At 52.9% G+C, this 139,885-nt stretch overlaps 3 protein-coding genes across 3 annotated transcripts; 2 read left to right on the top strand and 1 right to left on the bottom strand.

Annotated features, from left to right (window-relative positions):
• Positions 1–13,305: 13,305 nt before the first annotated feature.
• Positions 13,306–18,876, bottom strand: LOC130477802 (carboxypeptidase N subunit 2-like). Its single transcript, XM_056849877.1, has 4 exons — positions 18,841–18,876; positions 16,287–16,535; positions 14,311–15,297; positions 13,306–14,166 (listed from the first exon to the last, which is right to left on the bottom strand). Exons 1-4 carry the CDS (start codon positions 18,874–18,876, stop codon positions 13,306–13,308), a joined length of 2,133 nt encoding a protein of 710 aa, XP_056705855.1.
• A 138-nt stretch (positions 18,877–19,014) lies between these two features.
• Positions 19,015–83,869, top strand: ATP13A4 (ATPase 13A4). The gene is made up of 30 exons (XM_056849878.1): positions 19,015–19,077; positions 27,349–27,522; positions 28,175–28,312; positions 30,564–30,634; positions 30,724–30,804; positions 35,306–35,375; positions 53,306–53,440; positions 53,617–53,689; positions 58,969–59,100; positions 59,826–59,996; positions 61,777–61,934; positions 62,983–63,171; positions 63,444–63,505; positions 65,376–65,529; positions 66,252–66,338; positions 66,803–66,956; positions 67,756–67,867; positions 68,426–68,550; positions 70,223–70,389; positions 70,837–70,959; positions 71,182–71,261; positions 72,738–72,780; positions 73,566–73,675; positions 74,714–74,810; positions 75,203–75,275; positions 76,532–76,706; positions 77,450–77,646; positions 80,557–80,645; positions 81,986–82,066; positions 83,633–83,869. The coding sequence occupies exons 1-30, from the start codon at positions 19,015–19,017 to the stop codon at positions 83,867–83,869; spliced, it is 3,621 nt and encodes a 1,206-aa protein (XP_056705856.1).
• An 11,712-nt stretch (positions 83,870–95,581) lies between these two features.
• On the top strand, positions 95,582–133,626 carry LOC130478118 (probable cation-transporting ATPase 13A5). The gene is made up of 26 exons (XM_056850249.1): positions 95,582–95,644; positions 100,925–101,098; positions 102,941–103,081; positions 103,743–103,813; positions 104,239–104,319; positions 105,234–105,303; positions 106,591–106,725; positions 107,981–108,053; positions 108,831–108,962; positions 112,011–112,181; positions 112,559–112,716; positions 113,321–113,509; positions 114,532–114,593; positions 116,469–116,619; positions 118,223–118,309; positions 119,354–119,510; positions 120,515–120,632; positions 121,684–121,808; positions 125,759–125,922; positions 127,571–127,693; positions 127,880–127,959; positions 129,899–129,941; positions 130,947–131,056; positions 132,113–132,209; positions 133,051–133,123; positions 133,448–133,626. The coding sequence occupies exons 1-26, from the start codon at positions 95,582–95,584 to the stop codon at positions 133,624–133,626; spliced, it is 3,027 nt and encodes a 1,008-aa protein (XP_056706227.1).
• Positions 133,627–139,885: the final 6,259 nt, after the last annotated feature.

Raw genomic sequence — 139,885 nt, forward strand, 5'->3', positions numbered from 1 at the left:
GGGAGATAGTTGTTAATTTCCTGCATTGTGCAGGGGGTTGGACTAGATGACCCTGGTGGTCCCTTCCAACTCTATGATTCTATGATTCCAAGTTGTCTTTCAGACTGGGAATTGCACACACAAGACTGAGTGGGAAGAAGCGCACACTGCTGGAATCTGGCACCGAAGAGCCTTGACTTGGGATCCCACGGGGTTTCCGGGGCCAGGGCTGATCTCATGGAGGAGTCTGCATCTAGTGGGCAGCCTTGACATTTATGTGCTTTGAGAAGGCAAGTAACTTTTCCCTATCTGTCCTCTTCATACCATTTGCTACAATGGGGGCCAAAACAATTTAAACAGCTGGCCTCTACAGCTTTGCTCTGTACGCCTGACACTTGAGTGCATCCTGACACAAGAGCTCCCCCCTGGTGAGGACCAGCAGCCTAGACAGCACTGCCTGACACCCACCGACTGTCTCTAGACCTCAGGGGAAAGGGTCCCAAGCAAGACAGATGGCAATTATCACACACACATATCCGCTAATCCTCAGCATAAGGCAGCCATAGGCACATTGTGTCTGGAGATCAAGGTTATACTTCCGACCTGCACAACTGATAACGGCTGACAGCTCTCTTCCCCTTTTTCAGCTAACCCATTAACAGCCATTTACATTCTGGACTTTTGTGTTTGAAGAAAGATACAAATATTTGTATTTTTGTTGTTCTGCCGTGTCAGGGGATCCTGTTTCCCACTCTGTCCCCCTCCACATCAGTCTTAGGAGGACTTTCATGATAAGCACGGCCCAGACCTATCAGGAGAAGCAGCTACTGCATGGACCAGGGGGTTGAACACAGCCGTGGCAGCACCACCACTGAGAAGGGAAAGATCCAGCACTTTTACTTGCCCCCGCTTCTATGCTCTTCTCTCAAGCCTAAACTTTTTACTGATTTAACAACAACATGATTCATGTATAACTCACCACAAAAAAATTGTACTATCAATGTCTACATTTTCTGTAACAACGATCACCACTACACCTGGTACTTGAGAAATAGTTGAAAACCGCTACACCCTATGCTACACATGGATCTTAATTTTTGCCAGCTTGAGAGGTAAAAGTTGAAAGCAGAAAATGTTCTATAGTAAAGAAAATATATTCTTTATAGAGAAGCTCTCATGAAGTCACAATAGGAAAACTAATAGCACATTTGAACGTTAAGCAAAACTGACTAACATTGGAAGTGCTGAACTCTTTCACAATATGTTCTCATTAAATAAAAAATTATTTACAATTAAAGAAGTCCTTGAAAATGTTGTATGTGATGTCTACAATATATAAAGGCGTTACCATTATCTAACACTGTAGATTGCCTCACATGTCACTAACTCCAAAAGGGGGGAATCATAAGAGTATTTTTCAGTGCTTAAAGTTCCTAATTTCTTCTTTGAAAAAAAATCATTTAGGATGCGTGAAATGGTTTTTAAAATAGGCTTTTCTCACTCGAAAGAGAATATATCGCACAGGGATCTTTTCAGTGTTCCCCAAATCTCCCAGTTTTTTCACTGGAAAAATTGAAAAAAGTCCTCAAAATTTGTTTCCTTCCAAATGTTTTCATCTCCCCCAACAACAGGCCTTAACATCTGTGGGCAGCCAGCCGCTGCTATTGCGGACCAGAGTACCTTTTTGGCTGTGTAGCCCCCGCCGACAGCAGATCCCAAGACGATGTAGCGAAGTCTCAGGAGCCTCGAAGCCACCCTCACTAGCCAAAAGTTCCTGTGGGGTTGGAAGCCATGCTGGACGTAGAGTCTGGGCTTAAGCAAGGGAAGAGGCCGGAAAGTGGAGAACGGCTGAACCGAGGTCCATAACGAAAGCCTCGGAGACTTGGAAACCGGGTAGCGGGAATGATGAATCCTCCGGGAAACAAGCTGCAGCTTCTGCAACGGCGGCGGTGGCTTCCCTCTTGCTCCCTGGGTGCCGCTGGCCACGTTTCGGCAAACGACGCTGTGACAGAAAAGGGACAGGCAGGTTACCCAAACAAGACCTGCTCAGCGTCACCCTCTCACCAGTCCCGCGAAGAAGCGCTTCCCCATTTCCGGGGGCTGCGAGTTCGAGTCCCAGGGCCGCGCTGCTCCCGGTGAGCCCGCCAGAGGGGGCGAGGGGGCCCTCGCCTCCCATTCCCTCCCCCTCCCTTGGGATGGGGAAGGCATGGGGGGGGGACTGTCAGTGAATCCTCCCTGCCCTGAAGAGCTCTCCCTGGGGGGGAGGGGGCTTCCTCCCCCCCTCCTGCAAGCACACGGCAAGGGGTGGGGGTGGGGGGAAGGGCTTCTCCCCCCTCCTTCCTTGCTCGCCGGGCCCTCCCTCGGCCTTGGGCGGAGGCGCTGCAGCTCCAGCCCCGACGAAGGGCCGCCAAGGCGTGGGATCTACTCGCGAGGAGGAGCCGGGGGGGCCGCGGGAGGGGGGAGGGGGGAAGGCGGCGCCTCCTCCTCCTCCTCCCGCCCTGCCCTCGCGCCGGCTGTCTGTCTGTCTGTCTCCTCCCGGCCTCCCTCCCTGCCGACTGACCAGGCCGCCGCCGCCCGGGCCCGCCACATCGCGACGCCGGTTGGGAGGGGGAGGGGGAGGGGAGGAGGCCCCGGCCCCGCCTCAGCCGCGCCGCGCCACGCCCCACCAGCCGCCCGCCCGCCCTCCCTCCCTCCCTCCCTCAGCCGCGCTCCGGGACGGGCGGGTCCGGCGGCCAAAACCCTCCGGGGCGCCGCCTCGTCCCCCGCGGCACCAAAGTTCCGGGCGGGAGCGAGCGAGCGGGGGGACCGTTTTGAGCGACGCACCGCCTGCGAGCGGGAGGGCCGAGGTGGGCAAGGCGGCAGCGCCCCCTGCCGGCGCGGAGGAGGAGCTGCTGGCAGCCGGGCTGGGGAAAGGGGGCGGGGCGGCCGCGCCAGCCGGAGTCGAGCCCGGGCCGGGGGGGCGGGGGGGGGAAGGCCAGCAAGGGGTGTGGGGGGGTGGGGGGAGGCCGTGGGCCCCGAGCCCCCTTCGCCTGACGCCCCTTAACTGACCCCCCTCTCTCCGCCATTCGTCCCCTTTCATTTGCCAACACGATGGATGGATCATTACAGGAGCGGTTAGGTTTTCTTACAAACCCCTTCCGTGGGGGGCAGGGGCCGGGGGGGGGGTCTCGGCACCCCCCTTGTTTGTTTGTTTATTGTTTTCCATTTCCACCTCCCCCCCCCCCCGCTGAAGCCAGGCTCAGGGCAGGTCACAACCAGCCAACAGGCACAATAATCCTCCTTGCAAACGCACCTGTCTCTGAATCAACCCTACAACCTCCACAAAGCAGTCGATGGCGCCAAGAAAGGTGGTTTCCACTGAACTGCTGCAGCCAGCCAGCCCCCCACCCCTTAGACCATCACCTCAATAAATTAACACGCCAGGGCGGGGGGAAGGGAAGGTGATATGCTTGTATTAGTGTATTAATTCCCAATGACAATAACACAGGAGGAGGCTGAGAGTTTAAAGCAGTTTGTTTATTAGGCCCAGTAGACGCACCGGGTGAGGACTGCCCCAAATGCGCAGGACAATTCACACGCCAGAACAAAGGATTGCAACGACGTTTATAACTTCTGGTCAGGGGTGTTACAAAATACGTCATATAGTGCGTAGAGACACAAAGACCCAATAACGGATACATTTGGATTAGCAGATCCTATCAGTGTGGTTTTGAGGCGTGGATTTAGGTGGCCACGTGATCTCTAATGGAGAAACGAAACTTAACATTCCTATCTGACACCCCTAAATCACTGCCTGGGGCCTCCTTAGGGCGGCTAGCGGTACCAGGCCTGCAAGGAGGAGCTCACTGGCACCGGATTCGTAGTGGATGCCAGTTTATGCTAACTCAGTGATCACACAGGAGTGAGTAGGAACCAAAGAACAATACTTGACCCCTTATACATGGGGGATTGCCATTATATATGTGTGCAGAATATGGTATTGTTCTAGATGATAACCCTTATACCCCGGGCTTAGCATCTTTATAAGTGTGAGTATGCGGACTGATTATAAAAGCATACATTTCCAATAATAATGAAGATTATAGGCATTACGGAGGGAGGGAGGGAGGGAGGGAGGCCAGCACAGATGACCTCCACGGCTGCCCTCCATTGCAGGCCTGGTGGAACAGCTCCGTTTTACAAACCCTTTAAGGTCCCGCAGGGCTCCGACGCTGCTCGGGAGGGGAGGTCCACCAGGCAGGAGCCGGGGCCAGAACGGCCCTAGCCCTCATCGAGGATAGCCGCACACTCCTAGGGCCAGGGACCACCAGCAAGTGGCTGTCTGTTGAACGTTTCTTGGCAAGTGTGTGTGTGTGTGCGCGCCAGGAGAGGCGGTCCCAAAGACAACGAGGGTCCCAGACTGTGAAAGGTCAAAACCAGCACCTTGACCTTGATCCGATGTTCCAGCTGCAGCCAGTTCAGTTGACAAAGCGCAGGGGTGTCTGTCTGTGTTCCCACAGCGAGGAGGAGACTCGCCTCAGCATTCTGTACCAGCTGGAGCCTTCGGATCAGTCTCGAGGGCAGCCCTGTCTGTAAAGCGAGTAATCCGGCCTAGAGGTGACCGCATGCTGTAGAGCGGAGGTTTGGAGCAGAGGACTCTGGCCTGAAGAACCGGGTTTGATTCCCCCACTCCTACACACGAGCAGCCGAGGTTGGTTTCCCCACTCCTACACATGAAGCCAGCTGGGTGACCTTGGGCTAGTCCCAGTTCTCTTTGAGCTCTCTCAGCCCCATCTACCTCACAGGGTGTCTGTTGTGAGGAGGGGAGGGCGATTGTAAAACAGTTTGATTCTTCCTTAAGTGGTAGAGAAAGTCAGCATATAAAAAACCAACTCTCCTCCTCCTCCTCCTCCTCTTCTTCTTATATCTACTGTTCAGACCTTTGTGTAGCCAGAGAAACAGGTTGCTGCCAGCACAGATCCCATCAGTGTATATATGAAGTTGGGATTTTTTGCCCCGATATGCATCACTTTGCACTTCCTCACATTGAATCTCATTTGCCATTTTAATGCCCATTCCTCCAGTTTGAAAAGATCCTTTTGGAGCTTCTTCCTCCCTCAGATGGCCCAACACCCCCCCCCCCCCCGCGCAGTCCTAAACCACAGGCAGTCTGGAGACTGGCACGTGTGCCTGTGCAAACCAACCAGAAGCATTACAGCAGGAGGTGCTAGCAGACAGGGTGAGAGTTTGCTTGCAGCAAAACACCCGATCTGTGCTGAGTCAGAGCGTCACAGCGCCATGTGTGAATGTGGCCCACATGTGCGCTGGCAAGCAGATGGCATCCTCAGGGAGTTGGGACCAGCTGCAATTGCTGCCAGAGCAATGGGTGGGCACTGGGCGGCAGCCCCTCTGGGCAGAGGACCACCAATGCAAGCAGCGTTTGACCCAAACTGTCACCTGGAGGTGTGGGTTGGAACACACCTTTTAAAACACATGGTGAAGCCCCCCTGCCTTTGGATCAGGACCCCGGCTCAGCCTCTGAGCTTACAAAGGCATCCCCAGAAGTGATGCTGTGCCTCAGAGGAGGATGCCCGCTGTTGCCAGGCTGAGTCCCCGCCTCCCCAGCAAAAAGGACACCCCAAGCATGGCTGCAGAAACGCCAGCAAAGCACCTGCCAACCCAACAGGGTTCAGCTCAGTGCCCAGGCAGGAGAGGAGGCATCGGTAGCTGCTGGTGGGTCCTGGACTGCTCTCGCCACACCTGACCTCAGAGGGGGAGGGGGAGATTCCACCAAGTTTGTGGAAGCTGAGAAGGCAACCTCTCGAGCCAAAGGCAAGACACAGGAAAGAAAGGCCCTCCTCATAGAATCACAGAGTGTGAGGGTCTGTTTGCCTTGCCTTGGATAGGCCTTTGCCTTGTATGTTTCCCCCCCCCCTCCCTGGACTCGTAAAAGCAGTCCAGGCCTCTTGACTTTCCTTGGTTCAGGCGCAGCGTCTGACGGGCCCCAGGTTGGAATGTCTCTTCCCTCTTCCCACGTCCCTCCCTTGCTCTCACTGACTCCCTTCCACCACTGTGGCCTTGGTGGGTAGATAGTACTAACAAGCTCTGAGTTCTTTGATGTTTTGTACCATGCACAATTATCTCGTAGATTCCCATAACATACGTTTGACATCTGCTTCCCTGTAGGGGTTATAATTCTGTCTTTGTGAATCTGTGTTCACTTGCAACTTTACCAGTGTAAAGGCCTGTACTACCTGAAGCTTCCAATAAAGTTTCTTGTTTCTTCATGACAGTCTGAGCAAGTGATTTTATGGAATTTGCACAGGAAGGTTGGGAACCCTCACATTAAGTTGCAAGTCTTTTGCCTCGTTATCCTGCTCCTGTACCGTTCTTGGACAGCTATGGCAGGCAACGGGGATGACGACAAGAAGGACGATGCTGTGCCCAAAGAGCCCGACCTGGCCCCTTCGGAAGGGAAGTCGACTGGGAAGACGCCCAGTGGAGCCGTTTCAGGATCGGGTTTGGGTGCAAAGTCCAAGCCCACCCGCTTGGAGACCTGGCTGGAATCTCCCCGGCATTGGTCGCTCCCGCAGAGCGACGCGCAGTCACGACGGACTGTGGTTCACGGGTTGGGGTTCGAGGACGATCCCGCCCGAAAGGAAGCCCTGCTGCTTCACCAGATGGATGAGGAGCGGCAGCGCTGGCAGAAAGAGCGCCAGGAGTTACTGGACCGGATGGATGCCATGAACGCTGTGATGCTGGACATGGCCCAAGCCATGGACGACCTGAAGGTTCAGACTCCACCCGTGGCTCCGGCAGACGGAAAGCAACCACCTGGCCCTCCCGTGGTCCCCGCACCTCCCATCCGTCCCGCTGAGATCTGAAGATCACGTATGACGGGTCGAGTGACCAGCTGACGTTTTTCATGGTGCAAGTGGACATTTTTATGCGTGAACAGGCCCGGACTTTTACTTCGGAAGAGTCCCGGGTCCAATACGTGGCGTCCCTCCTGCTAGGTGAGGCGGCCGCCTGGATGGTACAGCAGTATGAGCTCCGCTCCCCGGTCTTGCGAAGTCTTGATGACTTCATGGTCGCCCTTCGACACCGTTTCGAGGACCCGCATTTGGGTGAGCGAGCAAAAACTGCTTTGCAACAACTGCGCCAAGGGACTAAGTCGGTCACGCAGTATGCTAGCGAGTTCCAGTCGCTCTCGAGTCGCATCTTGGACTGGAGTGAAGCTACCAGGGTGCAGTGTTTCCGCGAAGGTTTGAACCCGGAATTGCAACAGTGGGCTTTCATGCAAGGTAACCCTCCCGATGTTGAAGGCTGGGTTCGCCACGCCGCTGACATCGAGAACCGAAAGCAACTACTACTCCTGTCCCGACAACGCACCGGACGGGAGACCAAGACCCGTGGAGACAGATCCGGCGGTCCGAAGGACTCTCGTCCCCCCTCGGGGGGAGGACCCTCCATGACCGAACGCCGTAAACGCTTTGAGAGCGGGGTCTGTCTCGTTTGCGGGGGGAAAGGACACTTTGCTTCTCAATGCCCTTCACGACCCGGACGTCCGGGACCGTCTCGTCCGGCAACGACCGAGCCTGAGAAGCCCCCTCCCGAGGGGCAACCTCGCCGCCGGAGCGGCGCACCGAGCCGACGAAGCACACCCTCGGCCTTGCACGCACGCACTGAAGTCGAAGCCTCGGGCTCTGCCGGCCCATCGGGGTCACGGATTACAAATGAAGCCTTTGACTCATCAGAGTCACGGATTACAAATACCGCAGCTGCTTCCTCCAGCGAGGAGGAGGACTGGGACATGCCGGCAAAAAACGCCGTCGGTCTGCTGTAAGGGGGGCTCCTCAGCAGACCGCTCCGAACGTTGTGCAAGGAGCTCCACTAATGGTAAGCGCTCAAGAAGACAATGTGTATGTAAAGGTCAATCTCTCACTGCCAAAAGGGGGGCCCACGTTAGAATTTACGGCCCTAGTTGACTCGGGTTGTGCCCGCACCATGATAAGTGAAGAGGCTGCCCAACAATTGCGCGTTAAGCGAAAGCGGCTACCTGAACCCATCCGCTTTTCCCAGATGGATGGCAGTGACTTTAAAAAAGGACCTGTAACTCACCGCACCGCTGCGGTCGTCATGGCTATAGGGGAGCATTGGGAACAACTTTATTTTACCATTGCCCCCATCGTCACACCTATTGTGTTAGGGATGAATTGGTTGCTGGGGCACAATCCCTCCATAGACTGGGTTGAGCGGACGCTCACCTTTCCCCGCAACCCGTGTGAACTTCATGATAAAGATCGAGTACTGCACACTCCCGCAGCCGCCCTCGTAGGGGCCCCTTCTGTCGGGACTCCGCTGCCCCAGCTTCCCAACGAGTATTCCCAGTTTGCCGATGTGTTTGACGTGCGGGAATGCGACGAGCTGCCCCCCCACCGGGAAACGGACTGTCCTATCGAGATAGTGGGGGATGGCAAATTGTCCAAGGGAAAGGTCTACCCCATGAGTCCTAGTGAAAAGGCGGTGCTGCGAGATTATTTGGACACCAATTTGGCGCTGGGCTTTATCCGCCCATCTAAGGCTCCATACTCGGCCCCCGCCTTCTTTGTCAAGAAAAAGACGGGAGACTTGAGACTGTGTATTGATTTCCGTAGACTGAATGCGGTCACTCAGTCTAATGCATACCCCCTCCCTCTCATTCCAGACCTTCTCGCACAATTGAAAGAGGGCCGAATCTTCACCAAATTGGATTTGGTGGAGGCTTACCACCGAGTCCGCATACGAGAAGGGGACGAACCAAAGACTGCCTTCTCCAGTTGTTTTGGAATGTTTGAATATTTAGTGATGCCGTTCGGACTTTCGGGGGCTCCGAGTGTGTTCATGCAATTAATTAACGAAGTACTCCATGATCTATTGTTCCGCGGGGTGGTGGTTTTCTTGGACGATATTCTCATTTATACGAAAACCATGAAGGAGCACGTACAACTGGTGCGCGAAGTGCTGCAACGGCTGCGCGAGCACAAACTGTTTGCTAAGGTTTCTAAATGTGATTTCCATCAACCCTCCATCACCTTCTTGGGGTACGTGATTTCCCATCAAGGCTTAGAAATGGATCCCGAAAAGGTTCGGGCAGTAATGGAATGGGATCCCCCCACCACGCGCAGGCATTTACAGCAGTTTTTGGGCTTTGCTAACTTTTACCGAAACTTCATCCCTAATTTTGCCCAAGTAGCGCTCCCCCTCACTTCGCTCCTGCGCATGAAAGGGAAAGGGGCAAGAGCCGCCTTGCCCTCAGCTCGGTTGCAATGGACTTCGCACTGCCAGCAGGCTTTCGATACGCTCAAGCTGCTTTTCTCGTCCGAACCCGTTCTTGCGCACCCTGATTGTGAAAAACCTTTCGTGGTCCAGGTCGATGCCTCTGACGTCGCCATGGGGGGGGGGCCCTCTTGCAACGGGACGAGAACGGTCAGCTGAGACCTTGTGCCTATTTTTCAAAGAAATTCTCCCAATCCGAAATCAACTGGGCTATTTGGGAGAAGGAGGCCGCTGCTGTTAAACATGCCCTCACCATTTGGAGGCATTTCCTGGAAGGGGCAGAGATCCCTTTTGAGGTTTGCAGCGATCACAAGAACCTAGAGGCTTTAAAAGGGGCTAGAAAGCTCACCGCGAAACAGATTCATTGGGCACAGTTTTTTGCCAAATTCCGCTTTGTCCTGAAACATGTGCCAGGGAAGGACAATGTGTTAGCGGATGCTCTTTCTAGGCTTCCCCAATACCGCAATGACTTTGACCGGCCGGTGGATTCCTTTTTACCCCTGAACAGAGAGGGGAGGTCTCGGGACTTGCAGTGACCACCCGATCCCAGTCCCACCGCCAGGAGTTTCCCCCCCTCAAGGGAATCCCGGAGGCTTTTCAACAGCGGCTCCGAGACGCTTCTCAGAGGGAGGCGGATCTGCAGGTTCTCCCCGCAAATCTCGACCAACAGGGCTCCTTGTGGTTACAGGGGGGTAAGCCTTATGTCCCCGAAGTGCTCCGAAAAGAGGTACTGGGACTGGTTCACGGGGCCAAACTTGCTGGGTATTTTGGGTTTGTAAAGACTTTGCATCTATTGCGGCGTCAATTTTGGTGGCCAGGTATGAGGGCCGATGTGGAATTGTATGTTCGCAGCTGCCCCATCTGCGCCACGGCCAAAAAACGGATGGGAAAGCCCCCCAGACTCTTAAAGCCTCTGGAGACCCCGACCATGCCCTGGGAAGTGATCGCCATGGATTTTATCACGGATTTGCCCCCTAGTCGGGGAAAAACTGTACTGTGGGTGCAGACTTATTCTCTAAACAGGTTCACTTTGTGTCTTGTGCGGGGCTACCATCGGCCCAGAAATTGGCTAATCTGTTTATTAATCACGTGGTGAAGCATCATTCGATCCCGAGGAAGGTCCTCTCCGACAGAGGGGCCCAATTCGTAGCCAAGTTCTGGAGGGCCTTCCTGAAAGTCATGGGGGTGGAAGAGCAAGGACTCTCTTCAGCCTATCACCCCCAGACCGATGGCCAAACCGAACGTGTCAATGCTGTAGTAGAATGCTATCTAAGATGTTATGTCAATTACCACCAGGATGATTGGGTAGACCTGCTGCCTTTTGCTGAATATGCCTATAATAATGCCCCCCATTCCTCCACAGGTTTCAGTCCTTTTCATGTGGTTTATGGAAAGGACTTTGGGCCCTTTGGTTCTCCTAACATCACTCCTGAAATTGAAGGGGTGCAGGAGGTCCAGGATTGGGTACAAGTAGTGCAGACCACTTGGCCCTGGCTGCAGAAAAACCTGGAAAGGGCCAAGCGCAAATACAAAGACCAGGCCGATAAACATCGGTCTCCAGGGTGGGAACTGAAGGTGGGAGGGCAGGTTTACCTTTCCACCAAGAACCTGCGGTCACTTCGGCCTTGCAAAAAGCTTAGTGACAAGTATGTAGGTCCTTTCTCCATCACCCGGGTGATCAATGACGTCACGGTAGAGTTGGAACTTCCCAAGTCGCTTCGAGGGGTACATCCGGTGTTCCACATCAGCCTACTTAAACCGTACGTCGCTGCCCCTCAGTTCCACCCCCTCCCTAAGTCCGAAATTCCTACAGTTGTGGGAGGGGAATCGCATCTTGAAGTTTCTAAAGTGTTGGACTCTAAGCTGAAAAAGGGAAAACTGTTCTATTTGGTCCGCTGGAAGCACCTGGGGTCCGCCCAGGATGAGTGGGTGGCTGCTCCCCATGTGGCGGCTCCCCGCCTGGTTCGAGAGTTGCACTCTGCCTATCCTGACAAGCCTCGTCCGCCCGGACTCGGGGGAGGGGGGCCTTAAGGGGGGCAGAATGTGAGGGTCTGTTTGCCTTGCCTTGGATAGGCCTTTGCCTTGTATGTTTCCCCCCCCCCTCCCTGGACTCGTAAAAGCAGTCCAGGCCTCCTGACTTTCCTTGGTTCAGGCGCAGCGTCTGACGGGCCCCAGGTTGGAATGTCTCTTCCCTCTTCCCACATCCCTCCCTTGCTCTCACTGACTCCCTTCCACCACTGTGGCCTTGGTGGGTAGATAGTACTAACAAGCTCTCAGTTCTTTGATGTTTTGTACCATGCACAATTATCTCGTAGATTCCCATAACATACGTTTGACATCTGCTTCCCTGTAGGGGTTATAATTCTGTCTTTGTGAATCTGTGTTCACTTGCAACTTTACCAGTGTAAAGGCCTGTACTACCTGAAGCTTCCAATAAAGTTCCTTGTTTCTTCATGACAGTCTGAGCAAGTGATTTTATGGAATTTGCACAGGAAGGTTGGGAACCCTCAGGGTCATCTAGTACAACCCCCTGCACAAGGCAGGAAATTCACAACTACCCCCAGTGACTCCCTACTCCATGCCCAGAAGATGGCCAAGGTGCCCTCCCTCTCATGATCTGCCCAAGGTCACAGAATCAGCATTGCTGACAGATGGCCATCTAGCCTCTGCTTAAAAACCTCCAGGGAAGGAGAGCTCACCACCTCCTGAGGAAGCCTGTTCCACCAAGGAACCACTCTGACTGTTAGAAAATTCTTCCTAATGTCTAGATGGAAACTCTTTGGGTTTCATTTCAACCCGTTGGTTCTGGTCCAACCTTCCAGGGCAACAGAAAACAATAATATGACAGCCCCTCAAGTACTTGAACTTGGTTATCATATTCCCCTCTCCGTCTTCTCCTCTTCAGGCTAAACATACCCAGCTCCTTCAACCTTTCCTCATAGGACTTGGTGTCCAGACCCCTCACCATCTTCGTTGCCCTCCTCGGGACACGTTCCAGCTTGTCCTTCTCGAAGTGTCCAGAGCTGGTTGCTACCACTGAGCATCACGCATAGCCCATCATCAGGCTGCTCGCGCATTCCCGGGACTCCGAAACAGCCCAGGTGTGTGTGTGGGGGGGGGGGCCCGCTCCGTGTCTGGTTTTTGTGCTCTCTGGCGCTCTCTGGTGGCTGCTGGCGAGAACATCGTCCATTCGCTCATTCATTTTAAACACTCCCGTCTCCCCTTTCTCACGTCCCAGGCCGGTCTTAAAAAAAACCACAGCCTGGCAGCCTGGCTCAGTATAAAGCCTTGCCATTCAGAGGTCTAGTTTCAGGAGGGGCCGTGGCTCAGTGGTTGGGCATCTGCTTGGCATGCAGAAGGTCCCTGGTTCAATCCCCGGCACCTCCAGGTAAAGAGTCTGGCAGTAGATGATGGGAAAGACCTCTGGCCCTGGAGAGCTGCTGCCAGTCTGAGTAGACAATACCAACGCTGATGAATCCATGGTCTGATTCAGTAGAAGGCAGCTTCACGTGTGGTCACGCGTGCTCTCCAGTATGAGACCATGAATCTCCCGGCAAGAGAGACACCCGACAATGTGTTTAGTTCACAGTGAAAATAATAGGTAAGTAAACACTAGTAGAGAATCTGTTTCTATTTTATCATTTCTTAAGACATATTTATAACATCTTTAATGCTGAGTAATTTAGAAGAACTCTGACCTGGATGGCCCAGGCTAGCCCGATCTCATCAGATCTCAGAAGCTAAGCAGGGTCAGCGCTGGTTAGTATTTGGATGGGAGACCACCAAGAATACCAGGGTTGCTATGCGGAGGAAGGCACTGGCAAACCACCTCTGTTAGTTTCTTGCCTTGAAAATCCCATAAGGGGTTGCCATAAGTTGGCTGTGACTTGATGGCACTTTACACACACACACACACACACACACACACACACACACACCCTTTAGAAGAATGTAAAAGTAATAATAATAATATATAGATAATTATAAAGAGAACTTTTACATGGTCCAAGAGACAGCTTAATTTGTGGACTAGTAGACGAATGAGCACTGCAAGAGGATCCGTCGGTTGCCGGCTGAGGCGTTGTTGTGACCACACCAGCAGCAGAAGTCTGTGCCTATGGAACAACGGAGGTGAACCATGGTGTGGGTGCCTGGTGTAGTCTTGATGGTGGCGGTGGACTGTGGAATGGTGGTGGACCTCTCGGTGGTGATTGTGATTTCGGAGGCTGTGGTGTGGCCCACACTGGTACTGGTGGCTTGGGGGGTGGGGGTGCTTTCAAGGGTGGTCTTGATGGTGGTGGTGGACTGTGGAATGGTGGTGGACCTCTCGGTGGTGGTTGTGATTTCAGAGGCTGTGGTGTGGCCCACACTGGTACTGGTGGCTTGGGGGGTGGGGGTGCTTTCAAGGGTGGTCTTGGTGGTGGTGGACTGTGGAATGGTGGTGGACCTCTTGGTGGTGGTCGTGATTTCGGAGGCTGTGGTTGGAGTCTCATGGGTTGTGGAAGTAACCCCAGCAATTGTGAGGATTTCTCTGGCTGAGGGAACTGCTGTGGCTAAAGTGAAGGTGGGGGTTGAAAGGGGGGTGGTTGTCAGGCAGATGAGCTGGTCTTCAGTTAGTCCACTGACCTCCTTCCCGGCCAGATCCTCGGGGCTTCTACACACAACCTTATTGGCATCTCGAGCTTTGGAGGGATTATTTCTCATCCAGCTGTGGAGGTAGAGAAGATGACAGTCACACCTCCAGGGGTTCCCGCTGAGATCCACTGAGGTGAGCTTTCCCCAGCTGTTGAAGAGGCCCTCGGGGATGCTCTCCAGATGGTTATTGGAGACCTTGAGGGTCTTCACTACTGGGAGAGATAGCAGGCTGTCCAGAGAAGAGAGGTTGTTCATCTCCAAACTGAGCCACTCGAGTTTCTCCAGCCCCAGAAAGGCACCTGCAGGCAAACCCACCAGCTGGTTTCTGGACAAGGTGAGTTTCGTGAGGGCTGTAAGGTTGGCAAAGACACCCGCGGGCAGCGTCTGCAAGGTGTTTGCGCTCAGGTCCAGCTCCCTGAGCAGGGGCATCGGGCCAAAAAGCTGCCCAGGAAGCATTTCGATCCGGTTGGAAGCCAATTTCAGCTGCTTCATTTTCCTCAGCCCAAAGAAGGCCTCCCCTGGGAGGACTTGGATCCGGTTGTTGTTCAGGAAAAGCTTCTCCAGGCTGGGAAGATTCCTTAGCAAGTCGGGGGGCAGAGTCTGGATTTTGTTGTGCTGGAGGGTGAGCTCCTTCAAGCCCTGCTGGTTCTCCAGACTCCGCTCGGGGAGCTCGTGAATCTCATTTTCATACAGCCGAAGAGTCTTCAGCTGAGTCAGTTGCTTGAAGAGATCCTTTGGGAGGTTTGAAATCTTATTTTTGGCCAAGTGCAAGGTGGTGAGTTTGGGAAGCCCGTCGAAGATGCCGTCAGGGAGAGAAGGGATTTCATTGACATGAAGGTAAAGGTCCGTCAGCCTGGCCAGACCGTCAAAAAGCCCGTCCCCCACCCCTGTGATCTGATTGTCACGCAGGTTCAGTTTCTGCAGAGCAGGCAGATTTCGGAAGACGCCCCCAGGCAGGTGGCCCAGCTGAGCCCCAGAGATTTCCATCTCCTCCAGTTTCCCCAAATTATCAAAGGCTCCCACCTCAATGGTGCGGATGTTGTTCCCAAGGAACAGGAGTTTCTCCAGGTTGGGGATGTTCCGGAAGGCCCCTTCTTTGACCTTGAGGAGGCTGGTTTGGATAAAGAACATTTCGGAAACGATGGGAGGGGCCGACTTCGGGATCTCCGTCACGTCTCTAGCGCTCGTGTAGACGTCCTGGTTGTCCTTGGGGCAGCCGTACTCCTCGTCGCTGCTGCAGGGTGCCTGGCTGTGTCCAGCTCCCAAGAGGAGGAGGACGAGGACGAGGAGAAGCAGGGCAAGGCCGGCGGGCTTCATGCTGGAGGGAGACACACGGCCACAGGGCACGAACCACAAAGGGCCCGTCCTGGCGAGCCTGGCATCCGGCTAGAAACAAAATTCAGGGAGATCAGAACACACTGGGAAAGAGGGCGGATGTGAACCGGATGCAGTTCAACAAGGATGAGTGCCGAGTTCTACCTCTGGGTAACAGAAATGGGGGTCATGCATGCTGGATGGGGAATACACTTCTGGGCAGCAGTGTCTGTGAACAGGGTCTAGGGGTGCGGGTGGACCGTAAGCTCAATATGAGCAGCCAGTGTGATGCTGTGACAAAAAAGGATAATGCTGTCTTGGGTTATAGGATCCTAGAGTTGGAAGGAGCCATAGAGGCCATCTAGTCCAGCCCCCTGCTCAATGCAGGATCAGCCTAGAGCATCCCTGACAAGTGCTTGTCCAGCTGCTGCTTAAAGACTGCCAGTGAGGGGGGGCTCACCCACCTCCCTAGGAAGCCCATTCCACTGTCGAGCTGTTCTTACTGTAAAAAACTTTCCCCTAATATCCAGATGGTACCTTTCCGCCCACAATTTAACCCCATTATTGCGGGTCCTATGATCCTCTGCCGCCAACAGGAGCAGCTCCCTGCCCTCCTCTAAGCGAGAGCCCTTCAAATACTTCAAGAGAGCCATCCTGTCCCCCCCTCAGCCTCCTCTTCTCCAGACTGAACATTCCCAGCTCCCTCAGCTTTTCCTGGGAGAGGCGTGTGTGTGTGCGTGTGTGCGGGGGGTGTTAAGTGCCTTATGGTGACCCTATGAATCAGTGTCCTCTAAAAAGTCCTCTCAGTAACAGCCTTGCTCAGGTCTTGCAAACCGAGGGCTGTGACTTCCTGTCTGGTCAATCCACCTCATGTTGGGTCTTCCTCTTTTCCTGCTGCCTTTGACTTCTGCTGGCATTGGCCATCGGACTCTATGGCATTGAATCCCCTCCCATCTCCAAACCCCCAACCTCCTCAGGCTCCACCTCCAAAATCCCCAGGTAATTCCCTACCTGGAGCTGGCAACCCTCTTTAGAAGCCCCTGAAGCTCAGCCAGACTTACCTGTTTGGCCCCCGGAGGTTGTGTGGCGCTGGAGCCGTTCCGGCTTCGGCAGAGGCTGCCCTGGCCCTTATCTGGAGGAGGCATCCCACGCCTGGCCGGGCAGGGTGCTGATCTGCTCAGGGCGGCTGCCGCTTGTCTGCGTGCTCCACACAGGTCTCCCCCGAGAGATAGCGTGCGCTGGCCCAGATCCAGAGGTCTGCTTTGGTGCCAGGCCCACTGCTGCTTCCAGCACCCCAGGGTGATGTGCCACTGGGCACAGAGCGGTGGGCAAGCCCTGCCCCGGCACAACGGGCTTCACCTTCTGCTCTGGGAAGGAGCGCCTGCAGCCGGGGAGATGAAGTCGGAGGGCCTGTTGTGGCGAGACCTTGAGGGGTTGGGCCTTGGGGGGCTACAGGGCCCCGCAGGGGTCTCGGGCTCTTGTGCAGGTGTTGGGATCTGTGGGGCAGAAGCACCCCTTCTTCCAAGCCCCAAGAGCCAGCATGGTGTAGTGGTTAAGAGCAGTGGTTTGGAGCAGTGGACTCTGATCTGGAGAACCAGGTTTGATTCCCCACTCCTCCACATGAGTGGTGGACGCTAATCTGGTGATCCGGGTTGGTTTCCCCACTCCTCCACATGAAGCCTGATGGGTGACCTTGGGCTAGTCACAGCTCTCGTAGAGCTCTCTCAGCCCCACCTACCTCACAGGGTGTCTGTTGTGGGAAGGGGAAGGTGATTGTAAGCCCGTTTGAGTCTCCCTTAAGTGTTAGCGAAAGTTGGCTTATAAAAAACCAACTCTTCTTCACTGTGGCTAAATCAGAGTGGGAGAGGTAAGGGCACCGATTGCCCGGCCTGGCAGAGATGTAAGAAGGGTCGCCTTAACCGCGGCTGTGACCTGGGCCTCCATTGTCACACCCAGACTCCTGACGGCGGCCGCAGGTGTCAACTGCACGCTGTCAAGAGCTGGGAGCCGGCACCCCACCCCCGAACTGCCCTGACCGAGCCACAGGACCTCCGTCTTTGATGGATTTAGTTTCAATCGACTTTTCTGCAACCACCCAGTCACGGCATCCAAGCACCTGGCCAGTGTGTCCGGGGCAGAGTCCGGATGCCCATCCAGCAGCAGATAATGCTGGGTGTCATCAGCATACTGATGACAAGGCAGCCTGAAACTCCTAACCAGCTGTTCAAGGGGGCACATACAGATGTTAGACAACATAGGGGAGAGGGTCGCACCCTGTGGCACCCCACACACCAAGGGGTGCTGCTGCAATACCATCTCTCCAAGCGCCACCCTCTGTCCCCAACCTCGAAGGAAGGAGAACAGCCCCACGACATCATCCAAAGTGGCTGCTGACAGGGAATTGCATGCGCACACAGTTTTAATTTGGATGTACTCAACTGTTCCCAGTTTGGCAATAAGAATCTTGTACATCAAATCCAACTGCAGGAATAAAAGGTCTTAGCTGATATTTCATGAATAACGGTAAAGATCCAAGGACTAAATTGCTACCTGAAATAAAGGTCATCCAGAGGCAGGAGCGTGTTCCTACCTGTTATGAAGAGTGAAGAAGAAGAGGGATTGGTTTTTATATGCTGGCTTACTCTACAACTTAAGGGAGAATCAAACCAGCTTACAATCACCTTCCCCCCCTCCCCACAACAGACACCCTGTGAGGTAGGTGGGGCTTAGAGAGCTGTGACTAGTCCAAGGTCACCCAGCTGGCTTCATGCGGAGGAGCAGGGAAACCATCCCAGGTCACCAGATTAGTCTCCGCCGCTCATGTGGAGGAGTGGAGAATCAAACCCAGTTCTCCAGATCAGAGTCCACCGCTCCAAACCACCACTCTTAACCACTATGCCATGCTGGCTCTCTTCTTCTTCTTCTTCTTCTTCTTCTTCTTCTTCTTCTTCTTCTTCTTCTTCTTCTTCTTCTTCTTATCAGCTGTTCAGACCTTTGTGTAGCCAGAGAAACAGGTCTGGACGGAATCTGCCTTGTGTGAGGATAAAATTGGTGGTATCATAGCTCAGATCTCTGGAAAAGAAAAAGTCTTTCAACATCAGAGTTCTTACGAAAAACAACAAGGTCAATCTAGTTAGGCCTCATTGTTCAGATGTGACGGCTCCTACCCAAAATAACCCGAAGAACAATGGATCTTGTATGCAGTTCCTTTGGTTAAAAATTGCTGAGAACTTTTGGAGTACGACTGTTAGGCAGCCAACTGCAGTTCCCAGACAACAGCAGCACATAGGAGAGAGAAAAAGGTAGAATGACCTGAGTATTTATTTTATTTGCTCTGCCAATCAGAGTAGCCCATGACTAACCTTTCTAGACCAAAAATCTGCCGGGTGCGCCTCTCAATGCAGCGAAACCATACCTGTTTTTCTGCTTCTGCGAGGCACCGCTCGGAGCAATTCCATAATCTCCCCAGGTGAAGCATTCCCACTTTTGGCCTCTTCCCAGAACTTCTTGCCAGCAGAAGAACTTTGCAGCGTTGCCTCCTCTCTCACCAGCGCACTCTCTGTATGCGCCGGCACTGAAACGGGGAGGTGAATCAACCAGGCAGGTGCAGCTTACCTGGAGCCGTGGGGAGGAGCTGTCCGTCTGCAGCATGGGACAAGGAGGGTGTGACCTTCGCCAGGTCCCTTGGCATATAAGGTGAGCCAGGCTAGTAGGGACAGCCACACTCACCCCCAGGGAAGGATTGGCAACACCCAGGGAGCCCTCAACCCCCCACCCCGGCAGGCTTCCATGGGAGGGAAACATGGAGAGAATCACCAGGCTTTGCTCAATGAGGGAGAGAAAGCCGAAATGGTGAGTTCTCTCCCCCCTCCCCGCCCCCCAGCCCTGAATTGTGACTCTTCAGGTGAAGGATTGTCAGGTGTCTTTTTGAGGGTCCTCTGGATAGGAGCAAGCGGCCAAGCGGAGCTTTGGAAGGAGGGTCAGGAGCGGAAGGAAAAGCTGAGGAACAAACTGCCAACCAGATTTCCTTTACGAGCCAGCCTGAAGGGATTGTTTTCAGAGGGAGGGGAAACCCTCTGTTCAGACTTTTTCTGTGCTAAGCCCCAAAGAAGTAGCTGTTGAAATGAAAGCTCTCCAATGTAGCCCTCTGTCCGGGAGAATCATTCACCACCTGCTTTGCTTCAGGAATGTGCCCCGTATGTGCCAGGTGGCAGAGCCTGTGCCCACCATTCCTCCTCCTTGGAAGAATGTCATGGGAACCAGCTGCGAGACATCGTGCGTGCGCCCCCCCCTTGTTTCCGGAAACAAGGAGCCCCCTGGGAGGCTCAGCTACAGCTCCTAGGCAGAGGAAGCCCCCCTAGCTGGCAGGCTAGAGGGTGAACCTGGTGCCACAGGGGTGCACCCCACAGGTCTCTCGTTCTTTTGGAATATGGTTGTGTGCCTGCGTCAGTCAGGTGGGTTTTGCCATGCAGCCTGGCGATGCCTGCAAACTCATCCCCTCGTGCCTCAAAGCGCCGGTGGGTGCCCATTGCGGTCATGGGGGGCTGGCTCTAGAGTAGGGGGTTGGGCTGGGATTGCTGGCCACGTCGACCTGACAGGCTTGGGCTGAGGGGGATTCTTGCCCCGCGCCTGGGTTTCTTCTTAAATTTGTTCAACCTACCCTGCACCATTGCAACCATTGTTTTTCCCTCCGGGACCACCCAAACCAGCTCCATGCCAGTCTTTGGGTTCATGAGGCAGAGTGCAAAGAGAATTGCGGGCCAAAACAACCCTGGTTGGGTGTGTGTGTGGAATGGACAGTGCATAACCAGGAAAGGGATCTTGGAGTCATAGTAGCTAGCTTGATGAAGATGCCGACTCCGTGCACAGCAGCGATGAAACAGGAAGTTATTCACTCGCGATTCTTAGGAAAGGGGCTGTAGGTGAAGCAGCCGGCGTTCTAATGCCCTCATGCAGATCTACGGCACTGCTACGTGTGGGATGCTGTGCCCTGTTCTGGTGGCCTCATCTTAAAAGGGGTGTTGCAGGTTTAGAAAAGAAGCAGAAACTGATCCAAAGGTTGGAGCTTAGACCTTAAGTGTCTAGAGCTGTTGAGTTTCGAAAAAAGATGGCCAATCGGGCACATGACAGAAAAGTATAAAATTATTCATGGAGTGGAGAAAAGGGGGATGGAAAACGTCTTCCTTTCCCCAAGGGTGTGTGTAAAGTGCCATCAAGATGTAGCCAACTTACGGCGACCCCAGCAAGGGACTTTTAAGGAAAGTGACTAAGCAGAGGTGGTCGGCCATCGCCTTCCTCTGCAGAGCCTTCCTTGGCGGTCTCCCTTCCAAGTACAGACCCTGCTTAGCTTCCGAGATCTGATGAGATGGGGCTACACCATGCCACCTTCCCTCCCTTCTCCCTGAAGGCTAGGATTTGATTTCAGGTGTGGGTGTGTTTTGAGGGGGGGGCCTCAATGACATTGATGGGCAGCTGGATAGACAAAAGAAAAGTCCTTCACACACTGCAGAATCAACGTGCAAAACTCAGGGCTTTTCTGCATGGTTTTCTCCGTCGGTTCTGGCCCCATATTGCTTTGGTTTTTTCTGCCTGCACTTTTATGCCTTTAATTTTCACTTTGTTTATTGTGTTTGTTTGTTTCCCCCCCGTTCCCCCACCCCCCCAGCTCTTTTTAGATCACTTTTACCCCAATGTTTTTCTGGAAGCTGATTTTGAAATGGCTTTTTCCTAGTGCTTAAATGTTTTCTCGTCTTCTTTGCCCCCCTCCCAGCCCACTTTTCAATGACTGGACTGTCGTCATCGTTAGACCACTCCCTCCCCCCCCCCCCGGGCGAGTTATTTCAGTTTTATTACACGGCCCTAAAATAGCGATGGGATGCTGCAGTGTTACCATGATGGGTTAAGTAGGCTCTCTGAATTCCCAGCTTTCATTTAAAAAGAAGTCTCTAGCCCCTTCCCTTGAGGAGATATAACGAAAAAGGCATACCTCCGTGGGCTAGAGACTTACTTTAAAAAAGAAAGAAAGCTGGGAATTCAGAGAACTGCTTAAACTATCATTATAACACTGCCTGATTGCATCGCTATTTTAGGGCCTTTAAAAGGGGGGGGTGCTCTGATGCCACCAACAACGACATCGATGACAACAGCCCCCTCCCTTGAAAATCCTCATCATTTAAGCCGATTTCAATGCTTGTGCATCAACTGCCAAGAAAATCAGGAGTAACTCACTTCCATAAGATGTGGTCATTTGTTTAGATGGCTTTAAAATGAGTCATGTTTATGGAGGCTGGGCCCCTCAGGCGTTGTTAGCCATGGTGGGCAGGTCAAGCCTCCATGTTCAGAGGCAGTTCACCTCTACAATCAGTTGCTGGGAGCCACAGCAAAGGAGGCGGTTACCTTCCTTCCTAGGAGGATGCTCTCTTTGTTCCCTGCTTGTGGGCTTCCAGGGGGCATGGGACTGGCCACTGTAGGGAACGGGTGCTGGGTTCGAGGGACCCGCCTCCGGCTGATGCGTCAGGGCTGCTGTCTTTGTCCCCACCCACGGCCCCCTTGGGGCACATGGATCTGTGGAGCCGCACGAAGGGATATTGAACGTTTTACTAGCAGGGCTCTCCCTGCCCCGTTTCCAAAATCGGTACATGTGTCAGGCCCGTAACATGGAAACGTCCCCCCTACACACGTCTGGTCAAACCGTCTCACCCCAGGCAGTTATTTTGGAGCCAAACAGTCTAGTGTGTGTCCCCCCCCCCCCCGGGTTGGAACCAGCTCCAGTGAACATGGTTCTGCGAAATTTTTGGGAAACTCCTGCTGCAGCTGTTTCAAGTGCCTTGAACCGTGAGGAAAAGCGAGGTATAAAGATTTTAATAAAAACAAACAACAGCTTTGCCCTTTCCCTGCCGCCCTGCATGAGTCTGGCATCCAGGGCAAATGTGGCGCCCGGCCAGAGGTGCCCCGCTTGGCTGGGGCCTTTGATCTGCTGGGCATGGCGGCTTCAGGTGGAGACTTCCAAGGTAGAGCGGCGAGGAGGCTGGTGGGGGGGTGAGATGGCCGGAATTCACCTGCTGCTGAACCAGCCGCTTGGCTTGATGAATCACTTCAGAGAGACCATCCGTTCCTGCAGACTTAATAAAAAACAGCCAGGGTGGGTCGCCTGGCGGGTGATTTAGAGCCCTGCTGAGCCTGAAGAGGAGAAGACTGAGAGGGGACATGATAACCATCTTCAAGTTGAGGGGCTGTCATATGGAGGAGGGAGCCGAGTTGTTTTCTGTTGCCCCAGAAGGTCGGACCAGAACCAACGGGCTGAAATTAAATCAAAAGAGTTTCCGTCTAGATATTCGGAAGAATTTTCTAACATTTAGAGCGGGTTCCTCGGTGGAACAGGCTTCCTGGGGAGGTGGTGAGCGCTCCTTCCCTGGAGGTTTTAAAGCAGAGGCCACCTGACAGAAATGCTGATTTTGTGAACTTAGGCAGATCATGAGAGGAAGGGCAGGGAAGGTTGCGTCCGTGCTCAGCAATCACGGCCCTTTCTTGCATGCCCAAGGGAATGACATTCACAACTTTGGGGTCAGGAAGCAATTTTCCTCCACAACAAATTTGCCAGGGATCTTGGAGGGTTTTGTTTTTTGTCATCGTCTGGGCGTGGAGTAGGGTGTGTGTGTGTGGGGGGGATAGACCCTGGTGGTCCCTTCCAACTCTATGATTCTATGTAGAGAGCATCACAGTAATCTTGCCTGGACGTGCATGGTGCCATACAGCACCAAGTAGACTTGGCCATTTCTGGGCTGCCTTTGCTTAGCTGAGGCTGAAGAGGGAGGGGCTGCGCTCGTGCGCCGTGCCAGAGAAGGATCTGGAGCCCCACGCGATCGCTGTGCTCCAAACAGCATCCTCTCATGGCATAGCACGGGGGACGCCTGCATGCAGGAAGGCGCCTCGTATTGAGTCAGGCTGCGCTCCTTTCAGGCTACCAACCATCCACAGTGGCTCTCCTGTGCCTCACGTATTGCCCTCCTGTGGAGTGGCGATGCCATCGACTGGGCAGAATTCTGGGCCCACCACCTCTGGGCCAAAGGAAGGGTATCTGTTGTCTTCTCCAGTACTTCTCCTGCCCCACACGAAGCCAGGGACATTAGGGGCAGAGGCTGAAGCTCCCGTAACGAAGGCATGACAGCCGGGTGCAAGCGGGGTCGCTCTGGCCCGGGGCCAGGCTCAGAACATTCGTCCTGCGTTTCCTGGAAAGAGGGAAGGGGTGGGTGGGGGTCTCCCTGGGACGGCTGCGCTGTTCCCCTGGAGGAGTTCAGAAGGGGGCCGAGCAGGGAGGCTGTGCCGCTTTGGACGAGGGCCTCACAGTCCTGTGGACCGCTTGGGGAAAGCCCCCGCCCCCAGCTGCAGGTCTCCGGGGTGAGGAGCTCTGGACAGAAACAGAAGGGGGAAGGGATCCCACATTCCCCAGCGGGTGCTGAGCCCGTGACTCATGGCAGCCACATGAATCCCGCACAGGGCCTCACCCTGCTTGTTTTAAATCTTTATCGACATGTTTGCAGTTCTGCAGCCTGCAAAGTGCTTCGGCCAGGACCAGGGTGGAGAAGGCAGAGGAGGAAGGGGAGCTCTGGCCGGAGGGGAGCCGGGCATTGGGGCTGGAAAGGGAGGAGGGCAACCCTGTCTTAACTGGGGACCTTTCTCACTCCAGTGGTCAAGACCCTTGTAGAGACCCCAACTGCCCTGACTTGCCAAGCCAGGCAGAAGCCGAAGGCTCGGATTCTCTCCATCCTGCTGCTGGTGCAAGAGGTCTCTGTGTGTAGGGGGGGTCGATTTCTCCTGCTTCCTCCTCCTCCTCCTCCTCACTGCAGCCCTTAGCGTTGTGTGGCTTCTTATTGCTGGAGGCTCCCCAGCCTCCCCATCACCTTTGGAGCCCTGCAGGCAGCTGCTGATGGAAGGATGAGCTTCCATCCGTGGTTGGCCACTGTGTGGACGGACTGCTGGACTGGATGGGCCTTGGCCTGATCCAGCAGGAATTTTCTGATGTTCTTATGAGCATGCCTATTACATTAGGTGCTGTGGAGCACAGGCAGGACAATGCTGCTGCGGTCGTCTTGTCTGTGGGCTTCCTGGAGGCCCCTGGTTGGCCCCTGTGTGACAGATGGCTGGACTTGATGGGTCTGGGTCTGATCTAGCAGGGTCTTTCTTATGTTCTTACGAGCCCCTTGCATGGGCATGATGCAGGCAGGATCCAACCCAGAGGCTCCACTTCTGCCCTATGGAAGCCTGGCTGGTGGTTTTGCTTGACCCCATGCCTGTGTGGCATTTGCAAATGGTGCATCTCAGCCCAGGAGGTCAAGATAAACTGCTTTTCACATGCTTTGCATGATGACGGAGCACCTCAAGCTGAGCTAGATTCCCCTGCGAGTGCCTGCCTCAGCTGGCTGTGTGTGGCCTGGGTGGCAGCGTGGGCACAGGCTTCCTGTCAATGAAAACTCCCCTTTTTACAAGTCCAAAGTAGGCTGCCTGGAAAGGGAGGGCCGCAGAGTCCAGGTCCCTGATCTGTCCTTGAAAACATGCGGAGATCTCAGCACTTGCTTTAGTCGAGGCAGGGGGATTCCACCTCCTGCTGGCTGCCATGGGGGAGGTGGGGGGGAGGCAGCTTGCGACCGGAACGGGCTCTGCCCCTTGTTTTGAGCCCAAGACAACTGAGCCGCCCACAGCTGGGGTGTTTTTTCCTGCTTGGCTGAAACTGTGGCTGGTGGTTTGGAGATTGGCTTGGGAGTCACTTCCTGTATTCTACCACCATTTTTTAACAGTGCCACCCTGGGGCATTTGGGACGTGACTCTAAAGCCTCCAGCGTGTGCCAGATCTTCCATCCTGAACAGGGAGATGGCGGGCTAGATATGAGCGCTGCTCCTCGGGTGTAGGGAGGGCTCAGCGGTGCTGTTAATGCATTGCTCATAAATGAATTGTCTTATGAAGAAAGAGAATGGTCCGATGGGGTGCCCTTTGCAGGGGTGTCGGCTGCTGTCTAAGCTCACATCTCCCTCCACAAACATGCCTGGCAAGAGTTGGAGGGAGGGGAGGGCAGGGCCTTGGCTGGGGTTTTTATGGGGCCAGACACATCCTCCCTCCGTTCCCGTGCCTGTCTCTCTGGCGTCATGGTGAAGGGACCTCTCAAAGTGGCAGGGAAAGAGTGGCGTTGAGTCTAGCCTCCCATGATGAGGGGCGTTGCCATGTCAGAGCCCTGTCTCTGTTCTGCAGATCTTAATCCGTTCCACACCAACCACAGGAATCTCGGAATGAAATGCCTGAAATCATTATATACTATGGGAAATGTATTCTTTGATTTGAAATATATTCTTTGCATTCAATAAAGTATATCTGCACTTATAAACATGCCAGACTCAGCATATAAGAGTTGGCATCTATTATAAAGTCACACCAAGCACCTATAGATGTTAGCAGGCCTCAAACCTAAAGAGGCCACGTTTTACCCTCTAGTTAGAAGTTAATTAGAGAAGCTAAAGACGATCTTAGTATGCTCTCATAAGCTGGTTTTCCACAGATAAAAACCAGCTAGGAACTTCCATAGTTAGCCTTGGCAGAAATCAAGGTCCAAGATAAGAAGGCAGTAACTTAGGATCAAACAGAGCAGCACCTGACACTGCAGGGTCTTTTTGCTCATTAGTGAACATGAGATCATCACTGTAACCGCCTTCAATTCTGTAATAGGGCATGCTAATTTGGGGGTCCTGAGTATTGGGCATTTGGGTCCTTACGTATGTATTACGCCTCTGTAACCACCCATTATCGAAGTCTATATTCATGCTTGCAATCCTTCGTTGTGTGTGTGAATTGTCCTGCGCTTTGGGCAATTTTCACCAGGCATTTTGTGTATTGGCCAATGAAACAAACTGCTTTGAATCTTCAACCTCCTACTGTTTTATTGTTATTGGGTATTGATACAATAAGACAGGCATATCAGGAAGGATGCTGGGATCTCTAAGAAAGCTGGACACGCCCTGTAGTGGATGCCATACAAAGTCAGCCAGCTTCTCCTCCTTCCAGCGTGTAGCATAACAGTGTGCACAGAGCGAGGAGAGATCTGGCTGGGTCTGGCCTCTCCTTCCAATAGGGTTGCCAACCTCCAGGTACTAACTAGAGATCGCCTGCTATTACAATTGATCCTCAGCCAATCGAGATCAGTTCACCTGGAGAAAATGGCCGCTTTGGCCATTGGACTCTATGGCATTGAAGTCCCTTCCCTCCCCAAACCTCGCCCTCCTCAGGCTCTGCCTCCAAAATCTCCCACCGGTGGCAAAGAGGGACCTGGCAACCCCCCACCTTCCAAAGCCCTCAACGATCCCTTCTGTGTTACCTGCATGCAGGCATTCTGCAAGAGGCTTCCTTGAGGCAAATGGCTTGGATCCTTCAGGGTATTTTCTAATTTAGTCCCTGCCGGGGCTGGTCTGCTAAGAAAGGATGTTTCGTTTCATCCACCTGACGGATAGTTTTGTTGGGGTGTTGCCAGTGCAAGCCACGAGGAAGAGGTCTGCACGGGAAATGAATTGAAAATGCTGAGGAAGGGGAGTTGTCAAGACTTTGACATGAGGAAGGCTGCCGTTTAAAGTCTCTTATAAAACGTGGTGAAAGAGCCCCGAAGTATAACGGGTCTGGGCCAATGGATCAGATCCAGTTAAGGAGTCTTGGCTTCCCTTGGCCCAAAGGTGGGCTCCCGAAGCTGAATGATGCAGGTGGGGGAGCCCAGCACGCCCCTTTGGCTGTCGCAGCTCGAGGGGCCGGGAAGTTCTGTCCCCAAAGTTCCTGATCACTTCACAAAATTATATTTGGCTTTGTGCCGAAAATCAACACACAAGCCCCTTATTTTAAAACTTACTTTTCTAAACAAACCTCAGCATTCTACAAGATGCATTTCCAGAGGTGCTTCCTTTTTTTTTATTTAGACTAGACAACAAGGAATTATAAAACATCTCCCAGGCAAAATTGTGGGTGGACCAGTTTGCTGAGTGAGTTTTGCCTGGGCTGGGATGCCAGGGTGCCTGGAGAGGTCGGTGGGCAGAGGCCACCCTGTCCCAGGTTGTGCACCGTGGGCAGCGCTTCTCACTTCCTTTTATCTGCAGGAGATGTTTGGCTTCAAGACCCACGGCATCCGGAGGGCCTTGTGCATTGCCGGGTACGTCCTGTCCTGCGGCGTTCTCCTGCTCGTCTTCTACTGGAAGCCGGCCTGGGACGTGTGGGCCAACTGCGTGCCGTGTGACTTGCGAGAGGCGGACGTGGTGTTGCTCAGAACCACGGTAGGAGGACCACGTTGTGTTTTGCAGATTGGTGCCAGAGATGGGATCTGCAGGGGGACGGGCATATCCATGTGGCCAGGCTTCCCCAGACTCATTTGTGCAGCCGGGCCCTGGCCTCGCTTCTGTTTTTGATGTTGTACAGGCAACACAAAGTGATTTTCGCCCATCAAAGTATCCCAGGGTGGCGAAGGCTGAGATTTCCTGCCGCCTGGGGGTGTTCTCTGGGACCTGGCAAGCCTCAGATCTCCCCAATGTGGTCCCTTCATTAAGACCTAAAGGCTTCCCAAGGTTCAGCCTTCCACTCTTCACCACTCCTTTCCTTTTTCATTGTCGATTGCTTTTCCGGGCATCAGCCCTGTCATGGGGCATCTGTTGTGCCCAGCAAAGAGGTGCCCGGCTTTTTTTTAGCTGTACAGGCTTTGAGGAATGCTGGTCAGCCATAGGAACGGGCCGCGCTGCGTCGTGGTGAGCCTGGGCATAGGGAAGAGACCTGGGTTCACATCCCCATCAAGCTCAGTGGAGGCTCTGAGCCCAAGTTGGAGGTTGCTTTAGATCCAGGCGCTGGACTTGGGCACGGCCGGGCACGGAGGCGGGTGGGCACGGTTCTTCTTTGGCCTGGGCTTCACTGGGGTTCTGCTCTCTGTTCCTCCAGGATGAATTTCACGTTTATTCCCGGAAGAAGGTGACCTGGGCCTCTCTGCCCTCCCAGGACTATATTCATCCCGATTCTCCTGTGGTTGCTGATGAAAGTTCCCTTTTGAACAAGGTCGTCAAGAAGCCGGAGTGGAAAGTAAGTAGAAACTGCCAGGCTGCCGTTGTGGCCCCCGAATTCCCGGTGCCTTTCCCGCCTCCGTCAGACAGAGCTTGACGCCCTGGCTGGGGGCTCCCCTGCTTGGTGCAGCAGCTGGCCTGGGGTTCCCCTGCCCGCCGCCCCTGGCGTGCACCCGCCCCCCGGGTGGCCGTTCTGTGATGTCACTCTGCGTGGCTGGGCCTGGAGGCTGCCCGGGGTTGCCAGGTCCCGCTTCGGGAGGGGAGGGACTTCAACGCCATGGAGTCCAGTTGCCAAAGAGGCCCTTTTCTCCAGGTGAACCGATCTCTGTCACCGGGTGAACAGTTGCAATAGCAGGAGATCTCTAGCTAGAACCTGGAGGTTGGCAACCTTACGGCTGCCCGTCCCCGGCCACACCCTGATTCCAGCCTCTGCAGCCGACCTCCCGACAGGGCCGTGAAAGGCAGCTGCAAACTGTCAATAATTTTGACGATAATACTGCAATTTTATTTTACAGAAAATGAAGACATACAATATTACATGCTGACTGAGCTGTAATTCATGTTAATAAATCACTAAAATAAGTTTGGGTTTGACAGGAAATTAAGTATTGCATGTATTTCAACCCCCCCCCCAACTTCCCTTTAAAAAAAAGGGGGGGCAGTTTCCTCCCCACATGACTTCAACATTTCCATGGCTTCAAAACTTGACATCTCTGCCCTGAACAAATAGTAAGACAAAGGGTAGAGGGCATCGAACAGCAGCAGGACATAGCAAGGGCACCCGGCTTCTTATCATCGACAAAAACCAGATATATACTAGCGCGGCTCTCATATCTTACGGAGCTCAGTGTAATCAAACTGCGCAGAATCTTTACACTAGCTAGATGCGATGGACTACCATCTGCTGTAATGGAAGGCAGATAGAATAAGATTCCGCTTGCGAGGAGGATCTGTCCATGCAAACCTGGACATGTTGAGACTAGGGAGCAGAATTTCTGTAAATGCCCTGTTTATAATCAGCTTTGACTCGCCATATTATTCCCCACTATTGGAAAACATATCTGGTTATTCTAACAGATATAAACATGGGAGACTACTGGCGGATAAAAAACGACCACAAGACAGGTTGCCAAATTTTGCGTTGCGGAGATTTAAGTACGTAGTAAATTAAAAAGCAAAGATGCAGATAAAGTTCAGCTTAAACTACTGGATTTCAAAAGTGGAGAAACCTGATGGCTGTTTTGTTTATAGGGAAGAGATAATTCTCAAATTACTATGCGGTAATCTGATTTTAATTTTGATAAGTTTTTATATCCTATTTTATTTGAAATGCTGTAAGATCGTTACAGATAGTGTGTATTTATTGGTTTTTGACCGCAAATAAAATCCATTCATTCATTCATACTCTGAACATTCATTCCCTCCTCAGCAGGGGGTGGGAGGGACAGTGCCTTTCTGGGTGCAGGAATGCCCGGCTCTGCCTGGCGCGAGTGCTGGTCTGGCACAGGGGGCTGGCCAGAGGGGGGCTGGCATGAGGCCCACAAGCCTTCCCTCCCTCTGCTGCTGAGGTGAGGCTCAAGAGCAGCTAGGAAAGGGCGGGAGCTCCTCCAAGGTCTCTTACCCTTTGTCCTGGGCATGGAGCCCCCCCAGCTCAGTTTTAAGTGAGCCCCTCATTCAAGTGCCTTTTGAGCCTCTTTCACGTGGTTGACCTCGCTGATCAGTCCTGGAAGCTTCCTGCCAGTTTGGGGGTGTGGGAGATGGTCAGTCATGAGAAGAAGAGGGCCCAGCCCTGCCCCCCCCCCCGTTATACATTTGCAGGCCCCTGGTTTTTTACAATCCCTGCACCGGCTCAGCTATTTATTTATTTAAAATGTTTGTTAGTCACCTTTCTTCCTGACGAAGCTCAAGGCACCTTGCAAGCATTTATAAAACAAATCAAAATATAAAAAAAACAAAATAGAAAATTACATTTCAGGACTGCTAGTAAACTTAACCAAATGCAGTCCTAAATAAAACCTTCTTCAACTTCCTCCTTAAAGTGAGGGGGCCAGGTGCGCCGCCCTAGAGAGGTTGTTCAATAATTGTGGGGCTGCCAACAAAAAGGCCCTGTCTTGTGCACCCACCGAACGAGCACCTCTGATGGATGTGACGGTCAGGAGGGCTTCTGCCTGTGATCTCAATTCCTAGGCAGGAACATTCCTGAGCTCCTCTCAGGGCAGCAGCAAAGATGTTCCAACTGAAACGCCCACCGTCTTTTCTTGCCTTGGCAGGTGAGATGCCTCCAGGTGCAGAAGATCCGATATGCCTGGGACCTTGCCGCCCATCGGTTCCAGAAGGTCGGGTGAGTCTCCTAGCCTGTTTCCTGCTGTGTGGAGTCCCCATGGTGAACCAGACCACTGTGGTACCACCCTGGCTCTCCCTCTGTTCTAGAGTCCTTGAGGAAAGCCACACCTGCACGGAGATTCATGCGAAGTTTGGGTCCGGGCTGCCCCCCAAAGAGCAAGATGTCAGGTAAACTGTCGAAACCGTTTGGAAAAGCGTGCGTGCGTGCCTGGAGTGTTTCACGCGGGAGATGGGATCAGTGCCCTGCGTGGCAAGGAGGAATTAAGCTACTTGGGAGGAAAGCCGACAGGAGCTCAGAAGCATCAGGTTCTGGCAAACTCAGTGCACATGGACAAAGGAAAAATTGCTTCAGATTGCCCATATGGGAATTACTTGGACATGAAAGGGAATGGGAATAAAATGATGGACAGCCACTTAAAGATGCCCAAAGGCACATGCCAGGCAAGTCGAAAGAGAGAAACAGTGTGGAGGTGTTTCTATGCTAATGCTAGAAGCCTCCAAGCAAAAATGGGGGAATTAGAGTGCATGGTTTTAAGAGAAAACATAGATATAGTGAGCATTACAGAAACCTGGTGGAGGGGAGAGAACCAGTGGGATACAGTCATCCCTGGTTACAAACTGTATAGAAATGACAGGGAAGGGCGTATTGGAGGGGGTGTTGCTATGTATATCAAGGAAGGCATAGTGTCTAATAAGCTAGAGACCATAAAAAGGGCAGACTCGTCCACAGAATCCTTATGGGTGACGATTCCGGGCCCCAAAGGAGATTTATTACTGGGGACGTCCTATCTATAAAGATCAGATATGTTCCACATATGGTTGCTCCACCGCTGCTTCAAGAGTACAGAAAACAAGGTTCCGCAAACGGTTGCTCCACCGTAGCTCCAAAGTAATATAGAAACCAAAACGATACTTCCGGATCTCGTAATCGTTTCGCGATAGCTTCTTCAGTCGTAAATACTTAAATTCATATAATTTCATACGTAGAAGTTTATGTATGGTACACAGACCTAAATAAAAAATTAATAACCAATGATAATATCTTATAAATTACCAAGTACTCAAACAGCAATCTTTATTTGAGGTTTTCCTGGAACGACGGTGGATTTCCGCTAATTGACTCAGACGGGAATTACCGCCATTAGAAACTTACCTGATTTGGACCATTTTGGTGTTGGAACCGACATTTGGACTGTGGCATAAGGGCTTGAGCCTTGTTTTCATATTTGCGTTACTTGCTTAAGGCTATGTTCAGTGTATAATTTTTGCCTTGTTGATTTGCGTTGAATATCACTAAATAGCTTCTATTTACTATTATATTGAGCTGTGGTGCTGTTTGTTCCCTCAACCTCCAGGTACTAGCTTGAGATCTCCCTCTATTACAACTGATCTCCAGCCGATAGAGATCAGTTCTCCTGGGGAAAATGGCAGCTTTGGCCATTGGACTCTATGACACTGAAGTCCCTCCCCTCCCCAAACCCCGCCCTCCTCAGGCTCTTCCCCAAAAACCTCCTGCTGGTGGCAACGAGGAACCCGGCAAATGTACAGACAGCTGACAGCTGACAGTATGGTGGAGCCTGGCCTACCTCATAGGGCTGCTTATGTGAACGAACAGAGGAGGGGAGAACAAGGTTCTGAGCTGCTTTGAGTCTCCACTTGGGAGAAAAGTGGGATATAAATAAATAAATAAATAAATAAATGCAAATGAGTAAAAAAGAGGCAGACATTTGGAAACGTGTCCCTGAATGTCACATACTTTGGCCTTTTCGTTCCTGCCATTCAGCCAAGTACCCTGAAAAGACAAAGGGCCTTTATGTCAAGAAGATCGTGGGCACAAACCCAAAAGGAACAGCTGTGACGTATATCTGTTTGAACAGGTTTGCCGCTTCCAGCAAGGGGGTGGGTGGTGAGCACACGAGGCAGAATCCGTGCCCCCTTCTCTTGGCAGCCAACCCCAGAGCCAAACCCAGAGGAACTCCGATGTTTCCCACTTTGCCTAACGCTTAAAGTTCTTACTTAAAAAATTATTAGAAAGCATCAGATTTACAAGAATAAAAACAGAAAAATACACAGAATTATCTACTATATAAAAAGAATGATATGCTAAATGCAAACCATAAACAAATTATTGCCAGTTTCTTTATCCAAATTCTTTAGTGCATAAGTCATGACCAAGATAAGGAAATGTTTACATATTAAATGCATCGTGTAGTTCTTGTTTGGCAAATTCTGTTGGGCGTTACTTACTCCGATGGTGTTAGCCACATGTGAACATCTGCATGTGTTGCTTCTGTTCTGGCTGATTCATTTATTTACTTTATTTATAGGCCACCTTTCTTGGTGAGACTAAAGGTAGATTAGAAAATTTAGCAGTGCCACGGGGACGTTATAAGACAAACAAGGAACAGGGAAATAAGACTGAATCACAAAGTTAGAAAACAGTGAACCAGAAACCATGTAAGTCATGGCATAAGAAATGCAAAAACCGGATTGCAGAAATGAGCAAACAATCCAGTAAAAATAAGAAAAGCACAGCTCAAACAATGCCATAAACCACAGCCCTTATCCCTTTGCTATCCTCCTGAACACTTCCATTTTTACTGCTGCCCTGCTGTCATTATAAAAATGTCCCCCTGAACCATTCTTGAACGTGACGGATGCCTGATAACCTTTGGATGTGATACTTTTCGCCTGCTGATAACTACAGTGACTTGGGAGTTATTTTCATGCCTTTATTTCACCAGGAAGCCTTTTTTTTAGTACGACTTTGAATTCTCTGATGAGAGTCAAGGCGGTTGGTTATTTGGGGGCGCTGCTAAAGACATTGCGATAAACTTCTTAAGTGAAGGTTGTAGAAAAGGGCAAGAGTCCAGTAGCACCTTAAAGACTAACCAAAATATTTTCTGGTAGGGTATGAGCTTTCGTGAGCCACAGCTCACTTCTTCAGATACAGCTAGAATGTGAATCCATCTGTCTTTAAGTAGAGGAGAGTGAATTCAGACAAGCATTAGTATGTAAATGTTAACAGTATGTAAATGTGAATAGCAGGCGTGATGGGATTAGGTGTGGTATGCAGAAGAGTCTGTGATGTCCAGGGGAGAGATGGGTGTGAAGGTTGTCTTTCAGGGCACGATCACAACGAAGGGCAGAGTTTGTGCAGCCCTCCACAACAGCCCAGAAAATGCAGCTGGTTCAGAATACAGCCGCCCAATGATTGTCCGGGTCTAGCTGATGGGAACTTAATCTCCCCTATTATAAACAGTTTCAAAATATAGAAGAGAATTCAACCACACTGCATAAAATATCTGATCAACAAAGCAATAGGTGTTGGATTATGGAAATGGATTTCAGGATCTGTTCAGATTTTGTTGAGAGCTCTAAATAGGTTGGATGTTTGCTGCATGGACTGAAATTGAATACAGAATGAAGTTACTTTTTGTTTTGATTCTCATAATTCTGAATTAAAGTATTAAAGTAGGGTTTCCAACCTCCAGGTACTAGCTGGAGAGCTCCTGCTATTACAACTGATCTCCAGTCGATAGAAATCGACTGATCTCCAGTCAATAGAGATCAGTTCACCTGGAGAAAAATGGCCACTTTGGCAATTGGACTCTATGGCACTGAAGTCCCTCCCCTCCCCAAACCCCACCCTCCTCAGGCTCCGCCCCCAAATCACCAGGTATTTCCCAAACTGTAGCTGGCAACCCTATATTAGAGGCATTCTTGGGAAAGTACATGGTGCCAACTGGTAGGGTTGCCAACTTCCAGCTGGCACCTGGAGATTGCCCGCTATGACAATTGATCTCCAAACTACCGAGACCAGTTCCCCTGGAGAAAATGGCTGCTTTGGAGGGTGGATTCTACGGCATTGTAGCCTACTGAGGCCCTTTCTCTTCCCAAACCGCACTCTCCCATACTCCACCCCCCAAATTTCCAGGTATTTCCTGACCCAGAGCTGGCGCCCCTACCAGCTAGGCATAGAATTTATCCCCAGTCCAAATCAGTGCCGTCTGGATTAAACCGAGGCCTCTTTCGGCAGGTTCTTGTTTTTTTTCTGCCCCAGCAGGGCAGAAGGAGGGAGTAGGGGGTGTGAAAGACCTCAGCCCGAGACCCTGGAGAACCGCTGCCAGTCTGAGCAGGCAGCCCTGACCTCCAGGGACCAAGGGTCTGATTCAGTACGACAGCTGCTTTCCCCTGATGCCCATTAGTTGGCAGCCTTTCATTTGGACCTCGCTGGCCTTTATCTTTCTAATGAGATATCGTCCAGTTCTTCTTCCCAGGATGCAGGCAGGGCTTTTGCCGAATCCCAGCAGCCGTTCAAAATGACAAGCGGGCCCAGCAACGGCCCCAAGTGCTGCCATCACCTGATCTTAAGAACATGACTTAAAAAATCTTCTACCCACCCCCCTGCAATTTTTAAATTTTTGTGTAATGTCAAGCAATGATTTGTGTCATTTTGATGGGCCCAAAGGAAAAGGTACTGCATGGATTTCGGGGCGGGTTTTTTGGATTTTGCTTGGGCCAGTAGAGCTGGGTATCCTTGGAATTCCTGCCGTTCTGTTGGACTTCCCCTCTCGTACGTCCTCCTGCCTCGTGTGTTTGGCCTCTTCCTCCCATCTGGAAGCTGCCAGCCGAGTCAGGCTCTCTCTCTCTCATGCTCCCCCCACAGGAAGCTGATCTGTGGACCCAACGCCATCGCCGTGGAGATCACGCCTATTTGGAAGCTGCTGGTCAAGGAGGTATTTCCGCAGAATTAACTGGGGGCCGCTGTGGGACGTAGGTGGAGCCCCACCTGCCTCCCCGAAGCTGCCGGGTGGATCTGGAGTTTGAAGACTGGCATAGACATAAGGCATCTGGAGCATTGGTTGTGTGGGAGCGCGCATACCATGAATGCAGGTTTCTAGTCCTCATGCAGATGGCTATTGGGTGATGTGTGAGGAGGGACCGGTGAGATCTCTGATTCCAGAGTGTTGTTCACAAAGCTCAGGCTTCCGTGGCCCGGGCAGCTCCTTGGCCCTGCATTCACCAGCCAAGCCGAGCTTTCCCGCTCACATATTGCCAGGAGAGCAGGAGAGAGAAGAAGAGAGAGAAGAGTTGGTTCTTTATACCCTGCTTTTTCTCTACCTTTAAGATGTCTCAAAGCGACTTACAATCACCTTCCCCTCCCCTTGTGAGGTAGGTGGGGCTGAGAGAGTTCAGAAAGAACTGTGACTAGCCCAATGACTGAGAGGTGACATGATAACCGTCTTCAAGTACTTTTTTTTTTTTTTTTTTTTATAAATATTTTTATTAATTTCTAGTATTGAATGGGAATACAGGAAAGGAAAAAGGGTAAGGGACAACATGAACAAAAGAAACAGTCATATTTTTACCCCCTTAACAAGGTTACAATTGTCATCAGTTTTTAACATGTTATGTTACTTCATCAACTTTAGTTTCATTACATTTATCAAATTTATTGTTGCTTTTTGGTTTTAATAAATTCATAGAAGGTGTGCCATTTGTCTTTTTTTGAATTTTGAGTGTCTGTTTGTAATAGTTCTGTTAGGTGTGCCATTGATATAAATTCATATGCTTTATCAATCCAGAGTTCAATTTTAGGTATTTTTTCTGTTTTCCACAGTGAAGCTAGGACTATTCTTGCCGCTGTTATTAGATATTTTAGTATAATCTGTTGGTCTTTAGTACATGCATCTGGTATTTTACTCAGGAGAAAAAGTTTGGGGTCGTATGTAATGGGTTGACCGACTATAGTTTCTATATTCCTATGAATTTTCTTCCAGAATTTTTGGACAAGTGTACATGTCCACCAACAGTGATAGAAAGTGCCTCTGGCTTTACCACACTTCCAACACAAGCCAGATGTCGAGCTGTTCATGTTCTGGATATCGCTTGGCGTAATGTACCACCTGTGCAACATTTTCAGCCAATTTTCTTGAATTCCTTGACATAGAGTAAATTTGAGATTACCACGAAATAGCTGTTCCCATTCGTCCGTTGTTATGATCTCGTTAAAATTTTCCATCCATTTGATTTGGCATGATTTTATTTGTTCATCTTCCGTATCATATGTCAACAGCAGCCGATAAATTTTACCTAAAAGATGATCTGTTGGCTTGCTTATCAGCTGTTCAAAATCTGTTTTACCTTTTAGAACTCCCCGAATCCAGCAGTCCTCTTTAAATCTTGAAATTAGTTGATGATATATCAGCCAAGACATCCGTGGATAGTCAGTTTGTAATTCTATTAGTGTCTTGATGGAACCATCTGTTTTTACCAGACTCTGATATTGTATTTTCCCATATGTTTTCCTATCAGCTACTAAGCCGTAGACGTTAAAGGGCGCCATCAGTAGTGATTTTTCAAAACTTAATCTGGGTTTCAATTTTCGCCACACTGCCACCATATTTTCTACAATTGGGTGGCCTCCCATTGCTTCTAGGCTCTTCTTCCAGTTCTTTCCCCATAATAGATTATGTACTCCACCTTGCAAACTTGCCAACTCTAATTTGGTAGTCCTTTCGTTAGTTTGCATGATCCAGTCTTTAATCCATACCAAGGTCGCCGCTTGATGGTACATTGTTAGATTTGGAAGAGACATGCCTCCTCTTTTCTTTTCGTCCGTCATAATTTTGAATTTTATTCGTGGACGTTTTTTGTCCCAAACAAATCTGTTAATTTTACGTTGCCAAGATTTTAAGACCTTGTCTTGAATTTTGATGGGGATCATTTGAAACAAAAAACTAAGTCTTGGAAGTATATTCATTTTAATTAAAGATATTCTGCCCAACCAAGAAACTTTTAGCTTAGACCAAATTTGGAGTTCACATTCGATTTTGTTCCAGACCGTTTGATAATTGTGATTATATAAATCTTGGGATTTTTTTGGAAAAGTTATTCCCAGATATTTTATTGGTTTGGTTGATATTGTGAATCCTGAGATATTTGTTACTTCTAATTCCTCTTCCTTTGTTAGATGTTCTAGAAAGATTTTTGTTTTGGTTTTATTAAGTTTATAACCCGCCAGTTGTCCATAGACCTGAATGTCATTCATGAGTTCTTTAATGCTAGACTTTGGTTGTGAAATTGTTAACAAAACATCATCGGCATATGCTCTGATTTTAAATTCTTCTCCTTGTACACTTAGGCCCGTTATTCTCTGGTTTGATCTAATTTTATTTGCCAATACTTCTAGTGTTAGGTTGAATAACAAAGGTGATAAAGGGCAACCTTGTCTGGTTCCTTTTTCAATAATGATATCTTTAGTCAGGGTGCCATTTATTAAAAGTTTCGCTTGCTGATCCGTATATATACTAGATATCCAATGAAATAGGTTGCCGTCATTGCTTATACTGTAGACCACCTGTTTTATAAAGTGCCATGAAATGTTGTCGAAAGCTTTTTCCGCGTCCACAAAAATAAAGGCTATTTTTTCTTTTCTGTATTTTACAAGCTCTCGCGCATTGATCAGGAACCTAATATTGTCTGCCATTTGACGTTTGGGAATAAAGCCTGTCTGATCTGGATTAATCAGTGTTTCTACATGAGCTAACAATCTTTGTGCAATTATTGTAGTGAATATTTTATAATCTGTGTTAAGCAAGGATATTGGCCTATATGAGGAGGGTAGCGTTAGATCTGTTCCTTCTTTAGGAATAAGCGTTATATATGCTTCTTTCCAAGAATCTGGCACCTTCTTTTTCTTATATATTTCATTCATCACTTTCACTAACGTTGGGGCCACTTCTTCCATAAATGATTTATAATATATGGCTGTAAAACCATCTGGCCCTGGCGTCTTCCCACTCTTTAATTTCTTAATTGCTTGTTTTACTTCTTCAATAGTGATTTCTTGGTTTAAACAAGTTATATCTTCTTTGGAAAGATAGTTCAGATGATTCTGTTGAATATAGGTTTTTATCTCCTCCGGTGATTCATTTTGTTTTTTCTTTTTGTACAAATCATCGAAATATTCTAGGAAACACTGTGTTATTTCATCTTCTTTATATGTTATCTGTCCTTTTATTTTTGTTGCGAGTATTGTTCTTTTCTGTTTTTCTGTTTTGATCATCGATGCCAAGTACTTGCCCGGCTTGTTTGCGTATGCAAAGTGTCTCTGTTTTATAAATTTTAGCTTTTTTGCCATTTCATCTGTATAGAATAGGTCAATTTCATGTCTAACCTTTTTGAGCTCTTTCAGGGCTTTTTTGCTATTTGTTCGTTGGTGAGTTTTTTCTAACTGTGCCAGGTTGGTTTGAAGATCTGTCAAACGTTTTTCCCGATCTTTTTTGTTTTTTGAGTTTAGTGAAATAAAGATGCCTCTCATGTAGGCCTTCGAACAGTCCCAGATTGTTGCTTGACTCATTCCTTGTGTTTCATTTCTCAGTAAAAATTCCTTAAGTTCTTCACGGCCTGTGTTGAGATCTTTTTCCTTATTGAGTAACGCATCGTTTAGTCTCCATCTGAATATTTTCTTCTTCTGATTGTACCATTTTATTACTAACGGATTATGATCTGACAGAGTCCGAGGTAGTATTTTGATGTATTCTAGATTTTTCACTAAGGTATTCGAGGTCCAACACATATCAATTCTTGAAAAGGTCCTATGTCTATCCGAATAGAATGTATAATCTTTGGTATTAGGATTTTTGGTTCTCCAGATGTCCAACAGGTTGAGACGCTGCATGTCTAATTTTACCTTTTTTGGAAGTTTACCGCTTTTTTGATTTTTAGATCTGTCCAATTTGGCATCCAAAACTCCATTCATATCCCCGATGACGATGATCTCATATTCCAATTGTTCTTCAAATGTTGTAAAGAGCTCTGTGAAGAATTTTTCCTTTGATGTCAGTGGTGCATATATAGATGTTAATATTTTTATTTCTCCTGTTGCAAGTTGTAACTTAAGCGTTAGTTTCCTGCCTTTGGCGTCCTTTATACTTTCCAAAACTTTGATGGTAGGATCTCTAATATATATTGCGATGCCCCTCTTTTTTTCCAACGCTGAAGATGTGTATACTGTGCCAAGTCGTTTGTTATTTAGTAAATAATTGTATTTTCTTTTTATATGTGTTTCTTGTAGACATATTATATTCGCTTTGTATTTGGAAAGCGCATGAAATATTTTATTTCTTTTTTGTGGTATGTTCAAGCCATTTATGTTGATAGATAATATTTCTAGGCCATCCGTCATGTTGTTTTTTACTTGAAGGCTGCCGCCTCATCCATTAGACCTTCTTGGTTTGTCGCCGAATTCTTATTTTTGTTTCGTGGTGAGCCTGATCCACCAGTTCTAGTGTCTTTTCCTTTGGTCTTTATTTTGATTTCTTCTTCTAAATCATAAGCTTCTTCTATTGTTCGTATTAAGATTCTGCCAGAGGCGAGTTGAACACTTAAGAAGTACGGTCCCACCCATCTATATCTTATCTCCCGCTCACGTAGTAACTTACGTAGAGAGTCAAATTCACGCCTTTTTTTTCTTACTGAGAATGGTAGGTCCGGGAAGATCTGTATTTCTTTTCCTTTATATACTAGTGGGTCCTCTCTTTGTTTATTCAGTATGTCCTCTTTTATTCGTTTGTCGGCAAATTTTATTAAGATTTCTCTTGGGAGTTTTTTTGAAGTCGCGTATTTGGAGTTAACTCTATAAATTTCCCTGATATCAACAGCTTCTTCGTCAATATCAAGATAAGAGGCGAGCAGGTGTGTCATATTTTCTCCTAGGCTTTCTTGGGGCATATCTTCTGACACTTTTTGGAAACGCAGGTTATTCTCTCTTACTTGCATTTCCGTTGTGGCAAGTCTGTTTTCCGCTTCTTCTGTCCAAGCTTTGTGTTCAGATTGTATTCGCTCTGTCTTCATTTGTCTTGTTTTAAGTTTCTTAATATCTTCTCTATTATCCAATATATCCTTAGCGTTTTCCTCTATTTTTTGTTTAATGTCCTGGAGTCCAGTCACCAATTCCTGTTTAACTGTCTTCACTTCCATCTGTACCGTTTGTACATCTGTTCTGACCGAGTTACATTCTTTGGTCAGCCTTTCTAGGTCTTTGTTTACCTTATCCATCTTACTGTTTATTTGATCTACTTTTGCTTCTAATCTTTGTTCTGTTCCTGTTAATTGTGTTGTTAGTGCCGTCAGTTGGGCAGCCAATTTCTCCAGCGCCTTCTCCATATTAGATTGTACTTTACTAGGTCTTTTTTGTTGAATTTGATGGCTTGTAGATTCTACTGCACTGTCTGCTTCTTCTGCTTCTTTCTCCTCTTCTTCCAGATTTTTATTTAAAGTCAAAATACTAGCTTTATCTGTTTTTCTATTTTTTTTCATTAAATTATATCTATATATTTTCCTTCTTGTTTGTAACTCTGTATAAGTGCCAGACATGCACGGTTATAAAACGTAAGAGTAAAAAGTTTTTGTTTGTTTAAATATTGGTCAGTCTTAATTGGATATTTAAATCAGATCAGTCATATTAGGCACAACAATTAATTCAGTAAAGTCTTAATTAGATATTTAAATCAAATCCCTTATAGTAGATATATTAATCAATTTAGTAGAGGCACACTAATTTCTTCACACAAAAAAAATAGCAGTTTTTTTTTAATTATTTAAATAGATTAAACTTACTTAAATTCAGTAAATTCAATAAATAATAAATTCAATACATATCCTTATTGTCACAGGAGCACTTGATTATTTATCACCCCCCCTCTATGACATTAATATATATCCCACAAGTATCCTCAATTAATAATGGTTGAAGTTCTTGTTCCCCCCTGGCTTAGATTAGTTAGGGCTGGTCGCAAAGTATCCTGGGACTTGTAGTCTTACGTAAAACAGGTTAACGTCACCAGAACTGCCGGCAGCTGGTCCTGCCCGTCACTGCAAGGTGCTGCCTCCTCGGGAGTCGGCGCCGGCGCCTCTTACATTCCGCGGTCCTGTACGCACTCCTCGCGAGTCAACGCCGTCCCGCTAGCACGCAGACAGCCCTCGGGGCTCTTGTTCTTCTTCGGGGGCCTGCTCCTACCCCACCGGTCTCGGGAGGGTTCTTTGCTAGTCGCTCCGCTGTTTTCACTCGCTTGCTACCGGGGCCCTTGTCTTCTCCTCGTGGTTCTGTGCCGGCCCGCCCGCCTTTCGCCGCCTGTCTTCGCTTATCGGTCAGCGTCGCCGCCGCCGCCGCCGGTCTCGCCGCCGCTGCGGCTGGTCTCGCCGCCCAATTCTTGCGCCTCGTCCTCCCCGGGGGCCCACGCCACCGCTCTTACTCGCGCCGTCAGGGGGTAACCGGAGAAGAAAGAAAAGAAAAAAAGTTAGTGAAGTTCTTATCGTTTTAATATCCTATTTATATTAATTTCTTATTACCTAAGGCAAAGGGGGTAATATTAGGAAAGGAAGGAGAGGAAGGGGAAGAGGTTGGGGGGGGTAGTCGGTTGGAAGGTCGGAGCTTTATAGGACTTGCCTGAAATTCGCCTGCTGGTGCGTCCAAAACCCCTTTTTTTTGGGTCGCGACGTTCCTCCTCTCATTGAGAGTTGAGTTTTGGAAGAAATCTTCTCACTCAGGGCTAAAGAGTCCAGTTTTTAGCCACAGAACAGGCAATTTTCGCTCCCGCTCCTGAAGGTGCGGTCACTCCGCCATCTTGCCCAACCGGAAGTTCCGTCTTCAAGTACTTGAACTGCGGTCATGTAGAGGAGGGGGCTGAGTTGTTTTCTGTTGGCCCAGAAGGTCAGACCAGAACCAACGGGTTGAAATTAAATCAAGTTTTCATCTAGTCATTAGGAAGAATCTTTAATGGTTAGAGCGGCTCCTCAGTGGAACAGGCTTCCTGGGGACATGGTAGAGCTCTCCTTCCCTGGAGGTTTTGAAGCAGAGGCTAGATGGCCATCTGTCAGCAAGGCTGATTCTATGACCTTAGGCAGATCATGAGAGGGAGGGCAGGAAGGATTTTGCCAGTATTTGGCTCTCATGGCCCTTTCTTACATGCCCAGGGAAATGGCGATTGCCACTTTGGGATCAGGAAGCAATTTTCCTCTAGGCCAGATTGGCCAGGAACCCTGGAGGGTTGTTGTTGTTGTGAGGTGTTTTTTTTTTTTTTTTGCCATCTTCTGGGCATGGAGCAGGGGGTCACTGGCTGTGTGTGGGGGGGCAGGGAGGTAGTTGTGAATTTCCTGCGTTGTGCAGGGGGTTGGACTAGATGGCCCTGGTGGTCCCTTCCAACTCTATGATTCTAAGCTTCCTTGAATAATATGAGACTTGCTTCTTGTGAGGGTCTCTGTCTTTGTGTCTCTGCTTTCCATCACCTGCGGTGTTATCAGTGAACTCGTAAAAGCAGTTCACACCTTCTGGTCTCAGGCGCCAGGCCTGATGGCCCATGTATCTTCCCCCCCCGCTGTTCTTCCTGCCAGCACTCCCTCAGGCCGGTGCGGCCTTGGAAGTGTGATAGCCGCACCAGACTTCCTGGGATCCGTCTGATGTTTTGTATTATGCCAAGCTTGTAACTTCCCATAACAATAAGTGTGAACCCCAGTGCCCCAGTGCCCTGGAGTCAATATATTCTGTAAACCCGTATAGCCCCTCACTACCTGTGCCTGTCTCATCTCCTGAAGGCTTCAATAAATCTATTGTTTCTGTATCAACGTCTGAGCAACTGATTTGGAGAAGCAAACTCAGAGAGGGGGATCTCTCACATTAAGTTGCAAGTCTTTGCCTCTCGGACTGCAGCTGTACCGCCTTGGACAGAATGTCAGCCGACGAGGACACCACCCCTAACCCCGATGCCCCCAAGGAACCGGACGAGCCGGAGAAGCCGGACCCGAAGGAGGAGGGAGCCAAGCCAAAGAAACCGAAGGGTCGCGCCCCCGACCAAGATCGGGACGAACGTCCCCGGGGGCTTACTTATTGGCTGGACTCTCCCAAGGGCTGGTCGCTCTCGCGGACTGCGGCGAAGGATCGCCGGTTGGCCTTCCCCAGCACGGGACTCGAAGGGGACCCGGCCCGCAAAGAGGCCCTCATGGAGGAAGAACGAAAGCAGTGGCAGGAAGACCGCCGGGCTATGCAGGAGCAGATGGAGACCATGCAACGCGTAATGGGTGAGATGGCCACGGCCCTGGATGCGCTGAAGTTGCAACCTCCAGCCGGTGCTCCCCCAGACGGGGCGCCGGTAGTTCCGCCCGCAACCCCTGCCCCCCCGGCCCGTCGGGACCTGAAAGTCACGTATGACGGGTCGGGAGACCAGTTGACCTTTTTTATGGTCCAAGTAGACATTTTTATGCGGGAACAAGGCCGAACCTTCGTTTCTGAGGAGTCCCGGGTGCAGTACGTGGCTTCCTTACTGCAAGGGGAGGCGGCTGCCTGGATGGTGTTGCAGTATGAACTCCGCTCGCCGGTGCTGCGAACCCTGGACGAGTTCATGGTAGCACTCCGAAACCGTTTTGAGGACCCGACTCTGGGTGAGCGGGCTAAAGCCTCCCTGATGCAACTGCGCCAAGGGACTAAGTCGGTGGCGCAGTATGCAAGTGAGTTCCAGTCACTGGCTAGCCGAATTCTGGACTGGAGTGAAGCTACCTTAGTACAATGTTTCAGGGAGGGTCTCAACCCAGACCTCCAACATTGGGCCTTCATGCAAGGGAACCCCCCGGATGTGGAAGGTTGGGTTCGCCATGCTGCTGACATCGAGAATCGCAAACAACTCCTGAACTTGTCCAAGCAACGGCTTGGGCGAGACCCCAGGCCCCGAGGTGACCGTGGCCGGGAACTCCGGCAAGGGGGTGGCGGGGGTCTCTCGGCCGCGGAACGCCGCAAGCGGTTCGAGGCCGGCGTCTGCCTGATCTGCGGGGGAAAGGGTCACTTTGCATCGCAATGCCCCTCTCGCTCAGGCCGTCCGACCCCTCCCCGCCAAACCCAGACCGAGCCGACGAAACCGGCCGCCGACAGCCAGCCTCGCCGCAGAAGTGGACCACTGAGCCGGCGCTCCGGCGCACCCTCCGCTCTCCACGCGCGCCCCCAGGATGGGGCATCCGACTCTACGGTCCCATCGGGGTCCCGGATTACAAATACCGTCTTTGATTCGGACGGCTCCCCGGAAGCCACCACCCCGTCCCCCTCTTCCAGCGAGGAGGAAGAGTGGGAACAGCCGGCAAAAAACGCCGTCGGTCTGCTGTAGAGGGGGCTCCGCAGCAGACCGTCCCTGTCGTTGTGCAAGGAGCTCCACCGATGGTAAGCGCCCAAGAGGACAATGTATTTGTGCGTGTTCATCTGTCCCTACCCAAAGGGGGTCCCCCGTTAGAGGTCCCCGCGTTGGTCGACTCGGGGTGTGCCCGCACCATGATAAATGAAGAAACTGCCAAGAAGTTGGGTGTCCGGCGCAAGCGGCTTCCGGGACCCCTCCGTTTTTCCCAAATGGACGGGAGTGACTTTAAACGGGGCCCTGTGACCCACAGAACTGCAGCCGTGATTATGTCCGTGGGGGAACATTGGGAACGGTTGTATTTCACCATCGCCCCTATTGTAACCCCTGTGGTGTTAGGGATGAACTGGTTAAGGGGACACAATCCCTCCATTGATTGGGTTAAACGGGTGCTTTCCTTCCCCGAAAACCCCTGTGGGTTGCATGACAAGGAACGGGTACTCAGAACTCCAGCCGCCGCACTGGTAGGGTCCCCCGCCCCAGTCTCTCCTCAATTACCCTCTGAGTACTCGCAGTTTACTGATGTTTTCGATGTTAGAGAGTGCGACGAACTGCCTCCCCACAGAGAAACGGACTGTGCCATCGAGATTGTAGGGGAAGGCAAACTGTCTAAGGGAAAGGTTTACCCCATGAGCCCTAGTGAAAAGACTGTATTGCGAGACTATCTGGATGTCAATCTGGCGAGGGGTTTCATACGCCCCTCCAAGGCTCCTTATTCAGCCCCAGCTTTCTTTGTAAAGAAAAAGACGGGAGATTTAAGACTGTGTATTGACTTTCGCAGACTGAACGCAGTCACCCAGTCTAATGCTTACCCCCTCCCTCTTATTCCTGACCTTCTAGCACAATTAAAGGAGGGCCGAATCTTCACCAAACTGGACTTGGTAGAAGCCTACCACCGCATTCGCATCAAAGAAGGAGACGAACCCAAAACGGCCTTTTCCAGTTGTTTTGGGATGTTTGAGTACCTGGTCATGCCGTTCGGACTTTCGGGGGCTCCGAGTGTCTTTATGCAATTAATTAATGAAGTTTTGCATGATTTACTGTTTCGGGGGGTGGTGGTATTTCTCGATGACATTCTTATTTACTCTGAGACCATGGAAGAACATGTGCGCCTAGTGCGAGAAGTGCTCCAGCGGCTGCGGGAGCACAAACTGTATGCTAAGGTGTCCAAGTGTGAATTCCACCAACCTTCTATTACATTTCTGGGGTATGTGATTTCCCACCAAGGGTTGGAAATGGACCCCGCCAAGGTCCAGGCGGTGCGGGACTGGGAAACCCCCACTACCCGCCGCCAACTTCAACAGTTTTTGGGGTTTGCCAACTTTTACCGGAATTTCATTCCCAACTTTGCCCAAGTTGCGCTTCCCCTCACTGCCCTGTTGCGTACCAAGGACAGGGGGGCTAGCGCCGCACTCCCCTCAGCCCGTCTGCAATGGTCTCCCCAGTGCCAGCAAGCTTTTGAACGTTTAAAGCTACTTTTTTCATCCGAACCCGTTTTGGCTCACCCGGATTGCACCAAGCCCTTCGTGGTGCAGGTGGATGCCTCGGATGTAGCCATGGGCGGGGCCCTATTGCAGAGGGATGAGGGGGGACGGTTGAGGCCATGCGCCTACTTCTCCAAGAAGTTCTCCCAGTCCGAAATCAACTGGGCCATTTGGGAGAAGGAGGCAGCAGCGGTCAAACATGCCCTTACCATATGGAGACACTTCTTGGAGGGGGCCGAGCTGCCGTTCGAAGTGTGCACAGATCACAAGAATCTTGAGGCTCTCAAGGGAGCTAGAAAACTCAATGCCAAACAAATTCGGTGGGCCCAATTTTTTGCAAAATTCCGGTTCACCCTCAAACATGTCCCGGGCAAAGAAAATGCCCTAGCTGATGCTTTGTCACGACTTCCCCAGTATCGCAACGATTTCGATCGCCCCGTCGACTCCCTGTTCACTCCCGAACAGCGAGGGGAAGTCCCTGGCTTGGCCGTCACCACCCGATCCCAAGCCCGCCAACCGGAGACCCCCCCTACGCTCAAAGGTATCCCGGAAGCATTCCAACAGCGACTCCGGGACGCTTCCTTACAGGAGGAGGAGCACCATCTCCTCCCCACTGGCTTGGAACGAACCAACACTTGGTGGGTGCAAGGGGGGAAACTATATGTCCCATCTTCCCTTCGCAAAGAAGTATTGGGGCTTGTACATGGGGCCAGGCTAGCGGGTCATTTTGGTTTCGTAAAAACGCTTCACCTGGTTCGAAGGCAATTCTGGTGGCCCGGTATGAGATCTGATGTTGAGTTGTATGTGCGCAGCTGCCCCACCTGCGCCACAGCCAAGAAACGGATGGGAAAACCCCCGGGGCTTCTCAAACCGCTTGAGAACCCCTCCCGTCCCTGGGAAGTCATCGCCATGGATTTTATCACCGACCTACCTCCAAGTCGGGGGAAAACGGTTCTCTGGGTTATCACAGACCTCTTTTCCAAACAGGTTCATTTCGTTCCATGTGCAGGTCTTCCTTCAGCCCAGGGCTTAGCTAAACTGTTCATCACGCACGTCCTCAGGCTACACTCGATCCCGAGGAAGGTCCTCTCCGACCGGGGGGTCCAGTTTGTTGCTAAATTCTGGCGGGCTTTCCTAAAGTTAATGGGAGTGGAGGAACAGGGCCTTTCTTCCGCCTATCACCCCCAAACGGATGGTCAAACGGAACGAGTAAATGCGGTAGTAGAATGTTATTTGCGTTGCTATGTAAATTTCCACCAGGACGACTGGGTCGACCTGCTGCCATTTGCCGAATATGCGTACAACAATGCGCCTCATTCCTCTACCGGCTTTAGTCCCTTCCAAGTTATATACGGGACGGATTTTGGCCCTTTCGGTTCTGCCCCCGTCTCGCCAGAGCTCCAGTCTACCCCTGATCTTCAGGAGTGGATTCAGGTGGTTAAATCCACCTGGCCATGGTTGCTCAAAAATCTGGAAAGGGCAAAAAGCAAGTACAAGGAACAAGCAGACAAACACCGGTCTCCGGGATGGGAACTCAAGGTGGGGGAGCAAGTCTATCTATCCACCAAAAACCTCCGCTCTCTTCGCCCCTGCAAAAAACTGAGCGACCGTTATGTGGGACCTTTCCCCATTACCAGAGTGATCAACGAGGTTACCGTGGAACTGAGTCTCCCTAAGACCCTCAAGGGAGTTCATCCAGTCTTCCATATAAGCCTCCTCAAACCTTATGTAGCAGCTCCCCAGTTCCACCCCCCTCCCGCTCATGAGATTCCTACCGTTGTAGGAGGGGATACCCATTTGGAAATATCCAAGGTTTTAGATTCCAAATGGAAGAAAGGGAAACTGTTTTACTTTGTTCGCTGGAAAAACCTTGGCTCCGCTCATGACGAATGGGTGGCCGCACCCCACATGGCAGCTCCTCGCTTGGTCCGAGAATTCCACCTCGCTTATCCCGATAAGCCTCGTCCTCTCGGAGGGGGGCCTTAAGGGGGGCAGAATGTGAGGGTCTCTGTCTTTGTGTCTCTGCTTTCCATCACCTGCGGTGTTATCAGTGAACTCGTAAAAGCAGTTCACACCTTCTGGTCTCAGGCGCCAGGCCTGATGGCCCATGTATCTTCCCCCCCCGCTGTTCTTCCTGCCAGCACTCCCTCAGGCCGGTGCGGCCTTGGAAGTGTGATAGCCGCACCAGACTTCCTGGGATCCGTCTGATGTTTTGTATTATGCCAAGCTTGTAACTTCCCATAACAATAAGTGTGAACCCCAGTGCCCCAGTGCCCTGGAGTCAATATATTCTGTAAACCCGTATAGCCCCTCACTTGCAACTTTCTACCTGTGCCTGTCTCATCTCCTGAAGGCTTCAATAAATCTATTGTTTCTGTATCAACGTCTGAGCAACTGATTTGGAGAAGCAAACTCAGAGAGGGGGATCTCTCACACTTCTGAGTAGATCTGCTTAGGATTTCTCTCTGTATCTTTGGTCTTTGCTTTCCCTGTTTTTAAATCTTTGGGTCTGTGCGGCTGGCATTGGTTTTTCTCTCTCTGTTTGTTGACTTGTTAGCTGCCAGGGAAAATTGCTTCCAAACGGAAAGATAGGATATCTCTTTTGTAAAAAAAGTAAGCAAGAACAGAGTGCCGTCCGTCCCAGACCCGGATCCACGGCACAACCTTTGGCAGTGAAAAGTATCCACAGTGGCCAGCTACCGACAGGCAGTGAGATGAAGGCCGTTACCGCCCCAACCTTTTAAAACATTTAATGATACGTTTTATTTATTCATGTTTGCACCGTTTCCCCTCTGTTTGGGGGTGGAGCCGATTTGCACACGCATTGGTGATCTGTGTTATCTGCAAACGCTTTTACAGCGATGCTTGCCTTCTAGCCGTTTCCAGGACAAGTTTCCCTGGGGTGCGGTAATTTTTTATACGTATTCGTTTCTCCGCCGACATCCCTAAACACACCCTATGCCCCTCCCCTTCCCCCTCTCGCTATTTTTCATTGTTTTTCTCTGCATTTTAAATTTTGTTTCTTTTTTTTCTTTTTTTCTTTTTTACGTCACTTCCGAGTTTACTCCCGAAAGCGCCTCATCGATGCGGCCAAAACCTGAAAGTCACACAGTCGCTCCGTGCACAGCTATGCACGCATGCAATTGCCCCAGATACAGAAGGAAAAAGGGGCAGGGGAATAAAATTAAAAGAAAAGAAAAGATATATATATAGAAAGAGAGATAAATACGTGTATTAATGTTATACAACGTTGGCATATCTAATACCGCCCCCTGATAGGTTGTAATAATACATTAACTTTTTGATAGGTTATATTCGATCTCCATTATGAATCTGCTGTGTCTTATAAAGTTTTGTTGACATTTCTTGGTTTTAATATATTCGTAGAAGGATTTCCATTTATCTCTATTTTGTTTTTGAGTTTCTTTCTGTAGTGTTTCAGTTAATTGTGCCATTGTGATATATTCGTATGCTTTATCAATCCAAGTCTCGATTTGTGGAATTCTATTAGTTTTCCATAGCGATGCTAGAACTATCCTTGCAGCTGTAACTAAGTATTTTAACATGTCTTGTTGGTCCTTGTCGATGCTGTCTGGAGTTTTATTCAGTAGGTATAGTTTAGGGTCATATATAATTTTGTAACCGAGAATGCCTCGGTTACAACTTAAATTTTGTTTCTGACTGGCAAGAGAACGAAGGAACGTTGGAGCATTGCACTAGCCCCCCCCCCCCATTGCCTTTACGTAGGGTCGCATGCGTTCCATTATGATTTCCTTTGGATGCAGCAGACATCAAACGAGGGAGCGGCAGGGAAGAGAGAGTTCCTTGCTTGGGCTTAACAGAAACGCGGGGTGGGCAAATCCTTGCGCGCGCGCACCCGCCTTCTCGCTCTGCTCTAATGGGTGCTTTTAAACTGTGTGACAACATAGATCAGTGGACATTTCCCCACAAAGAGGTGCTGCTGGCATGAAGAAAAAGAAGGGGGAGCGTGTCACACTTCTCCGGCGTCATGAATGATGTGACGCTCCCCCGGGGAAAGTGCAGACAGGTGAGGCATTCAACACAGTGGGGAAGGAGGCAACATGCGGACAGAAACACGATCGAGCAACGATGATAATTTGTGGTAACGGTTCATGGCCGAAGAGTAGAGCAGAAAGGGAAGAGAGCGTTCCAGAACGGGCCCAATTTTTCAAGAACCGAATGTCACCTTTTCAAATATGCAGAGTTTCATTTTTATTTTTAAATGTAGCTTTGGGGAACATTAAATGTTGGCGATTAAAAAAAACTACATGTCTGTTGTGTTTAAATACTGGAAAATTTAACATTTTACACCAAGCGCCTGTAAAAATTCGCCACTCCATCTGTCTTTAGGGGTGTTTTTTCTTTTCGTAAAAAAAAAAAAAAAATGCAACTTGGACAGCACAGATTTGGAGTTTTGCAAGCCAGTCTGAGCTGGGAGAAGATGCCTGAGAGCAGTCAGTTCTCCGCTCAGTTAGTGTTTCTGCTCTGGGACAAAAGAGATCCCGGAAGCTCAGTTAGTCAGAGGCCTTCCCCCTTCGGCTCCCTCCACACCTGAGCGCTCTCTTTCCAGAGCCCGAGGCCTAATCCAGAAGGAGTCTGGGCTCAGGGCAACCCGGCCCCATAGTGATTGAGAGGGATGCTTTGTTCGCAGAAGCTCAGGTATGGCACCTCATGAAAGCAGCAGCCCGAGAAGCCGATTAGCAGTTTAATCAACAGAGATTTAGCTGACGGAGTCCAAACGGAACATTCTGACCTCTCCCGGAGGGCCCGTCCTGCTGCCGCTTGCTTTTGGAGTTTCTTTACAGATTTGTTCTGCTTCAAGCAAGCTGGCACCTTTAGCTGTTTAATTAAGTTTTGCTGCAACGGATTGGCTCAGGCTGTGTAGGTGAGTTTTCCTTTGTTGAAACATAGTTTTCCTATGGAGAAACAGAATGGTTTCCAATTGGCAAAGGTGTCAGACAAGGATGTATTTTATCTCCCTGTCTCTTCAATGTATGTGCAGAACATATCATAAAGAAAGCTGGATTAGATTTAGTGAAAACTGATGGAAGGAACATTAACAATTTGGGATATGCAGATGACATCACATTACTCGCAGAAAACAGTGAAGACTTGAAGGTTAAAGCAGAAAGTACCAAAGCAGGACTAGAGCTGAACATCAAGAAGACAAAAATGATGACTACAGGGGAATTACACAGCTTTAAGGTTGATAATGAGGAAACTGAAATTGTTCAAGACTTTTTATTTCTTGGCTCCATCATCAATCAAAAAGGAGACTGCAGCCAAGAAATCAGAAGGAGACGGAGACTGGGAAGGGCAGCCGTAAAGGAGCTAGAAAAGATTCTGAAGAGTAAGGTTGCACTGGGGGCCAAGATAATTCCATGCCGTAGTATTCTTAATTATTATGGTATGGAAGTGAAAGTTGGACAATGAAGAAAGCTGAAAGGAAGAAAGTTGATTCCTTTGAAATGGGGTGTTCGAAGAGAGTTTTATGGATAATTTGGACCACCAAAAAGACAAATCAGTGGGTTATAGATCAAATCAAGCCTGAACTGGCCCTAGAAGCTAAAATGACCAAACTGAGGCTGTCGTATTTTGGTCACGTCATGAGACAACAAGAGTCACTGGAAAAGACAGTCATGCTAGGAAAAGTTAAAGGCAGCCAGAAAAAAGAGATAGATTGACTCAATCAAGGACACCTCGGTCCTCAAGACCTGAGCAAGGCTGTCAACTATAGAACATTTTGGAGGACATAGGGTCGCCATATATCGGAAGCGATTTGATGGCACTTAACACACACACGTCGAAACATCTTCGCTGGCTACCAGATAGTTTCAAGTCCCAAATCAAAGGACTTGTTTTGATCTATGAAAACCCCAGTGGTCTGTGATGGATGGGGGGGGGGGGGTCTCTTGGGCCTCCATCTCTTCCCTTTCTGTCATATTCTGAAGTCACTGCTCCTCTTGCAGTTTGGAGCAGGGCCTTTGCCATGGTGGCTCCCCATCTGTCAAATACCCTCCGCTGGCAGGATTGTTTGTTAGGCAAAACCGTCTTATTTACCAAAGCCTTGAAAGGTTTGTTAATGTGTCTCCTTCCTCACTGAAGCGGTGCCGGCAGTTGTGATTTTGGAGATGGGATTATGAGATGTTTTTCATGGATTTTTAGGCTCTATGTAGCTGCCTTGAACATTTCTGTAAACAGAAAGGGGGATAATAAGCCAGGCTGTGGTTTTCCAGCAGAGCTCCAGGGGTCCTGGGAAGCTTGTGGGTCTTGTTGTGCGAGGGGGGCCTGCAGCATGGTGACTGATCCTGGTGCAGCAGCCAGGGAGCCTTGCCGTGTTCAACACTGCCCAGGATGACAATAGAGCCAAACGGACCTGGCTTGACGTATTGGGCCATGGGCTCCTCTGTGCGCCACAGGACTTCTGTGGCAGGCCAGGCCCCGCCAGGGTATCACTTCCGCAGGCCTTCCTTCCCTGAAGGGGAAGAAAAGAGGCTGTCTGTCCCCAATATTCTCTGGCATGAGCCAAACTGAGCAGCAACACAAAATTGGGCCCAATGACCCTGTCTGCCCAGGGCCCCCTCCTTGCCTCCAGCCCGGGCATCTTGCCACCCCTCTTTCCCACTCTGACCTTGGCAAAGAGGGCAACAGCTGAAGAGGTGCAAGGTAACCCCTGGCATCAGGATTATGGGGAAAGTGAACAGCCAGTTCGGAGCCCTCACAAGCAGGCGGGTGCCCAGATACGGCCCCTGGACAGAGACGTTTCCCCTGTGCCCACCGCTCGGGTGGCATAAGGGAGCGCCCTCCCTCCCGGCTGGGTGGTCTGCCCGTTTGCCCTAGCATCTTCCCTTTGTGCCAGACCCTCCCTGCCTATCTTTACAGTGGCACTGGGCGGGCACGAGCAGGGGCAGGGGTGTGAAAGGGCCGGAGGAAGCCGAACGGCGTTTGCTCACCACAGCTTGTTCTTCTCTTCTGCCCAAACAGGTCCTCAACCCGTTCTACATCTTCCAGCTCTTCAGCGTCTGCCTGTGGCTGGCGGAGGATTACATCGAGTACTCGGTGGCCATCGTCCTCATGTCTCTCCTGTCCATTGCCCTGACGGTCTACGACCTCAGGACGGTGAGGAGCCCCGTCTGGCCGGGGAGGGGAGGAGGCCCCCCTGGGCAAAGCTCCGGGCACCCGCTTGTGTTGCGACACGGAGGGTCGTGGGAGGGGGACCACGACTGCTGGGGAGTGACAGAGGGTTCTTTCCAGCCTAACGTGGCTCAGCGCTGTCTTCCCTTCCTGCCTGACAGCAATCCGTGAAGCTGCATCGACTTGTGGCATCTCACAACAGCCTCCCGGTCAAGGTGTGCAGGAGACAGGCAGGTGAGCATCGTCTTGGGGGGCTCTCGGCCCATCCTGCTGCTTTCTGGCCCATTGAGCCACTGTGCAGAGGAGGGGGCGGGTGTGTGTGTGTGTCCAGATCCCTCCCCTCCCACCACTGAGTTGGCAGGGTGGGAGCGTGCTCTGGGCCCTGTGAAGAAAGGGGAGGGGGCGGATGCGGGGTCCTTCTAGGCCACGGCTGTTCCCTTCAGAGGGTGCCTGCTGGCTGCTCTGCCCTCGACACCCATCTTCACCCCGCAGGCAATGCCCAGAGTGGGCTCCCACCAGAGCACTGTGCAGTGGGCACAGCGGGAATCATGACGGTGTAGAAAAAGGGTGTTGACACGAGGGAGACTCTCGCTGGGCCAATGCGCTGCCCACTTAATGCATAAATGCCGAGTAGAGAGTGGGGGAAAGAAGGACGGTGGCAGAGATGCCGCGGAGACGGAAGGGAGCCTCCACACTGGCACCCAGGGCCAGGAGGCAGCGTCGGGGGAAGCCCTTGGCCTCTATGCCCTGACAGCTTAGCCCTCCAGGGCAACTGGCTGGCCACTGTGCGAAAGACAGGGGGCACTGGACTAGGGGGACCCTCGCTGGTCTGATCCAGGCAGGGCACTAGTCTGGCATTCTGTGGCTCTGCCCACAGCAGCTAAGCATGTGCTTCACGGAAGTTCACGCCAGAAATTAAAGTGTCCCTGTTTACCCTGTGCAGTAGATTCTCCGTGTATTTGGGGGCTTTTCGAAAGAGAAGTTAATGCCATTAGTCATCACAAATTCCCGTGGCAGTGAGTTCCATCGGACAGACCTCGGTGGGAACGTCCCAAGTGGGCCAACCACATCAGAGCAAAAACAAGATTTATTGTGGCCCTGAGGTTTTGCAGCCAGTTGAACAGGAAGTCTGGTTAAAAAAAACTCCGGCAGGCCAGATCCAGACCCGAGAGAGGCATCTTTCTCTGAGCCTTTGTCCCCTCCCTGTCTCTCAGGAGAAGACCCAGGTGATCCGGGGGAGGGGGCCACCCCTTTGGCCTGCCCACCTGCCTTAGGCTTGGTGTAAGGGGGGGGGACAGCCTGAGGGGGCGGTTTGTGCTTGGGGGAAAGCCCGAGGGGGCGGCCAGTTCCAAGAGCAGACCAGGCCCTGTCCGTGCCAGAGATGCCAGGTAGGTGCCAAGGCCAAGGGTCCCTGGGCCTCCAGCCCTCCCTCTGAGGCTCGGTGCCCTTTGCTTCTCTGGAACCCACCCAGGATAGACTGAGAGAGGGAGACTCATGTAAAGCAGCCCCTTCTTTCCGCTGTCCCCGGCTGGGACCCTACCCCAAGGAAGCCAGCCCCGCCCACCTGATTGGGCAGCTGTCTCTGCTGGCCGCATCTCCCGTGCGCCCCCTGCCCATGGCAGGGCACTCCTTGGCAAGGCAGGAGTGACAGACAGACAGACAGACAGACAGACATGCTCCAGGGGCAAATATCTATTGACTTACTTCATTTATACTCCACTTTGCTCTCCAAGGGGGCTTCCCGAAGCAACTTACAGCGCCATTCTCTTCTCCTCCATTTTGTCCTGACAACAACATCCCAATGAGGTAGGTTAGGCCAAGAGAGTGACTGGGTCAAGCTTCCATGGCAGAGTGGGGATTTGAACCTGGGTCTCCCAAATCCTAATCCAACACTCTAGCCACTACACCACACTGTCTGACGATCGGGGGCCACCTGCCGCAGCACTGCCCACGTGATTGGCAGAGGTACCTGTGGGCAGGTGAGAGAGTAAAAAAAGGTGTGGGCGTATCCCTGGGAGTTGACTGGCCGGGCTGCCCCGCTTTTCTTCTGGCCCCTCTCTGGCGATACTCGCTTGGGGCGGGCCCCCCTGGGCCTGCCTCTCTCGTGGCCCTCGGAGGTTTCTGAAGGGAGGGTCCTTTGCCCGCCCGGCTGAGCAAGTGTTAAAGCTCTCCCCCCTGCCCTAATCCCCGGGCCGTCTTGTATTTCTGGAGAAACAAAGAGTGCCGTTCAGAGTCACACCTTCTGCAGACAGAAGGAAATGCTTCTTCCCTCAGCAGGGAATGAAAGGGTGGCATTCATTGCCCGTGGGCATAGCCGGGGGGGGGGGGCAGCAGCACAGAAGGCTTGGGGAGGGGGCTGGAGAGATTCATGGAGGGGAGAGGGGTCTCTCAGTGGCTGAAGGGAGCCTCCATGTTCACAGGCAGAAAACCTCGGCATGCCTGTGCCAGGAGGCAACATGGGAGGGGGTAGGGTTGCCAACCTCCAGGTACTAGCTGGAGATCTCCTGCTATTACAACTGATCTCCAGCCAATAGAGATCGGTTCCCCTGGAGAAAATGGCTGCTTTGGCCATTAGACTCTATGGCATTGAGGCCCCTCCCCTCCCCAAACCCCGCCCTCCTCAGGCTCCACCACAAAAACCTGCCAGTGGCGAAGAGGGACCTGGCAACCCTGGGGGGGGGCAAGGGGGGGCATGTCAATATTACAAGGCTGTCAGTTTAGTTTGACAGGTGCATGATAGATCGGATAGATCTGGTAATGATGCAATCAGCCTGGAAAGTCCCTGGAGAGCTAGAGGGAGCTGGCCTAGATCCAGTTATGACCAGGTGGCTGATGCAATACAGGAGCCATGTCAGGATGACTAAGCATCTACTGTGATTGGTGGCTGCGACCACCAGGTGTATATAATGGCGTGAAACTGAAGCTCTGTGTGGAATGCTATGAGCGGAGAGAGTGTGACAAGTATCTGTAATATATCTTTGCACTGTAAAATAAACGGGGGGTTCCCCAGAATATGAACCGGCCGCAAAAATGATCTGCTCTCCCTGATGTCACATCTGAATGTGGAGCTTCTGGGGTGTCAGGGTCAACTGAAGAAGGGCTTCTGTAACCAAAGAACAAGCCCCCGCTTCCAGAAGCACCCTGGGCCTTCGCCTTTGCCCGTGATTGCCACAGGCAGTGAGTTTGTGTGGTGTCTTCTGATCTGGCAGCTCTGTGGGGCAACCCCACTGACTGTGGGATCCCCACATCTAAATACCAACACAGCATTCAGAAGCGAGTGCAAAGAGGCCGGTAGAAAGGGACCTCTTCAGATCTGGGAACATAAACTGAGCATCTTGTTCTTATTTTTCCCCTAAATGGCACCCTCTTCCCCAAGCAAGTCAGTGCCAGGCAGGGTATTTCGATGAGCAAAAGGCTCCCCTCACAATGACTGTGGCTTACATTGTGGGCCGCTGTTGCCGAGTCCCACGGGACAATTCCTCTGAGGACATTTGTGCGGGCTGAGAAGGCGCTCAGACATGTCAAAGGCCTGGTTTTGGCTACTAGACTAGGACAAGCGGGCCTCTTCCCAGATGGCTTCCCTTGCTGTGGACAGTAAGAAATGAAGTCCATTCACTGCCTGATGGATCCTTGGAGATCCATCGTTGTGGAGACCCAGTCAGCTGCCTGATGTAGATACTGGGCATCCTGGCTTTTGTAATCCAGCTGCTGTTCACCATTAGTCATTTGACTGGTCTTCTGCAGCATATTCCCTTTTTCTACTTAGGAGGGGCCTTGGCTCAGTGGAAGAGCCTCAGCTTTGCATGCAGGAGGTCTCTGGTTCAATTCCCGATATCTCCAGTTGAAAAGGACCAGGTAGCAGGTGATGTGAAAGACCTCCACCTAAGACCCTGTACAGTTGCTGCCAGTTTGAGCAGACAATACTGACCTTGATGGACCAGGGGTCCGATGCAGTTCAAGGCAGCTTCAAGCTCCAAACAGAACCTGGTTTATATGGTTAGCTTGCTGAAAACAGGTTCCTTTGATAACCTGAGGCAGGAAAAGGGACCTACAGGGGTTCCTGCTCACCTCCTCTGCTTGTTGAAAATTTCCAGGAATGTGGAGATGCACAGACTTTGCAAAGAGAAGGGAGATGTCAGAAAAGGGCGCTTGCCGTCGTGGATTCCCACATTCATCCACCACAGCGCAGCCTCCCCTTCCCCTGCTGTGAAGCCCCTCTGTGTGAAACTGGCTGGCTCTGCTGGCGTGTGCCCAGGGGGCCAAGAGCAGGCCCAGGGGGCGGTTTGCAGCTGTGAAAGCAGCGGTGGGGGGCAGTGTGTGTATCTGGGAGGCATGGAACTCCCCCCCCAAGGTTGGTGCAAAACCTCACGTTGTTCCCCAAGGAACAGGAGGACTTTGTAATGTGTTCACGGAGCCTGAAGCTGCCCTGTCCTTGTGCCCCGTCAGCCTTGGGAACGCTCTGTGCACTGATCCGAAGCTCATCTTCTGCAAACGGAGGGTAGGAAGAGGTTTGGCCCACACAGAGGGGGCGCATGAGGAGACCTTCTCGCCACTGAAGAACAGCAGGGTACACTAAGGATACAAATTCACCATAAATTGTGCGCATGGAGAGGAACTGCCCCCCCCCCCGCGGTCTTTTTTGTTCATGGTGAGCTTCTTTGGGAGGTGAGAGCCAGTGTGGTGGAGTGGCTGGAATGTCAGACTAGGATCTGGGAGACCCAGGTTCGAATCCCCACTCGTGCCATGGAAGTGTGCTGGGTGACCTTGGGCCAGTCACACATTGTCTGCCTGACCTTCCTCACAGGGTTGTTGTGAGGATAAAATGGAGAAGAGGAGAATGACGTGTGTTGCTTTGGGTCCATGTTGGGGAGAGAGGAGGGCTAGAAATGAAATAAATAGTTTGGGAACGGGACAGAGTGGGGGGAGGGGCCACTTTCACCCCCACCAGCCTTTTCCCTCTACCGGGTCTCAACGTGTTTTCGCAGGAAGAGACATTTGGCACCGGTGGGGTGGGGAGCGTCTGGGGGGGGGGGCAGTTCGGCACAGAGAAGGGCTGGGCCAGGAAATGGTGGCCGACCTCTGCCCTGTGTTGCTTCTCTGGGCCTTCTTTGGGGAGGGGCTGTGGCTCAGTGGTAGAGCCTCTGCTTGGCATGCAGAAGGTCCCCATTTCAATCCCTGGCAGCATCTCCAGTTAAAGGGACTAGGCAAGTAGAAGAAGTGAAAGACCCTTGCCTGAGACCCTGGAGAACTGCTGCCGGTCTGAGTAGACAATACTAACTTTGATGGACCAAGGAGGGGTCTGATTCAGTATAAGGCAGCTTCATGTGTTCATGTGCCTGTCTGGAGGAGCTCTTCCCAGTTCACACTGAGTCAGGCTGTCCATGGGAGCGACTTCTGAATCTCCTGGGTGGGGGTCAGGTTTCAGGGTGTGAGTGGGGGGCTTGGGGAGGGGGGCAGCTTCTCTCCTGCTCCACAAGAGCCCCAGAGATGGTTGTCTCTCTCCACCCTCACAGGTTTGCAAGAGATGGAGTCACACCACTTGGTGCCCGGAGACCTGCTGGCCCTGGAAGGTGGCAAAATGATGCTGCCCTGTGATGCCATCCTGATCAGTGGCACGTGCATTGTGAACGAGGGCATGCTGACGGGTAAGGAGCCTGGTCTGGTCCCGGGGGTGTGTGTGCACGCAGGGGGTTCACAGTGGCTGCCAGTGCCCGTGTCTAGACTCCCAGGCATCCTTATGATTGGCTGCCCATGAACCGCTGGCACAGGGTCGTGTCGGCTGCGGGCTCCTGGTCTACTCTGACTGGAGCCTCTCACACACAGACTCCTGCAAAGCATCTCGTTGCAATGTGGTGCTTCCAAGGGTAAACCCAGAAGTGACGTAATTGCGTTGACCGTGCATTCGTACGATTGCATTCCTTGCAGCCAGGTGGATTGGCGGGCAATTGCCCGCCGGAACCAGCCACCTGGCAACCCTAGGTATAAATGTAATGAAGTAAATAAAACCCTAGCCTACCGGACATCTGCCTAACCTACCTAGCATGTCGGCACCTGTCAAAGATTTTGCAGAATTTGGTTTTGGAAAGACCCCCTTCGTTTCTACTGGAAAGAGTCTTCCATTGCTATTCCAGGGAAGGAACAGCGGTGGAAGTCTGGCTTGGTTACTCCACTGGCCTAATTTTGGGGTGGGAGGCGACAAGGGTCACACGGACTTCCCCTTGTCCAGCAGAAGCAGAATACGTATATGCAAAAGAAATGCACAACATCAGTTAGCATTAACTTCTTCAGGCCGCGGAAGCCAGCGTCTTGGGGGCCAGAGTGGAGATTTGCCCTGCTGTGGCTCCTCTTAGCACCATTTGGTCTTCTCCAGGGGAGAGCATTCCTGTCACCAAGACCTGCTTGCCCCGAGACAACGGTCAGCAGCCCTGGCAGATGAGCTGCGCGGACGATTACCGGAGACACGTCCTATTCTGCGGCACCGAGGTCATCCAGGCCAAGGGAGATGGCAAGGAGCCCGCGAAGGCTGTGGTGCTTCGGACCGGTCAGTGCCGGGTCGCAGGCGCACGTGTGTAGAGTTGTGCCCCGTGGAAAGAGGCAAACACCAAATAGTGCCCCATCTTAGCAACCTCCACCCTGGAGAAGGCCTGTAAAGCTTGTTATTAGAGGATACATTCGGGAGATGCCCCCCCCCCACAGCACACCTGGGCCCCATGGGGCAGGCAACCCCACAAGTGTCAACTGGCTTGCTGCAGGTGAACACCTGGAGGACTGGCGATACATCCACTATGTGTGTGTGTGGGGGGGGGTAGCAGGGGGGTACGGCTCTTTAGGTGAGATCTCAGGGATCCAGCAGGGAAGTGGAGGGGGGGTCCTTGGAGCCCGAGGTCTGGAGCTTCTGGGGCCTATCTGTCAGAAGAGGAAAACCAAGACCCTCCTGCTAATTAGTTGTGAGGTAGTTGTGAATTTCCTGCATTGTGCAGGGGGTTGGACTTGATGGCCCTGGTGGTCCCTTCCAACTCTATGGTTCTATGATTTGATAGAGATAGAATCAGAGAATCAGAGTTGGAAGGGGCCATAGAGGCCATCTAGTCCAACCCCCTGCTCAATGCAGGATCAGCCTAGAGCATCCCTGACAAGTGCTTGTCCAGCCTCTGCTTCAAGACTGCCAGTGAGGGGGGAATCAAAAAGGGCAAGAGTCCAGTAGCACCTTAAAGACTAACAAAAATATTTTCTGGTAGGGTATGAGCTTTCGTGAGCCACAGCTCACTTCTTCAGTGAGGGGGGAGGCTCACCCACCTCCTGAGGAAGCCCATTCCACAGCCGAACAACTCTTACATAAAAGTTTTTTCCTAATATCCAGCCGGTACCTTTCCACCCGCAATTTAAACCCATTATTGTGAGTCTTATCCTCTGCTGCCAACAGGAACAAAGAAGGAACTCTTAACCACATTATAACAATCGTTTTATTGTGGCAGTCGCATTGTGGCAAAAAGTGGAATTTTCCCACTGCAGGTTATTTTTTTAAAACAGCCCACCTCTGGGTCACATGAGCTCCTGCAGCTGCCTCATGACCCCGAGATCCACGGAGACCCCCCCCCCCCATGGCCTTTCCTGGCAGCAGCAACCCTCTTGAGATGCCGGGACTGAGCCTGGGGCTGCCTGCGTGCAAAGCCGGTCCTCCACCCGCTGGGGTGCGTGTAGACGGCAGTGCATATGTTTGTGTGTGGGGAAGGGGAATGGATTTTTAGGAAGGTTTCCGGGAAGGTAAAGAAGACACAAGCCCCGTGGCGCAGAGTGTTAAGCTGCAGTACTGCAGTCAAAAGTTCATGAACCTGAGTTCGATCCCGATGGAAGTCAGTTTCAGGTAGCTCAAGGCTCAAGGTTGACTCAGCCTTCCATCTTTCCGAGGTCGGTAAAATGAGGACCCAGCTTGCTGGGGGTAAAGGGAAGATGACTGGGGAAGGCACGGGCAAACCACCCCGCAAACAAAAGTCTGCCTAGTGAACGTTGGGATGTGATGTCACCCCATGGGTCAGGAATGACCCGGTGCTTGCACAGGGGACCTGTACCTTTTTTAAAGAAGACACGGAGCGCCCACAGGCTCTCCCTCAAGTTTCCTCCTTCTCTTCCTCTTCTTCTTCCTTGGCTTCTCCCTGGCCCCTCCCACCCTTCAGCCAGCCCTCCTCCTGGTCAGCTCCCTAACCTCTCTCCGGTCCCAGGCCATCTCTTAGGGCCTTGCTCTGAGACCACTGTGGTGTGTGTGTGTGTGTGTGCATGCTCCCTGCTTGCTCACATCTGGAGGGTTTGCTTTTCCTCCCCAGGTTTCAACACTGCCAAAGGGGAGCTGGTGAGGTCAATCCTGTACCCCAAACCCATGGATTTCCGGCTCTACCGAGATGCCATCCGGTTCCTCATGTTCCTTATCGGAACTGCTGCCATTGGGATGGTTTACGCCGTGTGCGTCTTTACGCTCAGTGGGGTGAGTGGGGGTGGAGGGGGGGAAGGGAGACACTCAAGGGGCGGGTGTGGAGATTCCTCTCCTGCTTGAGCTGTACCAATATTCTGGGTAAATATGATGAGCCGCATTTCAGGATTTACATCTGAAAAATCAGCAGTTTTCAAGGGCATGTTGGGTTCCTTCCTCCATGCCTTGTTTTTCGGCAGCCTCCAAAGAACCCAGAAGGACCGGCGATTAATTTCCCCCAGATTATTTTCATCTCTTTGCTACCCCGCCCCCAGGAGTTTTTAAATTGTGACTTTTTAAAAAAAAAAATAATTGTTTGTTTTTATTGTGTTTTTATAGTGTTTTATATTGGGGGCCTCCTTGAGTTCCCCAAAGGAGAAAGGTGGCTAATAAATGTTTTTTTAATCCACAAATCTCTTGTGTCATTTGGAGATTAGATGCTTTTCCAAGAGATCTCCAGGCCCCACCTGGAGGCCTGGCAACCCTTCCTGCTTGGGCACGAAGAGGCAGGGCCGGGAGAGCAGCGACTGCCGGCCACTGCTTCAGAATAAAGCATGGGCCAACCCTTGAGCCCTGTGGGGGGCAGCAGGCAGCCTCCTGTACACGGACTCATCCGAAGTAGTTTGTTCCTGCGGTCTTCCCAGGATCACGGAGCAGAAAACTGGAAGGACCGCGGACTGAGTTCTAGGGAGTCCCGAGGCTTTTGCTTCTGGGAGTGTCCCTTCCGCTTTGGGTCACATAGGACAGGACCAGATAGGGTTGCCAACCGCCAGGTGGGGCCTGGAGATGTCCCAGAATGACAACCGATCTCCAGATGATCAATTCCCCTGGAGAAAATGGCTGCTTTGGAGGGTGGACCGGATGGCGTGATACTCCGCTGAGGTCCCTCCCCTTCCCAAACCCTGTCCTCCCCTGGCTCTGCCCCCCCGCCCAATCTCCAGGAATTTCCTAGCCTGGAGTTGGCAGCTCTGCCCTAGACCACTGCCCCGCACAGCCTGTCCCCTGGGCCACTGTTCTCCTCCCCTTTTGGATGACCTAGTCGCTCCCTCTCGTCCCGTGGCAGGAAGAGGCCGGAGAGGTGGTGAAGAAGGCCCTGGACGTGATCACCATCGCCGTCCCTCCCGCTCTCCCTGCCGCCCTGACCACGGGGATCATTTACACTCAGAGGCGTCTGAAGAGAAAAGGGATCTTCTGCATCAGCCCCCAGAGGATCAACGTGTGCGGCCAGCTCAACCTCATCTGCTTCGACAAGGTGAGGCTTCTCTTTGGCCAGGGGGTCAGGCCTTGGAAGGAGGGGGAGAAAAATGAAGGTGGTCCCTGCCAGGCCTCCTCTAGCCCTTGGCTCATCTGCTGGGATGCCACAGAATGTTCACAAACATCTGACTTGCTGAAGGGGAAAGAGTCAGTGTGCCATGATTGTGAGAGAACAGGGGCCCTTGCCTGCCTGACAGTGGAGTAGATCCTCTCCTCTGGCAGTAGAGCCTCGTCCCTTGGTTCTGACTTCTTACATGTGCATTCCCACAGACTGGCACTCTCACGGAGGATGGGCTGGACCTCTGGGGACTTGTCCTGGCCAAAGGACAGAGGTATATATCTCTCTCTCATCCATTTGTGTTTTTTATATAATTTTTTATTATTTTTATAATAAAACATAAACACAAAAAATAAAAAAACAAAAAAAATAAAAAAATTATACATATAAAAAGAAAAAAAATACATGTTCAGCGCACTACTTATCCACTAATACAATATTCAATTCACTAAATTCCATCGTGCCCTGAATCCAAATCCCACACCCCCACCACAGTGCCCTTCACCATTGGACTTCCGATGGAGTATTATGACATTACAAAATAAAATATCTATAATTATATCATATTTAAAATCATATTATACTATAGTTCGTTAACTATACTTTTAAAATCCGTTGTTGCCACTTTATCCCAAAATGCGGTGGCCTTTGACCATGTAGATTTAAATTCCTCCATATCTTTACCATGTAAAGAAGCTGTGATTTTGACCATCCGCATATACATCCATAATTTTTCTCTCCACTCTTTAATTGAAGGTTTATTTGTTTGCTTCCATTTTTTTGCAATTATAATTCTTGCTGCAGCAAAACTATATTGACATATGACTCTATCACCTTTATCTAAATCTTTTTTTGAAATACCCAATAAGCAAAAGGCGGGATCTCTCTTGATTATTAATTTAATCAGATTATTAGTTTCATTCAAAACGAATCTCCAAAACCTCCTTATTTTTTTACAAAACCACCAAACATGCATAAATGTACCTATTTCCATACCACATTTCCACCATAAAGCTTCATCTTCTTTCTTCATTTTACTTAACAATACTGGGGTTATATGCCATCTATAAAACATTTTATACAAATTCTCTCTTATTTCATTTGAAATGGTAAACTTAAATTCCTTTTTCCATAAATTTTCCCATATTTCCAAATCTATATTATAACCTAAATCTCTCATCCATTTCAACATCACCGGCTTAATCCTTTCTTGTTCTAAATTTATTTCTATAAGTAATTTATATACCCTCCCTTCTCTCATCCATTTGTATAGATTTCTAGCCCTCTCCATCCCTTGGGCGTGGGGTGGGTGGGTTACTCCAGAAGAGTGAAGGAGCAGCCTCATCTTAAACCAGCCTGGGGGGTCTGGTCTCATGCGGAATCTGCCAGGCCTTGGAGTGGGGTCTTTCCTCATCAGGCTACCCACAAAAACACCCATAAAACTTCCGAAAGCACCAGTGGGAGAAGACTTTTTTTGTTTTGTTTGGCAGACACACACACACACACACACACACACACACACACACACACACCATCGTGGCTGCTGCCCCTCCTCTCTGCTTCTGGTGTGGTTTGCTTATGTGTTTTTATTGAATCGTTTTGTACTTTTAAACACTGTTTTTATTTGTTCGGGTGTTTTGGTGTTTTTATGTGCGCTGCCTTGGGGACCCTGGCCGGATGGAAAGGCGGCACCAAAATGTTTTAAATAAATAAATAAATCTGCCACCTGTCATCCCAAAACAGCTCTGCAGGTTCTGTGATGCTTCTGAAATTGGCTCCGGGCACCTTCCGGCCGGTGGGATTGTGTCTGCTGAGCACTTCCGCTGTGCTGCGACCCCCACAATTCAAGCCCTTGACCCCCACCCCTGCTTCTAAAGGGAGCAGAAGGACTAGGGACGGGATGCTTCATGCAGAACCCCCCCCTCCAGACCCTGGACAGACTAATCGAAGATGCTCTGCGAAATAAGCAGGAACCAAAAGGCCTTGAAGAAAGTTCTGGAGTTTAGCTGGGAGTCGCCTGGTGGGCTCAGCCGGCACAGGAGTCTTCTTGCCCCGGCCCCCCTCCCCTTTCTGTGCCTGAAGTCCTTGCCTGTTTGGAAAGAGTGTAACGCGCCCCCCTCCCTCCCGGCTCTCCCCTCCCCCAGCTTCCAGGATGTCTGCAGCCTCTCCTCCTCTGGGGGTCCGGTGCCCTGGGGCCCGGCCTGCGGGGCCATGGCGAGCTGCCACTCCTTGGTGCTTCTGGACGGCACGATCCAGGGAGATCCGCTGGACCTGAAGATGTTTGAGGTGACTCGCTGGGTAAGACCCTCCACCTGAGAAGGTCTGGGGGGGGGTTTGGCTCGTGGGCCCCTGAGCATGCCCCAAGTGGGGAGAGCGGGAGATCTGAGAAAGCCTCTGCTGCCTTTTCCCAGAGGGAGGGGTCTCTTCCCTTCTGCCCCCCCCCCCCGCAACTTCCTCTCTGCCTTCTCCTGTGCTTCTTAGTCAGGTCGTATCTTTTCCTGTCAATGACTTTTTTCCAGTTTACCTGGGCAAAACCAAGTGGGCGAAATGATATTGATTGGACCCGTCTGAGTTGACAGGCAAGGTTTTGGTCCACACAGAACTCTTCTGCAGAGCACCAGGTGCTGTGGGAAAGCAATGCAAGGTGGCGTTCTGAGCTTCGTGGCGAATCTGCATGGGGCATCTGCTGGATGCAGAATGTCATGGAGGCCGGCGGGCCGGATCCTGCCAAGAGCATTTCCTCTTTCTGGAGAAGCCTCCACAGCAGCCCACCAATAAAAGCCTGGCCACCAAAGGTCACTTTGAATCTCCTGTGTTTTGGGACCCACTGAACTAAAAAAGGTGCGGGTCACCTGGGAAACAGCAGCTTTTCTGAGATCATACACCCTCCCCCGCCCTGCAGTAAGATCCCTGCTCTCCCTGCATCCTTGTGAAACTTTTGTAAGCCTGCATTCTTACAAAGAGTGCAAAATCCATGAACCCAAGTAGGATAAAAGACCCCCCCCCCTTTAAATCAACAGGAAATAGAGGATTCCAAGGACGACGGGGGCCAAGCTGGAGAACTGGCGCCTGCCATGATCGTCAAACCGGGGCCCAAAGCTGGCCACGTAAGCGGAGTTGCCTGTCTTTCCTTGCCGACAGTCAAATAATAGGGAGGGGGCCCCCGACCCCAACTTGGGGGGGTCTTTTCTAAAATGCTGCTGATGGAGCTGGAGTGTTGAGCTGGTCCAGGCCTCCACCGGCTCCGGAGAGATCTCCACTTGCTCTGAGATCCTGGTGTGTGTGTGGGGGGAGGAGGTTGGACAGAAGAGTTATCATGGAGGGTCCGCCCAGGTGAACTCGCCTCCTTCGCTTGGCCCCAGAGAGCGTCCCGCTGGCTCTCGCCCTCCAAAATGGTTCCCCTTTCTGTCTGTGAAGGAGGTTTCATATGAAGGGCTGTGGGACCCACTGCAGCAAGATGGGGCAGGCAGGTGGCCGTGTGGGCTGACCTCGCCAGCTTGGCCCCCTTGTCCAGATCCCGTCGGCCGTGGCTCTGGCTGCAGCCGGTCACTCCGGCTTTTCTTTCCCGCAGGTCCCCACGGGAGGGATCGCCATCCTGCGCCAGTTCCCATTTTCTTCGGCACTGCAGAGGATGTCTGTCGTTGCGTGGGAATTTGGCGGGGACCACCACGTCTTCATGAAGGGGGCTCCAGAGAGAGTGGCCGGCTTCTGTTGCCCCGAATCAGGTCGGCCACCGCGTTTGTTCTCCGGGCTGCTCTCTTCTCCCCCACCCCGTTCTGCAGATCCTGCTCGATGCTCTGACAGGAAGGGCCCTCAAGGCTGAAGGATCTCCCGCTCCCGAGCCTCAATCCCTGCTGGCCATAAAGGATTGTTCACCATACCCCACAGCAGGCAGGAAAAAGAGCAGAGGTTCACAACTTATAAAAGGAAGTCTTTCTTCACACAATGCATAATTGAATTGTGGAACTCCCTGCCCCAGGATGTGGTGATGGCTGCCAACCTGGAGAGCTTTAAGAGGGGAGTGGACATATTCATGGAGGAGAGGGCTATCCATGGCTACTGGTCAAAAGTAATAGTAGTCATGATGCATACCTGTTCTCTCCAGGATCAGAGGAGCATGCTGAATATATTAGGTGCTGCAGAACACAGGCAGGATAAATGCTGCTGCTGCAGCTGTCTTGCTGGTGGGCTTCCTGGAGGCACCTGGTTGGCCACTGTGGGAAAAGACTGCTGGACATGATGGGCCTTGGTCTGATCCAGCAGGGCTTTTCTGATGTTCATATGTCTTTGGCCTCCTTCTGCCCTTCATGGCTCAGGCTCTGTCCTTCTGGTGTGTGATGGGGCAGGCCGGCTTTCACTGCAAAGGAGACCCACGGAAGTTCCCTTTGGGAGGTTCTGCAGCTCCCATGCCATTCTCAGGAGGGCACCCCCACATCTCGTTCTCAGCCCATCGGCCTCCCTCCCCCCGCCTCTGCCCAGGCATGGCAGGCTGGCCCTGAGCCCCCGTCCTTCTCTGCCCAACAGTCCCCCCCAGCTTCGCCAGCCAGCTCCAGCTCTACGCGAGTCGAGGCTTCCGAGTCATTGGGCTGGCGCACAAGAGCTTGCAGGCAGGAGTGCCAACAGCTTCCCTCACAAGGTAAGGGGGGGGAGCAGCGCCATGGGCACAGCAGGAGGCCGGGGCTTAGTAGCTGCCCCCTTTAAGGAACAATGGAGGCAGCCTGGCGGTCAGAATGGGAAGGCCAGAAATTCCAGGGCAGCAGCAAATCCACAAACAGCCGTCATGGTGTAGCGGCTGGAGAGTCAGGCTAGGACCTGGGAGGCCCAGGTGCGAATCTCCTCTCGCCCATGGAAGCTTGTTGGGTGGCCATGGGTGGCAAGTCTCACACAGTCAGCCTCACCAACCTCGCAGGGTTGTTGTGAGGGTAACATGGAGGAGGGGAGGATATGGTCAGCCAGGTTGGGACCTTAGGGAGAAAAGTGGGGTATAAGTGACATCAGTGAATGGATGAGCCTTGGGGCACCAGGAAGACCCGCAGATCTACGGTCACAGGCCGCCCGCGTGAGCCAGAGGCGTGATGGAGACCCGGAGGGGGAAGCGGGCTCTGGGCCACGAAAGCTTCTGCCACGAGAAGATAACCAGCGAGTGTTCAAGACTCGGGTAAGAAATGTGACGCATTTGGCTCCTCTGTCCAAGGGATGAGGTGGAATCCGACCTGACCTTCTTGGGCTTCCTGATCATGGAGAACCGCCTGAAGAGCGAGACCCGGCCTGTCTTGGAGGAGCTCACGGCCGCCCGCATCCGGAGCGTCATGGTCACAGGTGGGCGCATGTCGGGAGAGGCCGTCTGAGCCTCACATTCACAGCCCTGTTCAAAGGAACCTTTTTCTCCCACCCTTCCTGCATGGAGCTCAGGGCAGCAGCGCACATTCTTATCCCTCCTCCATTTTATCCTCACAACAGCCCTGTGAGATAGGCTAGTCTGAGAGCGAGAGCGACTGCCCCAAGGTCACCCAGCATGCTTTATTCCAAAGGGGGGGCGTTGAACCAGCCTCTCCCAGAGCCTCCCCCTCCTTCTCAAATAAGTTAAGACAGAGCAGTGATTATCAGCATTTCTCTAGTTCTTTTTAGTATATAATTTGTGTCACAGTCTTCTCATGTATTTACACAATGACCCTGTGAGGCAGGCCAAGCTCAGAACAGGTGTCTTGCCCAAGGAGGCTTCAGCCTTGGTTCCCAATGCCAGGAGAACCGTGGGGAGCTACATTCAGACACCTGTTCTGCCAGCCCCACTTCCTTTGTGCACCCCCCCTCCCATTCACACACCGCCCGCGATTCCCCCCTCCCTGCCTGGCTGCCCACATGGAGGGAAGAGAGACAGCCGGGGGGGGGGGCGAGGGGAGAGGCGGCTACTGAAGACGATGTCGGGAAATCACCATGCCAGAGCCCTGCCTGCATGCGGCGTGTGAGCAAAGGCCCACTTACTCAACACAGACTTCTCTGACTCAGTTTCCCCTCCCTATCATGAGGGAAGTTTCGCAGGTGATGATACCGGCCCCAAACAGGAACCCCAAGTTTCAAAATGAAGATCTGCTGCCTCCCGGCACACCCCTGAGCCTGCCGCCTCATCCCGCTCTACCTCAGGCAGATTTCTGGAGAGGAGGGCAGAACTTGTGGTGTACGCCCTGGTAACATCTAGATTAGATTACTGCAGTGTGCTCTACACAGGGCTGCCCTTGAAGACTGTCTGGAAGCTACAGTTGGCACAGAATGGCTGCGGCCAGAGTGTTGGCTGGAGTGGGTGGTAAGGGGCATACCACTCCCCAGTCTTGTTCCATCTGTGCTGGCTTCCAGTTTGATTCCAGGCTCAATTCAAGGTGCTGGTATTGCCTGGGAACAACGTATCTTAAGAACTGCTTTCTCCCTTACAAACCTACCCGCTCACTCTAGCCGTCCTCAGAGGCCCTGCTTCAGTGGCCCCCTCCATCCAAAGCCAGGTGGGCAGCAACCCAAGAAAGGGCCTTCTTTGTCGTGGCTCCAAAACTTTGAAACTCTCGCCCCAGGGAGATTCATCTGTCTCCCTCTACCTGTGTCTTTCGCCAGCAGATGAAGACTTTTTGGTTATGTCTGGCATACCCTCAATAATGGTTACCGGCCCGCCTTCTAGTAGTGGTTGTTTATGTGTTTTAATTGAATCATTGTATAATATTAACTGTACTTTTTAATTGCTCAAATGTTTTAATTTAAAAAAAAAACATTTGCCGCCTTGTGGACCCTGATTGGGTGGAAAGGTGGCATTAAAATCTTTTAAATAAATAAATACTAATTTTCTAAAGCAATCAATAAAATTCACACACACCCCTCCTAAAAGTCAACCTTGTTAATGGGGGGAGAAGGGGCCCTGGTGCGTGACTGTTGCTGGGCAGAGTCCAGGCGTCCAGGCAACCATGAACCCAGACTAGAGGTGACCTCCCTCCCTCTCTGGCCTCTCCAGGGGACAACATCCAGACGGCCATTACGGTCGCCAGAAATGCTGGCATGATTCTGCAGGACAGCCAAGTGATTCTGGTGGAGGCCAGCGCCCCTGCGGGGCATCCCTCGGCATCTATCACCTGGAAGCTCTTGGAGGAGGGAAAAATCAACAGCCCCAGCGGACCACAGGTGAGCTTTCTGGTGGGCTCTGGTGGGACATCGAGCGTCTGGGCGTGGGTGAGTGGGCGGGGGCAACAGAACTCTTTCGAAGGCAGCAGAGGGAGGGAGCCCTGATAACGATGCTCAGCCTTCAGCCGCCTACTCCTTACTCTCCACATGGGGCACAGAAGATCCCCAACGCCCTTCCATCTGCTCCTGGTCTTTTGAGCGTAGGCAGCTGCCTTCGGCCGAGTCACCCCCCTGGCCCACCTCGTCCCCCTCTGACTGGCAACAGCTCCCCAGGCTCTCGGGTTTATTTTTGTATTTCCTTTCTGAACGTGGCTTGACTTCCTTGCTCGAGCGACACCTTGCAGCTTGTGGTCTGGATTCTGTGGGTATATTGAGGAGGGGGCCTGGGCTCGCCTGGCCTTGCCTCGCAGACAGGGGATGCCATCCCTTCCTGTTTCTCTGTGGCAGGACAGCCGCGCAGCCCGGGGAGCAGGGGCCCCCTCCACTGTGGGGGGCAGCAAGTTCCATTTCTGCATGAGCGGGAGCTCTTACGCGGTCATCATGGAGTTCTTTGGCCATTTACTCCCAAAGGTGAGTCTGGGGCGCTGGAGCAGCTGAGCCGGAGCTCCTCGGCTGCCCGTTTTGCCGATGGGTGGGGTGGCCCGGCCGGTCATGGGAGCGAACGCCGCTTACAGCACACAGCTCAGCCGGGCTGTCCTTTCCCCACTGCCACCCCTCCCCAAGCCCCTTGGAGGCTGGGTCAGTGCCCCCCAGGCCTGCGGGTGTCTTTCTGACAGCCCCTCTCCACTGCAGCTCCTCCTGAACGGGACTGTCTTTGCCAGAATGTCGCCTGCTCAGAAGGCCAGCCTGGTGGAAGAGTTCCAGAAGATGGAGTGAGTATTGCTCATGAGTGTCTCTGGGTGTGTGTGAGTCTCTGGGTGTGTGCTCACACAGATCCCAGCTGCCTGGCAAAAGGGAGGCTAGGAGTCATTCGCATAGCGGTGACTTCGTCAGAGAAGGAGTTTTTTGCATTGTGAAATATTGTTTGCTGGAAGCTAAAAATATGTCTGAAGTCAGGGCGAGAACCCGCGCCACGCCTCCCGGTGTGGGGTGGGGAGTTCGTGTTGTACTTGGCTGGCACTCCACCATTGTTGGGTAGAGATCCTTTCTGGGCACGGGCGGGAAGGGACAGGAGGACACAGACTGCCTTGGAATCGCTGTAACTGGGAAACTTCAGCGGTGTTGCTTTCGAGGCTCCTGCTCAGGAACGTGACTGCGGTGGTTAGAAGTTGTCCTTTGGAAATGTCTCCAAGGTGCTTTGTGAGTGTGTGTGGTGGGGAGGGGGTGTCACAGTGGGGCAGGAGGGCCCCGGGGGGAGAGTTTGCACTCTTTCCACATTCCCCCTCAGAACTGCCACGCTGCACAGTCGCATTTTAAGGGTGAGCTGCCTTCGAAAGGGGAGTCTTCCTCCTCAGGTGCTGTATGCCCACCCCCAGCCTTGGCCTGAGTGCCTCCCCCACCTGTTGTACCCCTGCTTCTGGGGCAGAGCAAGCAGAGAGCCGGCGTCCCGCTCTTCACATGTAGCCATCGACTGGGGGGGCCCTTTCTCCTGATGTGGCCCAGAGCTGCTCTGCTAAGGGCCAAACCACACAAGAGGCTGTTAATGGGTTGGGGTTCACCTCCCTTGGCCCAACGGGCTTCCGCCTCAGTCGCATGGTGGCGGCTGCAGGGAACTTGCTTTGAAAGCCCACAGTGGTCAGCTCAGGGCAGTGGCGTGGCAGGAGGAGGGGGCCCCTGCCTGCTCCAGCCCCCCCTGCTCAGCATGGCTTCACGTGCAGCTCCAAAGTTAGGCAAATCACTCCCCGCTGAGTCAGTTTGGGCTCAGGAAAAAGACAGGGGTGGGGGGAGGCAGGGGACCCCCACCCCCCATCTGCCATGGCCCCGAGTCCAATCTATTCTTGCCGGCTTTCAGCACCAGTTCCCTGCAGTGCTGTGTGGCTCAGGCGAAAGCCAGTCGGGTCGGAGGAAGCCAAACCCAACCTGTAAAAAAATGTCCTGTGTGGTTGGGCCCTGGTATCGTGGTGAGAGTGCTGGCCCAGGTTGGTGGAGACCTGGGTTCGAATCCCCACTCTGCTGTGGAAACTCTTTGGGTAACCTTAGGCCAGTCACACTCTCTGAGGCCAGCCTGCCACACAAGGTTGCTGTGAGGACGGAACGGGAGAGGAGGGAAGCGGGTGTGCTGGCTCAGAGGAAGGGCAGTGGAAGAACTGGAAAAAAGGGGGGCCCTCCGAGTTGGCCGACCACCATGGCTGGAGTGAGCTGGCCGGCCGCTGGAGCGCTCACCTGCGCCCTTCTGCTTCCCTTCCCAGCTACTTTGTGGGCATGTGCGGAGACGGAGCCAACGACTGCGGGGTGAGTCGGGCTTCAAAACGGCCGGTTCCTGAGGCAGAAAGTCTCGCAAAAAAGCAAATGTTCGGGAGGTCCCATAGGCCGTTTGTCGCACGTTTGGCGTCTTTGGCTGAGGCACCATCCTTGTTGTGGGGGGAGCAGAGAGCCAAGTGGGGGCTCATGTTGGCCAGAGGGTGGGGGCCCCTGCAGAGCGACTCCATCACGAGTTCTGTGGGTGGGGCCTGGAGTGCGCCCAAGATGACAGCGGATCCCCAGGCTGCAGAGGTCAGTTCCCCAGGAGGAAAGGCCAGCTTGGGGGGGGCCCCTCTATGGAATCATATCCCTGCTGCGCTCCCTCCCCTCCCCACAGTCCACCCTCTCATGCCACTGCCTCCCCGGTCTCCAGAGATTTCCCAAGCTGGAGTTGGAAACCCTACCCCCTGCCACTGGCAACAGGAGCAGCAACCCCCCCACACCCAGTAACTTCCCTCCCACAGCCCCCCCCTGTGCTTTTCCCATGCCCTCCAAGCCAGATCCACAGCCACTGACCCTTAACTTTAGGCCTTCTGGACCCCCTCCCAAACTGTCGCATCCCCCTTCTGAAGTCAGAGCACCAAGGGCTGACTTTGCCGGAGGAGGCTTCACACAGGAAGCCAGAATCCCAGAGGAGGGGAAGAGAGGTTGGCTGGCTGAGCCTTCTGGGGCAGGCAGGGGGTCACCGGTGTGGAGTGGCTTTCCCAAGTGAGGAGGGGGCTCCTCTGCACACTCCCCTCCCCTGAGCCCAGGCTGCCCGCCCGCCTGCCTTTCAGGCGCTGAAAGTGGCCCACGCCGGGATCTCCCTGTCCGAGCAGGAGGCCTCCGTGGCTTCGCCCTTCACCTCCAGGACCCCCAATGTGGAGTGCGTGCCGGAACTGATCAGGTGAGCCTGTGGGGAGGGGGTGCTGGAGGGTGCAGTGCATGGATGTGTAGAGGGGCTGGGGCGCCAGCCAGGGATCCGACACATCGGCTGCAGCTTTGCATGAACTACGGACTGGAATGTTTACTGTCCCAAATGACGAGCCATGCTGGGAAGTTGTAAAGAGTTCTGGTTTTATTCTTCCAAGGGATTGATTGATTGGTTAGTTGGTTGGTTGGAATGGCCAAAATCCCACCCACCCCAGACCCTCTTGGCCCCTGACATTTGTAGAGGAGTGGGGGGGGGGGTTGAGGAAGAGGCGCTCCAAACAAGAAAAATAAAAGTCCAGCAGCGCCTTAAATACAGCCACCGGGTCTCCTTGCGCTGTGTATATATTTTCCTACCAGACTCTTGTCTGTATGCCAAAGGAGTTGGGGGATACCATTCCCCCCACATGCACACACACACCGTAGAGCAATTTTTGGCCACGGAGGCTCCAGGCTGCTGCTGATCTCAGAGATCGTCACTGGAGTGCAGTCGGGAAGGTGGTTGATGTGGGGGGCCAAGCATCTCCCGTTGCCCCGATGTGAGAGCCTCCCCTATCTGGCATGATAGTATGTAGCCCACCCCTCAGGGCCCTACCTTTGGCTAGCACTCATTGGGTGGGGGGCAGAAGTGCAGCATGGACACCACTGGACCAAAAGGCAGGAGCGGGGTGTGGGGCGAGGACTCCCTCGCAGGGCTTCCAGCCGTTGCTGCTCCTAGCTGATGGGAGGGCTTCCCCTCACCTCTGGGCAGTACGCCTCCTGCCAGGCCACCGGGCAGCTCTCTGGTCTCAAGTGTGTGCCAACTGTGGCAGCCATAGCTGTTCTCGAGAAGCCCCCTTAGTTTTTGAGCATGCTGCTAATGAAAATGCTCCCTTCCATCCTCCATGGGTGCACTGAGGTGCACACAGGAGAAACTGAAGCCCTTCCTCCTCCCCCACCCCCACCCCAGCAGCCTGTTTCCCTGAACCTTCTGGATGGGTCTGACCCCCGTCTCCTGCTCCTCTTCCCCCCACAGACAAGGCCGGGCAGCGCTGGTGACCTCCTTTGGCATGTTCAAGTACATGGCCCTCTACAGCGTCATCCAGTACCTGGGAATTCTGCTGCTCTACTGGGTAGGTTGACGGATGGCGCTTTGCTCTCGTTGGGAGCCGGCGATTCCATCGCTCAGGCGTCTGTGGGGCAAAGGAGGGTGCTGAGCTCCCCACTCCAGCAGGCAGACCGCCGATGCACTGCTGCTGCCAAACCCACCAGCCAAGCAGGGGCCTCTCCTGCCCCCAGCAATCTTTCCCCCAGGGCCATCCCCTTCCTCTCCACTCCAGGCCTTGCAAGGGCCTCCCCGGTCCAAACCACTGTACAGACTCTGAATGATGCGGTTCCTACGTGGAGGCTTTTTCCCGCGAGAGGCTGTTTCCGGCATGCCCTCCACCCAGCCACAGGGCCCTGGCACGGAAGCGCTGGCTGCCCCGATGCTCTCGACGCCATTCCCTCCACTTCTCTCTTTCAGCAACTCAACTCCTTTGGAAACTACCAGTTTTTGTTCCAGGACCTGGCCATCACCACCCTCATCGGGATGACCAGTAAGTGGTTCTAGACTCTCCGGGGCTGAAAGGGGGAGAAAGGGGGAGAGGTGAGGGTGGGAGTCAGCCTCCATCTGAGAGATGCCAGGAGGGAAAAGAGCCCTTCCTCAGCCAAGAGCAGCAGGCAGAGGGACCCGCCAGGCCAGCCCCAGGCGGGGCAGCTTTCCCTCTCCAATCCGGCAGTAAAGCCCCAGGATTTATTTATTTAGAAGAGTTGGTTTTTATATGCTGACTTTCTCTACCACTTAAGGAAGAATCAAACCGGTTTACAATCACCTTCCCCTCCCCTCCCCACAACAGACACCCTGTCAGGTAGGTGGGGCTGAGAGAGCTGTGACTAGCCCAAAGTCACCCAGTTGGCTTCATGTGAAGGAGTAGGGAAACAAATCCAGTTCACCAGATTAGCCTCTGCCACTCATGTGGAGGAGTGGGGAATCAAACCCGGTTCTTCAGATCTGACTCCACCACTCCAAACCACAGCTTTTAACCACTACACCACCCTGACTCTCAGAGTTAACCTCAGAGCTGGAAGGTACCACCAGGGTCATCTAGTCCAACCCCCTTCCAACCCATGAACTACAACTGTAACGTCCCCAACAAGTAGGTCTCCAGTGGATATTCCAGGGATTCAAAAAAGAATCAACCACCTCAAAAGGGAGACTGTCAAACAGACAGTCCCCCTCTGGAAGTTCTTCAGATTTAGACAAAACCTCCTTTCCTCTATCTATTAGTCCCTTAACTCAAAGGTAAAGAGGCAAAATGCTGATTATGCCAGACCCTTTTCAACGCAGCCAGAATAGAACGTGCAGAAATGTACAGAAAGGGGGCATTTGTGGATACGGAAACCCCAAAGGACCAATGCATCTCTTGGGGGCAGCCAGAGGGCCTCTTTCTTTGGTATCACACGGGCCTCGTTCTCACAGAGAGATGGCACATCCCCTGCCACTGGGCTGTAGCTGAATGTGCCTCTTACCAAAGAAACGCCCTGCGCATAGAAAACCAGCATGCTGACTTGGCTAGACTGCTACTCTGGGACAACTCGCTTTCTGTGTATGTTGGGGGTCTTGGGGGTGGAGGAGCAGTCAGTCTCGTGAGCCCCCCACCCTCGGGTCAAAGTGGCCCAGCCCCAGCCTACAGGCTGACAGCCTCCGTGCAAACCAGGCCCCCGTCGAGGGGACGCTTCTCGTGCCCTGGCTCCTGGCATGACCTTCCGGGAGCCCCCAGGAGACAGAGCCCTGCGCTTCTTCTCTCCGCAGTGAGCCTGAACGGGGCCTACCCCAAGCTGGTCCCCTTCCGCCCCGCCGCCCGCCTCACCTCCCCGCCCCTGCTGCTGTCTGTGGTGCTGAACCTCCTCTTCAGCCTGGCCCTGCAGGTCTCCGGCTTCGTGCTGGTGCAGCGGCAGCCCTGGTACTCGGCTGGCGACGTGCTCAGGTAGGGGGGGGGGCACCCGCCCCAAGGCCTCATCCACCAGGTGGGATCTGGCCACGCCTTAAGCCACTTTTCCTCTTTGGGAAAGGCTGCTGGGGGTGTTATCTCTGGATCCTTCCCCCCACTCTCTCTGCTCCCCAGAGAAAGAAACCCGATGCCACCTCTTCTCCGCTGCAGGCTGTGTCCTGCGATACACCCGCTCTTTGCTTGCTGCCCTCACGGGGGCTTGGAAGGGGGGGGCTCCCCGATTCTCAACTTCGTTCATCCCTGCCTGAGAAACGAGATGTGGAGCAACAGATGTCATTTGTAGAAATGTAGATCTGAGGGAAAGGATGTGGAAAATTTTCCTCACAGTCCAGTTGGTGCAGCGGTAGAATGAGTGATTGTGGGCATTCCTGCTTTTCTACCTGGTCATCTCCACCTGCCTGGAATGCTTTTTAAACAACTGAGACACCACCTTCATGGTGAACAGGTCTGTCAACTACTATTAGATAAAGCTGAGCCTCCATGTACAGCGGCAGTGTACCTTAAGTTGCAGATGCTAAGGACAAGCGCCTGGGAGGGGGGCAGTTGTCTTTTTGTCCTCTTTGTGAGCTTTTCAGAGGCTCGTAGCTGCCCTCTGTTGGATCCAGTGACCCTGGCCTGATCCAGCAGGGCTCTGGGACACCTCTTGTCCTTGCTACAGTTCTGGGGGGCTGCAGTGGGGCTTCCTATGGGACTGACCTCCAGCCCTGTTTCCTCTGCAGCGCCTGCTCTCCTGGGAACACGAGTCACACGGGAGACAACGGGACCAGAGAGGGCACGGGCAAGGAGGAGGAGGAGGAGGGCGGCTACCGGAGCTACGAGAACACCAGCGTGTGGCTGCTGAGCACCATCAACTGCCTCCTGGTGGCCGTGGTCTTCTCCAAGGGGAAGCCCTTCAGACAACCCATGCATAAGAACTGTAAGGGGGCCGAGGCGGGTGGAGGGTCCAGGAGGCCAAGCCCCCACCCCCCGCCCACACACAGGTTGAACCTCTTAAAAAAAAACATTATTACACATAACCACAACCATTCATTCTGTGAATGAATGCCACAACCATTCATTCTGTAAGGGTAGGTCCTGTCTCACTAACCTATTAGAGTTTTTTGAAAGCGTCAATAAGCATGTGGACAGGAATGAGCCTGTGGATATTGTGCATTTGGATTTCCAAAAACTTTTGACAAAGTCCCCCACCAAAGACTGCTAAGCAAACTTCATAGTCACGGGATAAGAGGACAAGTCCTCTTACGGATTGAGAGCTGGCTGAAAAATAGGAAGCAGAGAGTAGGAATCAATGGTCAGTTCTCACAATGGCGGGATGTGAGCAGTGGGGATCTGTGTTGGGACCGGAGCTTTTCAACCTGTTCATCAATGACCTGGAGTTGGGGTTAAACAGTGAAGTAGCCAAGTTTGCAGATGACACCAAATTATTTAGGGTGGTTAAAACAAAATCGAACTGTGAAGAGCTCCAGAAGGATCTCTGCGTACTGGAAGAATGGGCATTAAAATGGCAAATGAGATTCAATGTGAGCAAGTGTAAAGTGATGCATATTGGGACAAAAAATCCCAACTTCACATATAAACTGATGGGATCTGTGCTGGCAGTGACAGACCAAGAAAGGGATCTTGGGGTGGTAGTGGATCGCTCAATGAAGATGTCAACCCAGTGTGCGGCTGCTGTAAAAAAGGCAAATTCCATGCTGGCCATAATTAGACGAGGAATAGAGAATAAAACTGCTGATATCATCCTGCCCTTGTACAAATCTATGGTGAGACCACACTTGGAATACTGTGCACAGTTCTGGTCATCACACCTAAAGAAGGATATTACAGAGCTTGAGAAGGTGCAGAAAAGAGCAACCAAAATGATTAGGGGACTAGAGCAACTAGGGCTGTTTAGCTTGGAAAGAAGGCGGCTGAGGGGAGACATGATAGAGGTCTATAAAATTATGCATGGTGAGGACAGAGTGGACAGGGAGATGTTTTTCTCCCTCTCCCATAATACTAGAACACGGGGTCATCTGCTAAAGCTGGAGGGCGAGAGATTCAAAACAGATAAAAGGAAGTATTTTTTTCACACAACGCATAGTTAAATTGTGGAACTCCCTGCCCCAGGATGTGGTGATGGCTGCCAGCTTGGAGGGCTTTAAGAGGGGAGTGGACATATTCATGGAGGAGAGGGGTATTCATGGCTGTTAGTTAGAATGGACACTAGTCATGCTGCATACCTGTTCTCTCTAATATCAGAGGAGCATGCCTATTATTTTGGGTGCGGTGGAACACAGGCAGGATGGTGCTGCTGCAGTCGTCTTGTTACTGGCTTCCTAGAGGCACCTGGTTGGCCACCGTGTGAACAGACTGCTGGACTTGATGGGCCTTGGTCTGATCCAGCAGGGCCTTTCTTATGTTCTTATGTTCTTATAACCAAAGATCGACAAAAGGCAATAAGCACCCCCCCACCCTGAAAATAGTTAATTGCAAAACAACCACAGGTGGAAAAGGAAAGAAAACATAAGCTCAATGTTCACAATGATTGACATAAATTTGGGTTTGCAGCTTCCCCCAGATGTTGCCAGAGCTCTGCCCCTTCCGGCTACCCTCACTGCTCAAATCCCGCCTTCCCAGAGATTCCTAACATTGAGCGGAGGATGTGGGGCTGTGGAGAGTTGAGGAGCAGAAAGACAGAAGTGGATTCCTGGTGGCACAAGGAGCATCCCCCCACACACACACACCCGGGGGTTTCTGCAAATCTGATTAAAAGCTCCCCCCTCCTCAGGAGAGAGCGAGAGGGTCGTTTTTTGGGGGGGTCTCTCCAGGCTAGCAAGTTCCACGAGAGCAAAGGAGGTGCCATGTAGAGGGCGGGAGCAGAGGGGGCTCCTGGGGGGGCACTCTGCCTATACCGTGGCCAAGAGCATGGGCAGCCAGATGCTCAGCACCACAGCCCTAGTCCCCAATGCAGAGCCTTCCCCGGAGCCTCCATTTCCCCTGCGGGCTGCTGTGTGTGTGTGCGGGGGGGGGGGAGTTGTGGCCACTCTTTTGGTCCCACTAGCCAGTTGCCCTCTTCCCCTTCAGACAGAAAGCTATGAGATAAATCCCTTGAGGATTGAAGGAAGGGTGGGGGGGCAGGAATGTGAGAAAGAGGGCACTGCCCCCCCCCCGTTCACTCCCTCCTCTGACTTTTGGCTTCTTCAGAGTGTGTGTGGGGGGTCCAGCCGGGAGCCCTTTGACACAGGAGCATCCCAGCGGCACGCAGAGGCCTGCCATGCTTGCTACAGTTTTATCCCACCTTTCCCCCTCTGAGGAGCACAGGGTGGGTTATGTGGCTCCCCCCCTCCAGTTTATCCTCACGACACCCCAGTGAGGTGGGCTGGATGGAGAGAGACAAGAGGCCCAGTGTCACCCACAGCGCTTTGACTGAGTAATGAGTGGGAATTGGCGCCCAGGCCTGCCCTGCCCTCTCTCTGTGCTTGGCATGCAGACGGTGCCGTCCCTGTCCCTGATTGGAACCCTGGCCTGCCTTTCTCCTGTTGGGGACCCGCCTCCCAAAAGGGTCTGGGCTTTGGGCATGCGACCTCCCCCCCCACTCCCAGTCTGAAGTGGGGCGGCCCTTTGGCACCCTCGGGATTCCGCCCCCTGATTCCGCTGGGATTTGGGGGCCTGGCAAAGACCCTCCTGTGCCCGTGGGCCAGCGGAGCCCGGCATCACTCCCACCTCGTCCCCCTTGTCCCCCCTGGCTCTGTGAGGAGGAAGCCCAGGGTGGCCAGCAAGACCCTGCCCCCCAATCCTCCCCACGGCCCCCGTCTCTCAGTGCCGGCTCTTCTCCCCCCTCCAGACGTGTTTGTCGTGGTGTTGGCGGCGCAGCTGGCCGTCTGCCTCTTCTTCCTCTTCGCCAACCTGGATGAGCTCTATGCCCGGATGGACGTGAGTAGCCTACCCCCACCCCCCCAGCACTCCCTAGGGCGGGTTTTTCCTCCCCCAGGACTCTGGAAAGGGCTGCAGGGCTTGAGGCGGAGTATCTCTCCCAAGGCGTCCAGCCTGAGGGAGCCCCCAAGCCCTGTTCCCTAGGCAGGAAGTGGGAGCAGGGTGCCAGCCCAGGGGTTGGCAGATACCCCCCCCCATATGCCCATCTCTGCAGCCAGCTGGTCCCAGGAATGCTGCCTTCCTTCGTGACATTTCTGGCCCTGTTCCTGCTGCTCTCTGATCCTGGCCTCTGGCTTGGCCAGGGGCAGGTTTGGGGAGGGGCCCCTTGAGCTGGAAGTGGCTCCAACGCACCAGTGTGCGATTGGAACTGGGGAAGAAAAGATTCATCTTCGGCATTTCCCAAATTTCCGTTTGTCCCACCGACATCCCAAGATCTCAGAATCTAAATTTTAAATTTTATTTTCATGGTGTTTCAACTGAGAGCGCTTGGAACACTTTGGTGACTTTCAGTCTTTGCCACTGATCTAGCGCTGCTTCCACCCACAGCACTTTACAGCCTTCTTTAAGCTTTCCTTCAACCCCCCTGTGAGGTAGGCCATTGCCTGGTCCCATTTATAGAAGCACTGAGGCTTCTTTGAGGTGGGTTTTGAAGCCTTTCCACTCCGGCAGTTGGGTGAATTCTCAGAGGGCAGCAGCTGCCAGGCGACTCCAGCTGTGCTTCCATCCTGAGACCTCGGCCTGACCTTCCCAGGAGCACAAAATCCACAGCTGGATCCCTTGGAACGGCACCGGCCGTCAGCTGCTGCGTGTGCCCAGGGGCCCTGTGACATGGCCCGCACAGAAGGGAGCGCGTTGCCTGGGGGTGGGGGCAGCGAGAAACACCCTCCAGAAAGTGCCAGCTCTCACCTCAACTTCTGCAGGAAGCAAAGAGGGGTTCCGGGAAGCAGCCTCCCTTGGGCCTCAGCCAGAATGGCTGCCAACCTCCAGATGGGGCCTGGAGATCAGCTCCCCTGGGGTAAACGGCAGCTTTGGAGGGTGGGCTCTAGGGTATTAGACCCTGCTGAGGCCTCTCTCCTCCCCAAAACCTGCCCTCCCCTAGCCACCACCACCACCACCACCCCCGTTGCAAATCTCCAGGAATTTCCCATTCTGGATTTGGCAACCCTAGTGTGGGAGGAGACATTTCAGAGTGGGGGGGGGATGTCTCAGCTCGGGGTGCCTCTGACTCAGCTCCTTGTGCGCTCAACCTAGACACCTTCAGCCCACCCACCCTCCTGCGCCCCAGAAGCTAGGCCCCCTCCCTCCTCCAGCTCTCTGACCGGCTTGCCTCCTCCCCCCAGCTGGTGTGCACCCCCCTGGTTTGGAGGATCGCCCTGCTTGTCATGTTGGCAGTCACCTTCGCCGTCTCCTTCACTGTGGAGGTGAGTGGGCGCCTCAGTGGCTTCCTGTCCCTGTGGGTGGAGGAGTGGGGGCTGCCCCCCCCCGAGGAGCCAGAGGGCCGCATCAAAGAAGGGCTCCTTTCCCTGAAGATCTCTCTGGGGCCCAGGTGGGACAGGAGCCCAGCGCCAGCCACAGGGATCAGCCAGGACAGAGTTGTTTTATTACCATTACTATTTTAAAACATTCTACGCTTCCTTTCCACCCAATCAGGGTCCACAGGGTGGCAAACACAACAAAAATTAAAACTTTTAAGCAATTAAATTACACAAGAACACAAGAAAGGTCATGCTGGATCAGACCAAGGCCCATCAAGTCCAGCAGTCTGTTCACACAGTGGCCAACCAGGTGCCTCTAGGAAGCCACTAACAAGACGACTGCAGCAGCACCATCCTGCCTGCGCTCCACCGCACCCAAAGTAATAGGCATGCTCCTCTGATACTAGAGAGAATAGGTATGCAGCATGACTAGTATCCATTCTAACTAACAGCTATGAATACCCCTCTCCTCCATGAATATGTCCACTCCCCTCTTAAAGCCCTCCAAGCTGGCAGCCATCACCACATCCTAATTAAAAATAGAATTAAAATCATAAAATAATTCAATTAAAGCGCATTATCAACTCTAAAAGGAGGGCTAGTAAATATTATTGAGGGTCTGCCAGGGGAACCAAAAAAGGCTTCACCTGCTAGCGTAAGACACCTATAGAGGGAGACAGATGTATCTCCCTGGGTAGGGAGTTCCACCCTGACTTCTTCACAAATGCCTCTTTGAGCCGGGCGGTGGGTGGTGGGTGGGGTGGGTAGGGGGCTTCTCAGTTGCCACCGCAGTTCTGGGGGAGGCCTCTGCTTCTGTTCCTTCTGGCTCCCTGATCTCTGGGCATAGGGCGATTAGCACATGTTCCCTTGCCCAGCCTTCAGGGACCTCACAATCTCCGGCTGCTGGGCCCTGCTGCCAGCTCTCGGCTGCTGCTTCTTGAAGCTGGCCCCCGGCGGTGTGGCTTAGCCAGTCTCTCAATCAGCTCCATTTTTGAGTTGATGAATCTGCAAAGGCCAATTTTGCCCGCTGAGGCTGAAAGTGGAGGGAAGCTCTGCTTACTCGCAGAGGCTGTGCTGCTACCGGCAGGTTTCCATGAGGGTGGTGCAAAGTGCCCTCAACTCGCAGTCTGTTTGTGGCGAGCCCGCAGGCTTTGCAAAGCAAGAGACGTCCAGAGGTGGTTTTGCCATTGTCTCCCTAAATGTGGCGAGCCTGGACTTGCCCAGCGGTCTCTCCCATCCCAGTTCTAGCCAGGGCCAACACCGCTCAGATTCCAAGAGCTGATGAGACCGGGCCAGCCTGGTCAGGGGAGTTACCACACTAGAGACTAAAAAAGGGGAGATCAAATCCACTGTTCTTCTCGGCATTCAGGCGAGAGAAACTCCCTGCAGCTCCCCTGCCTCTCAAACATCTAGCCTCTCAAACGTCTCGCTGGGTTTTGCTCCACCTTTCTCTCGTGGGCACTGGGCAATGGGGCTAGAGCCCCAGACTGCCTTGCCCCTTTTCTTTTGCAGGAGGTGGTTATCGAGAACCGGGCCCTGTGGAGCCTGCTGAAGAGAGTCCTTGGCTACCAGTCCGCGAGCGCGTACCAGAAGCTGAGGAGGGCCGTGGAGAGGGACCCGGCGTGGCCTCCCCTGGGCAAGACGGACTTCTCCGAGTTGGTGGCACTCCCCCTGGGCGGCTGCAGGGAAGCCTACGCCAACCCAGCCTTCGAGAGCCACGAGGAGCCACCCTCCGGACTTCACCCCTAAGGCCAAGTTGCCACGGCCTGGCATGATTTTCCCCTCTTGCCACCTGGAGAAGGACGGAGAGCTGCAAGTGGAAATGCACCACCATTGAGTTTCCTGCATTGTCCAGGGGATTGGACTAGATGACCCTGGTGGTCCCCTTCCAACTCTATGATTCTGTGGGAGGCCCAGTGGCTGCAGAAGGGGACGAGGCCAGGAGAAGTCGGGGTTCAGATCCCCGCTTGCCTTGAAGCTGACTGGGCGACCCTAAGTCCGCCACTCTCTTTTGCAGCTCAACCTACCCTACAGGTAGGAGGAGGAGAGAGTGGGGTATGCTGCACGGAGCTTCTTGAAGGGAGGGTGGGGCAGGAATGTGAGAAATCAACCCCCCCCCACCTGTCTCAAGTCCTGCTGTTGCAGCCTTGGCCAGCAGAGGGCAGTGTTCCTCCCCGTTCTTGGTCTGAAGGCCCTGATCCAGGGCCAAGCGCTGGTTGCTGTCTCTTTCTGACCACTTCTGACCACTGTAACACCCTTCCTCTGCCATGTTTGTGTGTGTGTGGGGGGGGGCAATTAGGGGGTGCTTATTTCTTTGAGAGGAAAAATGCCTCCCCCCCCCCCAAGATCTCTGGGCACTTAAAGGCTGTCTCAGGTTCCATGTTTTCTCCCTGGCTCATTTGCACTAAACTGCCCCTGCAAGGAGCCCAGCAGGGCAGTGGACAGCATGCCCGTCATGGAATAGGGAGACCTGAGTTCAAGCCTCCCACAGCTATAGAACTCACTGGGCAGCCTTGGGCCAGGGCACGAAATCCCGGCCTAACCTACCTCACAGGGCTGTTGTGAGGATAATGAGGAGTGGGCATTTCTGTCAATGTTGTCAATGTGAGTTATTGGAGAAGAGCAGAATAGATGCTTCTCTTCTGAGTCCTGCACAAAAAGAGACACTCGCGTAAAAACATTTTATGCAAAATAAATGGAGTGATTAAAAGATTCCCAAAGCAAAAGCCGGCTTGGAAACACCAGGAAGCTGAATAAATCTGCCACCAGTCTGGCCACAGGGAAGGAAATGCCACACTGCTCTGAGCGCATCGATCTGGGCTGAATTTGTTTTGCTTTGTACTCAGCGCAACACGTGCAGCAGCGGAGGGCAGTTGTGTGGCCACGCTTCTTGCAGCCGTTTCCTTCCAGAGTCACGGTTTGAGCTGGGCCTGGTCAGAACTTGAATGGGGCTGTCCTGTTTTCTTAGCAGTCCCCCGTGGTGCTCAGTTTGCCTTTTGCCTTCTCCCCAAATGTGCACCATAAGAAGCAGCAGGCAGCAGCAGCAGCAGCAGCGTTAGAATACTTGCGTGTGGCAAAGCGGAGGAAATCACACCTGCTTGCTTGATACCGTTTCTGCTCTCGAGGAGCAGGACCTGAATGCGAATGCCAAGCAGGTGTTGGGCCAGAAAGGCCCCACTCGGCTGCTGTGAGTCACAGGGGGGCCTGCTGGTTTGTGTTCAGGGGGGAACTCAGCCAGCCGCCTGGCAAGGTTGGCCCAAACTGGGGCTCTCCCCGGCTCTCCCCGGCCGGCCTCCTTGTTTTAGCCACTCTGATGATGCAAGAATCAGAGAGATGGGATGTGAAACGAAGGAGGAGAGAGGGTGGAAGAAAGGGAAGGGCCAGTTTCCCCCTAAGGCTGGAAAGAGCTGTCTCAGACTTTGGTCTGCAGAACCCTTCCTATCTGGCGAGGGGTCTCCAAAATCTCAGCCGGGGGTTTCCCTGCCTCTGCTACCAGAGGGCTCCTTGGACCTCCGCTTCAACAAGCACGTGCCCTCTCTCACCTGATGGCTACAGCCGTGCGTGAGGGTGACGTTAATGTGTGAATCTGTAACTCCAGGGCTTGTGTTACCCCTGGGAGGGCCAGTGTGGTGCAGCAGTTAGGGATTTATACCTCGCCTTTCTCCCCGATAGGAACCCAAAGCAGCATACATCATTATCCTCTCCCCCATTTTATCCTCACAACCCTGTGAGGTAGGGTAAGCTGAGAGTTTGTGACTGGCCCAAAGCCATCCAGCGAGCCATCCACAGCACAAATGGGGACTCGAACCTGGGTCTCCCAGATACCAGTCTGACACTCGCAACCACTACATCACACTGGCTTTCCTTGCCCTGGAGTTTTGGGCTAGGCATGGGGCTCAATTCCCCCGCTTCCCCCACCCCCACCCCAGGTTCTCTGGGTGACCTGTGCCAGTAGATGGACAGGGACAGAGACCCTGTTAATTCTCCAGGACCTCTCAGCAGTTTTTGATACGCTCCTGGTGCAGAGGGTTGGACTAGATGACCCTTGAGGTCCCTTCTAGCTCTATATTTCTTTGTGCATTGCAGGCCTGATCCTGGTTGGGTACTGCATGCACAGGAATTGAGGAGAGCCTACAATTATTTTGTGTAACTGTTTTACACACCTGAGGTGGGTGTCCACACCCATCCTGTGTACTCTGTCATATGTGAAGAGGGAAGGGATCTCTGAACACATGAAGCTGCTTTATACTGAATCAGACCCTGGGTCCATCAAAGTCAGTATTGTCTACTCAGACTGGCAGTGGCTCTCCAGGGTCTCAGGCAGAGAAAGGTCTATTCACATCACCTGCTTGCCCATTCCCTTTAACTGGAGATGCTGGGGATGGAACCTGGGACCTTCTGCGTGTCAAGCGGATGCTCTGCCACTGAGCTATGGCCCTTCCTTCTCTGTGCATTCTCTGGCCTGGAGGAGGCAACCCAGATCCAGAATCAATACAGGGGGACTCTATTCCAGGAGGTTTAGTTGTCTCCCATCTCTTCCTGATGCTTCTGCAGGTGCCTCTGGCTGCTGCTGCCTTTTAACTAATTATTCTGCCTTTCCCTTGGTGTCAGCCCCGAGGCGTTGGGAGCCTTCGCTCGCCCCGAGCCAGCATCATCCTTTGAGGCCACATACAAAAGAGGTCTCACTTTACCACTGAACAGGAAAGGCGAGGGCTCCGGGCCCTGCAACCTGCAGCCCCTTCCTCACCCTGAGGCCATATTGCAACAAAACACATTTTTCTGGGCTTTGCGCCACCCCCGGCGTTCAATCCTGCCGCCATGATTGCTTGGCCTCACTTTGACATCCCCCCCAAAGAGGAGTCAGCCTAGCCTGGAGGGGGTTGAGCTCCCCCCGAGGGGGCAGGTTCATCGCTTGGGGGTGCTGCTGGATCCTGGCCGACAGTTGGAGGGGCCCCCCCCGCCCCTCTGCGGCACGTGGGCCTTTTGACAGCTTCGGCTGACAGGCCAATGTCACACCTAGGGTTGCCAACTCTGGTTTGGGAAATTCCTGGAGATTCTGGGGATGCAGCCTGAGGAGAGGAGGGTTTGGGGAGAGGAGTGACTTCAAGGGGGCATAATGCCACAGAGTCGGCTTTCCGAACCGGCCATTTTCTCCAGGTAAATGGATCTCTGTTGCCTGGAGATCAGTTGTAATTCCGGGAGATATCCAGGTACCTCCTGGAGGTTGGCAACCCTACTGCAGCCTGACAGTCCAAAGCAGGTCCCTGCCCCGGGGTTCCTCCAAGACCTTGCTTTCTTCTATGGCTTAGATCACCTCGTGGATCCCTGACACCGCTGTGCCCTTCACTGGCCCCGTGCACCGCACACTTCCCGGGCTGCCTCCGGCCCCTGCTTGGGGGGGGGTCTGTGGGCCCAAGCCCTCACCCCCCCTCTTGCCTGGGAGTGCAGGGCCTGTCCTGGCCCTTCTGGGGGGGGGGCTCAGCTCCTTCGCTTCCCCAGTCCTCTCCAGGGGCAGGCTTGGGTTAAGATGTCAGTGGTCTGTTTTTGTGGTCAATGTCGCAGGGTTTTTATGCTGGCTTTTAATCGCATCTAAAATTTTTATTTCTAAGCTGCCTCGGGTAGCATAAAGCTTTTCCAATTAAATAAATAAAAACATGCCCTCGCCTCCTGTGTCCCCTTCTCCTCCGTTGCGCCTGACAAAGTGGCTTCCAGCTTGCAAAGGCTCATGCTGCTGAAAACGTTGCCACCCTCCAGGTGGGACTGCAGAGATCGGTCTCCCTCCTGAAGACATGGCTGCTTTGGAGGGTGGGCTCTACGGCGTTATATACCATGGTGGTCCCTCCTCAAACCCCACGCTCTTCAGGCTCCACCTCCAAATTTCCAGTAGTTTCCCAACCCAAATTTGGTAACCCTAGTTGTTAGCCTTTATCATGGCAGATTGTGTTGCCATATTTGTTATTAGGGTTGCCAACTCACAGGGGTGCCAACCTCCAGGTGGCGTTGGTCCCCCCTCTCCTCCGGTGGGAAGTTTTTTGGGAGGAGCTGGGGCAGGGATTGTGTGCGCGCAGCCACTCTGACGTGATCGCGTCACTCCCGGTTTACACCCGGAAGGACTGCATCACAACAAGCCTTTTATCACTCAAACCCTGGAAAAGATGTGATCGCGTCAGAGTGCCCACACATGCACATGATCCCCACTTCTGAGCTGGGCAATTGGGTCTCTTTCCCAATCGAAGTGACCCAGCAACCCTAAGGTGATGACTGGAGATCTGCTATTACAACTGATCTCCAGACGACAGAGATCAGTTTCCCTTGAGAAAAATGGCCGCTTTGGCAATTGGACTCTATGGCATTGAAGTCCCTCCCCTCCCCACACCCCGCCCTCCTCAGCCTCCCCCCCAAAAAATCTCCAGGTATTTCCCAACCCAGAGCTGGCAACCATACCAACTCAGAGCTGGGAAATTCTTGGAGATTTTGGGGGGTGGCGCCTGGAAAGGGTGGGGCTTGGGGTTGGGAGGGAGCTACGCTGGGTAAAACCCCATAGAGTCCACCCTCCAAAGCAGCCATTTCCTCCAAGGGAACTGATCTCTGTCATCTGGAGGTCAAGGGTAACTCCGGGAGATATCCAGGCCCTGTCTGGAGGTTGGCAACCCTCACTGGGACCTTCTTGTTCTAAACTTCTCACATATCTCTTGAACATCATTTCATCTGATAACTCTTGGAATGGGTAATAATAGCTTAGAAGAAAGAAATATGTAAAATGTGAAGCCTGGGGTAAAAAGAACCCCAAATAAATGTCAGAGGACACCAAGAATCCTCTGCACAGATGTTCTCTTCCTAGCTGGGCCGGTTCCAGTATTCGTGGGCCCAGGGCAACAGGGTATATATAGCCAGTCCACCTTTGCCTTTCGGTACAACCGCTTCCTCTGCTAACAACACCCCTTCCATTTGGCCCCTCCCCTTTCCACTTTAACCATTCTCTTTCCCAGTGCAATTTTCTTATTCTGGTGGTGAGAAATCACAGAACATTTTGCTCTCTTTTATAAAGCCAGACTTTCTATAAAGTTCAAGACTTTCTATTCCTTGGTTCCATCATCAACCAAAAGGGAGAGTGCAGCCAAGAAATCAGGAGGAGATTGAGACTGGGAAGGGCAGCCATGAACGAGCTAGGAAAGATTCTGAAGTGTCAGGAGGTGTCACTGGCCACCAAGATCAGGTTAATTTCATGCCATCGTATTCCCTATTACTATGTATGGGTCTGAAAGCTGGACATTGAAGAAAGCTGATAGGTAGTAAGTAGATTCCTTTGAAATGTGGTGTTGGAGGAGAGTGTTACGGATACCGTGGACTGCCCAAAAAACCAAATCAGTGGGTTATAGATCAAATCAAGCCTGAACTGACCCTAGAAGCTAAAATTACTTAACTGAGGCTGTTGTATTTTGGTCACGTCATGAGACGACAAGAGTCACTGGAAAAGACAGTCATGCTAGGAAAAGTTGAGGGTAGCAGGAAAAGAGGAAGACCCAACGAGATGGATTGACTCAATAAAGGAAGCCACAGCCCTCAATTGGCAAGATCTAAGCAAGGCTGTCAAAGATAGGATATTTTAGAGGACTTTCATTCATAGGGTAGCCATGAGTCGGAAGCAACTTGACGGCACTTAACACACACACATAAAGCCGGGAAAGAAGAAAATGTGCCTTCCATCATTTTATTTGGAGCGTTACTCAATAAAATTGGCACTGTTGGTGTAAAAGCCATATAAATATTGTTCTGGAGGATCCTCGACTTCAGGGTCTGCAGAAAGGTTTCTTCACTCCCATCACTGGAAGTGAGGGGGCCAATCCATGTCCGCCCAATATGCTTAAGGGGCTGAAGAATTCCAGCATACTGAAGAATTGCATTTGGAACTATCCAGTAGAAATAAAGGGACATAATTTGCAGTGCAGTTCTAACGTGTGTGTGTGTGTGTGTGTGTGTGTGTGTGTGTGTGTGTGTGTCAAAAGTGTTCAGGAAGCCAACTGAGATACGCTGACATAAGTCTCAGTTACTCCGGCATAGGCCCCCAGCAATGCTATGCCGCTTTCAAGTCCGCAGTGGCGGGCTGGCAGCGCAACAGAGGTGTGGGTCCAGAGGCTCAACCCAAAGGGGTGGCCGCACACTGGTAGGTGGGAAAATGTCCCTTGGTGCCTTGGTGAGAGTTTAGCATCCATCACCATAAAGTAATCAAGTTGCCATCCTCCCCTTTACTGTGGACTGAAGTTTGCAATGTGAGAAAAAAGAACACAATTATTTCACAGCGCAGGTGAGCCTCAGCATCTGCCCCACCCTGCTCACCGCTGACACCGGGCACTGCGCTTTCAAGGCTCTGACGTTAATTCCATGTATCTTCATAGCTATAAAATGTTATTTGCATACTCACACTTGGCCACATTGCCTCAGGAGGACAATGCAGGAAGGCGAAGGAATTGAACTCTCCCCTCCCTGTCCCCTTTCACCCTCTTGTTGAAAACAAATGTCTTGTTTTAAAGCATGCATCCTTTCAACAAAAGTGCACATTTCTTGCCCGGTGGCAGATCAGTGGCATTAGCAGAACCAGGCAGGGGATAAGGAGTCAGATTCCTTTGCAAACTGACCAACTATGGGTATGCAAAATGTATTCTATTGAAAGCAAGATACACAGAATTAAAGTCTTTTCTTGGAAGGCCCTTATAACACAATTCTGGACATAAGAACATAAGCAGAAGAGCCTGCTGGATCAGACCAGTGAGGGTCACAGAATCATAAAATAATAGAGTTGGAAGGGACCACCAGGGTCATCTAGTCCAACCCCCTGCACAATGCAGGAAACTCACAACTACCTCCACCACATATCCCCAGTTCCCCCTGAAGATGGCCAAGATGCCCCCCCTCCCATGAACTGCCCAAGGTCATATAATCAGCATTTCTGACAGATGGCCATTTCTAGCCTGTGCTTGAAAACCTCCAGGGAAGGAGAGCCCACCCCCTCCCGAGGAAGCCTGTTCCACTGAGGAACCGCTCTGTTAGAAAATTCTTTCTAGTGTCCAGATGGAAACTCTTTTGATTTAATTTCAACCCGTTGGTTCTGGTCCAACCTTCTGGGGCAACAGAAAACAACAATATGACAGCCCCTCAAGTACTTGAACTTGGTTATCATATCCCCTCTCAGTCTTCTCCTCTTCAGGCTAAACATACCCAGCTCCTTCAACCTTTTGTGAGACTTCAGTACCTCGTTGCATTTCTCTCCTAAGAAACTTTACTCCAGACATAATCGTGAGTTAAAAAGTTTTATTAGAGAAAGCCAGCGGGTTCAGTAGGTCCGTTGAGACATAAGGCTAGAATTCAGACATGGGGAAACACCAGTACATTTAAAGGATTCATACAATAGGATTGATTAGTTTCAGGACATAATACAAAAGGGGCGAGTTGAGGCAGAGTTGCCTTGATGGTTTAGGTATAAGGAAACAATACAGAAGGTAACAGCCGGTAACTATTCACAGGAGAAACCATACATGAAACCAATGTGTGAAATAGCTAGGTGATTGCCAGGGCTCCCAGCCAGGCATTGTTCCTCGGGCCCTGGTGACTCGGTAACGATTAGCCGGGCAGGTCTCCATTGAGGTGTAGATGCTGGGCGGGGGGGATGGGCAGAGGCCAAAAGCCAGGAAGCCTGAGCTGACACCTTTCCTCATAGGACTTGGTCTCCAGACCTCTCACCATCTTTGTTGCCCTCCTCTGGACACGTTCCAGCTTGTCTACATCTTTCTTAAATTGTGGTGCCCAAAACTGAACACAGTACTCTAGTTGAGGTCTAACCAGAGCAGAGTAAAGCGATACCATCACTTCACGTGATCGGGACACTATACTTCGCATGGTCTGGACACAGCCCAAGATCGCATTTGCCTTTTTAGCTACCGCATCACACTGCTGACTCATGTTCAGCGTTTGGTCTACTAAGACCCCAACATCCATTCTGCACACACTACTGCTAAGACAACTCTCCTCCATTCTATAATTATGCATTTGATTTTTCCTACCTAAATGCAGAACTTTACATTTATCTCTGTTGAAATGCATTTTATTGGTTTTAGCCCAGTTCTCCAGCCTGTCAAGATCATCCTGTATCCTGGCTCTGTCTTCTACCGTATTTGCTACCCCTCCCAATTTTAGTATCATCTGCAAATTTAATAAGCATCCCCTCTATTCCTTCATCCAAATCATTTATAAAGATATTAAACAACACAGGGCCCAAGACAGATCCCTGAGGCACTCCACTAGTCACTCTTCTCAAAGTGGATGAGGAATCATTAACTAGCACTCTTTGGGTGTGATGTGTCAACCAGTTACAGTTCCACCTAACAGTAACAGGATCTAAATCACATTTTCCCAATTTGTCAACTAGAATACTATGGGGAACCTTATCAAAAGCCTTACTGAAATCTAGATAAACTATGTCTACAGCACTCCCCTGATCCAGCAAGGTAGTAACTTTCTCAAAAAAGGAGATAAGATTAGTCTGACATGACTTGTTCTTGAGAAACCCATGCTGGCTCTTAGTGATCAGATCCATCCTTCCTAAATGCTCAAGGACTGTTTGATTATTTGTTCGAAAACCTTTCACTGTATAGACGTCAAGCTGATGGGTCGGTAGTTACCCGGATCCTCCTTTTTCCCCTTCTTGAAGATGGGGACAACATTTGCCCACCTCCAGTCTTCTGGCACCTCACCTGTTCTCCAAGAATTTTCAAAAATAAGAGTAAGAGGCTCAGAAATTACACCTGCAAGTTCTTTAAGTTATTTGCTGTGACAGTCCAGCCTCAACCTCTCCTCTGTTCACATCATGCGCCTACTCTGCAAAGATCTTGCCACAGTCAATACTGTGGGTTTTCGGGCGCCTCCGGGCTCGGCATCTTGTAAGCATGTCTGACATGTGCCTGGGGAGAGGAACTTGGAGTCGGCTTGGCAAGCAGACAGGATATTTTCTCAGGCTGCAGTCCGGACCGTTTGCAGGAGGAAATGAGGTCCTGAGTAGGCACTGGACTTCCTGCCAGTAGGCACTGGACATAAAGGGCATCAGAGGGTGAGCGGGCAATTTTCTGGGTTCATCCTCAGAAGGGAGCGGGCCTTATTTTGAACCGCCCAAGATGCTCTTAGAGCTGGTCCTGGGAGGCCATCTGCCTTTCAGCAAGGTGTAGGATTTCCAGGTCCCTCTTTGCCACAGATGTGAGGTTTTTGGGACAGAGCACGAGGAGGGTGGGGTTTGGGGAGGGGAGGGACTTCGATGCCATAGAGTCCAATTGCCAAAGAGGCCATTTTCTCCAGAACTGATCTCAATCAGTTGGAGATCAGTTGTAATAGCAGGAGATCTCCAGCTGCTACTTGGAGGCTGGCAACCCTAGTGAGGTGGTCCAGCATGACTGAGGATCTCTTTGAGGATCCCTGATAATCTTCAGAGGAGAACGCTGGCGGAGGCAGAGAAGTGAGTCCCTCTCAGTCCTTTCATGCTTCTCATTAGTCTCCAGCCTCAGGCCAGAGATTAAGACTGACTCATGCAGCTCAATCTTGTGCATTAGTAGAAAAGGGCAAGAGTCCAGTAGCACCTTAAAGACTAACAAAAAAATTTTCTGGTAGGGTATGAGCTTTCGTGAGCCACAGCTCACTTCTTCAGATACAGCTAGAATGTGAATCCATCTGTCTTTAAGTAGAGTTAATTCAGACAAGTATTAGTATGTAAATGTTAACAGTATGTAAATGTAAATAGCAGGCGTGATGGGATAAGGTGTGGTATGCAGAAGAGTCTCTGATGTCCAGGGGAGAGATGGATGTGGAGAAATCAGCATTGGTAATGAGCCATGAATGCAAGGTCTTTATTCAGCCCAGGTAAATGCATTATCTTTAGTTTGAATATCAACTGTAATTCAGCAGTTTCTCTTTCCAATCTCCCTTTGAAATTCCTTTGCAAGAGAACTGCTACTCTTAAATCTGCAACAGAATGTCCTGGAAGGTTGAAATGTTCTCCCACTGGTTTTTGAATATTGTGGTTTGAATAATCTTGTGCATATTTACTCAGAGGTTCCTTCCAGGGAACTTGTGCTCCTTCCAGGGAAGGTTTCTTCTGGGCTCATGTGTTTCTTGGGTCACTTGAGAAGCAAGCCCCCTCCCCCTCCCACCTGTGTTGCTCAGGCAACAGTAGCCGGGGGGGGGGGCAGAGACCCACGCTGCCCCACACGCCCTGCTCCGCTGCCTCCATGTAAATCGAGTGAAACTCACAGGGCCAATTTGGGTTTCCACATCTTGGCCTTTCCTAAACGCCTCTGCCAGTCATTGTCCCCGCCGACAACCCAACGCTGCCGTTCTCGAGGGGCGGGACTGATGGGTGCCTTCCTGGTATTTGCCACGCTGCACCTGTGAGATCACTCCACAAATACCAGGATTCTGGAAGCGGGTGGGCGCCCTCAGGCAAGAGGCTCTCCTGCTTCCCAAACACCAGAAGTGCTCAATGGTAGGGAGGGGCTTGGAGAGAAGCCGGTTCTGGCAGAAGGGGGAAACCGGTGGCCCTCCTCTAGTCCAACCTGAATGTGCTGCAAAGAAGGTGGTGGGGGCGGGAGGTATCTTTGCCTCCTGCACAGGGGCTGGAAGGATCCCCCGTCCCAAGGGTTTGTTGGTACCAGCTCTTCAGGAAGCACGCGTTCTGCTGGATGTTTCTAGCACTCCACAGTGACCTCGGTGCTACGGCAAAGAGGAGGAGGCTGGAAACTTGATCCAGCTGCCATACTGGAAACCAGCCCAGCAGGGGCTCTGGGCTTCTCCAAGCGCTCTCAGCTTCCACCGGAGAAGCCCCTGCCCGAGACGGTGAATCAGAGTCCAAGTTTTCACCCAACATGGCTATGGCAATTTACCTACGTTGACAAGAGCCCTTCAGTGGCAAAGGGACGAATGGTGGTCCCACGTGTGAAGAAGCTCTGCCAGGGAGGGGACGGCTGGCCAATCCCCCCTTCTTCTCTCTCCTTCAAGCATTCTAGGTAAGCATCTGAGACCAGGCAAAACATCCATCTCATCCAACTCAACAGGGGACCCATCCAGCATCCCAGCCACCTCCCGCCTGGCATTTCAGGCAGCTGGGCAGATCTTGGGGAGAGGGGTGTCCACAAATACCACCCCCTCCGCCCCATGCTAGCCACAGCAGTCACTCACCTGGGCAGCTGTAGGGTGACTCCAACCAGGAAGGGAAGACAAAGAGGTCCTTGCATAAGACTGCCAAAGAGGCTCAACAGGTTTCTGTGCTCCGGTTTTCACCAGGAGGCGTGTGCACGCTCGGCAGCTCTTAAAGGCAGCCGGCACTGCACGGGGGAAGGAAGGCCGTCCCGTGGCCTGAGCTCCGGTCAGCCACGGCCCACCTCCTCAGCCCCCCACGAGCCAAGCGCACACCTGCCCAGTGGGATGGGGGGGAAGCTCCCAGCGAGCCAGCAGGCCCTGCTCAACCAGGGAAAGGAGGATGAGACGGTAAGCCGGGGTCCTTCCTGGCCACCGGGGGTGGGGGAGAGGTTTCAGGGGATCTCTCGCCAGGTGTCTTTCTGGTCCTAGCTGGGCTGCCGAGCTCCGAGCCAGGCTGTTGGGTCTCCAGCAGAAGGGGTTCAGAAACAAGCCAGCGAGAAAGACACCTGCTTTGCAGGTCTCTGGCACACTTTCACTATCCTCTGCCCCCCCCCCCGTATGATCCAAGGGGTTATCGGTGAGGTGTGGTGTTGAGGGCCACAAGGTCGAGAGAGGGCGCCCAGCCTTTTCCAAAGGATCGGGCACCTTCTTGGTGGGACTAGCAGAGGGCTCTGAACGGGGCTGGCTGTGCCGCTGGTGTCTTTCTGTTCTCCCATCCATTTGCTGGCAGGAGACGGCCTGTCCCCACTCCAAGGAGACTGCGCTGTAAAAATGGAAAAGTTGGTGTAAGGGAGCAAAGGAAAATGAGGGATGGGGACACCAAGAGGAACCAGAGAGGGAGAGAAAGGATCTGCCTTCATTCCTGGTCCCTGCGAGTAGGCTGAGTCTTAGTAGACCAAAATCTGAACATGAGTCAGCAGTGTGATGCGGTAGCTAAAAGGGCAAATGTAGTCTTGGGCTGCATCAACAAAAGTATAGTGTCCAGATCACGCAAAGTGATGGTATCGCTTTAATCCGCTCTGGTTAGACCTCACCTAGAGTATTGTGTTCAGTTTTGGGCACCACAATTTAAGAAATATGTAGACAAGCTGGAACGTGTCCCGAGGAGGGCAACAAAGATGGTGAGGGGTCTGGAGACCAAGTCCCAGGAGGAAAGGTTGAAGGAGCTGGGTATGTTTAGCCTGAAGAGGAGAAGACTGAGAGGGTGATATGATAACCATCTTCAAGTACTTGAAGGGCTTTCACATAGAGGATGGTGCCGAGTTGTTTTCTGTTGCCCCAGCAGGTCGGACCAGAACCAAGGGGTTGATATAATTTCCCCTGGAGAAAATGGCCGCTTTGGCAATTGGACTCTATGTCATTGAAGCCCCTCCCCTCCCTAAACCCAACCCTCCTTAGGCTCTGCCCCCAAATCTTCCCGCTGGTGGCGAAGAAGGACCTGGTAACCCTACTGATTCACCCCCTTCAGCCTCTGCTGGCCAGCCCAGGAGCTTGACAAGTCTTGGTGGCACCGGGAGGTCCGTATCCCTTTCAATCAAAGTTCTGACGGGGTCTGGACCACAAACTGCCCGGGCACCATGGGGTGGGGGTGATCTCTGTTGGCAGAGATCATGGGATACAAATATCCCAAAGTTGAAGATGTACAAACAAGGCCACGGCCACAGTGAACGAGACCAAATGCGTTTCGGCCCTACGGACCTTCTTCAGTGGTCACACATAGATACACACACACCAGGAACAAGCGTTGATATTCTAAGCCAAACTAGGTGTTGATTCATTCACATTTGATTCCGTGTGGCCAAATGGTGACATTATTAAGATTGGTTAGATAGGAGTCCAGGAGCACCTTAGAGATCAACAAGAGTTTCCAGGTGTGAGCTTTGGAGAACCAGAGCTCCTCCCTTCGTCAGACACAGCAGAATAGAGATCTGAGCCCTTTTATGCCCCCCTATCAGAAGGTGGGAGGGGTGTTGTAGAGAACTCTTTGTGAAGGATGCAAAAGGTACCATGCATGTTGCAATCAGGTGGATTAGAGCAGAGGGGAAATGCTTGGGGGGCAGAAAATTAGCACCTGTAGTGAAATAAGAATCCCCCCTATTCAGCCTGGGGAGTGTGTGTGTGTGTGTGGGGGGGGTGGTCCATCGCTCTGAGCTTGTGAATGAACACAAGTTCAGACCTCTCCTGTTATATTCTCCCCTTGAAGCTTCTCTGTTTGAATACTCTCTCTCTCTTAGGTCAGCAGTGAGATGGCCTGGAAGGTTACAGTGTCCTCCCCCTGGTTTTTGAGTGTTGCAGTTTTTAATGTCAGATTTAGGTCCGTGTATTCTTTTGAGTTGGGACTGACCTGCTTGTCCGACGTAGGTAGTGGAAGGGCATTGCTGTCGTTTGATGGCATATATAACATAGGAAGATGAACAAGAGGATGAACCGGAGACGGCCTGGTGGGGGTTGTGAGGTCCGGTTCTTGTGCTGGCAGAGTGGATCTGGGGACAGAGCTGGCATCTTGGTTGGTGGCAGGTCCCAGACCCAGAGTCCGTGTCCGTGTCAGGAAGGGCATTGTTGTGGGTGAGAAGCTGATTAAGGCTGGGAGGGTGCCTGTGGGCAAGAGAAGGTTTGCCTCCCAAAGCCTGTGAGAGAGGAGCATCCCGGTCCAGCATCGATTGTAGGTCGTTAATGATGCATAGAACTGGACAACCGGACAACCGATGCTGGACACCAAGGCCTGGTACGAGTGAGGGGCCACGGCCCCTGCGGCATAGCATCCTCTTTCCATGCAGAAGTTCCTGGGTTAAGATACCCGGCATTTCCAGTTAAAAGGATCCTGTTGGAGGGGATGTGAAAATCCTCTCCACCGGGGACCCTGGAGATCCACTGCAAGGAGGAGCCGAAAACACTGGCCTTGCTAGGTCGGGCTGCCAGCTCTGGGTTGGGAAATACCTGGAGATTTTGGGGGCAGAGCCTGAGAAGGGCATGGTTTGGAGAGGGGAGGGACTTCAATGCCATAGAGTCCAATGGCCAAAGCAGCCATTTTCTCCAGGGGAACTGATTTCTATCGCCTAGAGATCAGTTGTAATAGCGGGAGGTCTCCAGCCACCACCTGGAGTTGTTGGAAGAAGAAAATACCTATGCTGGAAACAGTAGAAACTATAATAAATGGCAGCACGTGGCTTCAAAGATAATATAATGTGAAATATACCAACTAAAAAACAACAACAATATTATAGAATAGAATTATTATATTCTATAATATTGTTTTCTTTTGCAGTTGGTATATTTCACATTATATTATCTTTGAAGCCACGTGCTGCCATTTATTATAGTAACCACCTGGAGGTTGGAAACCCTAATCATAGGTCTGGTTGCCAACTCTGCATTGGAAATTCCTGGAGATGTGGGGGTGAAGCCTGGGAAAGGATGGAGTTTGGGGAGGGAGCTGGATCTTGGCAGCGTATAATACCATGGATCCCACCCTCTAGAGCTGCCATTTTCTCCAGAGGAACTGATCTCGGCAGTCAGGAGGTCTGTTCTCGTGCTGGAAGATCCCCCCATGTCCCTGCTGGAGGCGGGCAACCCTGTGCAAAGGACCAACGGCCCGACTCCGGAGAAGGCAGCTCTGTGTGTGTGTGTGTGTGTGTGCAGCGTGTGCACATGAAGCAAGCAACTGTTACAAAGTCTGCAGCCCTGAATAATCCAGAGGAGGGCTTTGGCCTGAGCCTGTGTGTGTGTGTGTGTTTGTGGGGTAGGGTTGCCAGGCCCCGCTTACCCACCGGCGGGAGGTTTTGGGGGCGAAGCCTGAGGAGGGCGGTGTATGGGGAGGTGCCATAGAGTCCAATGGCCAGGGGAACTGAACTCTATCGGCTGGAGATCAGGTGTAATAGCGGGAGGTCTCCAGCTAGGACCTGGAGGTTGGCAACCCTGTTTCAGGGGTCCCCTCTCTGCACAGCACATGGCGGTGGGCCTGGGAGCCGCAGCTGGGACCCCTGAAGCCCACTCCCTCCCTCCCTCCCTCCCTCCTCGCCCCGCTTCCTGCCCCCCTTTGGGGAGGCCCCACCCTGGAGGCCAGAGGCCGCTGGCGTGTGGTTGCCAACCTCCAGGTGGTGGCTGGAGTTCCCCTGCTGTTACAACCGATCTCCAGCCAATAGAGATCAGCTCCCCTGGAGAAAGATGGCCGCTCTGGCCATTGGACTCTATGGCACTGGAGCCCCTCCCTCCTCAGGCTCCGCCTCCAAGCCCTCCCGCCGGTGGCGAGGGGGGAGCGGGCAGCCCTCCTCTGGCGGCAGGGGTGGGGCCGTGGAGCGTGGTGGGCAGCGGGGGGGTGCCAGGCGGGCGGCCTGGTGGCCGAGGAGGGTCCGGAGGAGGAGGAGGAGGAGGGTCTCCGCGGACCCTTCCCACCGCCAGGGCCGCCTCCTGCCCATCACCCGCAGCTACTGCGGCTGCGCCCCGCCGGCCGACGAGTGGGAGCCTCACCTGCCCCACGTGCGTCCAGCAGTGGGCCGGGGAGGGGGGCCTGGGGGTCACGGCAGGAAAACGAGGCCTGCTAGGCCTCAAAATGGGGGGCGGGGGCGCCAGGGCTGCCAGGCCCCTCTTCGCCACCGGTGGGAGAGCCTGAGGAGGGCTTGGGGGTCTGGGGAGGGGAGGGACCTCAGGGGGGCATGCGGATGGCTCACAGCCCCCCTCCCCCTAGCTGTGGGGCAGCCGCTCTCCGTGGTCGGGAGGTCAGTGGGCTTCAGGCCCGACTCGAAGAAGCGTTTTTGCTCAGAAGCAAATCCGGCCGTGGCCGGAGCTGACCTGCCCAGTAGGGGTGCGCAGGATCGGGGCCTCAGGCCCCTTATGGGCACGGCTTTATTTTATGAAGGTTGTGCCCTGCGCGTCTGCCCTCAGAAGGGCCACTAATCAAGACACGGCTCAAGCCGGGTTGCCAACCTCCAGGTAGTAGCTGGCGATCTCCCGCTATTACAGCTGATCTCCAGGCGATAGAGATCAGCTCCCCTGCAGAAAAGGGCCTCTTGGGCAATTGGACTCCATGGCATTGAAGTCCCCTCCCCCTCCCCCAAAACCTCCAGGTAATTCCCAGCCTGGAGCTGTGGCACCCCTAGGCTCAAGAGGCCCGTGACCTCCGGACCACTGAGATCGGTCCCCCTGGAGAAAACGAGTGCTCTGAAGGGTGGGCGCTGTGGCGTGGAACTCTGCTGAAGTCCCTCCCCACCCCAAATCCCACCCCCAAATCTCCAGGAATTCCCCAAACCCAGGTTGGCAACCCTAGCAGTAGCCCCCCAGCCTGGCTGTAAGCAAGCCACTCCCCATCCCCACTATACCCCAATTGTGAGGACCTCACTGACGGCCCTCCCCTCCTCAAACCCCCCCCCCCCGGCTCCATTCCCAAATCGCCAGAAAATTCCCAGCTTGGAGTTGGTAATCCTACTAAAGCTGTTGGTGTGCGTGCAGGAGGCCGCTGGTTTTCAAGAGAGGCGCCTTGGCTTCAGGAGCATGGGGCCGCTGCCCGGTTTTCTTCCACCTGCAGTGGAAGGGCATGCCATGGGGCACACCAGTCCAAGATGGTATGCAATTCTGCCCTTGAGAAAATGTGTCTTGGTCCTTCACGCCTGTTTACATGGATGTTCCCCGCAGGAAATATTTGGCTACAAGACCCACGGCTTCCGGAGGGCCTTGTGCATTGCTGGGTACATCCTGTCCTGCGGAGTTCTCCTCCTCGTCTTCTACTGGAAGCCGGCCTGGGACGTGTGGGCCAACTGCGTGCCGTGTGACTTGGAAGACGCGGACGTCGTGTTGCTCCGAGCCACGGTAGGTCCCTTTTCCTTCTCCTGGGCAGGCACAACGTTCAGCAATCTGGAACATCTTTGCATTGGTTTTTAAATTTCTAAGCCTCATGGTTTATGCTAACATAGAAGATTTGAAATAAAAACAAGGCCGAGGCCAATGGTGCACAATAGATACAAATATTTTTTATTGCTCAGAATAAAAATCCCCTACGCGTTTCGCCCAAGAGGCTTCTTCAGGGGAATCTGGAGTTATTGCGGCAGTCCTTCAAATGAGCATAAATTCTTCTTAAGCTCACAAGGACTACCGCAATAACTCCATATTCCCCTGAAGAAGCCCCTTGGGCGAAACGCGTAGGGGATTTTTATTCTGAGCAATAATGTTTTTAAAATCTATTTTGCACCATTGGCCTTGGCCTTGTTTTTATTTCCTATTACTGGTGCAGCCCTTTTATTTCTTTTAGCATAGATGATTTGAAAATGTGGCTGTGCCTGAGGAAATAGCCAGAAACATGCTCCATGCACAATTGTGGTCATCGTAGCATAGAGTTTATTTTATATTTTCTGCAAGCTAAAGCCAGAGTTGTTACTTTCAGATAGAAAATAGCTGTAGAACTATAATTATACAGTTTGAGTGGTTGGAAGAGCATCATGGAGCACCTATCCATCCTACAGGATCTGAGTGGTGGTAGCCCTTGCCACCCAAATGGCCTCAGTTCGGTGGAAGGTGGGTTCTTGCTAAATGCTGTTGAGAGGCTACACTTGGGAGCTCGGGTGGCTCAAAATTCCTACTGGATTCTAGGAATTAAAACGTTTTGCCGATTTTTATTTATTTATTGTTTTATTCATTCATTCATTCACATTTATAGCCCGCCCTTTTTCCCGGTCCAACCGGGCTCAGGGCGGGTTACAACTTTTAAATCAACAGAACCATAAAACATTACAATCAATAATTAAAACACAGCAAACATAGTAAATTAAAACATGATGGCATTAAGATAGTAGTAGTAATAATAGTAATAGTAATAATAATAATAGCAGCTGCAGTGGAGTGGACAGCAGAATCTCCCCCACAGATCACAAGTGGAGGGGAAAAGGATGGGGAGGCCAGTATGATGGCTAGATTAGAATAGCCTCGCGGCTGCCCACGTAGGTCCAGCAGAATAGCTCAGTTTTGTAGGCTGTGGAACTCTTTCAAGTCCCGCAGGGCCCTGATATTACTGGGGAGACTATTCCACCAGGCTGGGGCCAGGGCCAAAAATGCTCTGGCCCTCGTTGAGGACAGCCACACATGCTTTGTTGTCTGAACTATGGCCCCCATGGGCTGGAGGGAAAGCAGGTCCGGATTCTGCCTCTGCCAGCCTCTCCCTCCCTCTCTCTCTCTCTCTCGCTCTCCCCGATCTTCTCCAGGGAAGGGATCCAAGGGGCTCCTCATCCTCTGGGTGGCAAGGAAGCTCTTTAGCGCAACAGGAAAGGGACTGACGTGGTCCTTCGTAGCATGGGAATCCGTGCTTGATCCCAGGAGATCAACCTTCGTGATCCTGATATTGATCTCCCTCTTGGACTTTTCAAATATTTGATAACTCATATTTCTCCTTCAAGAAGTCTGTACCATCGCTGTAGGCCAGTTTGGCAGCTAATTCAAGGCTCCTGGAGAGTCCGATGAAATGAAGATTTGTAAGGCTCTCATGAGAAGTCGAGACCCTTCACCGAACGACTGTCCCGTGAGGCTACAAATCCATTTATTTAGAGTACTCCTTTGCCACCTCTTAATCCTGATTATGGTTGAAATTCAAGGAGGTCCATAACACAGGAATGGACCATAGTTAAGGTCTGCATCCCAAGAATGTGAACGTTTTCCCCCTAGGATGAGTTTCAAAGGTACACAAGGAAGAAGGTGATCTGGATTGACTTGTCGAAACTTTTGGATGAAGACAAACTGAGTCACATCTTTAGCGCTGACAAAGAATGTGTCATATCCAAAGCCATAATGAAGCCACATTTGAAAGTAAGTACATCGTGTGGGGCTAGTTGCAAGCCATGGGGTGAAGGAAGGGCGATGGAGGGACCTTTCCCATTCCACAGTGGGGCGGGATGCATTTTGCAGGATCTCTTCCTGAAGGCAGAGGTGGGCGTTGCCTGCCCCAAAGGTCTGAGTTCCCCAGAACTCTACTCTCCTAACCATAGCAGAGTCAAGGGTCTCTCGGTTCCAAGGACACCCACAGGACCTCCTAGGTTCAGTGGGTCTTGGCAGTTGCTACAGGTGCATGCTGGGAACTGAGCCCTCCTTGTCACCCTGGGGGCCAGCAGGGAGGGCCTTCAGAAAGGTTGTAGTTTGTATGCATGTTGTGTCCCTTCAAGAAGTCCCTGGGCATGGTGGTAATTGTCCACATTCTGTTCTGTGGGGATCAACCTCTCCTTGTTGTAACTACATGACAAAATGAAGGGGGGGGGACAGGGCCAACCCCCACCTTTGCTGATGCCCAGATACCCCTAGCCGGGCAGCAGGGGATGATCCAAGCCCAGGGAGCCCCCACAGATGCCCACAAGCCCTCACCCCACCTGCAGAGCCCAAATCCAGTCCAAATTACAGCTGGAGAGAAATTCGGTAGCAACCAGGGATTTGATGTGGTGATTCCTGATGGCTGTTTTCTGCCTCATTCATGTAGGTGAGATACATCTGGGTACAAAAAATCCGCTACGTATGGGACGTCTCTGCAAAACAGTTCCACAGAATTGGGTGAGTTCTGACTTCCACATTTTAAAACCTCCATGTTCTGAGGCAGTCAGGTTCTGAATCCCAGTGCCAGGAGGCAGCATCAGGGAAAGGCCTCGGCCTCTAGGCCCTGCTGTCGTACCTCCAGAGGAACCAGTCGGCCACTGTGTGGGACGGGATGCTGGACCAGATGGACCAATAGTCTGATCCAGCAGGGCTCTTCTGATGTTCTTATCAAGGGAAGGCCTCGGCCTCTATGTCCGGTTGCAGACTTTGCAGAGGAACCGGTTGGCCGCTGTGTGGGTCAGGATGCTGGACTAGAGGGACCCTCACTGGTCCGATCCAGCAGAGTTGTTCTGATGTTCTTATGATTTGCCTATGGGAAGTTCTGAGTAACCACAGTAGTCTCTATTTGCGATGTCACCTGCCTTGGATGTCCCCTTTCCTAGGTCACTGGAGGACAGCAACACGTGTTATGAGATCCATCACAAGTTTGGTGACGGGCTGACCACGCAAGATCAGGATTTCCGGTATAACCCCAGCCTAACCAGTTGGTGTCTTGGATTTGGCCACATCCCGCCTGGAGGATTCACTAATGAGGTCCCCCAGAATATTAGGTCCCCTATTCAAATCTCGTCTCAGCCCCAGGTGGCCTCAGACCTCATGAGGTCACTCCCTTTTTACCCCTCCCATCACCACCGCCCTTCCTGGAAGTGGGAAGATGAACCACACGGGCCCCTCATGATAATCTCAAGGAAGCCTTGGGCCATGAACTTCTGCAGTGCTTAGAGCTGAAGAACCTCTGGGGGCCAGAGCGCCTCAGGGTGTGATTCGAATGCTCAGAGTGTTGGGCATTTCCCCTCCTGTGCTTTCTGCAGCCTCCCCTGCATCCGAGGGTGGCCCTCAGGAGGTGCCTGAAACACTTTTTCACCCCTGCTTGTGGCCGAGGCGTCTGCATGAAGAAACATCACCAGTCGCCCTTGCCTGAGCCTCTCCATCTTGCTTCTCTCGTCATGTGGAGCAGGGCCCCTCTGAGAGGGGAACAGCCTGCCAGATGTAGGAGCCCCTTAAAAAAGAAACCAGAGCACCTTGGCTCATTGGGAGCTTAAACCTCACTTGCAGGAGAAGTGTTCCCTGATGGATATCTGTCCCAATGTAAAAAATACTGGGACAAAGGCAGGCATGGTCAAAATATTTATTCACACAAATGTGAGCCCTGATGTTCATAAAATAAAAGCATGTCTTCTTCCCTGTAATATATCTTCCAATTCTGGCTCTCGGGTTCACAGCAAAGCAAAGTTGGGTGAGGCTCATTTGTCAGGGACAGAAGCAGTCTGGGCGCCAGGTCCCTTCTCCCGTGGCTGCTCCCCCCCCCCCGTGCCCTGTCAGATGGGTCTGTTGCCGCACAGGTATTAACGTCCTCTTCTTCTCTCCTCTTTCTCAGGAGGTTAGTTTGTGGACCAAACGCCATTGAAGTGGAGATTCGCCCATTCTGGAAACTGCTTTTTAAAGAGGTATCCGAAGTCTTCACAAATGGCCCTTCTCCAGCCCACATCCTTGTTTTTAATGTGCTTCGTGGAAAAGGTTTAAAGGGTTTTCTGTAACAGAGTAAAGGTGCCGTGACCCTCAGAGCCCCTTCCATGGGGAAGAGCCGTTGGGTGGGATAGGCCATTTGGATGGCTTTCTGTGAAAGGGGACTGTGTGGGTTCTTGCTCTCATAGAGCCCTCAACGGGGAGTCTCTTAAAGCCAAATCATTTATTTGCTTATGAAATGTCATCGGTGTATATTTGCACAGGATAAGTGCCGTCAAACACGGAGCTGACTCTCAGTGGTTTGGCAGAGGAGAGGGAGGGAGGGATGTGACAACTGCCAAGGGACACATGTGAGGAAATGCATCTGCAGGTGCCGTGATGACTAACAAACCGTTCGGCCACCCAGAGTCCTGCCTGCGGCATCACAGGGCTCCCTGGGGCCTTCGTAGCTAAAGCTGTTGTTATCCCTCTAGTTGTGTGAGGCGCCGCGAGTGTTCTGCAAGAGCACGGAGGCAGGCTAGAAATACCTGTCAGGTACAGCTGGTTGTCAGTCTCTGGGGCAGGTCTCGGCATAGGATTCTGGCTGGTGCCAATCACAATTTGTCCACCTGCTTTCAAGTCCTGGTTTGTGGGCCAGAAACAAACCCTGGTTTCCTACAGTGCAGATGTTACAGTAAACTGAGCTTAGATGGGGGGACTTCCTAAGCCAGGCCATCTTCAATCTTGGCTCCGTGCAAGAGGGGAAGGGGGGTAGGAGCATGCAGCCCCCTCCAGGGTCATCCAGGCTCAGCCTCAAGCTGGAGTCCATCGGTGACGCTGAGACGCAGCCCAGTTCTGCTCCTAAATCGGGATCTGGAAGACCCACGAGGGCTGGGTGGCTTCTGCTGCACCAGGGCAGCCTGAGAGCATCTCCGCAGGCACCCCGGCTCCCCCTGACGGTGCTAGCTGCCAGGAGAGGTTTGGGGGAGAGGTTTGCGGAGCTGTCCCATGTGCCAGACAGTCACTGGCCGGAGACTTGCAGGCCCCTTTTTCTCCAGAGGAGGGCTCTGGAGAGGAGTGGGGGAAAGGTTGCTTCGGTTTTTTGCCCTTTCTTTGCAAGAAGTGTTACAGGCACCCGGAGGCCGTGTTGCCTGTGGCTCAGCAGATGGAGGCTAACGGCAGCCATGCTGACGACGAGCGTCCCACGTGACTGCTCGCAGTGGTCATTTCCGGGGCCCTGCTGATGCCTGAGTCAGTCTGTGACAGCGCGGCCTGCCTTGTGTCCCTAGATCCTGAACCCTTTCTACGTCTTCCAAGCCTTCACCCTGACGCTGTGGCTCTGCCAAGGCTACATCGAATACTCAGTCGCCATCATCATCCTGTCGGTCATCTCCATCGGCCTCACCGTGTATGACCTGCGGCAGGTACGTCACCCGCTCTGCCTGCCCTCTCGGTCCTCTGCAAACAGGAGAGCAGAGGCTGCTCCTGCCTTTGGTGCGAGGGCCAGCTGGAGGCCTCCCCCTCCGGCCTGGCTTCTCGCACGCACGTCTCTGGCAGTCAGCCGGGGCTCGCATGGAGGAGCGTCTTACCCTGTGGAAGTGAACGGCAGCACAGAATGGTTCTTCTCCATCATCTTCCATGCAAGGGGCCTCAACTGAGGAGGCACCAAAGTCAGGGATGTGAGGAAGCCCCACTCAAGAAAGGGGGATGTGGTTACTCCAAACAAGAACAGCTGGGGGGGGGGAATTGGAAAAAGTCCTCAAAACACAAGGGAGAAGCACAGAGCTCTCCCCAGGGGCCACGTTCCAGGGTTCTGCCAGTGCCAGGGAGAAGGTGACCCCCCCCCTCAACCCCCACCTGGGGCTTCATTTCTGTGATAGACGGGGCACGAAGCGGAGTCTCCAGGGTGGAAGTGAGGGAGGGTGGGGAATTAAAACCCGGAAGAGGCTTGTGAGCATCATTCATTCATTGCGAAAATGTGAACATTGTCAGTCATCCGGCGATACTGAGAGGCAGAAGGGTGAAGTGCTGGATGGCCTCGGAGGCCAGCTCACTGCCTCGCTGAGACAAGCGCCAGCATCCACGGCTCTTGGAAAGAGTTCCAGAGGGCAGCCATGTCGGTTTGCAGTAGAAGAGCTGGATTCGAGTCCAGTGGTCCCTTAGAGACCAACCAGGTCTTGGGGTAGACCCTTTTGAGAGTTGTTTTATCTGACCAAAGGAGCACTGACTCTCGGAAGCGGGTATCCCAAAAATCTTGTTGGTCTCTAAGGTGCTCCTGGACTCAAATCTAGCAGCTCTTGGAAAGGATGAGATCCCTACATGGGAGGCGGCTCCTCATCGTGATATAACCAGGCACAGCGACCTCCATGGACGGAAGCAGTCTATCTGCACATCCGGGTTCATGGGAGAGCTCTTTCCTTTGATTTCCCGCCAGTGCGTTCTGCGCCGCAGCCTCCCCACCCCTGCAAGGCCTGGGCTGGGCAGGCCAGGAGCCTCCCTGCAGAAATCCCGGGCCAGGTCAGGCCCAGGGTAATCCTATCATGTTTCACATCCCATTGTTGGGGACTTGGGCACTGGCAGCAGCGCAGCCGGTCTCCTGAGGGTGCCCCTCCTCCACCCCACTGCAGACACCCCAGGGCACACCCTCCAGCAGTTAACCTTTTGCTTCCCAATCCGCAGCAATCTGTCAAGCTGCACAACCTGGTGAAAGAACACAACAACGTGCAAGTCACAGCCTGGATTAAACATGAAGGTGTGTGTGTGTGTTGTGGCCTGGGCAGCTGCCCTCCTCTGCCTCCCTCCCGGCACCTCTAAAAACCATGGAGGCTGAACTGATATAGGGAGATAAATGCATCACTGGCTACCGGCTGGGGCAGCCGAGTGGCACCTCTGGGCATTCTGCGTCGTCGGAGCTGGGGAGCAGTCTGGCTGGAGTCTGGGGGCTCTGTTTGGGGGCTGGCATGTGGAACATCGCAACTGTGGACCCAGCGGACTCTCCTTGGCCGGTTCCAGCAGTCCAGAAACAAGTCGAGGTGGTGGTTTTGACCAGCAAAGCTCTCTTGGGCTTGGCTCTTCCATAACCCAGAAGAGCATCCTCTGAGCATCGGGGCACCTTCCTGGCAGCGCCCATCTGATGAAGATGCCATGGAGAGGCCTCCTGAGGGGTTGGTCCTCAGCTCTGCAACTCCTCCTCTTGGAGATCTGACAGAGACTGGAATCGGGCCTCTACGAAGGGCAGAGAAATCCGTTCGCCTTATTTGGCCCTTTGCAGGGCACGAGAGGACCCCACCCGGGTGGTGAGGAGGCAGGGGATGCATTTGCTGGGTCTGGGCAGGCCAGATCCCATTGGCCTTGTGGCGCCTGGGAAGGAGAGTCTTCAGTCCGCTTCCTCTTACCCCCCACTGAGCCTGGAGGCGGGTGTAGGAGAGTTGTCGGGGCTCAGACTGGGCCCATAAATGTCAGCTGCCTCCAAAGTCCTCAAGGGTTCCGTCCTGAATGTCCTTCCCCACCCCGTTTTGTTTTGCTCTAGGTCGCCGTCAGATGGAGTCTTCTTCCCTGGTGCCAGGAGACATCATCCTCTTGGAAGGCCAGAAGCTCTCCCTGCCCTGCGACGCCATCCTGCTGGATGGGAGCTGCATCATCAACGAGGGGATGCTGACAGGTGCTGAGCAGGGGAGGGGGCCTGCGGGTCAGGGTCACTTTGTGCAGGGAGGGCTGAGCCGTCTCAGGGGACAGAGGGGAAGTCAGTCCCTGCACGGAGGCCCACAACCCCCTCGGCCACTCTGTCGTACTCGGGGAAGGGCCGTGGCTCAGTGGAAGAGCCTCTGCCTGGCACACAGAAGGTCCCAGGTTCAGTCGCCAACATCTCCAGATAAAAAGGGCCAGGTAGGAAGAGGTGTCAAAGACCTCAGCCTGAGACCCTGGAGAGCCACTGCTAGTCTGCGTAAACGATCCTGACTTTGTTGGACCAGCGGTCTGATTCAGTATAGGGCAGCTTCATGTGCTCATGGGCCATCTTGGTAAATGGAGATGGGCTGCCTTGCATGGCTATCATGCCAGGCTTTGTGTTGTCTGGAGCGGCCTGGTGAACGTAGCCGACTGGCTCCCAACGGATGCCGAGGGGGTGTGTTTGTTGTGCTTGGCAGTAACCTGAGTTGTGGCTTTTGTACACCCCTGATTTGGTTGCCTGAAAAGCAAGCTGAGCTAGGAAGCCGATGTGAAGACCTGAAGGGCTGAGAAGGGAAAGAACCTGGTGCAGTGGTTCCCAAACTTTTCAGGCCGCCCCCCCCCCCTTGGTTCCACAAACTCAACCCCAGCGCCCCCGACCCTATAAAAAGCATTATTCAAAGTAGGGGTTTGTATGACACACTAAAGAAGATAAAAACAATAAAATTTAAAAACTGTAACAATTAATTGTACATCTATTCAAAATCAAATCAAAACTTTTTAGTTGAAATTTATTCAACCGAACTGATGAACTTGATCCAGTGGTACCAGTTCTTCAAAGCCTGGAAAAAAATTCTGATAGTTTCCATCAAATTTGCCAACATGGTGCCCCATAGCTTGATCGATTGTAAATTAGAGAACAATACAGTTGAAGAGTCCCCATCTCTAGTGCTGCCCCCTTGCCTCTTAGTGCCTCCCTAGGTAATCCCCCCCCAGGGGGTGGTACTGCCCACTTTGGGAACCACTGACCTAGTGGAAGGGGGGCTGGGGGCAGGGTGTGCAGACTCCAGCCATGCAGTTTCTCCTCCACATGGAAAAGCTGGAGCCTTCATGAAAAAGAACCTGGGTCTGTGTGGAAATGGCTTCGCGCTGGGGGAGTGAGCCGCCCACTCTGAACCGGCCCTGCGACTTCCTGTGCGTTGTGGTGGGAAAAGTTCTGCGCTTCCCTCCCTTGGTGGGAGGGCGCTGGCTCCTGCGGAAGAAGAGCTCTCACACCAGACGCGGCACCCAGACATGCGCAAAGGCCAGGGTGGGAGGCATCCAGGGATGGCAGTTTGAGGAATCAGCAATCAGTGAAAGGGGGCAGCTGGAACCGATCAAGTCTGGAGAATGAGGGGGTTCCCTCTTTTGGGCCGTATCTTCATGGAATCATAGAGTTGGAAGGGACCACCAGGATCATCCAACCCCCTGCACAATGCAGGAATTTCACAGCTGCCCCCCCACACCCCCAGTGATCCCTACTCCATGCCCAGAAGATGGCCAAGATGCCCTCCCTCTCTATGATCTGCCTAAGGTCACAGAATCAGCTTTGCTGACAGATGGCCATTTAGCCTCTGCTTAAAAACCTCCAGGGAAGGAGCGCTTACCACCTCCCGAGGAAGCCTGTTCCACTGAGGAACCGCTCTTAACTGTTAGAAAATTCTTCCTAATATCTAGACAGAAACTCTTTTGATTTGATTTCAACCCGTTGGTTCTGGTCCAACTTTCTGGGGCAACAGAAAACAACTTGGCGCCATCCTCTATATGATATCTTGGGGTCTCTCCATTCTAGTTTGTGTATGTTAATGAGTGGGTGGGGGTGCTCTCCCTCCTGGAGGTATTATTGGAGGTATTCGTGGGTCATGCAGCCCTACACCGTAGCTCCCACCTCCTCCTTTGGTGGTTTTTGTCATCCCTCCCCTCCAAAGGCATTGGGAGCTGCCACACATCCCGGGAGAGCATGCCATGCAGCATGAGAATGTGTGCAGTTATGTTTCCCAGGGCCAGTGTTCCACTGGGGGGTTGGGGGCTTCCTCTGCAGCATGTGGATCGGGGTCCCTTATATGGCTCTCCTAGGTGTGCCATCTGCTCTGTAGACCCCTTCCAAAAGTGCCCCTGCTCTTTGCCCACCAGACTGCACCAGGGGCTTGCTGGAGAGCGATGCCCCCTTACAGACTTATTTATTTTTAAATAATGTTTTATTTTACTAGTAATCTTAGACAGAAAAAGAAGCCTTAATATCATAAGGAAACCCCTAAATAAATACATGACAAAAAAGAATTAACTAACGGACTTACTATTCAACCATGACTAATTTTAATGGTTCCAAATCACCTTCTCTGCAAACTCTTATAACCATTTCCAGTCTTCTCATTAGTAAGCACATTACTGTAAGTTTAATCTCTGTCCTAGAAAAATCACTGTTCTAAAAACAACAACAACCCTTCGTTCCTACACTGCTAAGAACCGCAAGCACAGTCCGTTCTCCAAGTTCAGTTGTGTTCCAGCACTTTGTGAACAGAGAGCACCTTTGTGCAAATGACGATGGCGTTCATCTAGTTCCTTCTCTTAATTGGTTTTCTTGATTAATCTTATAGCCCACCCTCCCCTGGCCAGGCCGGGCTCAGCATCTCTGCCTGCGAACCACTTGTGATCTCTCACAAACAGCTATTTTCTCTGTAACCACCACGGTTAGCCAACATTTCCTGAGCCAGATTTCAATAGATGGTGGGGTATTTTGTTTCCAGGGGCTCCTGACTAACAACCCTGCAGCCACAACCAGATTTCGTAGAACATGAGACCACAATTCTCTAATGATTCCTCCATTTGGCCAAATATTTATTTGTTTGCTTGCTTGTTCATGGCATTTCTTGCTTGCGTTTCGGCCAGGGGAGTTAAACTCCCCGGCCTTCCGGTCCCGGAAGCAGGTGAGTGTCTTGCGCAGAGAGGCCTGTGGGTCCAGACCGGCTTTCTGAGCCAGGTGGGGCGTGGGGGTGTGTTTCAGGCGAAAGCGTCCCTGTGACGAAGACCGCCCTGCCCCACACGGAGAACACCCTTCCCTGGAAGACCCACAGTGTGGAGGACTACCGGCGGCATGTCCTCTTCTGCGGCACGGAAGTCATCCAGACGAGGCAAACCAGCAATGGGGCCCCCAGAGCAGTCGTGTTGCAGACGGGTGAGCGGGGGCTCCTTGCCGGGAGGGAGGGGGCCGGGGGGTGGTGCTGAAGTTGGCTCAAACCAGGCAAGCCAGCGACCCCCCGCAGAGCAGTCTTGTGGCCGGCTACCCCTCTAGAGAGCCATGCTACAGCCTCTGAGAGCGTAAGAAGAGCCCTGCTGGATCAGACCAGTGAGGGTCCATGTGGTCCAGCATCCCCATCTCACACAGGGGCCAACCAGTTCCTCTGGAGGTCCAGCAACAGGGTATAGAGGCCGAGGCCTTCCCCTGACGTTGCCCCCTGGCTCTGGGATTCAGAAGTTGACTGCCTCTGAATGTGGAGGTTTTCTTTAGTCCTCATGGCTTGACCCTCTTTCCAACGGGGCGTCTCGCTGCAGGCTTTAACACAGCTAAGGGAGACCTGGTGAGGTCCATCCTTTACCCAAAGCCCCTGAACTTCAAGATCTACCGAGACGCCTTCAAGTTCATCTTGGGCCTGGCTGTGATCGCTGTGCTGGGCCTGGTCTACGCCGTTTATGTTTATACCAAGCACAAGGTGAGGACTGGAAACGGGGGGGGGGCTTGTGCTCCCTAAAACCAGGGAGCGGAGGGGCAATCCAAGAGAGAGTGGCTTGCGGGTGGGTGGGGCTTGGGGTTGGCATGAGCTGATGGGAACCAACTGTATTCCTGACCATGGGAGCTCTGGCTCTTGAAAGCTCACACCCCGAAACTCTTGTGGGTCTCGAAGGTTCTTCTGGACTCCAGTCCAGCTGTCCCACTGTGGACCAACTTGGCTGCCCTCTGAGACTCCCTTTCTGCCAGCTTTCTTCATTGTCCAACTTTCACACCTGTACAGAGTAAATGCAGACATACAGCAAGTGTACGTGGGGAAAGCAGGACAACGACCCCAGCTCCCCCCTTGCATGGCCACATGATCATTTGGTCCAGCCAGATGCACACTGTTGTGTGTCATTTTGTTTGGTCTTCATAAAAGGTGCGAGGTGGATTTTGTCCTTATTGATGTCCAGCATCTTCCTAGTTGCGCCTCCAGCTGGGGTTTGCCTGACCCTCTCCCCCCTCTCTGCCCAGGGCCAGGCCGCCCCTCCCCAGGGCATGCAGCCATGTTCTGTGGTGACCCTCTGCCCGCTCTCTTCCCTCAGCAATCCGGAGCAGACACCTTGGCCATGGCGCTCCTCCTCTTCACGGTCCCCGTGCCCCCAGCCCTCCCTGCCGCCCTGACCACGGGCATCGTTTATGCCCAGCGGAGGCTGAAAAAGAAGAGGATTTTCTGCATCAGCCCGCAGAGGATCAACATCTGTGGGCAAATCAATCTGGTGTGCTTTGACAAGGTGTGTGAAAAGGGCCTCCCCGTGTTTGCACTGGCCAGGGAGGGGGCAGGGTGGTGGAGAAAGGTTTGGCTGTCCAGAGCAGAACCCGGTATGCCTCAGCAGGAGCTGGGAGGGGGTGTCCCCACTTCCCGTCTGGCCCCCAGTCCTCAGGCTGGGCCACTCTCACTCTCTTTTACTTTCAGCCTCCCACTGGCAATATGGAGATAATGTTACCGACCTACCGTACAGGACTGTTGTAATGATTGAGAAAATTATTATTATTTACTTCATTTATACCCCACTTTTCTCCCCATGGGGACCCAAAGCAGCTTACTCTCCTCCATTTTATTCTCAGAACAAACCTGTGAGGTAGGTTGATAGTGTGGTGTGGTGGATAGAGTGGCGGACTAGGACCCTGGGTTACCTGGGTTCGAATCCCCACTCCTGCCATGGAAGCGAGCTTGGCCCCGACAGCCTGGCTTACCTCGCAGGACTGTTGTTGTTTGAAATCGGAGGGGGGGAGAATGATGTTCTAAAAGCTGCCTTGAGTCCCAAATGTAGAGAAAAGCAGGATATGAATAAATAGTCACGATTAGGCAGGGAGGGCATGACCTGCCCAAGGGCACCTGGCCAGCTTCCATGGCAGAGTAGGGATTTGAACCCGGGTCTTTCAGGTCCTAGGCCAGCACTTTAACCCCTACGCCACATTGGGCCTCAATTGACACTCAGCATTTTAACATTTAAAATGTGCTGCTTGTTCCACACGGGCTCAGTAACCAAAATCGTAGCATCATAGAGTTGGCAGAGTCAATTAGGGTCAGGGGTCAGGCTTCCATTGCAGGGTCTGAGGGAAAGAAGCCCCCCCCCCCGAGTTTTCCTCCACTTGCCGGTGCCCCCTCCCCACACTTTGTGAACCCCTGCCTCAACACCATTCACTCAAGAAGAATCCGCCGGTCCTGAGTTGCTCTCGTGGGTGTTGCTCTCGTGGTGGATCGGAGCCCTTGCCCCCTGGCACTGAAGCTGCTCTGTTTCCTTGAACCTAGACTGGCACCCTGACGGAAGACGGCCTGGACCTCTGGGGCGCCGTCCCTTGCCAAGGAGGCAGGTAAGGACGGCATCCTTCTGCTTCGGTTGTCAAAAATCATCTTTCAGGATCAGGAAGCAGGAAGCTTTGGGACGCAGATCGAGACTCCACCCCCAAAACAAGACTCCACTCCCCTCTTTCCCCCTTTAAAAAAAATCGAAAGCAGCTGCCCAAGAATGTTTGAATGGGGCAGGGGTGCTTAACCCTTTCCCCTCTGGCTGTTTCCCTACTCAAAATGACCTCCCACCACCATAGCCGCCTGTTTTCTCCATGCAGAGGGGGAAATTTTCTGCTGGGAGGGAAGCAGCCGGAGAAGAGGGTGGGGTGGGGGCAGAATTCTCAGCAGCTGCAGCAGCAACCTCCGCCCCCCCTCCTGAGGCTGCTTTCAGTATTGTGGAGGAGGGGCACACCCCGCTGCAGGTCAGTCTCGCCTGAGGCTGGATCCCCCATGCAGGTGGGCCCTAGACAGCTCTGCAGCCCCATGTGGGTCCAGCTTCATGCCCACGCCCAACCTTGGGGGGTATCACAGCCAGGACCTGTGGGTGGCTGAGCCTGGGGGTCCTGAGTGCCCCTGTCACGTGAACACAAGCACTGGCCTTGGACTGAGTCAGGCCCTCGGTCCATCAGGGTCGGTATTGTCTATTGTAACTGGCAGCCGCTCTCCGGGGTCTGAGGCAGGGGTCTTTCCCATCACCTCCCCCCTGGCCCTTTTAACTGGAGATGGCGGGGATTGAACCTGGAACCTCCTGCATGCCCAGGAGAGACTCTTCTACTGAGCCAGGGCCCTGACTAGCAGGAACTTTGTGGGGCAACTTTTCCTAGCTGCGAGGTCCAGTGATGGAGAAGGATTGATCCCCCGCTCCTCTACATGAGTGATGGACTCTAATCTGGAGAATAGGGTTTGATTCCCGCACTCCTACACATGAAGCCTGCTGGGTGACTTTGGGCTAGTCACAGCTCAGAACCCTCTCAGCCCCACCTACCTCACAGGGTGTCTGTTGTAAGCCTCTTTGAGACTCCTTAAAGGTAGAGAAAAGTGGGGTATAAAAACCATCTCTTCTTCTTCTCCTACATTCCTCAAGCATTTGGCCTGAAGGGCCCCAGGAGCCTCCGTTGGGAACAAGGGGATGAGGGCAGCGGTGCATCCTGGCAGAGCCCCCAGAACCCTTTGGCAGGCCCTGGCAGGAGATGCCTGACCTGGGACATGGGCGGGGGGGGGACTCCATCAGCCGTAGCCTCGCCTGAGGGCCGGCCAGGGTGGGGCTGCCTCATCCTTTGCGCCAGAGACTGGATCCAGCCCCAGCCCTGGCCCGGCCGGCCCGCAGAAGGTCCCTTTGTTCATCCTGCACACGTGAATGGATTTCAAAACAGAGCCCGGAAGTGCCTGGCCTGTTTCCCAGGGAGGCATGGAGCCCTTTTCCTCCTCCCCCAGCCCAGCCAGGCACAGCAGAGACAGTCACCACGAGCGCCTTCCTCCTGGCATCTGACGAGTGGGCAGGAGAGGAGCAGAACCACATTCCTGAGGATCTGCCACAGGGCAGGGAGAAGATTGTTCTGAAGGAAACATTAATGCCAAGAGATTTAATTAACATGCTGCTCCACCCAGCCTGTCAACGGCCCCGGCCCAGCTCTCCAACTGGCCAGGCATGGGGTGGGGGCAACCTGCTGTCCCCGCCGCCCCTCAGAGCCCAGGTGTTTCGGTGGGACTGGGTGCATGGCCAAGGAGGCATCTGTCCCTGGACTCGGGAAGGTGTGGTGTGATGCCCTGCGCCTCGAGCGACAGGCCTGCTCCGTGGTGTGTGTAGCCCACTGGCTGGCACGGAGTCCCCATGTGCTGATTAAACGCTGCCCTCGGGTGCAGCCCCCCCCCAACGCAGTTCCTCTGCTTTGCCTCAGCTTCCAGAAGGCCCACAGCTTTTCCTCCGGCCGGCCTCTGCCCTGGGGGCCTCTCTGCCGCGCCATGGCCGCCTGCCACTCCCTGCTGGTCCTGGAAGGGAAGATCCAGGGAGACCCGTTGGACCTGAAGATGTTTGAAGGCACCGGCTGGGTGAGTCCTCCTCGCTCCTTACGAAAGCAGAAGCCCGGAGAAGGGAAGGCGCTCCAGCGAGGGCTCTTTCTCTCCACTGGGCCTTTTCTCATTCCTGGTGGGTGGGGCGGGGTGAGAGGGTGAGGGTTAAGATGGGGGTTGTGGGGGGGCTGCCTCCTTTCAGCAATACTGTGACGGGCACTGACAGACATAAGAACAGAAGAAGAGCCCTGTTGAATTCAGTCCAAAGGCCCACCAAGTCCAGCATTCTGCCTCCCACACACTGGCCAATCTGCTGCCTCTCAGCTGACCACGACAGCATCCTCCCTCCCATGCTCCCCAGCAACTGATGCAGAGGCCTCGTTCTGCTCCTGCTACCAGAGACCGTGAGGCCCTATGGCTATGGCAGCGGCTGTGAGGAGCGGAATGGCCCCTGCGCCAGCAGCCTCTGGTGCCAGGCAGGGTGCCGGGTGGGCCCACTGGAGGAACAGGGAAGGAACGCAGGTGTATCATCCCCACCGTGGAATCCTTTGGGAGAGGGGGGTCCCAGTGCCCCCCTCTTCAATTGCATCCAACAAGGTGCCCATGATATGCCCGCAGATGCATGGTCAGCTGACTCACGGTGCTCCTTGGAGTCATACCTCAGGGGGATGGGTGTGCTGGCATGACTGGCAGGCAGAATTCTGGCCTCGGATCAGGGCTGAGATGCCGGCTGGAGACAGGGGCTTTCTGGCTCACCTTAGCCGCACATGGGAAGCCTGGTTTCTCTTAGCACGTGGATGGAGTTTTGGGCAAGAGGGCTGTGCCGTGCCAGGGTGTCAAAATCCTGAGGCTGCGGTTGGCACTTGCCGTGACATGCCACAGCTGCCAACTGAAAGGTCTCCGAAGGTCAGTCCAAAGTCAGCTGGATGCCTCCCTCAATGCTCGGGGGCGTAACTGCCGCCTGGTTTCTGGAATGTGCTTCTGCTCTCTGCCAGCTCCCTCCTTGAGTTTCAGCCTCTGCCCTGGGTCCTTGTGGCCAGGCGGGTGGCACAGAGGATGTGTTGCCGCACGCCCACAAACACATGAACACGTGCTCAGACCGACACGGGGAACTAGCCTGCATGTTGGTGCAGGGAGTGGAAAACAAGTCGCTTTTACCTAGAGAGGTGACTGTGAGTAGGAATAGGGTAACAGAGACCTTATTTAAAGGTTTAAAAAGGAATGTGGAGTTTACTGACGGATTTGATACAATAGTGGGGGGGATTATCCTAAGCAAATACTAAATTAAAGCATAGACAAATAGTGCATTCCTGCTCCAAACAGACAATAAAACAACCAAACATCCAGCAGAGCAACTTGGATTTGGAGCAGAAGTTACTTTTGAGCTGAAGGTGTAAATGTGGGGGAAATGAGCCCAGAATCCCCCCTCCACACACACACGCAGAGCCACCCCCTGGCTAGAAGGTGGAAGGCAGCCAGGATTCCTTCACTGTGCCTTTCTTTCTTTCTTTCTTTCTTTCTTTCTTTCTTTCTTTCTTTCTTTCTTTCTTTCTTTCTTTCTTTCTTTCTTTCTTTCTTTCTTTCTTTCTTTCTTTCTTTCTTTCTTTCTTTCTTTCTTTCTTTCTTTCTTTTTTGGCTATAGGAAATGGAAGAGGCCAGTCCACAGGGCAGTAAAACCAGCAGGGCAGATGAGCATACAGTTATCAAGCCAGGACCTTCCGCTTCCCAGGTATGCACTGAACCTCTCACTGGAAAGCCAACCCCTGTCGTCAGATCAGAGTCAGACCCGTTGTGAGGAGGGCCAGCTGAAACTGGGAAGTGGGCCAATCAGAAGCAGGGCAGGTGCAGCAACTGGAAACCTTTACGATTATGCAGGTGGGAAGATGGGTGGGATGAAGGCAGGAACAAGGAAATCTTTGAAGATGAACTGGCTTTTTAGATGTCCCCATGGAACTCTGGGAACCGTCTTTGTCTGAGAGTGCCCAAATGCCTCGCAGAACTGTGATTGCCAGTAGAAAAGAGCAAGAGTCCAGTAGCACCTTAAAGACTAACAAAATGTATACAATTAGAATGGGAGTGCATCTATCCTTCTTTACAAGGCGGATGGATTTCCATTCTGTACGGCTCAATGTGGTGCCTTCAATGGAGGTAGATCACGATGAATAGCCGTGTTAGTCTGTCGGTAGCAGTACAAAAGGGCAGATTGCCAGGATTTCTTGGAGGGATTTCTTAGGAAGTAAACCACCTTGAAAACAGGCACAGATGTTGCCTTGGATCCTGTGAATCTGTTATTTGTTTGTTTGTTTAAACCGTTTAGTAGCTGCCTTTCTTCCTGAGAGAGCTCGAGGTGGCTGACAAACCCAGATAAAACACATTCATGAAAAACATGAAACCAGAATTTAAAATCACAACGCAGGACTGCTACTAAAGTCAGTATTGTCTACTCAGACTGGCAGCGGCTCTCCACAGGGTCTCAGGCACAGAGGTCTTTCCCATCACCCTGCTTGCCTAGTCCCTTTAACTGGAGATGCCGGGGATTGAACCTGGGACCTTCTGCATGCCAAGCAGACGCTCTGCCACTGAGCCACAGCCCCTCTCCATCAGGAGGGCCTCTCCCCATGGTCTTAAATTCCAGGCAGGAACATATGAGAGAAGACAGTCCACTGTTACCGGAAGAGAGGTGTGTGTCCAACCCAATAGGTCTTCATCCCATTTGCATGCAGAGCCCTGACTTAGACCTTCCTGTTTCCCACCCCTCCACCCCAATTTACAGGCCTCCGTGGAAGGGATCGTGATCTTGCACCAGTTTCCTTTCTCCTCCTCTCTCCAGAGGATGTCAGTCATTGTGCAGGAGCTCGGGAGGGACTCGTACGACCTCTGCATGAAAGGAGCCCCAGAGATGGTGGCCAACTTTTGCACAGCAAAGAGCGGTAAAGGCAGAGAGAGAGAGAGACCCAGAGGCAGGGAGGGCTCTGTGGATTCTGTCCTGCTCCGGCCGAGGGCAGATATACCCACTACGTGTGCTATGGGGGAACTCTGGCAAGGAGGGTGTTGCATACCGGGGAGGTGCACGTTTTGGTGCACGCATGTCTGGAGCCCTCTCCCAGTCATGTTTCTGATGTGCACGCATTCTGGGGGACATGTGAACATTTGCCTGCGATGGCACGGCCGTGCCCCCCCTGTACAGCTTCTCTTTCACTCTCTGACTGTTTTCACACACAAAGGCTTCGATTATCTGTGAAGCAACTGTCGTGTTTGTCTTGGCTTGTTGGAGCGGCTTCATGGCCTCCTCAGTTGCTTTCTGTGAGAGGCTGGGTTGGCACACGAGGGAACCAAACACAAAAGGGGCAAGAACAGCCAACAAATGAGCCACAGTTATGAAATCCTGATGGGTCCCACATTGATTCGTCACGGGAGCGTCCGGTGGTGTGCCTGCCTGCGTGAGACGACTGAAGGGCGAGGAGGGCTTCCTGCTAACAGTTTCCCCGGCCTTTTGTGCAGGGGTTGTTTCCGTTGCCATCAAGCACTGAAATAGGGCTCTGTTTTGATTATGCATGTGTTTTCTGACCTTTAGAAGTCACCTTGCTCTCCCCTCGCGTTTTCCCTGCAGTTTGTGGTGCTGTTTTATCCTGAGTTTAATGTCTGCCTCAATCCCAATGCGAAAGTCCTGTGCATACTTGACAATTCAGGGTTTTCTCCCCATGCCCATTCTCGCTTCTCCCTCCCACTTGTCTTTCCCCCTCATGCAATCCCTCCCCTGGAAGCTGGAATAGTATGAGGCTGCTTATTGGTCAGTTTCACAGTGGGTGCTGGTCAGGTTCAGACCTCAGCCTGATCCAACAGTGGGGTTTTTTGTTTTCCACTAGGGAGAATGCTGAAATAGTCACAAATGACCTCTCTCTCTGACGGGAATTGCCTCCTCTCCCCTTGACAGTTCCAAGGAACTTCCCCACGGAGCTCCAATTCTACACATCGCAAGGCTTCCGAGTCATCGCGCTGGCCCACAAGGCGCTCACCATGGGCAGGGGCACCGACCTGGATGGCTTGGAAAGGTAAGGCCTGCGGAGATTCTCCCATAGTCAAGGGGGGCATTGGGGGCAGCGCCACCGAAGGTAACAGCCCTGCTCACAGAGAAAAAGTTACCTAGACACAGCCGAGTATTTAGTGCCATCTTATCCAACTCAAAGAGTGTGTACAAATGAGTCCACAAATGTCCTTCACACAAGGTGTCCTCTGTCCTTTCCCCAAGGCCCTGAGGTGTTTATCCAGTCAGCCTTCTGTTTGGTGCCTTATTTATAGAAAGCCGGTTGGTTGCCCTGACTGGAGGGAGGGGCCGTGGCTCAGTGGTAGAGCCTCTGCTTGGCATGCAGAAGGTCCCAGGTTCAATCCCTGACATCTCCAGTTAAAAAGACTAGGCAAGTAAGGTGATGTGAAAGGCCCTTGCCTGAGACCCTGGAGAGTCGCTGCCGGTCTGAGTAGCCAATATTGACTTCGATGGACCAAGGGGGGTCTGATTCAGTATAAGGCAGCTCTCATGACTGAGAGACACTGTCCTTCAGTGTTACTCCTCTGAAGATGCCTGCCACAGCTGCTGGCGAAACGTTAGGAAAGAAAATACCAAGACCACGGTCACACAGCCTGGATAACCTACAAGAACTGATGGGCAGCTTCATGTGTTCATGTGGCCAGCGTGGTGAGGTGGGAGGGGGAGTCTGCATGGGCCAAGGGGGAGGTCTTCCCCATGGTCCTGTTCCCACCCCCAATACTTTAAGTCCCAGGAGCAGCATTTTTAGTTTGGGAAATAGGGAGGGGGGTAATGTCACCTTCCTCAGTGCAACTGCCCCAATCCATTGGGCCCCCACCAACCCCATGGCTGCTTTTGGGGCCCTTCGGTAACTTGAGAGATCTCGGTTTCTTTTTCCTGAGATGCCGTGCTGCCAGGGCCCCCCATTGCCCTTGAAGGACAGCTGTGAGTTGATGCAGGGGACCGAAACCAGAGCCAGAAGTGGCAGGATCGTGCTCTTCGAGTTCACGCTTAGTGGCTTCTATGTATCCCTCATGGGAGTGACTCCCCCTGCCCTCTTTCCTTCCGTCCCCCTCAAGGGAGGAGGTGGAGTCCGGCCTGACCTTCCTGGGCCTTCTTGTCATGGAGAACCGGCTGAAGAGCGAGACCAGACCCGTCCTAGAGGAGCTCACGGCTGCCTGCATCCGGAGCGTCATGGTCACAGGTAGCCAGGGGTCGTCTTCAGAAAACCTTTGAAGGCAGGAGAGGAAAGATAATTTTTCTCACCCAGGATTTTTTTTTGGGGGGGGGAATTGGAATTGTGAGAAAATTTGAAATATATTCACTGGTTACTTTCCTATCAAATCTGAATTCATTGTGTTGATTTAGCAATATAGAACTTATCATTAATAGCTTAGGTGGCATTAAAAATTATACTAACTAGCATATTTATGGAATTTAAAAGTTTTATGTAAGCAAAATATACCCAGTACCTGAGAGAGGTGGGGGGGGGACGGACTCCTGGGCCCTGTGTCACTTGTCTGGAGATCAATTGTAATGCCAGGAGAACTCCAGGGCCCACCTGTAGGTTGGCAACCCTACAATATAGTAACAGTAGTTAGGATTACCAGCATATTTGGATATAAAATTAAAATTTATAACATTGAAAAGTGTTAAATCTTTCATTTATTACACCAGTTACATCATCTGAGGCTACATGGAGGGCAACCCAAGAAAGAACCTTCTTAGTCATGGCGCCAAAATTTACAGAATTCCATCCCTGGGAGATTCATGTATCCCCCTTGATCATCGCCTTCTGCCAGCAAGTGAATACTTTTCTGCTTTGTCGAAGGCTTTCATGGTCAGAGTTCATTGGTTCTTGTAGGTTATCCGGGCTGTGTAACCGTGGTCTTGGTATTTTCTTTCCTGACGTTTCGCCAGCAGCTGTGGCAGGCAACTTCAGAGGAGTAACACTGAAGGACACACTTCCTTCAGTTACTCCTCTGAAGATGCCTACCACAGCTGCTGGCGAAACGTCAGGAAAGAAAATACCAAGACCACGGTTACACAGCCCGGATAACCTACAAGAACCAACTTTTCTGCTTTGTTTGGCATTCCCTCAATGGCCCTCCTTCCTGTTCATTTTTTGAAGGAATTGTCTTGCAATCCCCCTTCCCTCTGGTCTAGTCCCCACCACCCTCCTGGGTCTCTGCCCAGCAAGGCAACCCGTCCCCTGACTCCTAGGGAATTGCCAACCCCCCTTTGGGTAGTAACCACTGACAACAAGGAATCTGCACGAGTATCTCCTGCAAGATGGATTTATACATCTGGCACTTCGTGTTGCCATTTAAAGGCTCTGCATAGTGGCCGCATCTCCGTCTTTACTCACACTAGCGAGAGCGTGGGGATGATTTATTGCGCTTTCACACTTGCATGCTTTCCCCTCTTTAAGGATGGTGAGCTCAACTGCAGCCACTGGAAAGTGGAGCAGCATAGGCATGGTGTGTTTGCAGACAGCAAACACAGAGAAAGTTTAATGAACAAAAGTAAAAAGAGTACACATGGTCTGTAGAAGCACCAGGCTGACCCAGGATATAAAGAAAGGGTGAAAACACACAATCCTTTTGCCCTAAACCAGGGATGGGGAACCTCAGGCCCGGGGGCCGCATACGGCCCCCGAGGACATTTTTTTTGGCCCTCGGGAGCTCCGGAGCCCACCGAGGAGGCACGGCACAGGGCAGCCCTCCCTGAGGGTGTTCCTGGGGCCACGGCTTGCAGGGGCGCTGCAGCGCCCTTTGGTCCACCTCTCACCGACTGACGGCTGTTAATAGGCAAGAGGAGGGGGAGGGACGCTTCCCCCAAGGCTGCCCCCTATAGCCGCAGCGTGCAGGAACGCCGGGGCACACTGTAAGCCCCTCTTGCTGCCTGTCGGCTGTTGAGCAGCGAGGAGGGGGAAGAGGCCCGCGGATCCCTGCGGCAGAGCATGCTTGCAGGAGCTGATCGGGCTTCGGGGAGCCTTTTGTTGACTCTGGGGGTGGGAGGGCATGGAGCCAGGTCGTGTGGGGCCGGAGGGTGTGTGTGGGGGGAGGGGGAAGGTTTTTCCTCTCTTCCTCTCTTTCTGTGTCTTTCTTTGTCTGTCTCCCTCTGTCCTTTTCTTTCTCCCCCTCTTTCCATTTCTTTCTCCCTCTCTCCCTTTGCCTCTTTCTCTGTTTTCCTTCCTTCCTCCCTTGCCGATCGACTTCAGGCTGCGCCCCCCTGGCGCCTCGTTTGCTTGGGCCCACCGCTGGCTGCCCTCCCGCCTGGCAGGGGGAAAAGGAGCGGGGGAGTGGGGGCGCCCTCTAAGCCTTCTCTGCGTGGCCTCCCCTGGGGTTGCCAACCTCCAAGTGGTGGCTGGAGACCTGGCAACCCTAGCCTCCCCTCCCCCTGAGCGATCTACACCTGGTATGGCCCCCGAATGATGTTATAAATGTGCAAATGGCCCTTGGCAGGAAAAAGGTTCCCCACCCCTGCCCTAAACGCTATACTTATCCTAAACAATGTTGTTAGAAGGATAATAAGCTCGTGATCTTGAAGCTGCAATGCTGAAAAGTCCTTCATTACTTTAGTTCTGAGATTGGACTTCTCCCCTTTGTCCCTCTACACTTGAACAAGACGGAATCCGTAGGTAAAAGTTTAGTTATGTGCGGTTTGTGTCCATCTGAGGAAGATGAACAAAGAGCAGAGACCTTTCTCCTTAGGTCCTGAGAATTCATAGTCTTCCCTTGGGAGTCTGTTGCCCTCTGGAGTCAGTAGGAAGAAAATAGCCTTTGGGCTTTTCCTCTAACTGTCCCTTTAGGTGTGACATTCTAGCAAAGGTGGTAAACCTTTTGTCTCTCTCCGGCCACAGCCATTTGTGTTTGTACCCACTGTCTCAAAGAATATTTTTTTTAGTCCGAAAGAGAAAACCTGAGGCTGGATCCAAAGGGCTACTTTGGGCACACCCACGTGAGATGTTAAGCCCACGTCTGCTTTCACTGGCAAACCTCCATCTCAAAAGCATTTTATTTGTTTATCTGCAAGATTCCAGTTCTGGTTTTTAACCACATTGCAAGGCAGAGTACAATGGAAAATCAAAATATTGTTTTACTCCTGAGACCTCATAATACAACTTACAGTTCCCATCAGTCAACAGGGTCATCCAAAAGGTTTTAGGAGATCTTAACACCTGCCAGAAGAAGGGAGTCTGCAGCAACAGGAGAGGCGTGCCTAGTTCCAGTGTGGAGCCAGTGTGGTGTAGTGGTTAAGAGCGGTGGTTTGGAGCGGTGAACTCAGATCTGGAGAACCGGATTTGATCCCCCAGTCCTCCACATGAACGGCGGAGGCTAATCTGGTGAAGCGGGTTGGCTTCCCCACTCCTCCACATGAAACCAGCTGGGTGACCTTGGGCTAGTCACAGTTCTCTGAGCCCCACCTACCTCACAGGGTGTCTGTTGTGGGGAGGGGAAGGGAAGGTGATTGTAAGCCGGTTTGATTCTGCCTTAAGTGGTAGAGAAAGTCGCCATATAAAAACTCTTCTTCTTCCGCAGTGCTGTGGCAACCAGTGAAAAGGCCTCCCTCCTGGAGGATGTCATTCTAGCATCTAGGCTCTTACAGAGCAGGGTCTCCTAAGTGGCTCTTACAGACTGTGTGCCCAGGCTTAAAACTCAGAATCCAGAACTGAATCCAGAAACAAAAATGTAGCCAATACAGCCGTTGGGGAGCCGATGCGATGTGCTGTCCTGTTCCCACCCCAGGCAAGATTTGGCATCATTGTGGCCTTAAGTCAGTTTCCACACAGTCTTTAAGGGAGACCCCATGTAGACTGCATTGCGGCAGTCTAAGTGAAACGTTGTGGGGGACTAATGTTCAGAAATACAGATGCCATCTCCCCCGCCCCAGCCCTAGTGTACGGAAGTACTAGCACTGCTCTTTGGATCCTGGCCCATGCTCGTTGGTGAGAGTCAAGTAAATACTGGCGCAGTTTCAGCCCACAAATATGCCTTCCAGTTTGCTGGAGAGTTTAGACCTCTTTATTTGAGACGGCTGACCTTGGCCAGCATGGATGGGGGAGCCCCCGCCCCCCGGCTTTTTAGTTCTGAGGTACAGTCTGATGCAACTTTGAGAACATGGTTGTAACCGGCCCCTCCTGCTTCCCAGGTGACAACCTCCAGACAGCCATCACCGTCGCTAAGAACTCCGGGATGATTTCCAGTAGCAGCAGAGTGATCCTTGTGGAAGCCAGTGAGCCGGAGGGATCCACCCCAGCATCCATTGCCTGGCAGCTGATGGAGGACAAGCATCCATGCCCTGGAGAAGGGAAAGTAAGCCAGCATATCCACAGAATCATAGAGTTGGGAGGGCCATGCAGGCCATCTAGTCCAACCCCCTGCTCAATGCAGGATCAGCCTAGAGCACCCCTGGCATAAAAGCTTCTCCTGTTCAGGCAGCAGCCCCCGCGCCCCTCACCCCAGACTCACCAGTGGTTTTTTTATTATTCACTGTCAAGGATTTCGCTCTGTCCTGAGCCCCAGAACAGAATGTTCTGCAGGCAGCTTGCAAAGGTGAAAGAGCTCTTGAGAGAAAGACCACGGAAAAGCTCTCGGGGACACAGCTGCTCACCTACAGGGAGTCTTGGAAGCGGTTGAAATCCAGCCTTCTCTGTCTAGAGGAAGGGTGACCCCCAAAGGTGCCAGGGGAGAATCGAGGCACCTGCTTATCACACAGCTATCCCTTCCCCCATTTTATCTGCAGCAGCCGAGAGTCAGTCTCTGGCTGGGGTCACCTCCTGAGCTGGATGGCTGAGTGGGGGTTGGAAGTGGGTCTCACAGACCCCATAGGCAGAAGTGCTGTCAAGTGGCAGGCAGCTTATGGCAGTCCTGGCTACTGAGGGGCTTTGGAGGCAAGTGAGAAGCCGGTGGTCCCCTGCCCCTTTTGGGACAGACGCCCCTCTGACCGAAAAGGAGCAGTGCAGGAGGGGGGGCACACCCCTGGCCAGATGAGGCCCCCAGGCAGACTGCCCCGCCATTAAACTGCACAGCCCCGGCCCGGGCTGGAAGGGGAGGCGGAAGCTGGTGACGCGCTGCCCCAAACCTCCTTCCCTCACCCAAAAGAGTGGTGGGGGAGGGAGAATGACACTCACCCCCGGCCAGATACCCCCCGCCAGACAGGCCTGTCCCAGGCTTAGCGAGGGGCTGCAATGTCCTTGCCAGCAGGTCCGTGGGGTATGGTGGCAGCGGCAGCCAGGAAGACGTTGATCAAACTGTTCAAGTGGGGGGGGGGGACTTCCAAACTGTAAGGGGTGGAGCTGAAGGTGGAACCCAGGCCCAGGCTTCCTGGCCCCCTGGGGACTTTGTGGGAGGCTTATCCTGCTGAGTCCCTGGCCATTGCTTATTTGGGGAAGCATCCAGGTGGGCTTTTAGCAAACCCCCCCCCCCCAGCACTCATTGCCTTAAGCAAGGGCTCTGAGCTAGGGCCACTTCTGCAGCTGTGCATTGGGTCACCAAGGCATGGGCAGGCCAAGCAATGGAGTCAGAATTCTGTCCGTTATTTTAATCCGCTTGTTAATTCCCTTATCATAACACGCAAGAGAGACTGAGGCAAGGAGTGGGAACTGTATAAATGGGCTCCGAGTAAGGTTTCTCTTGGGCTCCCTGAAGGGCAGCCCGGCTGCAGCGGCTGCCTCCCCCCGCCCCCATACATCAATAGGAGATTGCTGAACCAGGGGGGCCAGGAGACAAAGCAAACCACTTCAGGAGGAAAGGAGGGAGATGGGCGTGCATTTGCCCGGCAACTGTGCATGTGCTCTTTACTCTTGGGGAGACCTGAGCTGCAGTCTGGTCCGGCACAGTGTCTGGTTCCTGCCCCAGCTGTGCCTAGAGCCCCCTCCGCCGCCCCCCCCCCCCCCGTTTCTGGCTTGCACCAGCCAGCAGCAGGGATTGAGCCTTGGACTAATTCTCATCTGGTTTCCAGGATCTGTCCATCACCCTCGAGGGCAAGGCCGAGCTTGGTGGGCCGGGCACCGAGTTCCACTTTGCCTTGCATGGGAAATCTTATCAGGTCCTCGTCAAATACTTCAGCAGTTTGGTACCAAAGGTAAGCTTGGCGGGGGTGGGTGGTGGGTGGGCAGAAACAGACTCTCTGCCACGCTTGGCTTGGAAGTTAATCCCTTTGGGATGAGGAAAGCAGGTCGGGGCTTTCTTCTGATGGGATGGATAGGTGCCCTCTCTTGCCACTTAAGGCATTTCTGGGCTTGCAAGCTGCACCTTTACCTTTTGACAGGTACTTTTGAATGGCACTGTGTTTGCCAGGATGTCTCCAGGGCAGAAATCCAGCCTTGTGGAAGAATTTCAGAAGCTAAAGTAGGTCCCTGGCTGCCATGCGGAGGGGTGGGGTGGGGGGAAGGGAGTGAAGACCTGGGCCCCTGCGTGTCCCGCACTGCTGCTTCTCTCACCCCCCTCGATCCACTTTGGTTGTGGAGGCTGACCATGGAGGTTGAGGGCGATTCCCTTGCCAGGCAGGATGACCACATTTATTTAGTAAACCATTTCTATCCTGCCTTTCCTCTTGGTTCAAAGCCACTTCCAATAATAATTAAAACATCCCCAGATAAAACAGAAGGTAAAATAGCAAAAGCCCCAGATCCTTCCCCCTCTTCCTTAAAAGATGCCTGCCATTTAAACCCGTGCCTGTCTTAGAGAGACAGTCTTCATGAGGCAAAAGCTAGACATGGGAGGCGCCCCCCCTTTTATTTCCTCCCAGCCTACTCTGAAGAAGAATGAAGCACCCAGTTTTCATCCTGCTGGCCCCTTCAAAAATGCACCATATTTGCATTTTGACTTGGCTTCCCCACCGTTTGCCAACAACCTTCCGTTGGCATTCCTGCATGGCCTCCCTCAAGGGCTGTCGCTTCCCTTGGCTGCTCATTCTGCCAACCCTTAGCAAGTGCAGAACAAATTGACTACTAGGATTAACTGGAGTTATCCCTAGTAGGGTTGCCAAGTCCAGCTGGGGAAATTCCTGGAGATTTGGTGGTGGAGCCTCTGGAAAGAGGAATCTGGGGAAGGATTCTGCCTAGAATCTATGGTATGCCATAAAGTCTGCCCTCGGGAGCTGCAGTTTCCTCCAGGCCAGAACTGGCCTCAGTAGTCTGGGGATCAGTCACAATTCGCAGAGTACTCCAGGCCCCCTGGAGGTTGGCAACCCTACTTCTCAGTAAGCATACTTCATCCTAAGGGGAGTGCCCACTTCTGGGCCTTAAAAGGGTGGAGCTCTGCTTCGGACTGCAGGCTGGCTGTTCTGAGACTGCGGGGGGAAACTGAGGCTGAGATGCCAGGGCTCCCCAAGAAACCGGGCCTGGTCTCAAAGGAGAGCTTAGGCATGTAAAGCCTGCTACTTTTAGACTTTTAGTTGGTGGAATCTGGTTATTGGCATAGAAAAGCGTGTAAGTGTTTGCACACACACACACACGCCCCAGATCTGGCGGGTATTTTCCTGAAGCAGGTCAAGGGAGGACGAAGGTTCGGAGGAGAGTTTTTCACATTTCTGTCTCTGTTTTGTGCCCCCATCACACTTCCCCATGTTCTGGTTCAGGCAGGTTGTGTCATTTGCACTTTGACAATCACAGGCCCTTCCCCACCATGTGAGGGTGGTATTTGGATCTCTCCCCCCCCCCCACATGAACCTTCACATCTTCGCTTGGCCAAATTTCTCACCAGAGGGGTGATCCGGGCTCCATGGAACTGCGCTGTGCCACAGCGTCCCCCCTCCAAAGCAGCCATTTTCTTCAGGGGGAGGGATCTCTGTAGTCTGGAGATTGGTTGTTATTCCAGGAGATCTCCAGGCCCCACCTGGACCATTGTCCTGGCTGCCCCATAGCTGGTGCCTCTGTTCTGCTGATTCATGGGGGTGGGGATTGTAGAGCTCCGATCTTCATGAAGTTATGACCTTTCTGAACAGAAGCGTTGTCGGTAGAAGTCATATCTGTTGGCTTTTTGGTGACCCTGCTAGGTACCACGCCCTTCTTCCAGCTGTGAGTGAGTCATGTGGAGGGCTGGGCCAGGACACCAGCATGCCCCTCCCTCCCTTTGGCATTTGTTGCCAGGGAAGCCAGGTGCCCCTGCCTGGATGTGCCAGGAGGTGGAGATTCCATCTCTTCTAACAGCACGGGCAGTTCCTCCTGCAGGGTTGCTTGTGCACACCAGGCTGGCAGAACAGATGTCTGTGCGTGTGTGTGTGTCTGTACATATTGCCCTGATGTAAAAAATGAGCAGCTAATTTGTGTTCTCCCCTCTCTGCCAGTTACTACGTGGGGATGTGTGGAGATGGAGCCAATGATTGCGGGGTAGGTTGCTCTCGGAATGCCCCCCTCTTGGGCTTATAAGTGCTGATCCCCCCCCACCCCCGTGATGGGCTGGCATCAGTGGAACTGTAAAAAAAATAGATTTCTTGTGTTGGGGGCGGGAGGGCAAATGGATTTGGGATCATCATTTTTTTTAAAGTTTAGATTATGTGTGTGGTGCCTTCTTTATTAAGAGAGAGCCAGCATGGTGTAGTGGTTAAGATTGGTGGTTTGGGGCAGTGGACTTTAATCTGGTGAACCGGGTTGGTTTCCCCTCTCCTCCACGTGAAGCCAGCTGGGTGACCTTGGGCTAGTCACAACTCTGTTAGAGCTCTCTCAACCCCACCTACCTCACAGGGTGTCTGTTGTGGGGAGGGGAAGGGAAGGCGATTGTCAGTCGGTTTGATTCTCCCTTAAGTGGTAGAGAAAGTCGGCGTATAAAAAGCCGACTCTTCTTCTTCTTAGCACATGAGTGCATCTAGAGCCACGTCTTTGTCAGTCTTTGTCAAAAGCTAATCCGCAGATGCAGGCCAGAGTACGGCTGGAAGGGGTGTGTGTGTGTTGGGACGGGAACAGGGCTGGAGGGTTCATTTCTTTTTTCAGCGGATATTGTGAATTAATGACAGGGGGTTTGAAAACTGTGCTTGTTCCCCACAAGGGCCTGCCAACCTCCAGATGGTACTTGGAGATCAATGGCACCTGATCTCCAGACTACAGAGATCAGTTCCCCTGGAGAAAATAGCCGCTTAGGAGAGTGGACTCTGTGGCATTGTGCCCCACTGGTGTCCCTCCCCTCCCCAAACCCCACCCTTCCCAGGCTCCACCCTCCAGGGATTTCCTAGCCTGGACTTGGCAGTGCCCGTGGGGGCAGCCCAAGCGGAGCTTCAGGGTTTCCAGAGCCCGCGCTGGGCCCTCCCGCAAAGGCACCTGCCTCCCGGCTGGCCAGGGCCAAGGGGCGCTGCTGCTGCTGCTTCACGGCCTGCCCGTCTCCGCTTCGTGTTCCTGTAGGCTTTGAAAATGGCCCACGCCGGGATCTCCCTTTCTGAGCAGGAGGCCTCGGTGGCTTCGCCCTTCACTTCCCAGACCCCCAACATCCAGTGCGTCCCGGAAATGATAAGGTAGGTGCTCCGTCCAGGGTTGCCAACCTACAGGTGGGTCCTGGAGGCCTCCCAGAATACAGACAACAGAGATCAGTTCCTCTGGAGAAAACGGCTCCGCTGAAGGCCAGATTCCATGGCCTTATACCCCACTGAGCCCCCCCCTCCTTAAACCCTGCCCTCCCCAACTCAGAGTGGGTAATGCTATGGGTGTCACAGCTCCTTGTGGGGACAGGCAGGGCCTTCGAGTCAGGCTGAAGGAAGGGCTGGGGATGGAGCTCCCGGCATGTCTCTAAAAAGGGGGAGGGGGGATTGCGTGGATTGGGACCGCCAGGCCAGGGCTGGGGGGTGGGGTTGGCCCTGGGCCACTTCCCCTGTCTGAAAGGGTGCCAGGGCACCTCTGGTTGCCCCGTTAGAGTAACCACATAGTATAATTACCTGCAAGTTCCCCCAGGAAGGCAAACTGCAGCCCTGTGGGGCGGTTTCCAGTTCGGTCAATAGCGTGTGGGGGGAGGAAGCGCCCATAGCCTCCCCAGCCTGAATTGGGCCCCTGCGAGCCTGAGTTTGAGAGGAAAAGCCACGCTTGGCACTGGGTCCAGGGGGCTCCCAGCAACACCTCGGTTTTGGGCCCTTGGCTCGCTGGGTTGCTTTAGACCGTTCCCTCCTTCTCAGCCCCACCAACCTCACAGGGTTGTTGTTGCTCATCTGCAGGAGGGGAGAATAGAATTCCTTGAGCTTCTTGGAGGACCGGTGGGGAAAGCCTGCAGCGGGCGGGGAGACAGCTGGCGCACCGAGCCTGTGCCACCCATTCCCAGCGCACCGTTCTTGGCTCTTGGCATCCCTGTCCTGGCCTCTACATTGCCAGGTGGCACTTTGCCCAGTCCCAGAAAGACCAGGGCTGGCACACAGGCAGTTGCCCTGGCCGGAGCCCCTGACCCTTCTCCTGGGAGCCAGGCGAGGCCACAGACATTCCCAGGGCCGAATCTTTTCCTCTGGGTGCCTGAACCGCTCTTCTGCCCCTGAGGGGCTTTAAGCTGGTCCTGCCACCCATAAGAGCCCGCCTATTTCTCCCCACAGAGAAGGCCGTGCTGCCCTCGTCTCCTCCTTTGCTGTGTTTAAATATCTGACCCTTTACGCCCTGATTCAGTTCGTGGGAACGTCTCTGCTTTATTGGGTAAGTACCTTGACTTCTCCGGAGAGCTGAGAGCAGCTTCCAGCCAACACTGTAATCCTTGGCTGGTGGGAAGCAATTGGAAGGGAGCGTGAGGAGGGGCCTTGCTTCCTGTGGGGTTTGCTCTCTTGCGTCTGGCAAACAGGTCCAGGAAGGGGGGTTGAAGTGATCGGGAAATTAAAGTAAAACACCAGTCTAACAACATTGCATTACACAGCCGTTACCTTAGATGGAGCAAACACATTCCCATTCCTCATGCCACACTGTCATAGAGGAGGGCAAGACACCCCCCCCCCTTCCGGTCACTGCATGTGCCTGCTTAGGTGAAAGCCTCCCTTCCTCCCTCCCTCCCTCCCCCCCCCTCCCTCCCCCCCCCCCTCTCTCTCTCTCTCTCTCTCTCTCTCTCTCTCCCCCCCCTCCCCCCCCCTCCCCCATGGAGTTTTGTGATGCCCATCCATCAGATCCCTTTGGCTGGTTTTCCTGTTGAACCCAAGTTCCATTTTTCCTCTTTCTTCTGGTAAAACAGACAGTTGCCCCTTGGTTCAGGGACCCCATCACAAGAGCTGTAATGCCAGGAGATCTCCAGGCTATACCTGGAGGTTGGCAATCCTCAGCCTGGCCTCATGGGAGCTTTCCCAGTGCAAATAGCATGGGAATCGCTACAGCAACAGGGCAGTAAATGTGTGTTTGCGGAAGGGATGGCCTGGCAGTAACCTTGCGGATGCCTTTCCCAGAGCCCCCCCCTCCCCCAGCAGCATCCTGGGACATGGAGGCTGCCCCAGTCTCTCTAAAAGGACCACCAGCAGCAGCAAAAGCCTCGGCTGAACTGCCTTTCTCCTTGCAGCAACTCCAGATCCTGGGGAATTACCAGTACCTCATTCAAGACGTCTGCATCACCCTCGTCGTCTGCCTCACGAGTAAGCAGGCCAGCGCTTCCCCTGACCCGTCCGAGCCAAATGGTCTCTAAGGCCTGATCCCGGGGGCCGGGAGTGGCTAGAAGGCTGGGCCTGTTAGTTGACCATCAAAAAGAGCCATTCGAGGGGTAGGGAGGGGTGTGTGACTCAGGGCTGCAGCATTGCGGAATGGGGGAGGTTAACTCTGCCCATCAGCTCAGCGCAAACCAAGTCTCTGTCTGCTTGGCTGCCGCTCGAGACTGCAGACTGTGGGGTGGGAGGAGGGAAGGGAGGTCTGCCTTTGCATCCCCGGCTCCCTGGACTGCCCTCTTCCCTCTCTTCCCACAGTGAGCTTGACCCACGCCTACCCTACACTGGCCCCTTATCGCCCCTCCGGACAGCTCCTCTCTCCGCCGCTGCTGCTCTCAGTGGTCCTCAATGTTTGCTTCACCCTCGTTGTGCAGGTCTGCGGCTTCCTGTTTGTGAAGCAGCAGCCCTGGTACTCGGAGACCCGCAGTCACAGGTAGCCGCCTAGCCTGCATGGGGGGAGGGGGGGACCGGAGGACAAGTTGGGAGGCCCTCAGCTGAGGGTGGTCATTGGGCATCAGGGAGGAGCGCCAGCGCAGGAGGGACAGGCAGAAATGACCCAGCTCTGAGCCCAGCTGGCCGGGAATGAGGGTGGGCTGTAAGTGTGAATTAATACATAATAAGTAAAATAAATAAATGTAGACGAGCAGGGCCAGAAGCAGAGGAAACTGTTCTCGGGGCTTCTCTTCCAGAGGGTGCCCTTTAGCCAATCAGACCCTGTCCCCAGGCCTCGGCAATGGGTCGGCCAACGCCACGGAGCCCCACCACCTGGTGCTGAGCTACGAGGACGCCACCCTCTGGCCCCTGGTCACCATCAACTGCCTCATTGTGGCCTTCGTCTTCTCCAAGGGGAAGCCTTTCCGGAAACCCATCTACACCAACTGTGAGCATCGCTTTTTCCTCCCTTCTGGCGGGGGTCCCACTGAGCAGAGGCACAGAAGCCCCCCCCCCCCCCGCTTGGTGCCAGGGACTGGCTGGCTGTGTTCACCGTGCCAGGGCTGGAAAAAGATGCAATAACAGCCCATGTGGCATTCTTCCCAAGGATCTTTGTGTATTATTCCAGCCCTGTAAGGTAGGCCAGTATTACTCTCCCAGTATCACTGCCAGGGCTGAGGCTGAAGGGCAGTGCCTTGCTTGAGACTTGCTGAGGTTTGAACCAGGGACTCCCTCCTGCTCTTGGGAAGCTAACTGGACAAAAGGCAGATTATGCCGGCAGTGTGGGACCTGCCAGGACCGGTGGAGTCGGCCATGGAGAGGGGGCTCTGGCCCCACGCTGTTGGCAAGGGATTGATGAGGCCATTTGGGGGTTGTGTAGTTGTGTGTTCAAAATCCAACTCATTCTTCAGAGGGCTGTGAGTTGACTTGACCAGGCACATGTACAGAGATTACCCATCAGCAAACTGCTCCCCTCCCCCCAGGTGTGTATCTGCAGCATCTCCTGGCTATTGCAGTAGAGGCTACCAGAGCCCTTGCTGGCCCCAATGGTCAGTCATGCCTCATGGGTGGGCCTGTGGCTCAGTAGCAGAGCGTCTGCTTGGCATGCAGAAGGTCCCAGGTTCAATCTTTGACACCTCCAGCAGAAAAAATCAGGTTGTACATGATGCAAAAGACCTCGACCTGAAACCCTGGGGAGCCCCTGCCAGTCGGAGCAGAAAATATTGGCTGTGAGGGACCAGGGGCCTGATTCAGCATGAATTCACATGTTCCGGACTGCTTTGCGGGCTGTTCATGGTTACTAGTCAAAATGGATACTAATCATGATGCATACCTATTCTCTCCAGCATTAGAGGACAATGCTGCTGCAGTCATCTTGTTTGTGGGCTTCCTAGAGGCACCTGGTTGGCCACTGTGTGAACAGTCTGCGGGACTTGATGGGCCTGGGTCTGATCCAGCAGGGCAGTTCTTATGTAACACTTTTTCTCCCCCTTCTGTCACACGAGAACTCAAGTCCCCTCCCCATGACTCTGACCAGCAGGAGGCAGAGGACACTGCAAAGGGAATACTACGTCCTCCTCACAACACAGACTTCTCACAGGGAATCTGCAGCTGCAGCATGTGTGGATGGCTGTTGTGCTTAGATGGAGTTTCAAAATAATTATACACGTGGTATCTAAATAGAAGGATGTGGAATGGTGTAGTGTAGCCTGATCTTGTCAGATCTTGGAAGCTGAGCAGGGTCGGTACTTGGAAGGGAGACCACCAAGGAAGGCTCTGCAGAGGAAGGCAATGGCAAACCACCTCTCTTAGAATCATAGAGTTGGAAGGGACCACCAGGGTCATCTAGTCCAACCCCCTGCACAATGCAGGAAATTCACAACTACCTCCCTCCCCCACCCACCCAGAGACCCACTCCATGCCCAGAAGATGGCCAAGATGCCCTCCCTCTCATCATCTGCCCAAGGTCACAGGATCAGCATTGCTGACAGATGGCCATCTAGCCTCTGCTTAAAAACAGGGAAGGAGAGCTCACCACCTCCTGAGGAAGCCTGTTCCACTGAGGAACCGCTCTGTTAGAAAAGCTTAATCGCTTGCCTTGAAAACCCCACCAGTGGTTACGGTAAGTCGGCTGCGACTTGACGGCACTTTACAAGCTCACATCTAAATAAAAACACCATGGCCAGAGGCAGTCTACCACAGGGGCCTAAGAGGGCTGTGGCCTGCTCATGGGCTTCCTGAATGCACCCATCTTCCCCATCGTTGGTCACCCTCAACTCCCAGCCGCTGGCTCTTGTTCTTCTGCCGGACCCGAGAGGCCCCTGCCCCTTGGCATTCACGCGGTGCCGTCTGCTTTTGGTCCCTCAGATATCTTCTGCGTCCTGCTGTGCCTGCAGCTGGGAGTCTCCCTTTTCCTGTTCCTTGCTGACATTGAGAGGATCTACAAGGGCATGGAGGTGAGTGGGGCAGGTGCAAGCGGGCGGATCGGAGCTCTTCCGCCAGCCCTCAAACCAGTTAACGCTTTCGTTGGGAGCACCACCCTGCCAGACTCCTGGCTGCATACCACGGGAGAGGGCCACGTCTCGGCCTCTGCCCACTTTGCTGGGCCCCAAGGTGGGCACAGGCCCAGTTGCGGCCCCAGAAGTTTTCTGTTGCCCCAGAAGGTCGGACCAGAACCAACGGGTTGAAATTAAATCAGGAGTTTCTGTCTAGACATTAGGAAGAATTTTCTAACAGTTAGAGCGGTTCCTCAGTGGAACAGGCTTCCTCGGGAGGTGATAAGCTCTCCCTCCCTGGAGGTTTTTAAGAAGAGGTTAGATGGCCATCTGTCAGCAATGCTGATTCTGTGACCTTAGGCAGATGATGAGAGGGAGGGCATCTTGGCCATCTTCTGGTCACTAGGGGTGTTGGGGGGGAGGTAGTTGTGAATTTCCTGCATTGTGCAGGGGGTTGGACTAGATGACCCTGGTGGTCTTTTCCAACTCTATGATGCTATGAGCCAAGAGGATTCCTCAGCATCGTGGTTCTGGTGACCAGCCCCAGATCCCAAGTGAGGCTCCCTGGCGCCAATGCAGGATTGGCTGAGGGGGTCTGTCTGCTAGGGAGGGCTGATCACACGGGGTTACTGGGGGCTGGCAGTAGGGTACAGTGGTAGAGTGTTGGGCGAGAAGCTGGGAGACCTGGATTCAGATCCCTTCTCTGCCAGGAAGTGCTGGTCACGCCCTCTCAGCCTGGCCCACATCACCGGGTGGTTGTTGTGAGGACAGAGGTCGTGGTGGGGAGCCACGTACTCTGCCCAGAGGCAACTTGGATGGAAACGAAACTTAATCAAAAGACAAACCACTGAGGGCGGTTTCTTCCTCCCCAGCTCCTCTGCACCCCGATGATCTGGAGGGTTTATATCCTGATAATGCTCCTGGTCTTGTTTTCTGTCTCGTTCTTCGTAGAGGTGAGCAAACCCCCCCATTCCCTCCCCCCCCCCCTTTAATGATCTCAGGCTTTCCTTCTGAGCAGAGGGCACTGTTGCTGGCACACCGGAGGGGAGACCAGAGTGAGACCCCAAAGACATACATGAGCAGGGCACGATACCAATCTCCTCCCATACATACACACACACACAACTGGGTGGTACTGGTCAACATCTGCCCTTTGGGGTTCACCTTAAAAAAAGAATGAAAACCGTTTGCAAACAGGCGCCGAAGAACGCTGGGGACCTGGATCCTCCTGGGCGGGCTGCCCCCTGCAGACGCTCCTCCAGCTCCTTGTGGGAAAAGTGGGATTGCACGCGAGACCTACTCGCAGGGAGCAGGACGGGTCAGTGAGCGGGGTGGGGGGCGGCTAGTCAGTAGCCCTTGGGGTCCAGAGGCAGGGAGCTCGAAGGAGGAGGGGGGAAACTGCCTCTGGCAAAGCACACACACCCTGCATCTGCCGAGGGCTTCTGCAGGCTGTTGCCTCGTCCCTGCCCACCTTTCAAATCCAGAACCTCTGGGATGAAGCCAAAGAAATGCCAGCCGGTTGGTCGGTGTGCTGCTTCTGCCTTGCTCTCCTGGCCCAACCTCCCCCAGCACAGACAAGGTATGGCGCTTTGTGGCTGGCCACTAGCAGAAAGGGGTCGTGTCCGTTTTCTTTGCAGTGAGGCGGGCTAGAAGCCGGATTCCTCTTTCCAGGGGGGAACTCAGGTTTCAAGCAGCAGCCCACGGCAAACAGGTACCAACCAGAACGTGCACGAGAGGAGAAAGGACCGAGGCGGGGCTCTTGGTCAAGAAATCGTGCCAGCAAAGATCTTGGCCAAGGCCTCGCGTGGCTCTCCTCGCCTGACGGCAGGGCTGGGCCAGGACCCCTGGAGAGACGTGGCACAATCCTGGAACCGGGCCGGTCCTCAAACGCTCTCTCCTTCCCAGGATGCCGTCTTGCAGAACCGCCGACTCTGGTTGCGGATCAAGGCGCTGTTCCAGTTCCACTCCTCCAGCCCGTATCGGGTGCTGCAGAGGAAGCTGGCCCTGGATCCCGGCTGGCCTCCCGTGAACCGGAGGGATTTTGCGGAGCCCAGCAAGGGGGAAGTCTACGTCAACCCTGCCTACGAGGAGTCTGACGGAAAGTAGCCAGCCGGCTGGTGACGGAGGACTTGCTAACTTATATGTACAGGGTAGGGATGGAACTTTTTGTGCACAGAAGAAGGCCTGCCGAAGATGTGGACGGCTCCGGCTCCGGCACTTTGGCCGCACAGCTGACTATTTTTTTAAAACAGGGTAATTTCTGCTTTTTTATTTCACCTTTATTCCTCATTTGGGCACTCTTTCCCAGCTCTCTTTTAAACGACTTTTAAAAACCAGTTGAGGTTTGGCAGACGGGCCGAGGCGAGGAGCGGCCGGCTGTTCTTTAGCGGTTTTGACGCTGGGCAAAAAGGCTGTTTGAGGAGTCCCACGAGGGCCCCCACTTTGCGGAAATAAAAGGATTCAACTCTGGATTTTTTTCCCCCTGAAGAAAACAAAGCGATTTTCTTTTCTTTTTTGTGCTCTTTGAGAGTGGAGGTGGCAGAGAAACCCAATGAGGGCATCGGTGTACGAAGGGCAGCGAAATCTAAACATCGCCCGTGAGTTTTGCACACAAGAAAGGTCGTGAGAAAATTCAGAAAAATAGCTTTTATTTATTTAGGGGCAGGGACCAGGCGTTTGTTTGACTACAGAAACAAGGGGTGGTGGGGACCCAGCAGCGGGGGTCCGTCCACAAAGTGCCAAGCATGTCAGAGCCCCCACGGGTCTCAGTCCTTCTCAAAGCCCCCGTTGCTCATGGAGGTGAGGTCTTCTTGAGCATGTGCAGAGGGGCTGGAAGGATCCGAAGAGCTCCCCTCTCCCCCAGCGTGCTTCCTGCCAAGAAGAGAGAGGGGATGGAGCGACGGGATGGGAACTCTCATCCTCGGCCCCCTGACGCCCTCTGGGGGGGGGGCTTTCTGTTTGGTGCTGTCCCAGATTACTCATTCCCTGAGGGGGGGGAGGTTGCTCTCGCTTCCTGCTGGGTCTGCCACGATCTATCTACATACACTGCCTGGGCCGGAGGTGTGTGTGTGGGGGGGGGTCTTCATAAGACCCCCTGGCTTCTGCTGATGCCCCCTAGCCTGACCTCTGGGCCCTGGACTTCCCTCCCTCTCTCCCTCCAGTGCTGCATGGCACATCTTTTCTGCTCATGCTGGCGCTTCCCCTGGTGTGCGGCATCTTCCCCATCGCAGGGATCCTGCCCATCAGATTTCTGGTATTTCTGCTTGGTTGCCTCGAGCTGTCTAGGTCCAAAGGGGAAACTGTGTGTTGAAGCCCCCACCCCCCCATACACACACACACCCGGTCCTCAGGCCCTGGAGCCTGTTCCTTCTAGGCAGAGGTGCTTTGCCCGAGAGCCCACTGTGGGGACCAGCGGCTTCCGCTCTGTGCCTTCAGCCCCTGTTCTGGTCTCCTCCTCCTCCTCCCCCACCCCCCGGCCTGGAGTCTCCCTGTGTTCCCCTCTGGAGCCCCCCCTCGCCCCACCCCTCAAGAAGGGCTTACCTGGGGCATTGTGAATAGACCATTATACCGAAGATCAGGGCCAGCAAGGCAAGGCCGGATAGGACTCCCGCAACGATGTAGCCGGTGGTGTCCTCTGGCTGGCGATAATCTGAGGAAGGAAGGAGGTGGTGAAGGAGAGGCAGAAGGAGAGGACGCTGGCTGGACCGGCCTTGGCCAGCATGGGGAAACAGGCCTCTGTCTCCCCCCTCACCTCTGCTGAGTCGCTCTG

Source organism: Euleptes europaea, chromosome 5, assembly GCF_029931775.1.
Source record: "Euleptes europaea isolate rEulEur1 chromosome 5, rEulEur1.hap1, whole genome shotgun sequence".
Lineage (NCBI taxonomy): Eukaryota > Metazoa > Chordata > Lepidosauria > Squamata > Sphaerodactylidae > Euleptes > Euleptes europaea.

Bases quoted from the DNA above. Each gene is read 5' to 3' on its own strand.
- ATP13A4 (XM_056849878.1), top strand. From the start codon at position 19,015: ATGGGAGGGAAACATGGAGAGAATCACCAGGCTTTGCTCAATGAGGGA. The intron at 30,805-35,305 runs GTAAACTGTCGA...CTCCCCCCACAG, and splicing joins CCCAAAGAGCAAGATGTCAG to GAAGCTGATCTGTGGACCCA. The intron at 75,276-76,531 runs GTAAGTGGTTCT...TTCTCTCCGCAG, and splicing joins CACCCTCATCGGGATGACCA to TGAGCCTGAACGGGGCCTAC.
- LOC130477802 (XM_056849877.1), bottom strand. From the start codon at position 18,876: ATGCTGCAGACGGACAGCTCCTCCCCACGGCTCCAG. The intron at 16,536-18,840 runs GTAAGCTGCACC...CTCTGTGCCCAG, and splicing joins GCTCCTCCCCACGGCTCCAG to TGGCACATCACCCTGGGGTG. The intron at 14,167-14,310 runs GCAAACACCTTG...CTCAGTTTGGAG, and splicing joins TCAGGGAGCTGGACCTGAGC to ATGAACAACCTCTCTTCTCT.
- LOC130478118 (XM_056850249.1), top strand. From the start codon at position 95,582: ATGGGGGGGAAGCTCCCAGCGAGCCAGCAGGCCCTGCTCAACCAGGGA. The intron at 112,717-113,320 runs GTGAGGACTGGA...CTCTTCCCTCAG, and splicing joins ATGTTTATACCAAGCACAAG to CAATCCGGAGCAGACACCTT. The intron at 131,057-132,112 runs GTAGGTGCTCCG...TTCTCCCCACAG, and splicing joins TGCGTCCCGGAAATGATAAG to AGAAGGCCGTGCTGCCCTCG.